At 41.8% G+C, this 144179-nt stretch overlaps 1 protein-coding gene across 1 annotated transcript; it reads left to right on the top strand.

Annotated features, from left to right (window-relative positions):
- The first annotated feature begins 68229 nt into the window (after positions 1-68229).
- On the top strand, positions 68230-137486 carry LOC140714353 (tetraspanin-3-like). The gene is made up of 7 exons (XM_073025537.1): positions 68230-68472; positions 95661-95852; positions 102958-103032; positions 105675-105776; positions 106692-106844; positions 110854-110937; positions 136821-137486. The coding sequence occupies exons 1-7, from the start codon at positions 68410-68412 to the stop codon at positions 136911-136913; spliced, it is 762 nt and encodes a 253-aa protein (XP_072881638.1). The 5' UTR covers positions 68230-68409; the 3' UTR covers positions 136914-137486.
- Positions 137487-144179: the final 6693 nt, after the last annotated feature.

Raw genomic sequence — 144179 nt, 5'->3', positions numbered from 1 at the left:
TTCTGGAAACAGATTGGGTTAGTTTGTTGTTAATGTTCAAATTGGGAATTCCCACATCTGCCTGCATTCAGACTTATGGCAAGCTAAAGACATGGTGCTGACAGCATCCACTTCCAAGGCAGCTCTGGTTACGTCTGGTAAGACGATGAGTGAAGGGGTGTACAGGGACAAACTATCGTGAGTCCTAAGCACACGTCTGATTTTACAATGCAAAGTAAAACTGTAAGCATGCTGCTGGTTTTACATGTAACAAATGCAGAACATGTGAAAGAGAAAGGGCTTAACAAAGGAGGTTTGCAGATTAACGTGCTATCAGATGTTGGTGATGTGCTGTGAATTTTCAGCAAACAATGGCTGAGTCGTCTGACTTTGAGGAAGGTGTCTTGCTCTGTGTGGTGAACTAGATATACCTGTCTGACTCCTCCTGAGGCTCCTCCCACAGACCCCTGCTGACTGCTCCTGTGGCTCCTCCCACAGACCCCTGTATAAAGGCGACTGTGGGCTGCTGCTCTCCCTCATTTTCCCCAGGATGTAGTGCTGTTTATTTTTCCAGTCAATAAAAGCCGATATCTCGTTTCCTAAGTCTCAGCGTGAGTTATTGATGGTGCATCACTCTGTTCCTGGCATCTGAGAACAGTTCACCTGACAAAGAGTCTGTTTCTGTCCTGTCTGACACTAAGACCATTTGAGAGGGCAGGTGGGATCTTGGTTTAATGCCTGATGAGACCAGAGATCAGAAGAGCGCAATCGATCTGTGACCCTGTTCTTGGTGAAAGCCTGCGCTTTATACCTTTATATATTTCGAGATACAATGTGGAACAGGCCTTTCCGGCCTAACGAGCTGCACCGCCTGCAGCCCACCTATTTAACCCTGGCCTAGTCACAGGACTATTTACAAAGACCAATTAACCTACTATCCAGTACGTCTCCAGACTGTGGGAGAAAACCAGAGCACCCGGAGGAAACCCACGTAGTTACAGGGAGAACGCACAAACTCCTTACAGGCGGTGCCAGAATTGAACTCTGATGTTCTGAGCTGTATAAGTTTTGTGTTAACCTACGCTACTCTGGCGCCCCAGTCTGCTGGCCAAAGCAGAGAGATTGAAGTGGAGTCATAGGCTCCCTCCGACTCTGCAGCACTCTACTGACAGGATCAAAGGATTTGAGCCTCCTTCTGGAGGCGAGATACGTTCAGAAGAAGTGAGGGAAGGAACAAAGAGAAAGAAAAAGGAGGATTCACACAAAATGCTGTGGGAACTCAGTAGGCCAGGCAGCATCTATGCTCAGCACAGTTGACGTTTTGGCCCGAGACCCTTCAGCAGGTCCAGATGCTGCCTGGCCTGCTATGTTCGTCCAGCATTTTGTGTGTACTGCTTGGACTTCCAGCATCTGCAGATTTTCTCTTGTTTGTGAAGAAAAAGTAGGAATCTGAAAGTGATGCACCATCAATAACTCTCGGAGACGGGAGGCGAACTATAGGCTTTTATTAGCTGCAAGAGACCACCACACAACATCCTGGAGACTGAGGGAGGAGCAGTGCCTCCAATCGCCTTTATACAGGGGTCTGTGGGAGGAGCCACAGGAGCAGTCAGCAGAGGGGCGTGTCCAGACAGGTATATGTAGTTCACCACAGAAAGTGGGAAGAAAAGAGACAAAATATAGCCCAACAAGTGACTAGACTAGCAATTCCTTTGAACGTAGGAGAATGAGGAACTGTCTTATGGAAATGTTTAAAATGAAGAGAGATGTTGATAAGTGGGAGCTAACAGTTTTCTCCCCAGGCTAGGGGGAGTCCAATATAAGGAGGCATAGACTCTGGGTGAGAGGGGAAAGACTTAAAAGGGAACTGAGAGACATCTTTTTCACACAGAGGGTGGTGAGAATATTGGACACAGAGTGGTTGAGGCAGGTAAGATTCAAGTTTATTTGTCATGTGTACATCGAAACAAACAGTGAAATGTATTGTTCGCGAGGCTGCACTGGGGGTAGGCCCAATGTGTCCCCACGTATTCCAGTGCCAACATAGCATGCCAGTGATGCTTGGCAGATCACAAGCAACAACAAACAACAGCAAAAACAAGCCCCTTTCCTCCTTCCTACTCACCAACGCACATAGTCACAGAACAGGTCTCCAGCCACCAGCTACCGGTGGACACAGACTCGGGCCTGCAGGTACCAAGCATCCACCTCCCCTGCAGACTCAGCTCCCGCCAATGAACCTCCACTTCTGCACTTGCAATTTAACCCTCTTGTCTTTATCCTCAGCATCAATCCCAACACACGCCCATCACCAAACACTAGGCCTCAAACTCCAGACTTGCCAATAACAGGTCAATACTCCCCATACTCCTCACGCTTTAACCCAGATTAATTTGTTTGTCACGTACACCAAAACATACAGTGAAATGTGTCGTTTGCACTAACAACTAGCACAACCCAAGGAATTGCAGGGGCCAATCTGCAAACATCACCACGCATTGGGGCACCAACATAGCAACCCCATAATGCTCAGCAGAACAACACAGAACACAACCAGAGCAACGGAGGATGAGAGGTGATCTGACAGAGGTTACAAGATAATGAGAGGCATTGATCGCGTGGATAGTCAGAGGCCTTTTCCCAGGGCTGAAATGGCTAGCACTAGAGAACATAGCTTTAAGGTACTTGGAAGTAGGTACAAAGGAGATGCCAAGGGTAAGCTTTTTACGCAGAGAGTGGTGAGTGAATGGAATGGGCTGCCGGCAACAGTGGTGGAGGCGGATACGATAGGGTCTTTTAAGAGACTCCTGGATCGGTACATGGAGTTTAGAAAAATAGATGGCAATGAGTAAGCCTAGGTAATTCTAAGGTAAGAACATGTTTGGCACAGCATTGTGGGTCGAAGGGCCTGTATTGTGCTGTAGGTTTTCTATGTTCTATGTTCTAACCAGTAACTAACAATAACAGCGAAAATAAGCCCCGTTACTCCTTCCTGACCACTCAGCTGCTGCCAATGAGCCTCGATTTCCAGACACTAGGCCTATATGCATACTGTATTGCTCTATTACTCAAGCTTTTGCAAACAGCTATGAACTAAACTACAAATGATCTGTTTTAAGCTTTCGATGAGGGATTAATAATGAGAGTTTCCTACCCATTTTTAAAATAGTGCCATGGGATCATTTATAAATTAGTGGAGGCAGGAAATCTCACAACATTACACAATAGCTGAGTGAGGGGTTGAATTCTGAAGGCATTGTGTGCTATGACAAAGGGATTAGTCCAGAGAGGTACTTGGTGTCAGCCTAGACATGTTGGGCCGAAGGGCCTGTTTCGCTGCTGTATGATTATATTGTCGCTTGAGAGAGCAGGTGGGATCCTGGTTTTATGTCTCACGAGACAGACTGCTCCTCCAAGACCACAGCACTCCAAGGGTAACAGAGATCAAAGGAGCACAGCCCATCTTTGTTTCAAGTTCAACATCAGAATTCCACCACGCTTCCTTATCCCAACCCGTATATTCTGACATATTCTACGATATGAGGGGCCGGTATGGTAGCGTGGGTGTAATTCTTCACAGCACCAGCAATCGGGGTTCAATTCCCGTTCTTCCTGTAAAGAATTTGTGTGTTCTCCCTGGGTTTCCACTGGTTGCTCCTGTTTCCTCCCACATTGCAAATTCCAAACTGTACAGATGAGTAAGGATTAGTAAATTGTATGGATGCTATGTTGGTGCTGGAAACACGGCAACACTTGTGGGCTGCCCCAGCACAAACTCGGACTGTGTTGGTTGTTGATGCAAACGATGTGTTTCACTGCATGTTTCGATGTTTTGATGCACAGTTCACAGATAAAGCTAATCTTTATCTTAATTAATCAAGTCAATATGGAGATGGTGCAACTAACAATCTGCTGAAGGATCTCAATGTGTCAGGCAGCATCTGTGGAGGGAGAAGGTCAGTCGACGTTTCAGGTCGAGACGCTTTGTCTGGACTGAAAGGTAGAGGGAAGGTGGCCAGCAGAAATATGCGAGGGGGGACGGGTGGAGCAAGAGCTACTGAATTAGAATAAGATTGAGAACAGCTTCAGTCCAGATGAAGGATTTTGACCTGAACAGTCAACTGTCAATCTCACCATTGATATGACCATAAGGCATAGGAGCAGAATTTGGCCATTTGGCCCATTGAAGCCATTCCATCATGGTTGATTTATTATCCCATTCAACCCCTCTCTCCCGTCTTCTCCCTGATGCTGCCTTACCTGCTGAGTCAAGTCAAGTCAAGTTTATGGTCATTTCACTATATACACTATATACATGTATACTGTCAAATGAGACAATATTTCTCCAAACCAGACTGTAAAGCATAGTACTACACATAACACGTACATAACACACAATACTTAGGAAAGTAAGAATTCAATCTACAAGTGAATTATGCATAGATAAACAAAGTAAAGTGCATAAATTAAATATTGTAGGGTACAGTACAAGTTATCTGGTGACACTTTGAATATGAAGCGGCAGGGATTTCAGAAGCCTGATGGCCTGAGGGAAGAAGTTGTTTACTATCCTGATCATTCTTGTCTTTATGCATCGGAGTCTCCTGCCTGATGGTAGAAAGTCAAAGAGGATGCTGGATAGATGGGTGGGATCCTAGATAATACTGCGTACTCAGTGCTCCTGATAAATGCCCCCCATGGATGGTAGGGAGACTCCTGTGATCCTCTCGGTCATTTTCACTGCCCTTTGTAGACCCTTTTGGTCCGATGCTCTGTTGCTCTCACACCAGATGGAGATGCAACTTGTCAGGAAGCTCTCAATGGTGCTCCTGTAAAATTCAGTTAAGATTAGTTGGGGGTGGGGGTGGGGAGAGCCTTGTTTGCCTCAATCTCCTCAGGAAGTTGAGGCGCTGCTGTGCCTTTTCATTCAGGGAGGTGATATTCAAGAACCAGGTGAGGTCATCCCTGATGTGAACTCTCAGGAACTTGGTGCACTTAACCCTCTCTACGGAGGAGCCACGTACTCACGGGAGGAAGATATTGTCTGCACCTTCCTTAAGCCCACACATCATTTCCTTGGTCTTCTCCAGTAGCTCCGTTTGTCTCTCCAGTCCAGCATCTGCAAAGTCAAAATCAGGTTCATTGTCTATGCACAGGTGCATTAAAACACTTACACTGCAGGCACGGAGTATCATATAAGGAGCAATTCACAGGAAAAGCTGTCTCTAGTGTCTTCATTAGGGAGATGGTGTATATCAAAGGATTGCACATTTTCAAATTAATTCCAGAAATTCAGTGCCAGCAGAGGAAAGGCTTCTGGATAGGAATTTCACAGAGCAGTGCGTAGAGAGGTAGAACAAAGACAAAGAAAAATACACTGGCTGATGGATGTATTAAATGTATTAAATACTGTCCCAAATGTATTGGCCAGACGGTTGCCAGACAAACATGGGCTCTGATTTCAACTCAAATCTTACAGAAACCAAGTCAGATAACATGCTGTTGTAAGTATTTGACCACACGCGAGTTCAAAGAAAACCCAAGAGGATAAAACTGCCCTCCATTCATCGTTGATCTTTTCTCCAACCTCATTTCATTTTCACTTTGTGTCCTTTAACACTGGAACCTTGACAACATGGTCTGCCTGAGTACTGAAATTTATCTCTTTTGTTATTGGTCCTGTCAGTCACACCAGAAGCTAATATATTTTCTGCAGCTGCCTCTAAAACTTATTTTCTTTCTCCCCCCCTGCCTCGCCTCAGTACTTCCTGCTCTCCTGTTGAGCTGTTCTACAATGGGAAAGAATTGCAGGCTTTCCAGCAGCCCGCGCACACAGGAAGAGGAGGGGGCCATTCGGTCCCTCGGATCTGATCCACCATTCAATTCAATCAGTGACAATCTGTAAAGCCATAGAATTATGGAGAATTACAGCTTGGATATAGTCCTTCAACCATGTCCACGGAAGGTGCAGAGGAGATCTACCAGGATGCTGCCTGAATTAGAAGCATGTCTTAGGAGGATAGGTTGAGTGAGCTAGGGCTTTTCTTGTTGGCAAGAAGGAGGACGAGAGGTGGCTCACAAATTTCCATAGAGGTTCTGTAGAGAGCATTCTAACTGGCTCCATCACCGTCTGGTATGGGAGGGAGGTGGTGGGGTCTGCTGTACAGGATTGAAATAAGCTCAGAGAGCTGTAAACTTAGTCAGCTCCATCATGGACACTAGCCTCCATTGTATCCAGAACATCTTCAAGGAGTGATGCCTCAAAAAGGCGGCATCCATCATTAAAGACCCCCATCACTAAGACATGCCCTGTTCTCATTGCTACCATCAGGAAGGAGGTACAGGAGCCTGAAGGCACACACTCAACAATTTAGGAACAGTTTCTTCCCCTCTGTCATCCAATTTCTGAATAGATATTGAACCCATGAACACTACCTCACTATCAGCACACACAAAATGCTGGTGGAACACAGCAGGCCAGGCAGCATCTATAGGGAGAAGCACTCTCGACGTTTCCGGCTGAGACCCTTCGTCAGGACTAACTGAAAGGAAAGATAGTAAGAGATTTGAAAGTAGGAGGGGGAGGGGGAAATGCAAAATGATAGGAGAAGACCGGAGGGGGTGGGATGAAGCTAAGAGCTGGAAAGGTGATTGGCAAAAGTGATACAGAGCTGGAGAAGGGAAAGGATCATGGGATGGGAGGCCTCGGGAGAAAGAAAGGGGGAGGGGAGCACCAGAGGGAGATGGGGAACAGGCAGAGAGAGAGAAAAAAACAAACAACTAAATATGTCGGGGATGGGGTAAGAAGGGAGGAGGGGCATTAACGGAAGTTAGAGAAACCTCCAACCAGGTTCTCCAACCTGATGGTATGAACATTGACTTCTCTAACTTCCAGGATGCTCCCAGGATGAGGCTTTCCATTCCAGGACTTCTCAAATGTCCTCTTTCTTTCAGGATCGTAGTTTCCCTTCTGGCGTCATCAAAGATGCCCTCACCCGCATCTCCTCCACCACCCGCACTTCAGCCCTTAAGCCATCCTCCCGTCACCACAACAGGGACAGGGTTCCCCTTGTCCTCACCTACCACCCCACCAGCCTCCGGATCCAACACATTATCCTCCGCAACTTCCGCCACCTTCAACAGGACCCCACCACCCAGCACATCTTTCCCTCCCTGCCCCTCTCAGCTTTTCACAGGGATCGTTCCCTCCACGACCACCTGGTCCACACGTCCCTCCCCACAGAACTCCCACCTGGCACTTATCCCTGTAAGCGCAAATGCTACACCTGTCCCCACACCTCCCCCCTTACCACCATTCTGGGCCCCAGACAGTCCTTCCAGGTGAGGCAACACTTCACCTGCGAGTCTGCTGGAGTTGTCTATTGCATCCGGTGCTCCCGGTGCGGCCTCCTCTACATCGGCGAGACCCGACGCAGATTGGGGGACCGCTTCGTCGAGTACCTACGCTCCGTCCGTCACAATAGACAGGACCTCCCGGTTGCCACCCACTTCAACTCTGCCTCTCATTCCCATCTAGATATGTCCATACATGGCCTCCTCTACTGCCGTGATGAGGCCAAACTCAGGTTGGAGGAGCAACACCTCATCTACCATCTGGGTAGCCTCCAGCCTGGTGGTATGAACATTGAATTCTCCAATTTCCAGTAATTCCCTCCCCCTCCCACTTCCCCTATCCCGGGTACTTCTCTGCCTCTCTCCCCTTTCAACTTTCTGCTTCTTTATCTCTACAGTTCTTTCATGCTTATCCCCTCCCCCTCCCCCGTTCCTCTGATTGGTTTTCCACCTGGCGCCTCTAGGCCCTACCCCCTCCCCTATCTCTATTACTGGGCTTCGGCCCTCTCTTCCCCCCCATTCCTGATGAAGGGTCTCGACCCGAAACGTTGACTACTCTTTTCTCACGGATGCTGCCTGACCTGCTGAGTTCTTCCAGCATTGTGTATGTACTCCCTATAGATGCTGCCCGGCCTTGTGTGTTCCACCAGCATATTGTGTGTGCTGCTTGAATTTCCAGCATCTGCAGATTTCCTCGTGACTTCCTCATTATGTTTTTTATTTTTATTTTTACACTCCTTATTTAATTTAACTATTTAATCTATATACTTACTGTAATTTGTTTTTTTCTCTATTATTATGTATTACATTGTGCTGCTGCCAATTAGATGATAAGAGGCATTGATCGAGTGGATAGCCAAAGACTTTTTTCTGGGGTGGAAATGGCTAACCAGAGGGGACATAATTTTAATGTAATTGGAGCAAAGTATAGGGGAGATGTCAGGGGTAAGTTTTTTTACATAGAGAGTGGTGGGTGCTTGGAAGGTGTTGCCTGGGGTGGTGGTAGAGACAGACATAGAAAAATAGAAACATAGAAAATAGGTGCAGGAGTAGGCCATTCGGCCCTTTGAGCCTGCACCGCCATTCAGTATGATCATGGCTGATCATCCAACTCAGAACCCTGTACCTGCTTTCTCTCCATACCCCCTGATCCCTTTAGCCACAAGGGCCATATCTAACTTCCTCTTAAATATAGCCAATGAACCGGACTCAACTGTTTCCTGTGGCAGAGAATTCCACAGATTCACCACTCTGTGTGAAGAAGTTTTTCCTCATCTCGGTCCTAAAAGGTTTCCCCTTTATCCTTAAACTGTGACCCCTCGTTCTGGACTTACCCAACATCGGAAACAATCTTCCTGCATCTAGCCTGTCCAATCCCTTTAGAATTTTATACGTTTCAATAAGATCCCCCCTCAATCTTCTAAATTCCAGTGAGTATAAGCCTAGTCGATCCAGTCTTTCTTCATATGAAAGTCCTGCCATCCCAGGAATCAATCTGGTAAACCTTCTTTGTACTCTCTCTATGGCAAGAATGTCTTTCCTCAGATTAGGGGACCAAAACTGCACACAATACTTTAGGTGCGGTCTCACCAAGGCCTTGTACAACTGCAGTAGAACCTCCCTGCTCCTGTACTCAAAACCTTTTGCTATGAATGCCAACATACCATTTGCCTTTTTCACCGCCTGCTGTACCTGCATGCCCACCTTCAATGACTGGTGTACAATGACACCCAGGTCTCGTTGCACCTCCCCTTTTCCTAATCGGCCACCGTTCAGTTAATAATCTGTTCTGTTCTTGCAACCAAAGTGGATAACCTCACATTTATTCACATTAAATTGCATCTGCCATGAATTTGCCCACTCACCTAACCTATCCAAGTCACCCTGCATCCTTTTAGCATCCTTCTCACAGCTAACACCGCCGCCCAGCTTCGTGTCATCCGCAGACTTGGAGATGCTGCATTTAATTCCCTCGTCTAAATCGTTAATATATATAGTAAACAACTGGGGTCCCAGCACTGAGCCTTGCGGTACCCCACTAGTCACTGCCTGCCATTCTGAAAAGGTCCCGTTTACTCCCACTCTTTGCTTCCTGTCTGCCAACCAATTCTCTATCCACATCAATACCATACCCCCAATACCGTCTGCTTTAAGTTTGCACACCAATCTCCTGTGTGGGACCTTGTCAAAAGCCTTTTGAAAATCTAAATATACCACATCCACTGGCTCTCCCCTATCCACTCTACTAGCTACATCTTCAAAAAATTTTATAAGATTCGTCAGACATGATTTTCCTTTCACAAATCCATGCTGACTTTGTCCGATGATTTCACCTCTTTCCAAATGTGCTGTTATCACATCTTTGATAATCGACTCTAGCATTTTCCCCACCACCGATGTCAGACTCACCGGTCTATAATTCCCCAGTTTTTCTCTCCCTCCTTTTTTAAAAAGTGGGGTTACATTAGCCACCCTCCAATCCTCAGGAACTAATCCAGAATCTAAGGAGTTTTGAAAAATTATCACTAATGCATCCACTATTTCTTGGGCTACTTCCTTAAGCACTCTGGGATGCAGACTATCTGGCCCTGGGGATTTATCTGCCTTTAATCCCTTCAATTTACCTAACACCACTTCCCTACTAACATGTATTTCCCTCAGTTCCTCCACCTCACTAGACCCTCGGTCCCTTACTATTTCTGGAAGATTATTTATGTCCTCCTTAGTGAAGACAGAACCAAAGTAGTTATTCAATTGGTCTGCCATGTCCATGTTCCCTACGATCAATTCACCTGTTTCTGACTGTAAGGGACCTACATTTGTCTTGACCAATCTTTTTCTTTTCAGATATCTATAAAAGCTTTTACAGTCAGTTTTTATGTTCCCTACCAGCTTTCTCTCATAACTTTTTCCCCTTTCCTAATTAAGCCCTTTGTCCTCCTCTGCTGGACTCTGAATTTCTCCCAGTCCTCAGGTGTGCCTCTTTTTTTTGCTAATTTATATGTTTCTTCTTTGGACTTGATACTATCCCTAATTTCTCTTGTCAGCCACGGGTGCACTACCTTCCCTGGTTTATTCTTTTGCCAAACTGGGATGAACAATTGTTGTAGTTCATCCATGCGATCTTTAAATACTTGCCATTGCATATCCACCGTCAACCCTTTAAGTATCATTTGCCAGTCTATCTTAGCTAATTCACGTCTCATACCTTCAAAGTTACGCTTCTTTAAGTTCAGAACCTTTGTTTCTGAATTAACTATGTCACTCTCCATCTTAATGAAGAATTCCACCATATTATGGTCACTCTTACCCAAGGGGCCTCGCACGACAAGATTGCTAACTAACCCTTCCTCATTGCTCAATACCCAATCTAGAATGGCCTGCTCTCTAATTGGTTCCTCAACATGTTGGTTCAGAAAACCATCCCGCATACATTCTAAGAAATCCTCTTCCTCAGCACCCTTACCAATTTGGTTCACCCAATCTATATGTAGATTGAAGTCACCCATTATAACTAATGTTCCTTTATTGTACGCATTTCTAATTTCCTGTTTAATGTCATCCCCAACCTCACTACTACTAGACACATTAGGGATATTTAGGAAACTCTTAGATAGGCACATGGGTGATAGAAAAATGGAGGGCTGTGCAGAAGAGAAGTGTTGGATGGATGTTAGAGTAGGTTAAAAGGTCTGCAGACCATTGAGGGCCTAAGGGACTGTACTGTGCTGTAATATTCTATCAATGGAAAAGACAACAGAAAGTGGTGGATACAGCAGAGTCTATCGCAAGCAAAGCCCTCTCCACATTGAGTACACCTACAAGGAGAGCTGCCTCAAGAAAGCAGCATCTATCAACAAAGACCCCACCATCCAGGTATGCCCTCTTCTCACTACTACCATCGGGCAGGAGGTACCGGAGTCCTGGGTCCTATATCACCAGGTTCTGGAACAGTTATTACCCTACAAATATCAGGCTCCTGAACTGGCGTGGATAACTTCTCACCACTACGCTGCACTGCGTCTATGTCCTAACAGACAAAGGGGCTTGTTTTACTGTTGTCGCTGCTGCTTGTGTTGTTCCGCTGTTGAGTTGGCACCACACTGTATGGTGTCACTTGCGGGCTGCCCGCAGCACATCCTTAGGCGTGCTGGTTGTTGATGCAAATGATGCGTTTCGATGTACGTGTGATAAATACGTGAATCTTTATCCTACACTGGAGCCAGTGCTCTTCCCCTTCAGACCGCATACCTGATGCCTGCACAGTTTCTTCAGCACACAGGCACTCTTAAGTGCTGCTGCAGGGTCAGAGAAAGCGTGGCGTTTGCTGAGGTCGCTGTGGCGTGCCACTAGGCTCCACGAACAAGAGAATCACATGTGCGACAGGTGCGATCTCCCACTGTGTGTCCATAAGGACCAGTTACATTCAATAGCAATTTTCTCTCTCAAAGCTACAACATAGCAACCTTCTTGTTCAGTAGAGCAGCACTTCAGGTAGAGATGGAGAAGGCGGAAGAATGTGGTTGAGGGAAAATAAATCAGCCATGAGCAAATGGTGAAGTTGATTGACGGGCCAAATGGCCTAATTCTGCTCCTTTATCTTATAGTCTAAATGGTGCCGCACAGCTCAGTGACCCTGCATCGATCTGGACCTCCCGTCTGTGTGGAGTTTGCATGTCCTCCACGTGATCGCACGGGATGTTCTGGTTCCTCCCACATCCCGGAGACGTGCAGGTCGGTTGGTCATTTGGCCGCTGTACAGTTTTTTCAGTCTGTGGGGTGGGGGGGGGGGGGTGGTAGAATCTTTGGGGAGTGTGGGGAGACTAGAACAGAATTTGTATAAGTGATTGATGGGACTTGGTGAGCCGAAGGGCGAGATTGTGTTCTGTATGAACACATAGCAAGTACATTTCATGTGCTACGTCATCGCGTCAGAAAGGTACAGCATAGGTTCTCTGGCCCATCTAGCCCATGCCAAACCATTTAAACTGCCTACTCCCAATGACCTGCATTGGGACCATAACCCTCCACATTCCCTACCATCCTATGGCTATCCAAACTTCTGTTAAATGTTGAAATTGAGCTTTCATGTACCACTTGCACCAGCAGCTTATTCCACACCCTTAAGATCCACTGAGTGACGAAGACTCCCATCATGTTCCCCTTAAACTTTTCATCTTTCACCCTTAGCTCATAACCTCCGGTTGTCGTCCCACCCAACCTCAGTGGAAAGAGCCTGCTTGCATCTACCCTATCTATACTGCTCATAATTTTGTATGCTTCTATCAAATCTCCTCTTAGTCTTCCACGTTCCAAGGGATAAAGTCCTAACCTGTTAGATTTTTCATTATAACTCAGATCCTTCAGAGCCAGCACCATCTTTGTAAATTTTCTCCGCACTCTTTCAACCTTTGTTGCATCTTTCCTGTAGGTAGGTGACCAAAACTGCACACAATACTCCAAATTAGGCCTCACCAACGTCTTGTACAACTTCAACATAACATCCCAACAAGGGAAAATCATTTTCTTTCAAAAAGAAACTGTATCTGAGAGCTACATATTAAAATGAGGAATTTGTACTGATACATAGAAATTCCATAGTTAATTTTATCAGCCTTTCAAGGTTCTGTTCAGGCCCGTTTACAGGGTGTTGTAACATTAGCCAATCATTGAAAACATTACATAAATTACAAGTCGTGGCCTCTGTTTCAGCTACCAAGCTCTAGAATTGACCTAATAGAGGTGTATAAGATGATGAGGGGCATTGATCGTGTGGACAGCCAGAGGTGTTCTCGCAGGGCTGACATGAGGGGGTATAGTTACAAGGTGCTTGAAAATAGGTACCGAGGGGATGTCAGGGGTAAGTTTTTCACACAGAGAGTGGTGGGTGTGTGGAATGCACTGCCAGCAGCGGTGGTGGTGGAAGCAGATATGATAGGATTTTTTAAGAGCCTCTTAGATAGGTACATGGAGCTTAGAAAAATAGAGGGCTATGTGCTAGGGAAATTCTAGGCAGTTTCTAGAGTAGGCTACATGGTCGGCACAACATTGTGGGCTGAAGGGCCTGAGACGTTCTGTAGATTTCTATAAATATATTAACCTCTCTGGTTCTTTACCTCCCTTTTAGAATCTATCTTTTTGATTAAGTTTTCACAACTCACCTCATTCTGTGTTTGTGAACTACATTGAGTTTGATTAATGACAGTATAGAGCATATGTTGTTTTTACAAGATATCTCACTGGACTGGTGCTGTATTAGGTTTAGACATTATTCTCAGTACTCAGTGGAGCCTGTAGCAAAGAACATGGCTTCTGTGTGAAGTAAGTTAACCCACCTCCTAATGGTCAGGAGCTAACACATAAGTTTCTGTTTTGGCACTAACCCACTGAATTCGCTCAAGGAGATGACATGAGGACATCTAGAGGTAGTCAAGCAGATGAATATGGAGGGAATGGATCATGTGCAGGTAGAAAGGCTTAACTTAATTTGGCATGATGGTTGACAGTGGCCTCATGGTCCAGAGGGCATGTTCCTGTCCTGCACTGTTCTATGTACATATCAGTATGGTGCTCGTGGGAGAGAAACTTCCAGCTGGGTAGTGTTACTGTGCATCAGTGCCCTTAAACCTCTGGGTGGTTTTAGGAGGAACCTTGTCCACCTAGGTCAGGAGTTCCCAAACTTTTTTAAGCCATGGACCCCTACCATCAACCAAGGGGTTTGTAGACCCCAGGTTGGGAACTCCTGACCTGAGTAATACGGATTACAGTCTCAGTGAGGCCATGAATGGGTAAGGAGAGGCTGACAAAAAAGTCAGGTCCCATTTACAATTCTAGATCTTCCCCTGAGGTCTAGCACTACCTCCCCCTCACCTCCATTGACACTTACCTTGCCAATAATTGACCAATTGGGTTGTGATTGGTTTGGTGAACATCTGCTTTCAGTTTTTTGCTTTTGGCTACAAGAAGTTATTCAGATGAAACATCCTGCCTGGTTGGCTTTTCCCATTGGGGGGCACGGGTAGGTCAGGGTTCAATTCCTGCCACCAGCCGCAAGGAGTTTTACATTCTCCCTGTGACCGTGTAGGTTTCCTCTGCGTGCTCTGGTTTCCTCCCACCTTCAAAAAATGTCCGAGTTAGAGTTGCACGCATGCTATGTTTGTACCGGAAACATAGCAACACTTGCGATGTCCCCCAGCGCATCTTCAGAATGGGCTGGTTGTTGACACAAAAATACGCAGTTCACTGTATGTTTTGATGTTTAGGTGTAAATGTGTCAAATAAAGAGAATTTTTCTTTTAATTATTTTTTTTGTTTTGTGCCTCTCTTCCCCAAAATATCTTGTTGCCAGGCAACACTTTCTTGAAGCTTAAACGTTTTCTAACTCCTTGCTGCAGGTGCCGAGGATGTCGGGCTGTTTCCGCGTAGCTGTGTGAGGCAGATGAGGAAACAACATCCAAGCAATCTGTCAGAACTTCCTGCATCCGGACCTCACTCGGTCCTGGGTACGTCAGGCGTCTGACACAGAGCAGAGGCAGTGAGCAATGAATGCCATCTGCTCCAGACTGGTGAACAAACGTGAAGGTCTGTGAAGACCCTTCCTGTTGTTGCTCACTGCCACCTAAACTCAGTTTTAGGAAGAGCTTCTTCCCCTCTGCCGTTAGCTTTCTAAACAGTCTGTGAAACCATAAGCATTTCTCCTGATTTTGCTCTCTTTTTGCTCTAATTATTTTTTATACTTTGTGTAATTTACAGTAGTTTTCATGTATTGCATTATACAGCTGCCACAAAATAACAAATTTCATGATGTACATCAATGATATAAAACCTGATTTTGATTTATTTATTGAGAAACAACATGGAATAGGTTCTTTCAGCTCTTCACACTATGCTACCCAGCAATCCCTGATTTAACCTTTGCCTTATTACGGGACACTTTACAATGACTGATTAACCTACTAACCGGTAGATCTTTGGACTGTGGGAGGAAACCCACATTGAGAGCATACAAACTCCTTAGAGCTGCTGAAATGAAACCCTGATTGTTGGTACTGTAATCCATTGTACTAACCACCACGTGTAAATCATTGTGCTAACCCACCACGTGTAAATCATTGTGCTAACCACCACGTGCAAATCATTATGCGTACTCTACCGTGCTGGCACTAATTCTGATTCTTCTCATGGGGTTTTAGGAATGGTTTATCAGTGTCTGTTTTCCATGAATGAGTAAAAAAATACTCCATTGCATCAGCACATTGTGAGCCCTGCCACTCATCACCACAATGCTCACTGTACCAAATCAGCTTCCCGTCCAAAAGCACCTCAGACTTCCACTTCCCAATTTTGTATTCAAGTATCTCCTTCGTCTCACCCCACTCTATCCCTCTTCCAATGCCTGCAAACTTCCAAGACACTGCCAATTCCTACATCTGGTGCAGCGTTGATTTTCACCACTATATCCACCATGATTTCAGCTGTTTATTCCAGTTTGTAAACCTCTCCACTTTTCTCTGCTCCTTTAAGACTCTTCATAAACCTCCACCACCCTCATCCTCCATTTGCTGGTCACTTGTAATAATATCTGGGGTCAAATTCTCTCCGCTTCTGCTCCTGTGAAACTTTCTGAGAGACTTTGCTAATCAAGGCACTATATAAACGCAAATTATAAACACAGAGGTTCTGCAGGTGCTGGAAATCCAGAGCAGCACACAGAAAATGCTGGAGGAACTCAGCAGGTCAGGCAGCATCTATGGAGGGGAATAAACAGTCCACGTTTCAGGCTGAGACCCTTCATCAGGATGGTGAGATGTTGTTTATGCTCTTCCGAAGAGCACAACTCTTTCAAACGACAGCATCTCTTCAGTGCAGATGTCTGCCAGATAAGCTTGTCAGCTCTCGATGCCTAAAGACTGATGCTGTCTCACGCTGTGAAGAGCACAGACATGATGTTGGGAAAGATAATTCTGTTTATATGGCACCTTTATGTCGTATTCAGCAATTATTGTTTGATGTCGTCCCTATTTTTAAGATAAATAAATGCCCATCGTATTCCCATAAACATTCAGTGGGTTGACTGGGCAAGTGAAGGGTATTTGATAAGTCTGAGCAGAGAGCACTCTGCGACATTGCTTGTTTATACAAAGCACTCGGGTATGGGAATGGAGTTTGAACTCCCCTGATGAACAGATGTGAAGGTTTGAAGTGAAGTTTCACGAATGTGAATATAGGGTTTGGATTATCCTTTCAGTCTTAGTGTGAATCAGCTGTGAGTCATTCAGCTTGTTGAGCCTTATTATGTCTCACAGTGATGCATTAACAGTGACATTAGTGATCTTAATCAATAATTATGCCTTTAGATATCACAATTTAGTTTTCATCACATTGAACATCTGACTTAATTGAACAAATTATAATAAGGACTAAAATGGAAAATTTAAGAGACCATTCAGCCCATTACTATAATACAATTCTCTTAGCCCCTTTGTATACAACATCATTAAATGTAGAGGAACCTTACTTATGTAATAAAAGGAATTACGTCCACCACACTAACTCCGCCATTGTACCAGACACAGGGCAAATAACATACATAAAGAATCCAATTATATTGAAATACAGTTATCAAAATATTTTAAAAACACATTTGTGATATAGTAATATACAGTATGCACTTCTTTATTAATGCATTAAATAACAATATCCGTGATTTCTGTTAGTGACGAAGTCACAGGTACTGCTAATATTACTGTGATTTGTTACCTGCATACATAAAATTGAACAAAGTGCTAAACTTCAGCTAGGGGTTAGTGAAACTAATGGTGTAAATTTTTTCCCAACTAAGTACACGGATCCCCTGGAATCTATCCACGGATCCCCAAGGTTAAGAAACCCTGCTCTAATCATCTCCCGTCCAGATGTCTATTTAATTGTCGTTATTGTATCTGCCTCAAGTACTTTCTTTGGCAGCTCATTCTGTAAACCCACCAACCCTTTGCATGAAAATGTTGCGCCCTTCGTCTCCTTTTAAATCTTTCCCCTCTCACCTTAGACACATGGCCTCTAGTTTTGGATTCCTCTCCATGGGTAAAAAACTGTGTCAATTCACCCTGTCGATGCCCCTCTTATTATATACTCCCCTAAAATCCCATCCCACAGTCTCCTACATTCCAATAAATAAATTTCTAGCCTGCCCATCCTCTCCCTATAACTCAGCCCTTATGTCCTGACAACATTTTCAGTTCTTTGCACTTTTCCCAATGCAATGATGTCTTTTCTTTAGCGGGTATTCCAAATGCAGCCTCACCAACATCTTGTACAACTGCAACCCTATACTCACTGCAATTACTGATACTATTGTACAAAAACGTTATTTCACTTTTGTTTATGATACACAGTAGTACCATTAACTTTTGAGTGAACCCAGTAAGTTCAAAGGACACTGGAAGTATACAAGCACGCTGGACCCTGGCTCTGACCACAAACCCACTCATGTTCTTGATGCCTGGTGTTCCAGACCCCAACCCAAGCTCCAACCCCACAGCCAACCCACGGCCCAGATACTGACCCTCGCCGCACCCAAGACCCTCGGGCTCTCGTCATATACCTTACTTGCACTCTGGGCTCTTGGCTCACACTACAAGTCAGAAGACAGACTGTCAAGATTTCTGACTAATCGGATGCCAGGTTGTTTGAATTTAAGTATACTGTGGAAGACAGCCGGTGTAGGAGAAGTTGTTTCAACATTTTAGCCGTAGGGTTGAATGTACCATACAATAATTATGATCTACAGCCACATAGCTGTAACCCTGTATAAAATATAGTTCTTATACTCCAGGGCCTCTTACTTGTTGGTAATTACCACTTGCACATATGGTAGTCACTAATATTAAACTGCAGGTTCAGTAATAACTAATATTATACAGAGTATCCAGCACTTACTAGTGTTAGTTTACAATCCCTGATGTGCAACATGAAAGGACGCTGTTATTGGGTGGTATCTTTTCTGCCGTAAAGAATAATCAAGCAGCCTTCTGTTTTTTGTTTAGCAAAAGAATTCCAAACACTCAAAATGCTCAAAGCCTTGAGTTCAAAGATCAGCTGAGGTTCAGTTGTAGGTGCCTAGTTGTTGGAAACTTCCCATCAGTTTTCGCTCTGCCGGGCACCTTCCTCCTGTTGCCCCTAGCAACACATTCTTACCGTGGGGCCTGCTGATCACAGGCCTCTGATGGAATTCCACCAAGCTGGCTGAATTGTTTGCTGAGAGCCCTTTGGGGATTTGGCAGAGCAGTGGGCTGAAAATCTGTGATGGGGAAACTAAGGGACGATTTGTTTAATTTGCTTGAAATTATTATGGGAAAAGGTCAGAGGTTGAAGTTGGGAATGAAACTGTTGATTTCTTTAGTGCAGATGGCAATAATTCAATTAATTCTTTTATTTTCTTTTTTTTCTGGACACAGTTTTATTTTGTGTGTTTTATTGGCATACAGCCCAATAAATTATATTGTTAACCCTGCGAGTTTCAGCCAGAATAGAAAATATCCTTGCAGAGAATGAGCTTGAAAAGGACTTTATGCTTCTTTTCATGAACATAAAACTGCCAATGTTCTCAGAAATGGGCTCATGATTAGGCTAAAGGTGTAGACATTTGAATGTGAATGTGGTGTCAGTCAGGATTAGACTCGGTTGCAGATGGCTTGAAAGTGAATGTACAGCATTGGACGCAACGGTGTGAAAGGCTGTCTGTTTCCGACAGCTAAACTGAATGTCCGTACCCAAGAGTGGAGCACACTCTGCAGCCACTCCAGGCTTGGGAAATGCAAAGGCTGGGAAATGAACGGGAATGTTTCGCTCTGTTCATTGAGTAAGGAATCAGACCTGCTGGGAAATTGTTTACTGAACACAGCCGCGGTTGTTGTTTTTCTGGGAAACTTCGCACAGATGAGGTGTGAGACCGGCCCTGATGAAGAATCTCGACCTGAAATGTTGACTGTCCATTTGCCTCCATAGATGCTGCCAGTCCCGCTGAGTTCCTCCAGCATTTTGCGTGTGCTGAGATCAAGTTTCATGGGTGTGAGTTTGTATCTCTTTCAACCTCCTATTCCATTATACACTCACTTCACCTTGAGGTAAAATCAATTCTCAAATCACAGATTTAATGATTCCCAGTGTCTGCTAATAGAACACAGCTCCTTCTGAATTTGATTCCCTTGTCGCCTTGGGTAGAGAATGTGGAACAGACGTTGCTCTTTAAGTGATGTTAATTGAAAGACAGATATTGGAGAGGATATCCAAGGAGAACTACCTGCTGTTAAATCATAAAACAAAGGAGCAGAATTACGCCATTTGACCCTTTGGATGTGCTCCAACATTTGATCATGGCTGATTTATTATCCCTATCAACCCCATTCTCATGCCTTTTCCCCATAATCTTTGACACTCTTACTAATCAAGAACCTATCAGCTTCCACTTTAAATATACTCAATGACTTGGCTTCCATAGCCGTCTGTAGCAATGAATTCCACAGAATCGCCATCGTCTGGCTAGAGAAATTCCTCCTCAACTCTGTTCTAAAGGACATTCATCTATTCTGACGCTTCTCCATCTGATCGAAGACTCCCCACTGTAGGAAACATCCTCTCCATGTCCACTCACCCTAGGCCTTTCAATATTCACTAGGTTTCAAAGAGATTCCCCCATCATCCCTCTAAACTCCAGTGAATACAGTCCGAGAGCCATCAAACACTCCTCATTCATTAACCCTGACATTCCTGGGATCATCCATTCGAAATCAATGCTAACAAAATGTATGGAAGTAAGTTGAGAAGGGGAAAGTTTAATGGAGATGCACCGGACAAGTTTTTAACACACAGGTTGGTGGGCCCTGGAAAAGGCTGCCAGGGGTGGTGAAGGTAGCAGATACAATAATGGTGTTTAAGAGGCTTTCAAATAGACACATGAACATGCAGGGAATGGCGATGTGCTGGCTGAATTAGAATTTGAATCAGAATTAAGTCTCATATCACTGGTATATGTTGTGAAATATGCCAGTGATTTTAACCTGATTCTGATTCAGATTCTAATTCTATATACTCGTAAACTATACATATTATTGTAATTTATAGTTTTTGCATTATGTATTGCACTATACTTGCCACAAAACAACTTGTATATGATATAAACAAGAGAAAATCTGCAGATGCTGGAAATCCAAGCAATACACACAAAATACTGGAGAAAATCAGCAGGCCAGGTAGCTGCTGTGGAAAAGAGTAAACAGTTGACGTTTAGGGCTGAGACCCTTCAGCAGGACTGAAGAAAAATAATGTGGAGTCAGAGTAAGAAGGTGAGGGGAGGGGAGGAACAAACAAAAGGAGTTAGGTGAAACCGGGAGGGGGGAGCAGTGAAGTAAAGAGCCGGGAAGTTGGTGAAAGAGATACAAGGCTGGAGGGGGGGGGGGGGGGGATCTGGTAGGAGAGAACAGAAGGCCATGGAAGAAAGAAAAGGGGGAGGAGCACCAGAGGGAGGTTATGGGTAGGTAAGGAGATAAGGTGAGAGAGGGAAAAGGGAATGGGGAATGGTGAAGGAGGCAGGAGGGCATTACCGGAAGTTCAAGAAGTTGATGTTCATGCCATCAAGTTAGAGGCTACCCAGACGGAATATGAGGTGTTACTACTCCAACCTGAGTGTGGCCTCATCACGACAATAGGGGAGGCCATGGACTGACATGTAGGAATGGGAATGGGAAGTGGAATTAAAGTGGATGGTCTCTGGGAGATCCCACTTCTTCTGGTGGATAGAGTGTAGGTGCTCAGTGAAGTGGTCTCCCAATTTACATCAGGTCTCACCTATATACTGGAGGCCACACCGGGAGCATGGGACACAGTATATGACCCCAACAGACTCACAGGTGAAGTGTTGCCTCACCTGGAAGAACAGTTTTATGCGTCTATGCTCAGTTTGGTGTCGCTAACTCTGAGCCTCCAAGGAAAGCCACCACTACAACCTGCAACCTGGTCATCTCTGAGGCTGAGGTACGCAGATGTTTCCAACGAGTGGACAGTCGCAAGGCTGCAGGACTGGACAGTATCCCAGGGCGAGTACTCAGGATGTGCGCAGCACAACGGGCAGGTGTGTTTACTGATATTTTTAATCTCCCCCTCTCCCAGTGTAGAGTAACCCTCCTGTTTCAAATGATCCACCATTGTCCCTGTACCAAAAAAGACTAAGGTAACATGCCTGAACGACTGGCATCCTGTCACACTCACCTCAATAATAAACAAATGCTTTGAGAGGCTGGTCAAGGATTACATCTGCAGCTTGCTACCACCCAAAATGGACCCCATACGATTCACCTACCGACACAACCGATCAACAGATGACGTAATAGCCACTGCTCTACACACTGTCCTTACACATCTGGAGAAGAAGGATGCTTATGTGAGAATGCTGTTCTTCGACAACAGTTCAGCATTCAGCACCATAGTTCCATCCAGGCTCGACAAGAAGCTCAGAGACCTCAGCCTTGACCCTGCCTTGTGCAGCTGGATCCTGTCAGATCGCCAGCAGGTGGTAAGAGTGGGCCCCTCATCTCCACCCCTCTGACTGTCAATACAGGAGCCCCTCAGGGCTGCCTAATGAGTCCCCTCCTTTACTCCCATGACTGTATCACCACTCACAGTTCCAATCTGCTAATTAAATTTGCTGCCGACACTACATTGATTGGCCTTACCTCAAACAATAATGAAGTGGCCTTCAGGGAAGAAGACATCTCTCTGACACAGTGGTGTCAAGAAAACAACCTCTCCCTCAATGTTGCAAAAATAAAGGAGCTGGTTGTGGACTACAGGAGGAATGGAGACATCAATGGATCTGGGGTTGAGAGGGTGAACAGCTTCAAGTTCCTCGGCATCCATATCACCGAGAACCTCACGTGGTCTGTACATACCGGTTGTGTGGTGAAAAAGGCACAACAGCGCCTCTTTCACCTCAGATTGTTGAGGAAGATTGGTATGGGCCCCCAAATCCTATGAACCTTCTGCAGGGGCACAAATGAGAGCATCCTGACTGACTGTATCACTGCCTGGTATGGGAACTGTACCTCCCTTAATCGCAGGACTCTGCAGAGAGTGGTGTGGACAGCCCAGTGCATCTGTAGTTGTGAACTTTTCATGATTTGGGACATTTCCAAGGACAGGTGTGTAAAAAGGATCACTGGGAACCCGAGTCACCCCAATCACAATCTATTCCAGCTGCTGCCATCAGGGAAATGGTACCGCAGCATAAAAGCCAGGACCAACAGGCTCCGGGACAGCTTCTTCCAGCAGGCCATCAGACTGATGAACTCACACTGATTTGAGCATACTCTGTATTACATTGACTGTTCTATTTATTATAAATTATTATGATTGCACATGGCACATTTAGACGGAGATGTAACATCAAGATTTTTACTCCTCATGTATATGAAGGATGTAAGAAATAAAGTCAATTCAATTCAGTTCAGTTTGGGGCCTTGAGTGGTAGTGAGGGAGGAGGTGTAGGGGCAGGTGTAGCACTTGTTCTGCTTGCAAAGGTAAATGCCAGGAGGCAGATCAGTGGGGAGGGATGAATGGACAAGGAAGCCACATCAACATATTGGGCCCAGGATAGATCCTCAGATGTCGACACCCAGGAACTTGAAACGGCTCATCCTTTCCACTGCTGATCCCTCAGTGAGGACTGGAGTGTGTTGCCTTGATTTCCCGTTCCTGAAGTCCACAATCAATTCCTTGGTCTTGGTGACACTGAGTGCAAGGTTGTTGTTGTGGCATAACTCAACCAGCCGATCTGTCTCACTCCTGCTCATCAGCATCTGAAATTCAGCCAACAGTAGTTGTGTCATCAGCAAATTAATAGATGCCATTTCAGTTGCCTAGCCACAGTTGTGGGTGTAGAGTAGAGCAGTGGGCTAAGCACAAATGCTTGAGGTGCACCAGTGTTGATTGTCAGTGAGGAGGAGATGATATTTCCAATCTGCACTGACTGTGGTCTCCTGATGAGGAAGTCAAAGATCCAGTTGCAAAGGGACATACAGAGGCCCAGGTTTTGGAGTTTGTTGAAGGAATTTAGATTAATTTAACTTCATGTTCAGCACAGATATCACAGGTTGAAAGATCTGTGTTTTGTTTTGTGTTGTACTGTTCTATGTTAGAGGACTACAGCACAGAAACAGGTCCTTCTGCCCCACCTAGTCCATGCCAAACTATAATTCTGCCTACTCCCATTGACTCACACCTAGACCATAACCTGCACACCTTTCCCATTCACGTCATATCCAAATTTCCCTTAAATGTTGAAATCAAACCTGCATCCACCACTTCCTCCAGCAACTCGTTCCACATTCTTACCACCCTCCGAGTGAAAAAGTTTTTTCCTCAGTTTCCTCTTAAAACTTTACCTTTCACCCTTAACCCATGACTTCTAGTTTTAGTCTCACCCAACCTCAGTGGAAAAAGCTTGCTTGCATTTACCCTACTGTAAGTATATAGTAAATACATGCTGATATTTAACTATTTATGCACATTTTATTCCATATCCATCCTTTAACCTCTAACTTATTTTTGTGTGACTCTTTGCTTTTTGTAATTGTTTATTGCATGTCGCGCCAAGACTCCACAGCAAATTCCTAATATATGCAAATGTATATGGTGAATAAAGTTGGCCTTTGAATCTTGATCCTATACCCTTCTTAATTTTATATACTTCTTTCTCTAGGTTCTATGTTCTCTGATCCACAACGACCTGAACGTTGTTAGGATGGTATTCTTCCCAGTTAGTGTGGAGGTCCAGCTTACATCTGATGCCCTTATGGGCCTGTGGAGCAGACAATGGCTTGTACTACAGGGAAATCAGCTTTACTGGAAAATCTCACTGCCTTATTTGCCACCTGGTCTGTACTGAAATCACAGCTCACCAACTCATCTTTGCACAAAGTGTCGGGTGACTTTTCTTAAAGCAGTGGTTAGCAGCAAACTTTGCGACTTTGCAGAGGCCAGCTGTAGGCTGATTGAGAAGATTGTGTGGCGAGGGGCTTCAGCGTCACGTGGCCTTGACCTTCCTGGAGAGAATAGTCCTGGTACGAGAGTGTGGGGGAAGGTCTTGCTGCAGAATCTCACAAGCCTCAGCATTGGCAGCCTTGGAAAAGCTGAGACTGGAAAAACATTGTTATCAGAAAGCCCTAGGTAGGAACAGCATCTTGATTATTTTTATTTATTATTTAGAGATATAGCATGGTAACAGGCCCTTTTGGCCCAACGAGTCCACACCACCCAATGATACCCATGCGTCCAATTAACTTACACACTGTATATCTTTGGAGTTTGTGAGGAAGTCAGAGACTACGGATAAAACTATGGGGTCGCATACAAACTTCTTGTAGACGGTGGCAGAAATGAACTGGGGCTGCTGGCACCGTGATAGCATTACACTAACAACTACACCACTGTGCTGTCTCAACTCTTCAGCCCTGAAGATTCTGTGGGAACAGGTTCTTTGTAAATGGGCGTATCTTTGCCTCTTGCCCAAGGTGCTGAACACACGTTGTGTGGCCAGTCATTGCCCTTACGGTGGTATGACCAGGGCACTCACTTTCTGAATATCTTTGCAACTAAATTCGATTAGTTTAAGCACACGCTGTGAAATTGGGAGTGTGCTTGAATAGCCTCCAGTCAGGTCTCAAGCGATGTAATTAAGAATCTTGATGTCAGCAGAATGTCACGTTAAATAGACATAAAAGAACATTGATATAATCCTACTTATGTACACGGTGGCCACTTTATTAGGTATGCCTAAATCTAATCAGCCAATCACCTGGGAGCAATTCAATGCATAAAAGTATGCAGACACGGACAAGAAGTTCACTTGTTGTTCAGACCAAATATCAGAATGGGGAAGAAATGTGATCTAAGTGACTTTGACTGTGGAATGATTGCTGATGGCAGAGAGGGTGGTTTGAGTACCTCAGAAACTGCTGATCTCCTCGGGTTTTCATGCACAACAGTCTCTAGAGTTTACGGATAAATGTGCAAAACACAAAAAAAAATCCAGTGTCTGGCAGTTTTCTGGGTGAAAATGCCTTGTTAATGAGAGAGGTCAGACTGGTTCAAGTTGACAGGAAGGTGACAGTAATTCAAGTAACAGTGGTGTGCAGAAGAGCATCTCTGAATGCACAACACGTCAAACCTTGAAATGGTTGGGCTTCAGTGGCAGAAGACCATGAACGTACAGTACACTCAGTGGCCACTTGTACGGGAGGAATTGTTCACTGTCATTCTTCACTATACAGGTATAAAGTTCATCTAGTTATCTGAAGGTCGCTAGTTCAAGCCTTGGCTGAGGCTTGCGTGTGTGTCCTTGAGCAAGGCACTTAACCACACATTGCTCTGCGACGACACCGGTGCCAAGGTGTATGGGTCCTAATGCCCTTCCCTTGGACAACATTGGTGGCATGGAGAGGGGAGACTTGCAGCCTGGGCAACTGCTGGTCTTCCATAAAATAACCCTGCCCAGGCTTGTGCCCTGGGAAATTTCCAAGGTGCAAATCCATAGTCTATCGAGACTAACGGAGGCCTACACACTACACACTACAAAGGAGAAAAAATGATTGGTACTCTGGACCTGATGAAGCCAAAAGATAACAAAATCATAATGAACACAATAGATATAAATACATAAAATTAGTTGGTTGTCCATAATGTGACACTAGATACAGGCATATCTGTACACAAGGTGACTCTTGACAGAAGTGACAAAGTAGTGGTGATCGGCGGGGAGGGTATGGTTGGTGGATGGAGGTGTTGATCAGCCTGATGTCTTTAGGGAAGTCTGGTGATCCTGGTGTAGATGCTGCATAGCTTCTTCCCTGATGGGAGTGAGACAAACAGTCTATAAGCAGGGTGGGAGGGATCCTTCATGATTTTGTGGCCTTTCTCTGGCACCTTCCTATATATGTGTGTCCTTGGTGGCGGGCAGGCTGGTACCAGTGATGCTCTGGGCTGCTGAACTACCCATCTTCTGAATAAATGGACAGGAATGCTATTGAAGAATTAATCTTGCTCTATCAGCAATATAACTTCTCCACATAAACCATAAAACACCTCAAGTGTAGAAATTAGTCCAAAGCACCTTAAAGAAACGGACTGTATAAAATAAATGAAAATACAACATTATAGTAAGGCTGCAACGTGACATTAGGAAAACCCAATTGTTTGGCATCTGGCTGACAAGAGATGCTCACTACACTCCCTTGAAACCACTGTGGGCCTGGTCCCCATGCTCCCTGGAAACTCACTGGGTTCAGTGGAACATTTATTATAGTACCATGAATTTATCTCTTCTCATCAGGCAGAAGATACAAAAATTAAGATTATGCACCACCAGACTCAGATTCAGAATTTATTTATTACATGTACATTGAAATATGTGGTGAAATGTGTTAGAATGTTGTGAGCAGTTTTGGGCCCATTGTATCAGAAAAGAGGTGCTGGCATTGGAGAGGGTCCAGAGGACTTTCATGAGATTGATTCTGGGAATGGAAGGGTTAATGTATGAGGTGCATTTAATGGCTCTGGGTCTGTTCTCATTAGAATTTAGAAGAATGAGGGGTGGGAGATATCACTGAAACCAAGAGAATAGTGAAGGCCCAGATAAAGTGCACACGGAGAGGATATTTCCTTGAGTGGAGGAATCTAGGATCAGAGGGCATGGCCTCAGAGTAGAGGGATTTCCATGTAGAAAAGCGATGAGGAGGAACTTCTTTAGCCATGGGGGGGTGAATCTGTTGAATTCATTGCCACAGACAGCTGTGGGGGCCAGGTCACTGGGTATATTTAAAGCAGAGGTCCATATATCCCTGATTAGTAAGGGCATCAAAGGTTACGGGGAGAAGGCAAGAGAATGAAGAAGAGAGAGATAACAAATCAGCCACGATGAAGGGCAGAGCAGACTCGATAGGCCAAATGGCATAATTCTGCTCCTATGTTTTATAGTCTTAATGTTATTTGCATTAACAACCAGCACACTCAGGGATGTGCTGGGGGCAGTAACATAGCATGTCCACGTCATGCCTACAGGTCAGCTTCTACCCTGCTGTTATAAACTCCCTGAATGGACCTCTTTAAAGATCCCCCAGTCTACCATATCACAGCCTGTGTATATTACTGTCTGTTTGCTCTGTGCCTTCTCTGTAACTGTAACACCATATTCTGCATCCTGTTATTGCTTTTCCTTCCCTGCTAACTGTGATGTGCTACTATTTTGAAATGATCCATATGGATAGCATGCAAAACAAAATTTTTCACTCTACCTTTGTACATGTGGCAGTAATAAACCAATTATCCATTTACTTCTAAAAACGTGAAAAGTGTTAGGGTAATCAATAGGAATAAATTCCTATGGTCTGGAATTCTGCCAGTCTAATACCACCAAAGTCCCTAGTGTGCTAGATTATCATAGTTTTACAGTACATTTATTTCATCTAATTTATTACATGCTGCTTTGATTTTGTTGTTGTTCTGTCTGTACAGTTTTCATTACCGCCGTGAGTGCTTGGTCACACTAAGGTCTTATGAGGACTCCTTGTGGGAACTTGTGTAAATGCTGCATCAGCTCACCTCTGGCTGGCAGTTTTTAAAGATAGAGACTATACCGTTATTTGTCACATGTACGTTGAAACAGACAGTGAAATGAAACGACCGACACAGTCCAAGGATGTGCTGGGGGCAGCCCACAAATGTCACCACGCTTCCAGTGCTGACAATATATGCCCACAACTTACTAACCGTAATCTGTATATCTTTAGAAGGTGAGAGGTTTATCCAGAGGAAACCTACGTGGTCACGGGGAGAACATACAAACTCCTTACAGGCAGCGGTGGGAATTGAACCCCAATCGCTATTGCTGTAGAGATTAATGCTCACTGCTAAACTATCACATCACCCCCCCCCCCCCCCCAGCCTCAAGTTGCCCGTCCTGCAGAATTGTGCCAGGGTTTCCACAAATTAAACATTCATCTCCATTGAATAAGTGTAGACGATTGAAGTAAAACTATTCAATCTTTAAAATTTTCAGTACATAATATTGTTTTAAATGTTTGGATATTCATGGAAAAGATGAACATTTGGAAGATTTAAGGCAAAGATTGTTTTCAGATTCAGGTCAGCAACAAGAACAACAAATCAAGCCCCTTTCCCAGCCTCCCACTCACACACACAGACAGGCCTCTAACCCCAGGACAGGCCGCCTCCCGGCCTATAGCCTCCAGTGCTTGGCCCCAAACTTGCAGACTTACATACATTGGCCTCCAACCTCTGGACAGCTGACACAGAAGCTTCAAGCTTTGGGCCGCGACCTGCAGACTCGCCGACTTCAGTCTTTGATCTTCCAGGCTTTGACCGCAGGACCTCAACCGCCAGCTTCACTCTCCGGGCTGTCGATCTCTAGGTATGGACTGCAGGACTCAGGGACTGTGGGGCTTGGACCTCTGGGCTTTGACCTCTGAACTCACATGGACCTCCATCAGACAAATTTCCAAATACTGTTACTTTTCTCATTGGAAATAGACAACCAATATTTGGGAATCATTTGAAAACTCCAGAAAACTATTTGTAGTTGCCAGCTCTAATTGTACCAGGTGTCTCCTTTGTGTTGAAGTTGCTGTTTCATTATTTCTGCTCTTGTTTTCCTTTAGTCATACAGTAATTGCATCCCTGCCTGGGATTCTGGTGTGGAGCGAGATGGGTGTAGGGCTCTGTTGTGGCATCTGAGCTGCCTTTCCAGTATTCCAGAGTAATGTGGGAGGGCAGGATGTTGGGGCAGCATAGTGCTTAGTACAATGCTTTACAGTATTGGTGAAAGGGTTCAATTTCTGCCGCTGCCTGTAAGGAGTTTGTACATTCTCCCCATGACCGCGTGTGTTTCCAGTTTCCTCCCACGTTCCAAAGACCTACTGGTTGATGGGTAATTCATCATTTTAATTCGTCCTGTGATTAGGTAAGGATTAATTGGGGGTTTGCTGGGCAGTGTTGGAAGGGCCAATTCCGCGCTGTAGCTCAGTAAACAAATAAATTAATTAATAAGTATTTAACCGTAGTGCAGAACCCAATACTGTTTGCATTTACCTCAGTGGCCAAGAGCTTACACTCGAGATAGTTTTTAATTCATTATCATCCTGGCCAAAGGTTAACTCTCAATCAATATCACTACAACATATTATTTAGTCATTATCAGCTAATTGCTTAAAGAAGCTTGTTAATTGCTGCACTTCCCGCAATATCACAGTGATTACATGTCAAAGAAGTACGTATTTCATCCGCACTTTGGGCTGCCATGAGGTTATGAAAGCTGAATTATTAACGGAAAGTTTTCATTTTGACTTAAATACCAGTGTGTTACAAGTGCACCAAATGAGTAAATCAGAGCTCTGCAGTCCGTACAGGAGTGAGACTAATTGGACAGGTCTACCAAAGAACTGACAGTGGAATCACAGCTGCAGGAGGTCTTTTCTGTATCATTCTAAGATCCTATGTGAAATTCAGTAATCAGAGATATGCCATCTACTGCTGTAACTAGGGCAGTTTCAGTCTTTAGTAGGTGACTAATTTACTGCATAGGTTAATATTAGGCATCAAGATAAGATCAAGAATTAGTCCCTGTATCATTATGGGTTAAATGCTCTTAGTCAGTGTTCAAATAATTGCTATAAATGAAGTCCGCTGGCTCTGTTCACCATCCTCTGCTCTTGCTGAAAGCGTATGTTTTGGCATTAGATGAAGATATGATCGGCTTGCCGATGATGACTTTAATGGCTTAACATTCCAACACTGCTGTTAACGTTTCCATTTTCAAAACGTGAAAATGAATGGCTGAGGCACTAAGAGACAGACTCATTTATTTAATTTAATGGAGTTACCAGATGCAGTATTTCTGTTTTGATTTTACTTTAGAGATACAAGATGCTGCAGATACTGGAATCTGGAGCAACAAGCAATCCGCTGGAGGATCTCAGCAGCTTGCGGAGCAAGGGGAGAGGAACTGATCCTCCCCCCAACTTCTCTACCTGGCGCAATCTGCCTGCTACATTTCACCCCTCCTTAGCCACCCTGTCTCATTACTCCCTCCTCTCCTACTTATATTGGCTATCTATCCTCTCCGTTCTTAGTCTAAATGTCTCTTTAGTATTCACTTCTGGGCACATGAATGCCATCTCCATCTTCCAAACATATTTAAACATGGAAAAGCTGTCAGCCAGTCTCGCTGTTTTTGTTTCCAATGCCTACAGTTATATGTATTTCCCAAAACTATTCTTTTTTTTTTGCCTTAGGCATTTTCCACATAATTTTCTATTTGACCGCAGAAAGCACCACTAATAAGACCAATTTTTGCACTTCATAAACACAAGAGGTTCTGCAGATGTTGGAATTGCTGAGCAAGGCACGCAAAGTGCTGGAGGAGCTCAGCAAGTCGGGGAGATATAACAGCTGGCGTTTTAGGCTGAGTCCCTTCCTCAGGACTGGAGAGGAGGGGAACAGAGGCCAGAATAAGGAGGTGGGGTCAGGAAAAGGAGTACAAACTGGCAGGTTGTTACAGTGATTTTGTGTTTAACATTTAATAATTGACTTTGGCTACCAGTCTTCGTTTCTGAAAATGTATTGTGCACTTAATTTGGAGTGTGCTCTGAATAATTTGAATTGAATTGACTTTATTTATTACATCCTTCACATACATGAGGAGTAAAAATCTTTATGTTATGTCTCCATCTAAATGTGCAATGTGCAATCATAGTGATTTATAATAACCTATAATAAATAGAACAGTCAATGTAACATAGAAATACACTCAAATCAGCACGAGTTCATCAGTCTGATGGCCTGGTGGAAGAAGCTGTCCTGGAGCCTGTTGATCCTGGCTTTTATGCTGCCGTACCGTTTCCCAGATGGTAGCAGCTGGAGTAGATTGTGGTTGGGGTGACTCGGGTCGCCAATGATCCTACATGCCCTTTTATACACCTGTCTTTGTAAATGTCCTAAAAGCTGTGAATCCCAGTCCAGACAATGCTGATTAAAATTTGTTTGGGTGTCTGTGGTGTGGATGTGAATCAGGAGGTGTGGAGGTTGTATGTAGTTTCAAAGAAAGCATTGTCCACACATTGTAAATATGGAGTTGTCCTTTGATGTTTGGCACATAAAATATTGGGCCACATTGGGCCAGGAGACCTTTCCACCGAAAGCGTCTCCATATGAAGCCTGCTGTGCCTTATTTTGTCAAATAACAAAGCTGCTTTGTATCTACCAGTAACTTTCTCCAGTGACTTCTTTCACGCAATAACACAGGTGATATATGGGGCAAGGTGAGGGGGAAGGTAGATGCGTGGGGGCAAGAGGAGAAAGTACTCCTTCCCTCCCCCACCTTCTTAATTAGGCTTCTTTTCACTCTTCCTTTCCAGTCCTGACGAAGGGTCTCGACCTGAAACATCTACTATTTAACACCACCCCCCCCCCCCATAAATGCTGCCTGACTTGCTGAGTTCCTCCAGCATTTTGTGTGTTACTCAAGTTTTGCACATGGTCTGTACCTGCATGTGAGTACTGGAAACGGGTCTAATCAGATCAGATATCCCCTTCTTCAGACCTTTATCGTTTTCACCAATCAACTTCCCAGCTCTTTACTTCACCCCCACCTCACCCAATCTCACCAATCACCTACCACCTTGTACTTCTTCCTCTCCTCCCCCCACCTTCTTACTCTGACTCCTCATCTTTCTTTCCAGTCCTGATGAAGGGTCTCAGCCCTAAATGTACACTGTTTACTCTTTTTCATAGATGCTTCCTGGCCTGCTGTTCCTCCAGTGTTTTGTGTGTATCTGCAGATTTTCTAATGTTTGTAAGTAGAAAGTGATCTGATGCAACATTTCTGACTGATTTTCTCTCTGCATTTTCAAGGTGTTAAAGTCAGATCAACATTCCTGACACCATGCCTAGTGTGAAACCCAGCTCTCCCAATTAATTATTAAAATTTATCAAGCAAATTGCCCACCAATTACTGAAGCTTTCCCTCAAAAGTGTGTATCACTTTCCATCATGAGACAAAAGCTCTGAACCAGAGTGGCATTTATGAACAATTAAGTGTAAGAGATTTAAAATGAAATTTTGGAAAAGAAATAATCATGGGCCATTAAACAAACTAACAAACTCTTCTATTTATATATGATTTGCTACTTCAGTTCATGGCTACTTTAAGGCTTGTGAAGTGTGGTTGGTCAATGTAGCTAAGTTTGCAAGGTGCTACATCTTCAAATAGCAATGACAAGCAACTTGAAAATCTTAAGCATGAGAAAGTCTGCATATGCTGAAAATCCAGAGCAACACACACAAAGTGCTGGCGGAAGGGTTTGAAGAAGGGTCTTGGCCTGAAATGTTGGCTGTTTATTCATGATGCTGCCTGACCTGTTGAGTTCCTCCTGCATTTTGTGTGTGTTAACTTGAAAATCTGATGCTTGTAACATTGTTACAGCCCCAGAGACCCGGGTTCAATTCCTGCCACTGTCTGTACGATCCCCCCATGGCAGTGTGGGTTTCCTCCAGGTGCTCTGGTTTCCAAGGACATACAGGTTAGTAGATTATTTGGTCAGATGGGTATAATTGGGCAGTGCGAGCTTGTTAGGCCAAAGGGTCTGATATTGTGCTGTTTCTCTAAAGAAGATAAAAATAATTTTAGATTTTAATTTAATTTAATTTAGAGATACAGCACGATAACAGGCCCTAGCAGCCTAATGAGCCCATGCCGCTCGATTACACCCATGTGACCAATTACCTATTAACCTGTATGTCTTTGGACTGTGGGAGGACACTGGAGCACCTGGAGGAAACCCATGTTGTTCACAAGGTGCAGAAGTCGACTGACGATCGGTGAATATGACTTTTGGAAGAGATGAGCTCTAACTTGTGCACATATTTGTCTGTCCCCATGCTTGAGAACAGTGGCCACGTGGTAGTTAAATTATTGCCTAGGTAATCCAGAAACTCACAAGACAATCCAGAGACAGGGCTCAAATCTCATCATGATGCAGCGTTTGTTAACTTCAGTTAATAAACTGTGTAGGAGAATGAGGGACTTCTTATAGAGGTATACAAAATTATGAGGGGTATAGATAGGATGAATGCACACAGGCTTTTCCCCCTCAGGTTGGGTGAGACTCACACTGGGGATTGTTGGTTTAGGGTGAAAGATGAAATATTTAAAGGAAATCTGAGTGGGAACTTTTACACTCAGAGGGTGGTGCAAGTGTAGAACGAGCTGCCAGTAGAAATGGTAGATGCAGGTTCAATTGCAACATTTAAGCGATGTTTGTATAGGGTACATGAATGAGAAGGTCTTGAAGGGATATGATTTGAGTGCAGCTAGATGGGACTAGGCGGAAGATTGGATCGGCATAGGCTGGATGGGCCGAATGGCCTGTTTCTGTGCTGTGGTACTCCATATGACTGTTTAATTATAATGGGCATGGGCCCTTTTAGTTTTTTTCTTTCTTTTCTGTACTAACCCTACAGTTAAGTTAACATTCATAAATATAATTCCTCTAATTGTCTGCAGTGTACTGTTTGTTATTTCTTGGTGTAACTCACAGTTCGGCTAGCGGATTAATTTACAGGAAGACAGCCCTCGGCCCAGCCAAACTTAAGAAATCTTGTCTGGGTGGATGCTGTGCGATGTGTCCCCTGTTACAAATCAGTACGGTGAAATTACAAACAGTACACAATATGCGATTAAACGATTGAGCTTTATAAATCTTAATTTGACAACAATGTTAGTAAAGAAACTAAAGAAAAGAAAAGGGCCCATTCTCATGAAACGGTCTAATGCGCAATGTTGGAGCTCATGGTTCAGTCCACTGGTTCCCCGTTGACCTCCTCCAAAGGTAGCCGGCACTCGGACCCTCACTCCAAGTCCATTCCATCTGGCAGTTTACCAACTCTCTCCATTCATGTCTTCTCTCCTCATCTTTCCCTGGCAAACGACCGCGAAATTCCTGCTCCCAGACCCACAAGAAAGAACAACATCCCTCTCATTGGATTTACCTCTTGCCATAACCCAAACATTGCTGCTACAGAGAAACCATTACATTAGCAGTGAAACCTTACAGCATGTTACATTGGCATCAAGTAGTAATGGGGTTGTAAATTACACAACACTCACACAAACCAGGGCTTGGGGCGGGAGAGCCGGCCCTATCTCACGGATTTGGCGGGACTGGAGTGCGTGTTCCCTAGATTTATGCAGCTCAAGGAAACCAGGGTTTCATATGTTTCAATGTGCCTGTGACAAATAACATTAATCTTTAAGGCCTAGATAGAGTGGACGTGGAGAAGATATTTCCAATTAAAGGTGAGTCTCAGAACACAGGCCACAGCCTCAGGATACAATGATGTCCCTTTAGAACAGAGATGAGGAATTTCTTTAGCCAGAGGGAAGTGAATCTGTAAAATTTATTGCCACAGATGGCTGTAGAGGCCAAGTAATTGGGTATATTTAAAGTGGAAGTTGTTAAGGTTCCTTATTAATAAGGGTGTCAAAGGTTATGGGGGGAAGGCAGGACAATGGAGTTGAGAGGGATAATAAATCACTATGGAACGGTGGAACCTTAAGGTTGTCATAGTCAGGAGACATGGTGGGGATAAGCTTCCGCTATCTATTAAATGCTCCCAATGGCATGCATCTCAAATAGCCTCTGACAATCAAGTCCAGCCCCTGGTCTTTACATGTGGCTTAGCTACTAAGCCTGGTAGAATCATTTCTACTGATAGGAGAAGGGGCATGTTCATGTCACGTTCCTAGTTCCTTAAAAGTAGTCACTTCGGGAGGGATGGGGCTCGTCAGCCTTGGTTGGCAACTCATCTAGGAGAAGAAAAGCTCTGATCTCAAACCTCCACTGTTTTGCAGCTATACTCACTCATGGGGAGGGTTTTGGGAGTAAACACCATGGAAGAGTCCGGAGCTGGAGTCCCTAAGGCACTCCTACATGGCGTTCAATGCTGACATGCAACTCCTGCGACACAACTGATGTCGAAGTGTGCCCGTCTTTGCTGTTCCTTTGTGTTCATCAGCTGCACGGAGAGGCAGAGCCTGCTACATGGGCAACATATCGTGCTGCCCTGGCTTGCGTATCACGTAGACAGCTGGAACACAAATCCGCGGTAAACCTCGACCAATGTAGGGCCTCAAGGTGGAATGGTTCAGCAGGCTTAACAGGCCCAATGATCTAAATCTGTTCCTATGTCTCACCAGAAAGATGTCACCTCTGACAGTACAGCATTCTCACAGATCAGCACTAGAATATTAATCTGTATTGTGTGCTGAAGTTCCCCTACAGTAGTTACTCAGAAGAGAATGTGCCAAATAGAGATGAATAACCCAGTAATTACAGGCCAGTCATTTCAACCTCAGTGGAGATGAAAGTCTGAGAAACAATAATCAGGGGCTGAATTAGCTGTCACTTGGACATTGTGAATTGATTAGAAAGAGGTGGCATGAATTTGATTAAGGCAGATGAACTAGATCAAAGTTATTTTTAGCAAATAACAAAGAAATTGGATGACAGAAGTGTGACTGACTTGGGAACTGTTTTCTAGAAGTCATTTGGTAAAGTGCACCATTATAGGCTTGTCATCAAGACTGAAGCCCATGGAATAGAAAGGGTTGTAGCAACTTGGACAGGACATTAACTCATTAACAGGAGTAATAGTTAAGGGTTGTTTTTTAAACGGTAGAGCTGAGTTGGTATTATGGACACGGGTTTTCAAAATATACAGTATATGTTAATAATTTTTACCTGAGTGAAAAATGCACTATTTCCAAATTTATAAATGACACTAAATTTGGAGGCGTGGGGAACCCTGAGAAGAACAGTAAAAGAATTCACTGAGACATAGATTCAGTAAATTTAATGCTGCATAGGATAACGTCTATTCCGACAATGACTGGAAACCTGCGTGGGAGAGTTTTTAAAGTGGAAAAGTTAGTGCACTGGGGCAGCTCCACTCTCTCGACCACAGAAGTCCAGGTCCAATGGTATGAGCAAGCGTCATAAATTCGGGTCTTCTTTGGTTGCAGTGGGTGACCATGTCACATCTGTGTTCTTCGCTCTCCATGGAGCGTAGCAGTACATCCTTCCTAGCTGTTGGATCTCACTGTGGACCTCATTCACCAGTCTGCCAAAGCTGACTTCACATACTAGGACAGACATGTCCCTGCCTCACCGCATGCAAACAGCTTCTTGGAACCATAGGTGAGAGCTGAGTGCCTGGTGGAGACCAAAGGTGAGTGAGCTGCCCCAGAATAGGGTTTCCAGGGAGGGATGGCACCTCTAGTGAAGAGTATTGCAATGTACTGCTGCCGTAGCACAACAAATTTCACAATATATGTCACTGACATTCAACTTGATTTTTGATCGTGATTCTGATTTTCCTGCCTTTCCTTTGACATTCATTCTGATTAAGGAAGAGAATCTAAACAAGATAGCCAATACAAAAGGGGGTGCAAACAGAGATCGGGGCGGGGGGGGGGGGGGGTATACAGGCATAGTTTCTGAAATAGAAAGGCAGATGAGAAAGTGGTTAAAAAAGTGGATGTATTCTTCATTTTATAAACACTACCGTAGTGTACAAGAGCAAAGAAGTCACGATGATTCTTTATAAAACTGCATTCACTATAACCAAAGCATTTTGTACTTCTCTTCATGCGCCTATCACCTCCATCTGGTGTCCCTCCACCTTCCTTTCATTCCATGGTTCACTCTCCTCTCTATCAGATTCCTTCCTCCTTCCCTCTTTGTAGAACTGCTGTGCCCTAAAATATGTAGTACAGAGATCACTTCATTTCCCCTCTCGACCCACCTACCTTCCTGCTTACCTGTCACATTCAGACATGTACTCCTTCCCCTCCCCCACCTTCTTCTTCCAGCTTTGTCCTCTTTCCTTTCTGGTCCTGGCGAAGGGTCCCGACATGAAATGTTGACCGCTAATTCCCCTCCATAGATGCTCACTAGCATGCTGAGTCCCTCCAGTATTTGTGTGTGGCATTCTGTACAATTCCAGGTGCCACACTTTTAAGAAAGATGAAAATATTTTAGAGAAGATTCATAATCAATTTACTAAAATAATTCCAGCAATGAGGGCCCTTACTTATGTTGGTAGTTGTTTTCCTTGGAACAGAAGGAATTCTAGAACTGCTGCTTCACAGCTCGAATGCAATGGGTTCACTGCTGCTCTCCGGTGCTTTCTGTGTGGAGTTTTCATGTTTTATTTACATAGGTTTCCTCTGAGCATTCCCGTTTCTCTCAATTTCCTAAAGTGTGTATGAATTAGTAGTTAAAGTCTGTATATAGTATGTCACCATGACCTTGAGATACTACCTTAAGATTCATTCTTCTTGCAGGTAGTCACAGGAAAATGAAGAAATACAATAGAATTTGTGAAAAACTATACATAAACAAAGACTGACAAACAGCCAATTCAAAAGAAGACAATGTGCAAAAATAATAAAATCCAGTAAATAAATAATACTGCAAATAATAAAAATCGATAGACATGGGACATTGGAAAAAAGTTGTATTTCCCCATGGGGATGAATAAAGTATCTATCTATCTATCTATCTATCTATGTAGATAATACTGAGAACATTAAGTTGATTGGTTGTGGAGCAAGTTCGGCATTGAGGTGAGCAAAGTTATCCAAGCTGGTTCAGGAGGCTGATGGTTGTAGCGTAATGACTGTTCCCGAACCTGGTGTCAGGCTTGCACATGCAGGCTCCTCCAGTATCCGTCCATCCACGTTTCCAACTCATCGCCTGCAACCTATTTAGACCCACCTCTCACCCATAATCCTTGTTCACTCATATGAAGCAGCCAGCCTCAACCAGTTGCTCCTAGCCTTCAGGTACCTTGTTGCCTTGTCATGTTTTGCATCTTCTTTCTCTTGTTTTGTGGCTTGTTACTTTTGCCATCTATTATTAAAGTTATTGTTCAGTGCTGAGTCGTCTCCACTGATCTGCTTTTAGGTCAAGCCTCCTCTATGTTTCTTCACAGATTGAATGAACCAGCAATTGTTCAGAGTATGCTTGCCTAAAGGAAGTTGTCCGTCGACAGGAGCGCGTGATCCAGAAGCAGCAGGAAACCATTGACCATCTGCTTTCCACTCTCAACCAACTCTCCGTCTCGATACTGCAATCCTGCGCAGGTCAACCTCCTCCCTCTGAGCCCCAGATTCTGGTGCCCAAACACTTAGAGAGATCTCCGACCTAATGCAGCAACTTCCTGTCCCAGTGCATCTCACACTTGGAGCTCCAGCCATCTTTGTTTTTGACGGAGCGAACCAAGATTGCCTTCATCATCTCTCTCTATATACAGGTCGAGCTCTGACCTGGGCCACTGCTAACTGAGACAATAAAATGTCATTTGCAACAAATATAAGGAATTTAGCACTGAGATGTGCCATGGTTTTGACCATCCAGGAAGCAGAAGGGGGTCAGTGGATTGGATACTGTGCCTGCGTCAAAGCTCGCACACAATGCTGGAGTAGGTCATGGAATTTAGGACCCTCTTAGTGGAGGGTGGCTGGAATGCGTGAACACTGACTTACCATCATGGCCTCTCGGAGTGCTTGAAAGATGAGCTGTCTATCCGGGAGATGCCCACCGACCACGAAAGCCTCATCACTTTGGCCCTGTGAATTGACAAGCATCACATGGAACGACTTTCCAGATCGTCAGCCAGAAACCTGGTTCTGCTCCCAGCTCTACTTCAGGCTGCAGGACCCTCATCGAAAATGCCCTCAGAACCCAGCAGCTCGAGGGAGCTCCCTTAACCCCCACCCACCCACCAAGAATGTGAGTGTTGGCGGGAAAACAACTCGAGTGCTTACTGAAGAGCTGCTGATCAGTATGCATCAAATGCCCACTGCATCCAGGAAGACGACACCACCAGGTAGCCATGAGGGATCTTCCATCTGATAAGCTCGCCCTGGCATCTCATTTTGGTACTATGGCCTGGCACTCACTTTCTCTGTCCTCCTCCACAGCCCGACGGCTCTACACACACGGGAGGCTCTGGTGGATTCTGACACAGCAGGCAACCTTCTGGCCCAGACTCTGCGTGAGTAGCTTCGACTCCATTACTGAACCTTCAGTATCTCTCACCCCTTCAACATCATGGCCATTGATTGATGTCACGGAGTCAGAGCACTCACACGGCTTGTACACATGAGCATTGGAGAGCACTGCAAGTCCATCCAGTTCTTCCCGATTGACTCACCCAACACTCCTCCATCCTGGGTTAACACCGGAAACCCTGACTTTGCAAGGTTATTGGGTTCACAGATGAGCTGGGACCCACCTGCCGAACCACTTTCCTGCAACCTCAGTTGACTCCACCAGGTCAAGCCATGGAGAGGGAGGAAACCCTCAACCTCACCAATCTCCTACGGGAATATCAAGACACCTATTGCCTTCAGTACAAGAGAAGCCAGCTCCCTGCCACACAACCATGCAACCTCCTCCTCGGCACCACCTCTCCCTGAGGTCATCTGTTCTCCCTCTCCCTGTCTAAGACCCAAATCATAAATGGCTACGTTGCTGAGGTGCTACAGCATGGCTTCATTTATCCATCCCAGTACCAGCCAGTGTTGTAATCTTTGTCATGAAGAAAGGTGGGGGTCTTCATCCCTGGTTTGATTACCAGGGACTCACAAAATCACCGTTAAGAACCACTACCCTCTCCCCTTGATGGATAGCATATTTGAAACACCCTGCGGGACCCACATCTTTAGCAAACTTACCTATAGAACACGTACAACCTGACCTGCGACTGCCGGGGGTGAGTAGAAGACCAAGTTCATAAAACCCAAAGCCACTACAAATACCTGTTGATGTCTTTCGCACTTTCCAGCAGTCCAGTCATTTTCCAAGCCTTCATCAACCAGATCCTCTGATACATGCAACACAGGCATGTGTTCATCTACCTCAACAACGTCATCTTCTCCAAGGATCCCCAAGACCACGCCAGTCACATCTGATCAGTCCCTCAGCATCTTCTCGAAAACCAACTGTGCTGTAAGTTAGAAAAATGCCAGTTCCACACTTCAGTCATTTCTTTCCTGTGTTATGTCCTTTCACCCCAAGGCATAACCATGGACCCAGAAAAAGCACACACTATCGTTGAATGGCTCTGGCCACGCTCCCTCAAACAGCTACAGCACTTCTTGAGCTACTCCAACTTCTACCACTTTTTCATCAGAAGCTACAGCCAAATCACCGCTTCGCACAGCTCCCTCACCAAGTCACCCACCTCATTCTTTAGCCATGGACCATGCTTTCGAGGAGCTCGAGGTGCTTCCCTACCGCTCCCTTTCTCTGCCACCCATGTTGGATGGCAGGGGTGGACGCATCTGACATTGGTGCCAGGGCTATCCTTTCCCAGGGAGGACTGATCGAGAAGATGCACCCTTGTGCCTTCTTGTTGTGCATCTTCAACTCTGCACAGTGCCTTTACAGAGTGGGAGAGCTAGTTACTACAAATGAGCCTTGGAGGAATGGAATCTTTGACTAATGGCAGACACCATGTCCTTCCTGATCTAGGTTGACCAGAAACTCATATCCCTTCAGCAGGCTCACTAACTCAACCCACATCAGGCTCGCTGGGCCTTCTATTTGAGCAATTCAAATTCATCATCTCCTACCAACCCAGCTCCAAGAACGTTAAAGCAGGTGTCCTGTCATGACAGTTTGATCCAGCTGAAATGGAGATCGACCCTCAGTCCATCATTCCATCCTCCCAGATCCTCACCCCGATTGTCTGAAACCTTGAGAACCAGATCAGCCAGGCCTTACAGCATGTCCCTCTTCCGGCTGTCACACCTGACACCTGCACGTATGTGGCAGCGCCTCATTGGCATTCCAGTGGGCCCACTCCTCACCCCTCTCCAGCCATCTATGTGCCTGACGAACTCTAGGTTTTCTGCAATGCCATTTCTGGTGGCCCACCAGGATTACAGGTGTATGACAATTCATCTCTGCCTGCCCTTAATGTGCCCAGTCCAATTCCTCCAACCAACAGCCCTCAGGGCACCTGTGGCTCCTGCTGGTCCTTTGACGCCTGTGGTCCAATAGCAGAGGAACTGAATGTGGATTTTTGCATCAATCTTCACAGTGGAAGACACCTGCAGTATATCAGACATTCAAGAGTGTCAGGGAAGTGAAGCATGTGCAGTGAAAATTACAACTGAGAAGGTGGTCAGGAAGCTTAATGGTCTGAGGATGGATAAATCTCCTGCACCTGATGGAAAGCACCATTGGGTTCTGAAGGAAATAGCTGAAGAGATTGCAGAGGAATTAACGATGATCTTTCAAGAATTGATAGACTCTGGCATTGTACCGAATGACTGGAAAATTGCAAATGTTACTCTGCTATTTAAGAAGGGTGGGAGGCAGCAGAAAGGAAACTATAGACCTGTTAGCCTGACATCAGTGGTTGGGAAGTTGTTGGAATCGATTCTTAGGGATGAGATTATGGTGTACCTGGAGGCACATGACAAGATAGGCCAAGGCCAGCATGGTTTCCTGAAAGGAAAATCCTCCCTGACTAACCTACTGCAATTTTTTGGAGGAAATTACAAGCAGGATAGACAAAAGAGGTGCAGTAGATGTGGTGTACTGTACTTGGATTTTCAGAAGGCCTCTGACAAGGTGCCGCACATGAAGCTGTTTAGTAAGATAAGAGCACATGGAATTACAGGGAAGTTACTAGCATGGGTGGAGCATTGGCTGATTGGCAGAAAACAGAGAGTGGGAATAAAGGGATCCTATTCTGCCTGGCTGTCAGTTACCAGTGGAGTTCCACAGGGGTCGGTGTTGGGACTGCTGCTTTTTATGATGTATGTCAATGATTTGGACTATGGGATTAATGGTTTTGTGGCTAAATTTGCCAAAGAAACAAAGATAGGTGGAGGAGCAGGTCATGTTGAAGAAACAGAGAGCCTGCAGAGAGACTTATATAGTTTAGGGGAATGGGCAAAGAAGTGGCAAATGAAACACAATGTTGGAAAGTGTATGGTCATGCACTTTGGTGGAAGAAATAAATGGGCAGATTATTATTTAGCTGGGGAGATAATTCAAATGCAGAGATGCAAAGGGACTTGAGAGTCCTTGTGCAAGATACCCTGAAGGTTAACCTCCAGGTTGAGTCGGTGGTGAAGAAGGTGAATACAATATTGGCATTCATTTCTAGAGGTATAGAATATAAGAGCAGGGTTGTGATGTTGAGGCTCTGTAAGACCCTCGCGAGACCACACTTGGAGTACTGTGTGCAGTTTTGGGCTCCTTATTTTGGAAAATATACTGACATTGGAGAGGGTTCAGAGAAGATTCACAAGAATGGTTCCAGGAATGAAAGGGTTACCGATGAGGAATGTCTGGCAGCTCTTGGGCTGTATTCTCTGAAGTTCAAGAGAAAAAGGGGGGATTTCATAGAAACATTCTGAATGTTAAAAGGCCTGAATGGATTAGATATGACAAAGTTATTTCCCATGGTAGGGGATTCTAGGACAAGCGGGCACGACTTCAGGATTGAAGGACATCCTTTTAGAACTGAAATGCGGAGAAATTACTTCAGTCAGAGAGTGGTAAATCTGTAGAATTTGTTGCCATGGGCGGCTGTGGAGGCCAAGTCATTGGGTGTATTTAAGGCAGAGATAGATAGGTTCTTGATTAGCCAGGGCATCAAAGGGTATGAGGAGGCAGGGGAGTGGGGATGACTGGAAGAATTGGATCAGCCCATGACTGAATGGCAGAGTAGACTCAATGGGCCAAATGGTCTACTTCTGCTCCTATATTATATGGTCTTATAATTGCTCATCACTGCTGCTGCAAAGCATTATGCTACACTGCTGAGATGTAGAGAGCAACTATTCCTATTGATGAAAGGGTTAAGGATCTGGATTACAGAATGAAGGTGATTGCCTAAAAAGCCAAAGGAAAGATAAGAAAAGCTTTTTCATGCAGGGGTAAAAAACTTTCTATTGGGGTAATAGTGGAGGAAGAGTTGATTGTAGTTTTTGGTTAAGAGTTAAGTATAAGAACATGAAGAACTTGTGGGGCTGTGGGGAAAGAAAGCAGAAGTGAGACTATCTAAATCATTTTTAGATAGGACACAGACAACCATGATGGGCTGAATGGTCTCTTTCCAAGCTGAAATAACTTTAAACATTGCAGATGTGGTTGAATGACGGAGGTAATAGATCAGGTGCATAGGATTAGGATTTCTGATAGTTTAAGATAAACATCCTAAACATTGGATTGCGTTGGTGGTTAACATGAATGATGCATCCAAAGTCAGTTCAAAAATGGCAGCAGTCACAGTTCAGAAGCTGCCCACAAAACATCGTCATACAGCCTATCACCAGCATAATCTTGATGGCGTTTTACTGTACGTTTTGATGTGCATGTGACAAATAACGTATAGCTTTATAAATTCACTCTCTATATGCCTACATAGAACAGCTGTGCCTTACAATGTGTAGTACATAAATCTAAATACTTGAACAGATATTTATTTTTATAGGAGAACTATCTAACCTGGCATTCACAGTTTTACTTATTTATGCCTCTGTTAAACCTTTGTGGTAGAGCTGAACTGTATTTGCTTTCTTCCTTCAATTTAATTTCTCTACCCTTGTGGTAAACTACATATACCTGTCTAGACACGCCCCTCCGCTGACTGCTCCTGTGGCTCCTCCCACAGACCCCTGTATAAAGGCGATTGGAGGCACTGCTCCTCCCTCAGTCTCCAGGATGTTGTGTGGTGGTCTCTTGCTGCTAATAAAAGCCTATCGTTCGCCTCCCGTCTCCGAGAGTTATTGATGGTGCATCAACCCTGCAATATATTCCACACTTCATTTATTTAAAAAAATACAAACGTCTGCAGTTATTTGTCCCAAATTGAATTATCCCTAATGGTTACAATTTTGCCTTTACCACAAAATAAAGTAAAAGGCCTTGTCACCAAACCTCATCCACAGTCATTCACTAGGAGACTGTTTTATTGTGAGATGCTGCCAAAGATAAATGCAATTTCCTTGGCTCATCACCTTCAACCACTCTCTTTCCTGTGTTGGCAGAAGTTGCTTCACACATCTCTTACACTACTGCTACCTCTTGCAACTTGAGAGTTCAGAGAACCATCTCAGGAAGGCTTATTTAATTCCTTGCATTTTAAATTTCAAGTTTTGATGCAAAGATTTGAAATGGTTAGAATTCTACTTGAAGTAAAATGGGAATAATAAATAATTGATGTGTCTCAAGTGTACAGATCGAATAGAATGCCAAATGAAACCATGGAAATGGTTTATGATGAAATTGCAATACAGTGTTGGGCACATGTAATAACTTAGTACTTCTATAAGGCATTACATAAAAGTGTTATATTCATACCCAAACAAAAAATACACTGGCAGGGTTTTATTTTACTTATTAATGTTCAGTACAAAAATCTGACCACTAGAGTGCAGAAAAAAAACAAAGCTAAAGAAATGGTCTAATCTAACAAAATACTGAGACTTTAGTTATTGTTTACAATAAATCAGTGAATATATGGTCAATGGAATGAAGTTTGGATGCAGAGCACAATGTTTCTTTATAGTACGTCTTGTGCTAGTAACCTGGGATAACTTCTCGGCACAATATTTCTGTAATAATGTGGAGCTGTTGTAAACAATGTGGAATTGTTTGTCAGTAACAGTGTGGAGCTATATGTGACACATCACTTTAAGAAGCTAAGTTGTGAAGAAATATCCCTTGGAGAAGGATTAAAGTTTAATTCTTGTTAAAGAGGGATGTTTTCTGATGAGAATATACTTCGTAATAGTATTGAAAGCTTTTGGTCCAGAAGGATACCTGCTGTTCCCATGGGACTACCTCAGATCATAAAGAACTGCTCGGCATTACACCTCTCAGCTTGTGACTTCAAGTGCATATCAGAGTACCGTTTATTCATTTTGAAAGTTTCTGCATCTACCTTTGCCCAATGAATTTCCGGTCACTGGCAAAACAAAAGTTGTACGTTACATCCTTCTGGTAAGATGACGATACTCTCGGACACAGTGGCTTCTACGGGGTCAACCAAAGGTGTTGTTTTCCATTTCTTTAAACATTTTTTACCATTTCAAGACCCTGCTGGGCATTATGAATTCAATGTACTGCAGGTCTATCCCATCAGCAAGATGTTCATTGATGGAGAGGCTGAAAGAGCTGGACTTGGTGCTGCCTGTGACAGAGAGACGTTGGTGTGCGAAGGAGGTGTGCGGTCTAACAGCAAGTGATTACCTTAGTCGCTTTCTTGTGATCGCAAGACCCTGTCGGACCTTGATGGTATGGAATGCTGAAGTCCAATTTCTTAGTTTATTAGCAATTGGCGGGGGTGAATGGTGTGGGAGCTGTGTGGCTTTGGTCTAAGCAAGGACTAGACCTCAAGTGGTCGTGTTGCCTGTTTGCGGTTGCCCAGGGGGTAGTGTCAGAGTCAGGTGCTCCACTGCAGTGCCGGAAATGGCATGGCGTATGTATCCATGTGGGAATTGGAGCTGCCCCCCAGTGTTTGCTTGGCAGAAGACAAGCTGTATTGTGTTCAGCATCAGACTGCTGGAACATTCGTGGACTCAGGGACTTGGACTATTTTTTTTTTGTCTGACTATTTTACTGCTATCTTATGTGCTGTGTATGGCTCAAGCTGTTTTACACCTTGGTCCTGGAGTAATGCTGCTCTTTTTGGCTGGATTCAAGTAAGGTTGATTGACAATTAAACTTGAAGTTGAAAAGTTTTCAACTCTCCTCTAGCCATTTCAACGATCACATTAAGTCCATGATCCCTGTGCTATAGACCACTTTGCTGAAGGATATATCCACTTCTTAAAGGCCTTCAGAATTTTATATCCCTCAATAAAATATCCTTTCAACCTACTTATTCCATCTTTTCCTATCTTTCCTCATAACTATTTTTATTTCTATCTATAGTAATCTTTGTGCCCCAGCAGCATCCCTGTAAATCTCCTTTTTCCCCTCTCTAGTATAGTTGCATCTTGCACATAAAGTGCATAGTACTCAGTTAGTGTTATATTCACCTAGCATAACTTCCCTTCTCTTATATTCCAGAACTCAGCTAAGAATGTATCCCTTATTTCATCTGTCCTGTTATCATGAAGAATTAGTTGACACACTCTTCAAGATCCCCTACTCCTTCATACCTTCTGTATCCCGCTATTTATTGTTTTTCCGTGCTCTTCTGCACTCAGTTTTAGTCCCTCCTTAGTGCATTACTTCTCACTGCTCTGGATGGAATTGTATTTGCTCAAAGTACATTGATTATCAGAGTATGTATACACTGTGCAATCTTGAGATTCGTCTCCTTACAGGCAGCCTCAAAACAAAGAAAGCCAATAGAACCCATTAAAAAAGAAGACAAACACCAAATGTGCAGAAAAAAGTACAAACTTTGCAAACAATAAAAAGTAAGTAAAAAAATATTCAGAAGTAAAATTCAGGAAAGCGAGTTCATAGACATGAAGCCAATCACAGCCAATCTAGGAGCTCGTTAGCTGCACGCTACAGCCTCATTTCAGTGCAAAGACGAGTAAACCTCAGAGTGGTGAGCTGAACACTGGCCCATCCCTCACCTTTGGTCCTGGCATCCTGACCGTTTCAATCTGGCCCAGTGCTTAAATCGGTTAGACAGCGGCTCATTCCTTGCTCTTGAGCCCAGGTCCCACCGCTTCAACTCTACCTCACATCGGATCTACCACTTTGAACGGGCTCCAAGTCTGCTCCAGCAACGGCCGTGCGTTGGCATGTTCCTCACTCTCGGGCCTGGGCCCCACTGCCCCAGTTTGGCCTGTACACGCCACGCCGTAACTGTCTGGCACCTTTGAGACTTCAGTTCTCACCACAAAAATGGCAGGTTGTACAGGCAGATCTGAAAGGGAAGATACAGGCTGTTGATTGCAGTTTTCCAGAAAAAGTATGAATTAATAAAATAGTGGCTTAGCAAGTCATCGCTATGTTTCACCAGCGCTGACTTAAACTGGAAACTCTAATGCCCACACACTGCTCTCCGCAGTCTGAGGAGTTCTCTGTGTTAAGAAGCTCAATAGTTTAGCCAAAACATGAGGGAGAGAGACAAACACGAGGAAATCTCGAAATTCAAGCAACACACACAAAATGCTGATGGAATGCAGCAGGCCAGGCAGCATCTATAGGGAGAAGCACTGTCGATGTTTCGGGCCGAGACCCTTTGTCAGGACTAACTGAAAGGAAAGATAGTAAGAGATTTGTAAGTAGGAGGGGGAGGGAAAAATGCGAAATGATAGGAGAAGACCGGAGGGGGTGGGATGAAGCTAAGAGCTGGAAAGAAGATTGGCAAAAGGGATACAGAGCTAGAGAAGGGAAAGGAACATGGGACGGGAGGCCTAGGGAGAAAGAAAGGGGGAGGGGAGCACCAGAGGGAGATGGAGAACAGGCAGAGTGATGGGCAGAGAGAGAAAAAAAACTAAATATATCAGGGATAGGATAAGAAGGGGAGGGGCATTAAAGGAAGTTAGAGAAGTCAACGTTCATGCCATCAGGTTGGAGGCTACCCAGCCAGTATATAAGGTTTTGTTCCTCCAACCTGAGTGTGGCTTCATTTTGACAGTAGAGGAGGCCATGGATAGACATATCAGAATGGGAATGGGACATGGAATTAAAATGTGTGGCCACTGGGAGATCCTGCTTTCTCTGATGGTCAGAGCGTAGGTGTTCAGCGAAACGGTCTCCCAGTCTGCGTCGGGTCTCACCAATATATAAAAGGCCACACCGGGAGCACCAGACGCAGTATACCAAACCAGCCGACTCACAGGTGAAGTGTCGCCTCACCTGGAAGGACTGTCTGGGGCCCTGAATGGTGGTGAGGGAGGAAGTGTAAGGGCAGGTGTAGCACTTGTTTCGCTTATAAGGATAAGTGCCAGGAGGGAGATCGGTGGGAAGGGATGGGGGGGGGGGGGGGTGGAGAGAGACAGCAGCTTTCATCACTTCCAGTACCTGGTGATGAGGGAGTTCCTTGATCACTGCTAGTCAGCACCAATGGTTGCTCTCAACTATTGCTGGCCTGGGCCTTATCCTGAGCTGGCACGGTAGCGTGGCAGATAGTGTCGCACCTTGCAGTGCCAGTGCTTGGGGTTCCATTCTCGCTGCTGCCTGGAAGACAGTTGTACACTCTCCCCTGGACTGTGTGTATTTCCTCCAGGTGTTCCAGTTTTCTCGCACATTCCAAAGACATATCAGTTAGGTTTAATGAGTTGTGGGCATGCTATGTTGGCACCAGAAGTGTGGCGATACCTGCAGGCTGGCGCCAGCATATCCTCGGACTGCGTAGGTCATTGACGCAAGCGGCACATTTCACTGTATATTTCAATGTACTGTACATAGGACAAATAAAGCTCATCTTTAATCTTTCACATCTCCACATCTCAGCGCTGAGTGGCTTGACAGTCCAACACCAACCTTCACAGGCAGCCTCTTTGAAAGAACTGTGGGTTTGTTCACTGCTGATTTTGTTGCCAGGTTCTTGGCAGAGTAACAGAGGGAAGAGGTTTGAGCCAAATTCCCAGCACAGTAACACTGTCAGAGGTGGTGATGAATCAGCTTATGGGAGGGAGATTGAAAATCTGGCTGAGTGATGCCACAACAACAACCTGTTACTCAAAGTCAACAACATCAAGGAGCTGATTATTGACTTCAGGAGAAGGAAACAGGAGGACCATGAGCCAGTCCTCATCAGAGGATCAGAGATGGAGAGTGTAGGAAACTTTATATTCCTGGGTGTTATTATTTCGGAGGATCTGTCCTGGGCCCAGTGTGTAAGAGCAATTACGAGAAAAGCACGGCAGCAACTCTGCTTCCTTAGGAGTTTGCAGAGATTCAGTGTAACATCTAAAACTCTGACTAACTTCTGTAGGTGTGTAGTGGAGAGTATATTGACGTGGCTGCATCACAGCCTGGTATGGAAACACCAACGCCCTTGAATGGAAAATCCTAAAAAAAGGTAGTTGATATGGCCCAGTCTATCACGGGTAAAACCCTCCCTAGTATTGAACACATCTACACGAAATGCTGGTGCAGGAAAACAATGTCCATAATCAAGGACCCCCACTATGCAGGTTCTCTCTTCTCGCTGCTGCCATCAGGAAAGATGGTACAGGAGCCTCAGGACTTGCTCCACCAGGTTCAGGAACAATTATTACCCCTCAACCATAAGGCTCTTGAACCAAAGGGGATAACTTCACACAGCTTCACTTGCTCCTTCACTGAAATGTTCCCACAACCTATGGTCTTACTTTCAAGGACTCTTCATTTCATGTTCTTGATATTTATTGCTTATTTATTTATTATTATTCCTTTCTTTTTGTATTTTCAGTTTGTTGTCTTTTCTACACTTTTGGTTGAAAACCAAGTTGGTGCAGTCTTTTGTTGATTCTGTTATGGTTATTATTCTATGGATTTATTGAGTATGCCTGCAAGAAAATAAATCTCAGGGTTATATATGGTGACAAATATGTACATTGATGATAAATTTACTTTGAATTTTGAACATTATACTTTGAAATCATTGCTCTATATTTTAGTCCTGGTATAATTAGACTCTTGGTTCTGGGAATGCGTTTTGTAAGCTACACAGAAATTTGCAAAATATGGCAAAGTTCAAACTATGCTGCTGATGTGTGTATGGAAATATGAACTGACAGGCAATTATTCACGGAGAGACTGATCCCTTGTGAAGTTTGACGTTTCAGCTACAATGCCATTCTATAAATGTGTTATCAATGAAGTGCAATGGAAAAGTTATACAGGAAAAAGGTTTGACATTTATAGGAATTGTGTGCAATAGATTAAAATGGCAAGGACAGATAAAAGCATTATAATTATAAATGTTTTTATTTACTGTAGAAGAAGAATTTGAATTTTTGTTGTACCTCTCATGACATCAAGCTGCACAAAATGCAGAGCCATGAAAGAAAGACTTTAAAATATATCATACATATAATCAGTGAATTAACATCGCCACTGTTAACAGAATGCCACATAAGCTGGATGTGAAAGAAATATCACCTACTTATGGGAAAGATATCAATAAGATTGAAAAACATATAGAATAAAAATTACAAGGATGTTTCCGGGACTTAAGGACTTGAGTTATAGGGAAAGGTCGAATAGGTTAGGATTTTATTCCCAGGGGCGTAGGAGAATGAGGGAGATTTAACAGAGGGATGCAAAATTATGAGGATATAGATAGAGTAAATGCAAGCAGGATTTTTTTTTTCTTGAGATTGGTTGAAACTAGAACTAGAAGTCATAAGTTAGGTGCGAAAGGTGAAATATTTAAGGGGAACCTGAGGGAGAGTTTTGCTCAGAGGGTGGTGTGAGTGTGGAATAAACTGCCAGCAGAAACAGTAGATATGGGTTCAATTGCAATATTCAAGAGAAATTTGGATAGGTACATGCATGGAGGGATATGGAGGGCTATGGTCCATTGTGCAGGTTGTTGGGATTAGGGAGATGGGCATGAACTAGATGGGCTGAAGAGCTTGTTTCTGTGACTCTAAAAGGGCAGGTTTTGCTTTCTCCATTCTATTTTCTCCTTTGTATGTTATATTCTACCTGTGTCACTCATTCTGAGAAACATTGTTTATGTACTCATTTCTGTAGTACAAGTTGAAATGGCAAACGTCTACACACTATTCAACTATGAAGAGTCTAGCTACGTTCTGTCTACAACCAAAGGAAACTTCCCAGCAGATGAAACTAGACACAACTCTTATTGCACAAACAACAACTGAAGGTGAAATTATAACCCTGAGGTTATCAATTGGAGATAGGTGAAGTTGTTTTGTTAACCACAGATGCCGAGGAAAAGGCAGGGCATTAGATAACAGGTCAATCACAATCTCACTGAACAGTGCAATATCTCCTTGTTTCTCATAGAGCTGGAATCCTTGCTAAAGGTCCTGACTTTATTGAGAACACAAGTCCCATGTCTTTTAGATACTGTCACTACACCAAAGTGCAAACCAAATTTTGAACTTATTATGTTCTTATGGTTAGCACAGGTGACCATGCCTCAATGCAGAACCACATGGCCCTAACTACCATCAGTCACATAACATCCATGGGTTATGATAAGTCAAGTTCAAGAGCTGGTTCCACTGGAATAATGATAATGTTATTCTAGAGCTTACATTACTGCCTCTGCGACTAGTCCCATCAAACCCAGAAAACATCAAAGCAAAAATTAACAGACCCTACGTCAACTGGGGGACCACTTTGTTGAACATCTTTACTCTGCCTGCCACAAAAGGTGAGATCTCCCGATGGCCATCCATTTCAATACAAATTCCCATTCCCTTTCTGACCATGGTCTCCTCTACTGTCATGATGAGGCCACACTCAGGTTGGAAGAGCAATACTTCATTTTCTGTCTGGTAGACTCCAACCTGATGGCATGAACATCAATTTCTCTAACTGTCAGTAATTTATTCCACCCCACCTTCCCTGTTTTTCCATTCCCCATTCCGTCAGCCCTCTTACCCTTTCCTTTCTCCTCACCTGCCCATCACCTCCGACTGGTGCCCCTCCTCGTTCCCTTTCTCCCATTGTCCACTGTCCTCTCCTATCAGATTTCTTCTTTTTCAGCCTTTTTCTTTGGGTGGCAGGGTGGAGATGCATTTCTACCAAAGGAAGTGTAAGGTACTCCTTCCCTCCACTAGCCTGGGTCACATGAAACCATGGGAGCAGGTGGTGGAAGGTCGTATGAGTAACTGGTGCATATCACAAGTCCTGGTTATGCAACAACTGATGGCAGGCAGATAATCTCTGAAGAGGATTGATAATAGCTTGGGTCACCCATTTTGTAAGGTCACTGCCCAGAAGAATACAATGGCAAACCATTTCTGTAGAAAAAATTGCCAAGAACAATCATGGTCATGGAAAGACCATGATCAGATATGTCATACTACATGCACATAACAAACGGACCTTTTCCACCTATCACCTCTGAGCATCTTACTTCCCTCCTCCTCCCTCACCCACCCACCATCCTCCTCACCTAGATTCACCTATCACCTTTAAGCTTGTACTCATTCCCCTCATCCCACCACATTATTCCGGTTGTTTCGTCTTTCTTTTCCAGTCCTGATGAAGGGCCTTGGCCTGAAACTCTGATTGTTTACTCTATTCCATAGATGCTGCATGACCTGCTGATTTCCTCCAGCATTCTGTGTGTGTTGCTCTGAATTTCCAGTATCTGCAAAATCTCTTGCATTTAAAATTGATCCAAATATGTTTCAATAGCATGACATTGCAGCTTTGAGTTATTCCAAAGTGCGATGAATTATTTCTGAACTTTAATTTTAATTATTTATTTTTTGGGATTCAAGTATTGCTGGCTAGGCCACCGTATATTGTTCGTTCCTAAATATCCTTGAGATGGTGATGATGAGGCACTTACTTAAACTCCTGCAGTCCTCTGAGGGAGTTCCAGAATTTATACACCACAATAATGAAGAAACAGCAATATATACCCAGTGGCCACCTTATTAGCTCCCATATGTACAGAAAGGTGCCAAAAAAAGGCCAGCAACATCACAAAGATCCCACACACCCTGATCGTGGTCTGTTTGTCCCACTCCCATCAGGGAGCAGGCTATGTAGCATCACTCTAGGGCTACTAGACTCAAAAACAGTTACTTTCCTCAAGCAATAAGGCTGATCAACACGTCCACCACCAGTATTTTATCATTTCCAGTCAGAGTCACCTCATATAGACATTCAGTCAATCTATGTATTCTTTAACAAGATAACATGTATTTATATTAGTTGTGTATTTTTTATTATTGTGTTCTTTATTTTTGCACCCCCCTGGGTCGCCTCAGGCTCGCTCAGCTCATTCTCGTCTAGGGGGAGCAGCCTCCGGCCCCGCCAAACTGGGTAATCAGCTGGTGTGGATGCTGTGTGATGTCCCCACCTTGCCCAAAAACAGACAGGACACCATATGCGATTAAATGATTACAATTTATAAAGATTACTATAACTAAGTGATTAATAACGATACAGTATATATGAAGGAAAAGAAAATAAAGAAAAGGCGCCAAAACTTATCAAAGTCCAAACCACTTCATGCACAACCATTGGAGCTCAATCACTTAAGTCTTTTGGCCACCATTCGATCCCCTCCAAACTCCTCGACTCGCAGCTCAGGACCACCCGAAGTGGTCAACCAAGCACATCTATCTTCGTCTCCTCTCCTTGGGGTACCTCCTGGCCTTGGACCCCCGCTTGGGGTCTGTTCCTCGCCCAGTTTACAGCATCGTGTCCTCTCTCTCTCACCCCCTCGCACTGATCTCCCCAAAAGCCCGCCAACAATAGCTTACAGACTCAGAAGAAAGAACAACATTAATCCCAATTGGTTTACAAAGGAATACAATTCTCGTTAACAGTAAATTTTAACCCAAACAAGCTTCCAGCACTCTCTTGCAACAAAGAAGCATTCCCACTTTTAACAAAACAAAGAAGCTATTTTGATTAACATACGCAGTAACAAAAAAAAATAAACCCACTTTACATCTTAAAGTGATTTTTGTACAGCGTCAGATCTAGAGTAACAATTATTCTGTTCTCCTTTACATTTGTGTGCTGGAAATTACATTTAACAATATTGAATCTTGAAAACTGTATATCTGCTTGTTAATGCACCTCCTGTACACCTTGTTATTGCAAATATCTAATCAGCCAATCATATGGCAGCAACTCAATGCATAAAAGCATACAGACATGGTTAAGAGGTTCAGTTGTTGGTCAGAACAGACATCAGAATGGGGAAGAAATGTCATCTAAGTGACTTTGACTGTGAAATGATTGATAGTGCCAGATGGGGAGGTTTGAGTATCTCAGAAGCCGCTGAACTCTTGGGATTTTCGTGCATAATAGTCTCCAGAGTTTACAGAGAATGGTGAGACCAACAAAAATATCCAGCCAGAGGCAGTTCTGTGGGTGAATATAGATAGATAGATAGATACTTTATTCATCCCCATGGGGAAATTCAACTATTTTTTCCAATGTCCCATACACTTGTTGTAGCAAAACTAATTACATACAATACTTAACTCAGTAAAAAATATGATATGCATCTAAATCACTATCTCAAAAAGCATTAATAGCTTTTAAAAAAAAAAAGTTCTTAAGTCCTGGCAGTAGAATTATAAAGCCTAATGGCATTGGGGAGTATTGACCTCTTCATCCTGTCTGAGGAGCATTGCATCGATAGTAACCTGTCGCTGAAACTGCTTCTCTGTCTCTGGATGGTGCTATGTAGAGGATGTTCAGAGTTATCCATAATTGACCATAGCCTACTCAGCGCCCTTCGCTCAGCTACCGATGTTAAACTCTCGAGTACTTTGCCCACGACAGAGCCCGCCTTCCTTACCAGCTTATTAAGACGTGAGGCGTCCCTCTTCTTAATGCTTCCTCCCCAACACGCCACCACAAAGAAGAGGGCGCTCTCCACAACTGACCTATAGAACATGTTCAGCATCTCACTACAGACATTGAATGACGCCAACCTTCTTAGGAAGTACAGTCGACTCTGTGCCTTCCTGCACAAGGCATCTGTGTTGGCATATGCCTTGTTAATGAAAGAGGTCAGAGGAGAATGGTCAGACTAGTTCAAGCTGACAGGAAGATAGATACTTCATTGATCCCAAAGGAAATTACAGTGTCACAGTAGCATTACAAGTGCACAGATAAACAAATATTAGAAGAGAAGTAAGAAAGTATAAAAAATAAGTTGCCACAAACAGTCTAACAGGAGGAGGTCATTACTTCCCTGGCTATAGGTTGACTCATTATCGAGCCTAAAGGCTGAAGATAAGAATGACCTCATATCGCGCTCTTTGGCGCAGTGCAGTTGTCTTTGTCTATTATTAAAAGTGATCCTCTGTTTAGCCAAGGTGGCATGCAGAGGGTGAGAAACATTGTCCAGAATTGCCAGGATTTTCCATAGGGTCCCTTGTTCTACCACAGCTTCCAGTGTGTCCAGTTTGACTCCTATAACAGAGCCAGCCTTTCTAATCAAGTTATTGAGTCTGTTGGCATTACCTGTGTTGATGCCATTGCCCCAGCACACCATCACATAGAAGATTGTACTGGGGACAACAGACTGGTAGAACATGTGAAGGAGAGGCCTGCACACTCCAAAGGACCTCAGTCTCCTCAAGAAGTAGAGGCAACTCTGGCCCTTCTTGTACACAGCCTCTGTGTTGGTGGTCCACTCGTCTGTCATCCAGGAGCATCCTCAGGTACTTATAGGTCCTCACCATTAGTAATATCAGGGAGCAGTGCAGGCTTAGTCTTCCTAAAGTCTATCACCATCTCTTTTGTCTTACTGATGTTGAGCTGCAGATGACCCAGCTTGCACCATTTGATGAAGTCCTCCACCAGGGCTCTGTATTCATCCTCCCATCCTCCCTTTACACACCCAACTATTGCTGAGTGATCAGAGAATTTTTGCTGATGACATGACTCAGTGTTGTATCTAAATTCCAAGGTATGCAGGAATGGAGCCAATACAATCCCCTGTGGGGCACCAGTGCTGCTTGTAGCCATGTCTGACACACAGCTCTGAAGCTGCACAAACTGTGGTCTGCTATTCAGATAGTCCATTATCCAGGATACAATGGTTGGCAACAGTAACTCAAATAACCACGCGTTACAACAATTGTGTGCAGTGGAGCATCTCTGGACACTAAACATGTTTAAACTTAAATCGGTTAGGTTACAAATGCAAAAGACCACGTACATGCACTCAGTGGCCACTATATTAGATACAGGAGATATCTAATAAAGTGGCTACTGGCTGTATTTCCAAGGCGTAATAGCTCGGGAGTTGCAGAGGAAAGTGGTGGTGTTCCAATATGCTTGTTGTTGTTCTTCTTGGTAACTTAGAAATGGGAAACTGTATTGGAAAGTGAGAAGATTCTGGTGTATTTTGTAAGTGGTATATACCGTAGCATCAGTGCACCCGTGCTGTCGGGAATGGACATTCAGAATGCGTATTTTGTGTAATAATCTATCTACCAGCTTCTCCGTGTGTAGCGTTGAGTTTTTTGAATGATGTTGCAGTTGAACTCAGCAAGGCAAAGTGCAAAGTGTTCTATTGCGCACAGGACATGTCTTTTATAACATGTGACATCGTTGTGAAGTAAGGAGGTGGTTTATTCACTGCATGGTACCAAGCCCCTTTCTGTTCTTGTAAATATGGTTGGTTCAGTTGAGCTTCTGCTCTATGGTGACCCCTATGATGTTGATGGGTCCATCTCTCATTGTCCTTTATTGGAGAAAGACATTAGCTGGCACTGTACTTGTTGCATGCAGGCTATACAATAAGCAAACCTGCTGGCTAATTTATAGAACATATGTAACCCCTGGGTCGCCTCAGGCATCGCTCAAACTCGTTCTAGTCTAGGGGGAGCAGCCTTCGGCCCCGCCAAACTGGGTAATCAGCTGGTGTGGATGCTGTGTGATGTCCCCGCCTCGCCCAAAAAACAGACAGTACACCTTATGCGATTAAATGAGTACAATTTATAAAGATTACTATAACTAAGCGATTACTAACGATACAGTATATATGAATAAGAGAAAAAAAAGAAAAGGCGCCAAACTTATCAAAGTCCAAACCACTTCGTGCACAATCGTTGGAGCTCAATTACTGAAGTATTTTGGCATTCGATCCCCTCGACTCCTCGACCCGCCTCCTGGGACCCCCACGGTGGTCGACCAGACGCTCCACACTCCTCTGTCTCCGTCTCCTCTCATCACTGAAACCTTGGGCCGGGGACCGTCGCCCAGCTTCCAGCATCCCGTCCTCTCTCTCTCACTCCATCGCCCCGACTCCCCAAAATCCCGCCAACAATCAGTTTACAGTCCCAAACAAGCTTCCAGCACTTATCATAACAAAGACGCTAGCATTCCTACTATTAACACAGGCGCCAGCATTCCTACTTTTAACAAAACAAAGACACCATTTTGATTACATACACAGTCACAAAGAAAAAGAAAAAAACCCCGTTACACATAGAACAGTACAGCTCCTTAACCTACTCTAAGATAAATCTAACTCTTCCTCCTACATAGCCCTCTGTTTTATTTTCATTCATTTGCATATCTAAGAGTCCTTAAATGTCCCTCATGTCTCAGTCTCCACCAACAACCCTGGCAGTGAAGGCCAACACACTGCATATCCTTTTAACCACCCAATCAACCTGTGCAGCAGGTTATGGATGTGGACCACAAGATCCCTCTGTTGCTCCACACTACTATGAATTCTGCCATTAACCTTGTACTCTGCCTTCAAGTTCAACATTCCTAAGTGTATCACTTCGCACTATTCCGGATTAAACTGACACTTCGCAGTGCACTATCAATAACACCATCTAATCTTTGTGTTATCTCAAAACTTACTAACCCACCTTTCCACTTACTCATTCAGGTCATTTATAAACTCAGAGAGCTGGGGGTCTCCAGCTGTGATCACTGTGAAACAGCACTGATCACTGACCTCCAAGCAGAACATGCTCCGTCTACTATCACCTCTGCCTCTGGGAAAACAAATCCCAAATCCACAAGATCCCATTGGTTGAGAAGAAATGGCAACTCCCTTGTTTCCCTAGGCTGGAAAGATTTCCACCTGAAAACTAAAATTCATGTGTGTGTGTGGGGGGGGGGGGGGGGTGGGGGGGGGGGTTAAACTAAGGTTGTAGGTGGATGGAAATCAGAACAGATGGAGGGGTTGTGGAGAAAGATTTTGTTAAGCCAACGTACAAAGTCTGGAATCTAAAATTTGAGCATGCTGAGACTTGGTTGCAAGAGGGGCAGGATTGGCAGGTCAGTGTTCCGGGTTTCTGTTGTTTTAGACATGATAGAACGGGAGAAATTAAAGGGGAAGGGGAAAATGTCACGGCAGTACTCAGTCGAGACAGACTGGAGAGCTTGTCCAGTGAGGCTTTATGGGCTGAACTGAGGAATAAAGAAAGTATGAACATGGTAATAGGATTATCATATAGATCAATCAACATACCCTGGGATTTAGAGGCGCAAATTTGTAGAGACATCGCAGATTGTTGCAAGAAACAAAAGGTTGTGATAGAACGTGATTTTAACTTTTCACGTATTGACTGGGACTCCCATACTGTAAAAGGGCTGGATGGGAACGTTTGTCAATCATGTTCAAGAAAGTTTCCTTAATCAGTACATAGAAGTCCCAACTAGAGAGAGTGTGATACTAGATCTCCTATTAGGGAATGAGACAGGACTGGTGATATAAGGTTGTGTAGGGGAACACTTTCAATCTACTTATCGTAATGTCATTAGTTTCAAGGTAATTATGGAAAAGGATACGTCTAGTCCTCAGGATGAGATTCTAAATTGGAGAAAGGCCAATTTTGATAGTAGTCTGGGGCAGCAAACAAGAAGCTGGAGGAATACAATGAGCCAAGAAATGGACAGTGAATGTTTTGAGTTGAGACCCTTCATCTGGACTGAAAAATAGAAAGGAGACTGCCAGTATAAGGAGGTGAAGGGAAAGATCCAGGTGAAGAGGGGTCATAAGCAAAGAGAGGAGGAGAGAATAGAAATACTGACAGACACTGGGAGGAAATAGGTGTTGTGGCCCAGGAAAAAGTACACACTCAGGACAACAACTACTTTTTCGGGTTTTAATTCCTTTATCTGCTTTAGATGTTTAAGTGCCAGGAGAGGGTCTTAAAACAAAACAAATGACTTTACAATCAGGTCCTGTCGTTACAATCTCTGTTTAACCTTCGATCCCCACACTTGTGTCTCAACCAATTGCGTATGCAGTATAAAAAATACAAAGAAAATCACACGAAACTAGTACAGTACTAATACGGAACTAATATGGTAGTGGCAATTCTGAAGAAACACAATACAAACAACATTAGAATCCCCCCAACCCTGTACCTTATACATAGCAGTGAAAAAAGTAAGCGAATACATCTCGTCTAAGATGTCTACTACTTTTTAGAACACACATGTTGAACCCCCGAACGGAGACTGAACATTCACGTTACGCTGTTACATTCACAATCAGTCATGATGCAATAAAGTTAGACAAAAGGTACACTTTGGCACAACTTTTACAAGATATTGCCTGGTAGTTAAATTACAGGAAGACTGACCTACTTGGCCAGTGAGGAACTTTGCAAGCCACGCTATCCAGCGTCGAGTTCTTTACTCATGAAAATCTAAAGCATCCACATGTAAAACATGTCAAATTACCGATATTCTTGATTCACCAACAAGCATAAACGAATTCATATGGATATTGTAAATTACTGCTCACGTTTCCTCACCATGCCTAGCATCTCTGGGGAACTTGATTCCAAAGCCCCACCAGCTCCTGCAGCAGAAAACAAAGTGGTCTCCCCACTATCCCGCGCGTGCGTAATGACGTCACCATCTCCACTTAAAGGCACAGACAACTATTCTAGCATTACCCGGATGAATGCCTAAGTACACTTTTAACAATACTGAATAAGATTCGATGGTCACCCGGTTACATAGGTCTGGTCCTCGGGTTGAGATTCTAAGTTGGAGAAAGGCCAATATTGATGGTATCAGATAGGATCTGGAAAATGTGGATTGGGACATGTTTTCTGGCAAAGGTGTACTTGGTAAGTTGGAGGCCTTCATAAAGGCAAAGTTGACAGGTTTATGGATTCTTGGTTTTCGAGGCCCTGGTTTACAAAAAGGAGGTGCATAGCGGGTATAGACAAGCAGGAATAACTGAGGTATTTGAGGAGTGTATAAGAAATGCAAGAGAACACTTAAGAAGGAAATCGGAAGGGCTGAAAGAAGACATGAGGTTGCTCTAGCAGATAAGGTGAAGGGAAATCCCAGGGCTTCTATAGATATATTAAGAGCAAAACGATAGCAAGGGACAAAATTGGTCCTCTGGAAGATCAGAGTGGTAATTTACGGGTGGAGCCAAAAAAGATGGGGGTGGTCTTAAATGGATTTTTTTTGCATCTGTATTTACTCCATAGATGTGAGGCAATGCAGCAGCGAGGTCATTACAGAGGAGAAGGTGCTTGCTGCCTTGAGGCAAATTAGGGTGGATACATTCCCAGGGCCTGAAAATGTTTTCCCTTATCATCAAAGCTTGTCACACCAGCCAGCCAGCCACTCTAGTGTTGTTTGGTTGATGCTGAGCAGGTCAGTGTCAGATAAATCAGGTGAGAGTGGGCAGTTGCGCAGAACGTATTCAATGTTCTGCACCCTTTCGCCACACTCACAGGATTCGCTGGTCTTTAAAGCCCACTTCACCATATTGTCTCCCGTCCTCCAAACTCCCGCTCTCGCCCTGTTGAGAGTGCACCCCTTCCGTCTGTCAAACAGTGCCCTGGCTGGCAACATTTCTGCGGGGTCTTGCACTGTATCGTTCGGTGGGGTTCTGCCTTCTGTTTGTTGCCAGAGGTTAATCCTGTATGTTTGGGGGGATGTTCCGTGTGGTAATTCTTCCACTGTAGCAAAGCTTTTCCTCGATTTTAGGCGGTTGGAAACTGGCACATGATGATGTAGTGGGTGCCGTGGATCCCAGTTCTGTTTATCTTTTTCAATTTTTGTTGTAGCGTGTCTTTGGATCTCTGGGGGTGCGATGCCTGCAAGTCTGTAAATGATGATAGTGGGTGTGGGGCGTGGTGTGCCCGTGGTTATTCGGCAGGCTTTATTAGGCAACGGGTCTATTTTCTTCACATGGGCTGATCTGCCCCACACAGGTGCACAGTATTCTGCGGGTGCATAGCAGAATGCTAGGGCAGTTGATCCAAGTGTGTGAGCATTAGCTCCCCATTTCGCGCCTGCTAATTTTTTCAAGAGCGAATCGCAAGAGCCAACTTTCCCTCGGATTTTTTGGATGTGGGTGGCAAATGAGAGCGTCCTATCCAGTATCGCGCCCTGGTAAATTGGAGTCGGATGGTGTTCAAGCTCCTTCCCACACCAGAAGATCTTGAGCTTCCGAGCTGCTTCTCAATTCCTCAAGTGGAAGGCACACACTTGAGTTTTTGATGGATTTAGGTTCAGATACCATTTTTCATAATACTGCTTCATTGCTTCGAGGACTGCTGTAAGTCGTACTTGAACCCTGAACCCTGTGGGAAGTTAGTTCAAAAATTGCAGGGGCCCTAGCAGAGTTATTTAAAATATCCTAAATTTACGGGTGAAGTGCTGGAGGATTGGAGGACAGGTGGATAGGTGATGTTGTTCTGTTGTTTAAGAACAGCTATAAAAATAAACCAGGAAATTATAGGCCAATGAGTCTGACATCAGTGGTGGGAAAGCTACGGAAGGTATTCTAAGGACCAGATATATACGTATTTGGATAGACAGGAACTGATTAGGGATATTGTACATGGCTTTGTGTGTGGTAAGTCACGTCTAACCAATCTTAGAGGTTTTTGAGAGAGATACCAGGAAAGTTGATGAAGGCAAGGCAGTGGATGTGGTCCACATGCACATTAGCAAGGCCTTTGACAAGGTCCTGCGGGAGGTTGGTCGAGAAGGTTCAATTGCTTGACATTCCATTCAAGGTGAGGTACTAAATTGGATTAGACATTGGCCTCATGGAAGAAGCCAGAGTGTGGTTGTGAATGGTTACCTCTGACTGGAGGCCTGTGACTAATGGTGTGTCACAGGGATTGGTGCTGTGTGTGTGGTTGTCATCTACAATATATCAAAGATCTGGATGATAATGTGGTAAACTGGATTAGCAAATTTTCAGATAACACCATGATTGGGGATGTAGTGGACAGCAAGGAAGTCTTTCAAACCTTGCAGTGGGATCTGGACCAGCCGGCAAGACGGGCTGAAATATCGCAGATGGAACTTAATGCAGGCAAGTGTGAGGTGTTGCAGTTTGGTAGGACCAGCCTGGGGTAGGTCTTATACAGTGAGCAGTTGGGCACAGAGGAGTGCAGTAAAACAGAGGGATCTGGGATTATAGATCCATAATTCATTGTAAGTGGCATCACATGTAGATAGGGTCGTAAAGAAAGTTTTTGGCACATTGGCCTTCATAAATAAAAAGAGAAAATTTAAAGGATGTTACTGGGATTTGTGGACCTGAGCAATAGGGAAGGGCTGATTGAATAGGTTAAGGCTTTGTTCCTTGGAGCGTAAGAGAATGAGAGGATATTTGATAGAGGTATACAAAATTATTAAGGGTATAGATATGCCAGCAGGCTTTTTCCACTGAGGTTGGGTGAGACTGCAACTAGAGGTCATGGATTAAGGGTAAAAGGTGAAATGTTTAAGGGGGAACAAGAGGGTGAGCTTCTTCACTCAGAGGATGGTGAGAGTGTGAAACAAGCTGTCAGCGCAAGTGCTGGATGCAGGGTCGATTTCAATATTTAAGAGAAATTTGTATAGTTACATGGGTGGGAGAGCTATGAAAGGCTATGGTCTGGGTGCAGATCAATGAGACTAGGCAGACTAATGGTTTGTCATGAACTAGATGGGCCAAAGGGCTGTTTCTTGTTGTGGTGTTCCATGACTCTATAACTGTAAAGTTGTAAATCTGAAATAATAATTTCCTACAAAAAGTAGTGGTTGAATAGAAAATCCTACCAAAGTAGTGGATACGGCCCAGTCCACCATGGAGCCCTCCCCTCCATTGAGGAAATCTCCGTGAAGCATTGTTGCAGGAAATCAGCATCCATCACCACCACCCAGGTCATACTCGCTTCTTGCTGCTGCCATCAGGAAGAAGGTACAGGAGCCTCAGGATTCTCACCACCTGGTTCAGGAGCAGTTGTTGCCCCTCAACCATCAAGCTCTTGAACCAAAGGGGTTAACTTCACCCAACTTCACTTGCCTCATCATTGAAATGTTCCCGCAACCTATGGACTCACTTTCAAGTACTCTTCATCTCATGTTCTTGATATTTATTGCTCTTTAAATTTATTATTATTATTATTCCTTTCTTTTTGTATTTGCACAGTTTGTTATTTTTTGCACACTAGTTGAATGCCCAACTTGGTGCGGTTTTTCATTGAATCCATTATAGTTATTCTATTATGGATTTTTGTGCATGCCCACAAGAAAACAAGTCTTATGGTTGTATATGGTTACATATATGTACTTCGATAATACTCTTACTTTGAACTTTGAGAACAGAAAATACTGTACTAGAATCTCCTAGCAGGTTAGGCAGCATCTGTGGGAAATGAAAGAAGTAATGTTTGAGGCCCAGGGCCCTTTATCAGAATGGTTTTGATTAAAAACTCTGGACCTGTAATATTATCCATTTTCCTTCCACAGAGCAAACACGAGGAAATCTGCAGATGCTGGATATTCAAACAACACACACAAAATGCCAGTGGAACACAACAGGCCAGGCAGCATCTATAAGGGTCCTGACGAAGGGTCTCGGCCCAAAACGTTGACAGTGCTTCTCCTTATAGATGCTGCCTGGCCTGCTGTGTTCCACCGGTATTTTGTGTGTGTTGTTCCTTCCACAGATGCTGCTTGATCTGCCAAGCGTTTCGACAATTTTCTGTTTCTATTTCCCATCTGAAAGCTGGACATCCAAGCTCAATTTCTGTTTCAGCCTAGTTTATTTGTTTAAATCTCCTTACACCTACAGCAGGGTTTCCCAACGCGGGGTCCATGGACCCTCGGTTAATGGTAAGGGTGCATGGTGTAACAAAGGTTGGGAACCCCTGTCCTCGAAGCAAGAGTGTGACCACTAAAGCATGTTTGGATGAATATCTTTAATCACTCTCTGTAAAATGAATGTCTACATGTTTCAAGCATTATTCGCAGAATGGACACTCTGTTTAGTGAATAAACTACATCAGCCGAAAGTTGATACAGAAATACTGCATTCCATGAATATAATTCCATGCTTAAAATTATAACAGAGACATTTAGGTAAACATGAATCAGGAAATCCAAACCAGATAAAGGGTTGTATTGGGACAGTTCTGGAGACTAATTCTTTAAAATACAAAAATAAACTGATTCTAATATGACCCAATATTGAACTGGAATACACAATATTTTCAAGTTGAAGTTTATTGCCATTAACTATTCACATGTATAAAGCTAAGCAAAGCACATTTCCTCTGGGACAAAGGTGCAAAACACACTATATATATCAAATTCAGCACATAAAATAATATTAACTGATAATAAAAAAACTATAGATTTTTATTTATATCCTAAATGCTTAACCAGGGGTTGGCATGTAAAATTATTTATAGCTCTCGTTTTGAAACTTCACAAACAGGACACAAGAGGAGGTACTGCAGATGTTGGAAATCTGGATCAATACCCACAAAGCGCTGGAGGAGCTCAGCAGGTCAGGCAGGATCTATAGATGGGAATAAACAGTCGATGTTTTGGCCGAGACCCTTCATCAGTTTAGAATGGATTTGACATTCAGGGATTAACTGCGAGTCGACAAATTTTGTGCTAATGTGAAGCCAAAGCCACATTATCATCCAGATTGTTGATACAGATAACAAGTAACAATGGACCTAGCACCGATCGCTGCAGCACACCACTGCAGACTGGACTGCCAACACAGATGCCTTGTGCAGGAAGGCACAGAGTCGACTGTACTTCCTTAGAAGGTTGGCGTCATTCAATGTCTGTAGTGAGTTGCTGAAGATGTTCTATAGATCAGTTGTGGAGAGCGCCCTCTTCTTTGTGGTGGCGTGTTGGGGAGGAAGCATTAAGAAGAGGGACGCCTCACGTCTTAATAAGCTGGTAAGGAAGGCGGGCTCTGTCGTGGGCAAAGTACTGGAGAGTTTAACATCGGTAGCTGAGCGAAGGGCGCTGAGTAGGCTACGGTCAATTATGGAAAACTCTGAACATCCTCTACATAGCACCATCCAGAGACAGAGAAGCAGTTTCAGCGACAGGTTACTATCGATGCAATGCTCCTCAGACAGGATGAAGAGGTCAATACTCCCCAATGCCATTAGGCTTTACAATTCAACCGCCAGGACTTAAGAACTTTTTAAAAGCTATTATTAATGCTTTTTGAGATAGTGATTTAGATGCATATCATATTTTTTTACTGAGTTAAGTATTGTATGTAATTAGTTTTGCTACAACAAGTGTATGGGACATTGGAAAAAAAAGTTGAATTTCCCCATGGGGATGAATAAAGTATCTATCTATCTATCTATCTATCTAAAGGCCTCAAGTCAGAGAGGCAACAATGTAATACCTCTCTCTGGCTTCTCCCACGAAGCCAATCTCTAATGCAGTTTACTACCTCATCATGAATGCCAAGCGACTGAACCTTCTTGACCAACCTCCCATGCAGGATCTTATCAAAGGACTTATTCAAATCCACGTAGACAACATCCACTATCTTGCCTTCATCAACTTTCCTAGTAACTTCCTCACAAAACCCTATAGGATTAGTTAGACAAGACCTACCACACGCAAAGCTTGGAGCGACGGAGGATGAGAGGTGACTTGATAGAGGTGTATAAGATGATGAGAAGCATTGATCGTGCGGATAGTCAGAGGCTTTTTCCCAGGGCTTAAATGGCTGCCACAAGAGGGCACAGGTTTAAGGTGTTTGGAAGTAGGTACAGAGATGTCAGGGGTAAGTTTTTTCCGCAGAGAGTGGTGAGTATGTGGAATGGGCTGCCAGCAACGGTAGTGGAGGCAGATACGATAGGGTCTTTTAAGAGACTTTTGGATAGGTACATGGAGCTTAGAAAAATAGAGGGCTATGGGTAAGCCTAGTAATTTCTAAGGTAGGGGCATGTTTGGCACAACTTTGTGGGCCGAAGGGCCTATATTGTGCTGAAGGTTTTCTATGTTTCTAAAGCCATGTTGACTATCCATAATCAGCTCCTGTTCATCGAAATACGTATATATCTGGTCCCTTAGAATACCTTCCAATATCTTCCCACTACTAATTTTAGGCTCCCCAACCTCAGTCTTTCTTAAACAACAGGACGACGTTAGTTATCCTCCGATCTTCCCGCACCTCACCAGTGGCTAAGAATCTCTGCTCGGGACTCTGCAACTTCTGCACTAGCCTCTCACAGTGTCTGAGAGGACACATTGTCAGGCTCTGGGGATGTATCCATCCTAATTTACCTCATAACAAAATGGGCTCCTCCTCTGTAATCTGTATAGAGGGTGACCTCACTGCTGTGTTGCCTCACACCTATAGACTCTGTGTCCACCTCCCGAGCATCCATTTACAGAACATCCATTTAAGATCTCCCACATCTCTTTGTGTTCAACACATAGATTAATTACACTCTGATCTTCCAGAAAACCAATTTTGTCCCTTGTTATCCTTTTACTCTTAATATATTTGTAGAAGCCCTCTTGCACCTTGTCTGCTACAGCAACCTCATGTCTTCTTTTACCCCTCTTGATTTCCTTCTTAAGTATTCTCTCGCATTTCTTATACTCCTCAAGTACCTCATTTGTTTCTGCCTGCCTACACCTGCTATGCACCTCCTTATTTTTCTTAATCAGGGCCTCAATATCTCTCAAAAACCAAGGTTCCCTAAACCTGGTTATCCTTGCCTTTTATTCCCACAGGAACATACAAACTTTGTACTCTCATATTTTTACTTTTGAAGGCCTCCCACTTGCCAAATACACCTTTGCCAGAGAACAACCTCTTCCAATCCACACTTGCCAGATACTTTCTGATACAATCAAAATTGTCCTTTCTCCAATTTAGAATGTAAACACAAGGACCAGACCTATCACCTGCCAGTGTCTATCACAACTTTTACTCTCTCCTCCTCTCTTTCCTTATGACCCTTCACCTGGATCCATCAATCACTTGTTCTTTCCCTTCACCTCCTTATACTGGCCATTTCCTTTCTATTTTCCAGTCCAGCTTAAGGGTCTCAACTCAAAACGTTTAATGTCCATTCCCTGACCCACTGTATTCATCCAGCTTCTTGTTTGTTGCTGCAGACTCCATCATCTGCAGTCTCTTGTGCCTTCAGCACTCTCCTTGTTGTTCTCACCAAAAAAAACAGGAAATGCTGGCAGTTCTCAGCAGGGCAGGCAGCATCTAGGTAGAGAAAAGCATTGAATGGTTCAGTTGGTGACATGATGAAATACCATCAACCTGAAATGTTAATTGCTGACACAGGGGTCTGGAGATGCTGGTACGTGGAACAACAAAATTAATCGTTGACCATCATAACGCAAAGTGTTGGAGTATCTCAGCAAGTCCGGCAGCATCTACGGGGGGAACAAATAGTCGACACTTCAGGTTGAGACCCTTCCTCAGAATGTATGTCAACTGTTCGTTTCCTCCCACAGATGCTGCTCGACCTACTGAGTTTTTCTTAATGTCAGAGAGTTAGAACAGGCCCTTCGCGCAAATGCCTCATGCAAGCTAGTTCCGTTGGTTCATCACCTTCTTAACCTTTGCAATGTAGTTCCAACTGTCTTTTAAATGTTGTTACTGCACCTGTTCAAAGTGGAAAGTAAATTTATTATCAAAGTGCATGTATGTCACCATATACAACCTCGAGATTCATTTTCTTGCGGGCATACTCAGTGAATGCAATAACCATAATAGAATTAATTAAAAACCTGTTGAAATGTTAATTGTTTCCGTCTCCGCAGGCGCCGCCCGACCTGCAGCAGATGGGGATGGGGCGCAGTTTTGACGCACGAAGGTATCACAGACAACCAGCGGCCGGGACGTAAACGGTGACGTAATGCCTCAGTGACGCGTAGGTCACGTGGGAGGCTGGGTCGTTCCCGACTCCGGGTGCCGTCGTGTGCACTTGTCAGTGGTCGTCGGGAGTTGAGGGGGCTATAGGCCAGAGTGCCGAGCAACAACCGAACCTTCACAGGGCGGTTGTCGAGGACAAGATCACGACAAATTCGCATTGCAAATATGGGTCAGTGCGGGATAACATCATCCAAAACCGTACTGGTGTTCTTAAATCTGATATTCTGGGTAAGTAGGTCGGGAAAGGACTTGCCGTCCGCTAAGGAATTGCGCCGTCTCCATGGCTGTATGCTCATGCAACCTAACCTGATGAACGTAAATTGGAAGGCTTGATTGATGTTGTGCTCAGCATCCTGATTGGTTTTAGCTGTCGTTGCTAGGCAATAGGGGTGGGAGTTCGTACGGCGTGAAGTTTGTGTGTGCCGACGAGCCGTGGCGGTGCATCTGTGGCTGGTTGTCAGGCTTTGCCACACGGTGGAGACGAGATACAAATAAATCGGGTTTTATTCTCTTTTAATTTCATTTTAAAGACCTTTTGTAGATTTATATTTTAGTATTCTTCTGAAGACGACTTTAAATATAGTATTTCCTTTTGACTTGAAATAAAATCCAAGCACCCTTCATCTATCATTTTAGTTTTCTAGTATTTTTCCCTTTGCTTTATTACTAAATGCTTGTATGAATTAAAGTGATGAATGGGCAGAGAAAAGAAAAATGATAACTTGTTTTTTTTTTCTTGCGAAAATGCTACCCTGAAAAGTTTTAGATGGGAAGAGGATGTAAAATCAAGATGGAAAGAACTGGCCAGCTCCATTTTAAATGATTCATTTGCCAAGTTAGATGTAGTTACTGGGTAATTCAGTACAGTGTCCCATTGTATTCATTGCCTCAAGAGGCTTCAATAATGCAGAAAGAGTCTTTATTCAGATAAACTTAACATGGTTCATATTTCCATTATTAAGATGTGTATTTAATTTCACACCACCTAATCAAATTTTACAACTTATAATCAAAACAACACACAATGCAGTATGAAAAATAGTTGAGGGGATGAGAGTGCCACTACATAAAGTGTCATTCATTCTTGGTTTATTTTAAATCTTTGATTTAGTGTAAAATTAAAATACCACCACAGATGCTGTAAATCTGATAACTATAAACAAAATTCTGTATTCAGGACAGGAGAGGGAAACCAGTGAACATTTCAAATTGATTAACCTTTGTTTTTAATTTGTTTTAATACAGCTTTTTGGAAATGTGAAATCTTGACACAAAGAACTGATTTTGGTATACTTCAGTAATGTAGTAAAAGTTGGTGTTATATTACAACAGTATGGAAGGCTCAAGGGTACTTTGCTCAAAACTGATTAAGAGAAATACATTGATATAAGACTAAGGAATGTGGCCTATAATTTAGACCCAATACTTTCAGGTGTGAAGCTACAAAAAATAGTGGAAATTTGGAACTTCTAAAAATGGTTCTTGATGCTAATTTAACCAAATTTATTAAGGATTTTGGTGAACAGATGGCTACAAGGAGTTAAGTCACAGATCAGCCGTAGGCCTGCTGAATGGCAGTTGCAAAGGATAAGGAGGTGGAGTACAAGAGTAAGGCTTGTTGAATTTGCAGGAATTTAGTGTGGCTGCATTAAGAACACTACTGTTTTGAGACTCCATACATGCAAACATCTACAGTGACTAGTCTCTATACTACTGTGTGCCATATAGATGCACAAGATCTTCTGTGTGAAGAGTGATTAAGGAAGTTTGGCCTATGCTCAGTGAAGTTGAGAAAATATGATTTCATTGAGGTGTGCAAGAATCTGAGGGGTGTTCATGAGAGATGCCAAGAGGCTGATTCCTTTCAGTGGAGTCCAGAATACTGTCTTCAGGCTACGATGAAGAGCATTTCATAAATAGTATGCTGTAAATGTTTTAATTTCCTACCCTGACCGTTTTCAGTACTCTTAAAAGCTGAGTTTTATGGATTCTCTTTGATTCTTGAGGATACAGTATGCAAATTGCCAATGCATAGTGTAGTAAATAGTTGTTGAATAGCAGAGCAGGTTTAAAATCACCCCTGGCATGCTCGTGTTTACTTCCTTGTGTTCTTAAAAAGTTTTTGCTACAAAAGTAAATCCTACTTTGTAACTACTGCAATTAAGTATATTTAATAACTTTTGTACAATAGATTTGGGATTATAAGATTTGAAAGTGTGGCATTTAGAGCAACGGGAAGTTTTCAGAATATACAGAAACAGTGTGAATACATTTAGAATTACCAAATCTATCGATGGAGTGGAGTAATATAATCACCAGGAATTGAGCTTCAAAGTTTCTTGGTTTAAAAATATTTGGATAAAAGAAGGGGATAGATCTTCACTATTATCTCCATCTTCAAGCAAATAAATTCGGCTGAGTATTTTTTAAATGGTAAAGTAAATGAGAAATGCAATTGACCATTAGAATTAAGTCTCTAAAGTATATTCTGTTCAGTATACCCCTTTCTATTGCATTGGTAAAAAGAGTTTTGCAGTATTTAAAGCTAAACGTGCAACAGATAAGAAATTGCCATGTGCCAAAATAAATTCCTCATCTTTCAACTTTTTTTTTACTCAAGTTCAAGTACATGTATGAGTAATCGTTTTGCCCAGATTGGACGCTCTGCTCACCCCTACATTGCATCATTTAATAACATCAGCATCTTCTATATGTTGAGCATTCTAATTTGCACTAAGCAGGAGAGATACCAGGTCAATATTTGGTCAATGGTGTTGGTTTAAAAGGAACCTCTAAGTAGGAGAGAGCAGGAGTTTGAGTCAGAATTTCTGAAAGTCCTAATGAATGACTTGAGATTTAGTCTTCACTTCCTACCTGGGTGATCATACAAGTTTTCTTTTGTCCTCGAAGTAAATAATGATCAGGAGCAATCTATCCTAATGCCTTTGCAAAGAAAAGCCTTCTGAAGTGTTTTGCATAGAAAGTGGTACATCAGTGAATATAGTGGCATGATTTTGCAGCACCTCATATTTGTCTTTGTTCATATTGTGGCATATCTATCCCTATAGATATATGAAGTCCTATAATATTATTACAAGAAATCATTTACTTTGAGTATTGCATAGATTTTCAAGAGTAGTTTGTTTAGGGATATAGTGATTTTTAGCCTGAAAATCATCAGCAGGGTTTCATAAATAGTGGTCCAAGTCTGATCCAGAGCTTTTTGCTACTGACTGCAACTGAGAAATAAACCTGCACTGACCAGAAGTTGTATTGGGGCATTAAAAATGAAATAAGTATTAGAAATGCTTGGACAACATTTTTAGGGAGAGGGATTGACAAAGTTGATGATTCAGCCCGATGCACGTTGTTCTAATAAAAAAAAGTCAATCTGAGACACTCTGGGCAGTGTAGTTGACACTTACTCTGTAGAGCACTAACATTTCCTTCCATCATTGGCTTGAACCACAGATTAACCACAGTGTTTAACCATATGCAGTTTATCTGAGGATTTCTCCTGTTACAGGGAAGCCACAAAATGAATTTACAGATAGTCATTTTGCAACCTTCAACGCCAGACTTAATAGAAATGTATATTGTCTCCTTAAGTTAAAATGAATTACTTTTGCTTCCCTGTTTTAATTCCTCTTGTAGTTGCTGATAATTTTGCAGATATTTGTGAAAATATTAGTCTGACAAAAACATGCTTTTTAAACCATAGATGATATCAAAAAGTTATGCATAAAAGATTTGGGGCAGCACAGTAGCACAATACTTTATAGTACAAGCGATCCAGGTTCAATTTCTGCTGTTGTCTGTAAGGAGTTTGTATGTTCTCCCTGTAACCACTGAGTTTCCTCTGGGTGCTCCGGTTTCCTCCCACAGTCCAAAAATCTACCAGTTGGTAGGTTAATTGGTCATTGTAAATTGTCCTGTGATTAGGTTAGGGTTAAACCAGGTGGTGCAGGGGCAGTGTGGCTTGAAGTGCCAAAAGGGCCTACTCTGATCTGTATCTCAATAAAATAAAATTTAAAAAAAATAAAAGTCTCAAAGTAAATACAAATATGCTTGAATTGCTATAAAGCCTTAGAAGGTACTTGGGTAGATGATCAAAGAGTTTAAAGTTTAAGAGTCCAGAGAAAGGTCTTGGCACAAAATGTTGATTGTTTATTCCCCTCCATAGAAGCTGCCTGACTTGCTGGAGTTCATCTAGCATTTTGTTGCTCTGGGTTTATGGAGAAGAAAAGAGAATTGGTTTAGGTAGGGAAATCCAGAGTTTGGGCTCTTGGAAGCTGAAACACAGCCTCCAAAGGTGGAGCAATTAGAAAAGAATGATTATTAAAAGCCTGAATTGAAATAGCACTTCAAATCCTTTCTGATGTTTCTCCTCTCTGTCATTGAAATCTCCTGCAACTCTGCTGCTCTAATTCTGGCCTTTTGCCTATCCCTGAGTTTAATTGCTGCACCATTAGCTACAGTACTATCACTTGCCAAGCTTCTAAATCTCTAGAATTTCCTCCTTGAACCTCTTTGCTCCTCCATCTCCTAAGACATTTCACAACCTACTATGGCTACATTTTTGATACTCTTTAATGTTTGCTTATGCAATTCAGTTACTCTTTCAGACATGTGTCTCATTTAAACAAACAGAGCATAGGTTGTTGTATTTCTTATTGGCTGTTTTTTCCCTGAATTTAAACTTCCCTAGTTTGGCAAGAATAAATTCTGTATGTGCATCAGTGAGGCACAATATCAAAAATCAGCACCTCTCGGGCACAGTAACAAAAGTGCCTTGTTAGCAATGTCTGGAAGTTCAGGGGACCATTGCTACTAACCATAAGACATTCTTTGTTAAGACATCACAAAGATGCAAAGCTCACACAGTTGTGCTTATTGTGTTGAGATGCAAGGATGAAATTTACATTTAATGAAGATTTATTCTTGGAAAAGGAAGGCAAAGATGATGTATGATGTAAGGGATGTGTAGACAGCTCTTTAAAATGCTCGATTTCTTGAACTGCAGTGAATTATATTACTGTGAGTTAGTAATAGCTCACAGTATTACTACTGTAATACTAGTTTTTTCCCAGTTTCTTCTACAGTCAAATGTAAATTTATTTTCATGTTTGTTTTTAATCAGTTTTCATCTTAAGTAATGAATCTTATACCCTGGTTTCTTTGTTGTTTTCATTAATTTTTACCTTGCCATGTATATTAACCTGCTCAGTTTTCCTGTTTTGCTGACAATGGTGACAATTTAAAATAACACTTCAAATAGGTCTGTAACTATAATACATGTACTTAGATTGAAGATGTGCAATATTCATTGAAGGTTGTGTTTTTTATAAATTTGAAATGATTTCTTCCTCTTGTACTCTTATTCACACCGTATGCACATATGTTGTTCAAAGTCAAGCTTTACCAGCTGAACCATGTATCCAGATTTTGGATGATCTACAGCAAATCAAAATTAGCCTTTCAAAATGACTTTCTAAACCATCTGTGAATGTTTTAGTTCTGCACTTAATGCATTTCTAGATGAGTGGAGGTAATGCACTCTCTCAAGCTCTTAAAACTATACTTTTGTGTTTTTTTTCTCATGGCCATTCCCCCTATCATAACCTATTTCCTCCCTGAATGTGTTGATTCTTTCAGGGTTGATGTTGACTCTCAGGGTGCAATTCTGCAATTACTTTCTGGTGCTCTTTGGCTGGATCCATTAAATGTGAGTTCTAACTGCAAGTTTAAGCAGTTAGCTGAATGCTTAGCTAATGGTATGTGAAAATTTCTTTGTATTTATTTTCATTCATTATCCTGCATTTTAGGTTGGTCTAATTGAGAGATCAGTTGAATAGAGCAGAACATTTCTCTCTGAAGTCGTACATGTAGTACTAGCCAAAAGGAAGAATTAAATGTTTTTAGAATTGTCTATCTCAAAATGTCAAATTACAGTACGTTGTCTAAATTATTTTTTATGCCTTAACTCCATTTAGTGAGCCTCAGTCTGAGGCTCTTTGCTTGCCAATGGTATTAGTCCTACTTATCCAACTTGCACCCTTCTGTAAATAAATTTACTTTGAACTGTGGACTCCAGTGCTCGTAAGTGACCTGCCATTTGCTTTGTACTGTCTTCTTGCATTTGACCTCCCAAAATGCACCACTTAATACCTATCCGGGTTAAACTCTGTCATTTCTCCACCCAAATTTCTAATTGATCTAAATCCAGCTGCATTGTTTGACAACCTTCCTCATTAATATATTTGAAAATATATTACTTAATATATCTGTGTATTTAACATTTTAGTAATATTGTAAATGTATTTGATTAAACACTCCTCATTTAAATAGATCATTATGGGTTATATGTAACAATAAGTGAATTGCATATGTCATGATGCTTCCACCTGACACAAGCATGCCCTGCTTAAAGTAAACACGAAGTTAGACTTGCATTATTGGCTTTCTCATTTTCCTTTCAATTAGTTTTTGTTTTGGAGTTACAAAATATAACATGGTGACGAGGAAGTTTTAAACTAATCAGAGATTACTTATTTTTTGAAGTGTAGCGAGTCATTCAAGTTTTCATAAAGTGCAGTGAGAAACTGTCGAATAAAAAAACCTGTGCTTCTTCAAGAACAAAGACCATAGAGTTTTGGGGGGGGAAAGGCAGACATTTAATAAACAGTAAATACCAGATGATAATCATAAAAATAAAGAGCAGAAATAGCTGGCCACATCAGAAATATTGACATGTTTGATTACACAACAGGATAACTGGATATAATATACAGAGAGGATTGAGCAGTATTTTAAAGCAAATGAAATAACCAATGAGAAATGAGTACCAGTTTTGCTGAGTGCATTGGATTTAAAAGGCATACAGTTTGCTTTGAAGTTTAACTGCTCTAACCAAACCAGATAAACTGAGCTTTGCTGATACTGTAAATGTAATGTAGGAACTTCTAGAACTGAAACCATTGTTGAATATAGAACCTTTTAGGCTTCAGAAGCAAAATCAAAAGGAAGGGGAGTTCATTTCATCATATGTGGCTGAATTGAAGAAATTGTCTGAGTATTGCCAGTTTGATAATGGGCTTAATGCACTTTAGCAATTGTTTAGTTTGTGTAAAGTGTTCAAAAATGACTCCTATCTGAAGGAGTTGAAATATCTGTATCAATGGAAACAGCAGACAGAAGTGAAAATGAGAGTGAACAAAATTGCAGCATTTAAACAGAAACCTGCTTGGCCAAACCAATTGTGTTACCTTTGCAGCAGGGGTTCACGTATACCTGAGTAATCCAGATTTAAAGGTGAAATTTGCAGAAAATGCAACAAAGTACTTTGCCTTATGAAGACAGGCTGAGTGAACTCGGCCTTTTCTCCTTGGAGCGACGGAGGATGGGAGGTGACCTGCTAGAGGTGTATAAGATGATGAGAGGCATTGATTGTCTGGATAGTCAGAGGCTTTTTCCCTGGGCTGAAATGGCTGCCACAAGAGCTTGGGAGTAGGTACAGAGGAGATGTTGGGGTAAGTTTTTTACGCAGAGAGTGGTGAGTGCGTGGAATGGGCTGCCAGCAACGGTGGTGGAGGCGGATACAATAGGGTCTTTTAAGAGACTCCTGGATAGGTACATGGAGCTTAGAAAAATATAGAGGGCTATGGGTAACCCTAGTAATTTCTAAGGTAGGGACATGTTTGGCACAACTTTGTGGGTCGAAGGGCCTGTATTGTGATATAGGTTTTCTATGTTTCTATGTACTGTTATGACCCCAGCCCCCTCCTTTGTGAGAATCGCAAGAGAGAGAGAGCGACAGGCTGACATTGGACTCAGGAAAATAAGAGAGAAGCCTTAAGGTTTGGAATGTGGTCTGGCCTCTCAGCCAGACAAAAGCCACGGACATGGCCATTGTCTTTGGAGACACCTTTGTGGAATAAGGGTCTGGACTACGTGCAAACCCTCAGGGCAATGTGGGCTGGGTGATGGGGAAAGATTGCCACACCCCACCCTGATTGACAGCTACAACCCTGCAAGTCCCGATAAAAAGGTGGGCTGCCGAGGCGGCCCCTCAGACGCACCGAGGAGACACACGAAGAAGACACGATAGCGCTTCCCGTCAGAGCGGGAAGCCATTTTGAAGGAAGCCACGTGCGTTAGATTCCGGATCGGGAGTCTGTGGCTGAAACCAAAGGAAAACCGTTTTAACTAACAACCGGGATTTGCTTCGCAAAGACGACGGGCAAGTGTTCCTTTTTCTCACCAATCCTCTCTCTCCAACACGTGAAATGCCAGCGGTTCCCAAACGGAAAAGCCTGCAGATTTATGAGTGACTTTTATATTCCATTGGACTCAGTATTATCCCCTAGACAACGATAGAGCTTATTTCTGATTGATTATTACTATACCTGTGCTTTAGATTGAGTTTTGATGACGTATATGATCTGAATGTTTTGTATTAACCATACGTTTGTGCCCCTTTATAAATAAAAAACGTTTGAAAATAGTACCATCAGACTTCAGCGGACCTCTCTATCTTTGCTGGTAAGTCACCCGGTTACTGGGAACGTAACAGTACAAAGAGCATATCAGGCATCTAAAAAAAATCGACTGTGCAGGGAAGAGAAAAAGCTAAAAAGTCAAATTGCAGTTTCAAAAAAACCCAGTAATCTGCATGCTATTGATGATCTGATAAGAGTGACACAAGACTGGTTAGCCTTGAGATTTACCAAAGATACCATACTGAGGCCTGCAGATAAGCAGCTAACAGCTTGCACTGAAGAAAAGGTAACTCCTCTGGGAATGACATTTGTAACAGTAAAACACAACAACCAACAAACCACATTGGCCTTGTATGTGGTTTAAAAAACGGGGGTGGGTAGCATTGTGGGGATATGAGTGGCTGAGGTAACCGTTACTTGATGGAACTCCACCACCATTTGTATGTCATATCCCCTGTAATAGGGTCAATTTAAAAACAAATTAAGAAAGGTACTGCTGCATCTGTCTCCATGCTGTACGCCATGAACTGTTGCCCATCAGAGGGCAAACAAGTGTTGATGCCAACCTCTGGTTTGAAAGCAGATTAGACCAAGGAACGACCATGCTGCCCAGAGGAAGCATGAAAGTAAGCAGTGGTCGAGCTACAACAGTTTTTGTAAGTAGCGTGTCTGAGAAAGCATCTGATATGTTAGGCAGTTACTTGCAAAATGTGGCTTGATTTTAAGCTGGAAGAGAGTTCATGTAGTTTCATGAAAGTTGCAAGCATTTGGCTTTTGTGAGTGTAAAGAACCAGAATCTACTCTGCATGCATTAAGGTTATTGTGTGAACTTAAAGTGAAAGACCAAAAGCTGCTTGTAAAAGTATCTGTAAAGACAAAAGCCCAGCTGGATGAATGGAAGACCAAAAAGAAAGGAGTCAATGGAGATATGAAAACAGAAGATTCATCTGATTATGTTGTGGATGAAAAAGCCAAGAGGAGATATCAGATTGTCAAGGGAGCAATAGAAGGATTAATACGAGAATACTCCATTGATCTAAATGGACCTTCCCAAGATCAAGATGCACAAACTAGAAAACAGAAAAGGAAAGTGAAGAAAGGTATCCAGAGCTGTCAGAACCACTTCCTACTTCCCTAGAGTCGACTCCTACAAACACCATGGAGGAGGCCCCAGAACTTGAGATTGTTTTCATAGCCACAAGTCTCACCTGCCAAGCAGAATGACCTCCCTAATCAGAAAAGACATTATTTCACAAGAATAAAAAAAATCCTTCAGTGATTAAATCTTTACGCCTGAATGGGACAATTTGAAAATATACTATGCTGTGGATGTTTATATAGGTGTTGTATTATATAGTATACTGTGTATGGTGCATTCTGTATTAGAGTTGGAGTTTATAGCTAAGCAGGGAGGAGTGTTATTTAATATTTCAGTTGTACTCGAGTAATACTGTAAATATTCAATTAAGCATTCTTTGTTTAAATTCATTATGGTAAGTGAATTGCATATGTCTTGATGCTACCATGTGATACATGTGCACCCCACTTACAGTTAACACTAAGTTAGACTCACATTCCCATGTCTTGTTTTCCTGTCAATTAGTTTTTATGTTTTGGAATTGCTAAACAGTGTCTTCAACAGAAAGGTTGTGAATCATTGGTAAGTATACAGAATATTCTGAAAAAGTGCAGATAACTCAAAATAATGTAAAGATTGTTGTTCCTTATCGTGCATTGAGTGGCATTTTTGCCATTTCCATAGCATTTGACTATTTTATTTATAAGGCTGAGTTGCTAACTTGAGGTTCAACCTAGCACGGATGGAAAGTGTGCAAGCAGCTGTCCAGATTTGTACTTGGAACCATTCTCCTGGAAGTCCGGTGCTGATGCCACTACACCACCAGCTGGCTAAAGGTTATGATTAGATTAGCTTTTTTTTTGTCATATACAGTACATCAAAAAATGTGCCGTTTTGCCTCAACAGCCAACATAGTTCGAGGATGTGCTGGGGGCAGCTCTGAAGTGTCACTGTGATTCTGGCAATGAGGGAGCTATTGTAAGATCTCAGAGTAATATATAGATATTCATTTGACTTTTGCTAAACAGGTGGCTTGAGTTTTGCAATCCATTCACTAGCTTCAGAAGTCACATAGTGTGGTTAACTCCATTGTAAGATAAAGTTGGTACCATTCAGTTACCTGATCAAAGCTCTGCATTGGGCTTATTAATTTTAATGTGTTATCAACCACTATTTCAAATATGCAAGGCTTTCCTCTTTTATCCCTCCAATGTTGCATTTGAGGGTTTCATATTTTTCTCTGAAAGGCCACATTGATTTTATGAAGTGGACATTTCCTCCTCCCATCACAAAAAAAACTTACGAAAGTTGGTGTTCAGATTTTTTTTGTAGCTGTTTTGATGGAATAGATATGGCTAGACTGGTTGAACTTTGAGCATTAGGATAAGAACAGATTTGCACCCATTTCCCCAGGGAATATAATCTAATTAAGATAATGTATTTAAATTCCGATCTTTTGGTGTAGCTGATCTTTTTACACTGATAGTAGCCCTCTACAATCATGGGAGCAAAGAGATAGAGATAGAGATCATTTGATGCAACAATCAACTTTATTCGCCATATACATTTACATGTATTAGGAATTTGCTGTGGTGTGTTGGCACAACATGCAACAAAATAGAACAACATTCAGTAATTATAAAGAATTATATAAAAACATAAGGCTAAAGTACAGATATGAAATAAAATGTGCATAAATACCAGCTTTAATTTACAATGTAAGCAGCATTATAATAATTGGTTTGAAGTGTAGTGCAGTGAGTGAGGTAATAGATAGGGGGTGTGGTTAGGGGGTAACTAGAATGGTTGATCAGATTAACTGCTTGAGAGGGATAGAAACTTTTAAAATGGTGTGAAGTTTAAGCTGGTGATCAAATGTAAGACTTCCTTCTGCACACCACCTGCTGAATGAAATTTCTGATTCATCCAAGTATCTTCTGGGTTGAATTCTGTGAAATAATATTTCTAAGTAGTTTAAAGCTATTTCCAAAATTATTTTGTTTGTTAGTGACTTTCATTTTTGCTTATCACCAAGAACATTCTTCAGTGTTACGTGAAATGGAGTGAGGTTGGAGACCAAAGAGGATGCCATAAAGCTCAGGAAAGCTGCTGACCTGGTTAACAGTAAATACTGATTTTACTGTATTTTTGGCAAAGTGACATCTGTTGATTCTATAGAAGAGAAATATAGTACTTTCAAAAGTCTGGGGGAGTAGTTCTGCATGTAACTTGTGGGTAATGTAAAAACAGCAAACCTAATTTTGCTTGGGGTAATTGGTTACATTTTGTATCACCTTTTTGACCCGAAATTAATGAATAAGTAATAATTATGAAGTATAGAACAGTGTTGTACAAGTAATTCAAATGACATCTTTAGAAATCAAAATTGTTGTAGCACAGTACAGTAAATTTCTCAACTCCTTACCACCCACAAAAAGATTTACAATTAAAAAAATTTGCAAGTGGGAGCCTCGATTCTGCAATATTATCATGCTTGCCTGAACATGTTTCTAGTTGCAAAGTTCTTGCAGAATTGGAAGGAAAAACATCCTCTTGCTGGAAGCATTTTGGAGTTCTTTAATGCAGTTATGAGTGACAGTTTTGTTCCTGGTACACCCAATGATGAAACTTTATTATAATGCAGAGTCTTTAAATCCTGGACTTGAGTATTAGAAATACTAATGTCAATTTTGGACTAATGTGTTTTCTGTAGCTAAATTAATTAGCTTCAAAATTATTGCTATTTGTACTCTTGTGCTGATGATCGCTCTAGCTAAACACCCATGACAAATTAAGAATAGTGCAAAACTGGAAGAGCATTTTAACTGATGATATGTTTTAACTTGTGAGACAATTATACTTCAGAAAGATTCCATTGATATTGCCTATGCAGTCAGAAAAGTGATAGTGCTCCATTTGACTAACTGCTTTGTAGTAAACTTTTTTGACCTCTGAGCCTTTGGTGTTGGTTCTGTTCTGAGTTAGACTATTGCGCATTCAAGACTTTAGCTGGACTTGCATTCCTGTCCTGGAGCAGTTTATAAGGATCTTCTGTCACTACTTAAGACAGTTAGAAATGAGAAATGAAGCCTTGAAATAATTGCATCCAGTGCAGCAGTTGGCGACTAGGAACTACTTGTTTCTGTTAAGATAAACCCTTGGTCCTTTTGAGAAGGTATAACAGCACAGATAACACTTGGGATTTCTTTGCTTAGACTAACTCACTGTCATATCTGAATGTTGATTTAAAAGCAGCATTTGGACTGCCTTCCAGTTAGTGCTTTGGATATTTATTTTTGTTTTTGAACAACTGTTGCTTGTATATAATTTCAGTTGCTGGTTATTTTCTGATACCTTGTCAGTGAAATGGTCACATTCCAAGGTGTGTATTGATAGCCAATTCTGTTAAATATTGCAGCAGTGACACACTAGGCCTGGGAGCATTTGATGTTACTGTCTAATGTGCAAGAATACTCTGACTCATTAGTTTTAGCTGTATTTTTTCATTTATACTTCTAAGCTTTGAACATCTTTGTAGAATTGAATTTTTAGTTTTTACATATTCATAAATTACGCAAGTAGATTTGTGTTCTACACCAATACAAACCTTTCTGAACACGTTATCACAAAGCAGGAGTTTTAGATGTTAGTTTATTTGATCTAGGCAAATTTCTCTAACAATGCTCCTTCTATGCAGATAATAAACAATGAGACAAACAGATGGTTGTAGATTGTAATTCTAGTATGCATAAATTAAAGCTATGTTTAGCAGAGAAATCCAGCATCCCACTTCTGATTATTCTCCACAAAATCTGGTTAAAATATTGATATGCAAGTTTGGTTTTGAGTGAATTGGGCCAAGCTCTGTTACTTGCAACAACCGAGTGGCCAATAGACGCTCGCTCAACTGCTTACAAGAATGATCCTCATTTGAATCAGTTACCAGAAACACAGTTGCTATGATAGATCTGTTCACCTGAAAGAGTTGCTACTTTCAGGAAAAAGAAAGTAACCAATAATAAACCAAATCCTAATTGATCTAGCTGTCTTGATTTTAATTGTTTTACAAGACTTACTAAAATATTTTTGCTGTTATTGCTCAACATAGTATTCATAATTTATGTTAGAAATATGAATACTTTATCCATGTTATCAATTCTGTATTGATCTTGTTAGTTTATCCACAAATACTTTCTAGCAGGTGTCACTCAACTGGGAATCTTTAGTTTATTTCCTTTAGCAGCTGGGCTAGATTTTAAAAATCCTGGCGGGCATCTCGATATATATTTGTTCTTGGGCCAATGGATTGTCTAAAGGATTGTAGTAACTCAATACTTGATGTTAATGTTGCATTATGTTTATATTTAATTTAACCTTCAAAGCCTCATTTCTTGAGAATATATTAAAAGCTTGTGTTGGATGTTGCCTTAATATCAGCAGCTGTACTACCTTAGATTCCGTACTACAGAGCGCACCTGATTAAAAGCCGCAGGCTCTAATTTTAGAAAGAAAATCAATTTTGTACTTGTACAAGCCGCACCGGATTTTAAGCCACAGGTGTCCCACGTTGTAATATGAGATATTTACACAGAAAGATATTACACGTGAGGATTTTTTAACTTTTAATTAAATCCGTATGGTAACGTAAACAAATACATATTGCAAATGCTTTTTTTCGAAACGTGCCTGTAACACGGCTACTTTTAAATATACATACGTATTGGTAACACACAAATTACGTTGCGTATACTTTTTTACTGAACAGTGCACGAACAACATTCCAATATCTCCTAACGACTGGTAAAAAAATATATACTGCAGCCTACCAGGAAAAGTTATTGATCGCCTTTAACTTAAAAGCTGCATCATCGCGCGGGTCTAATGCGCTCGCCCCCACCTTTCCGTTTATCACAAACCGGTATTTTCCCACAAGACGCGGCGAAACCGGATGTGACGTCATAGCATCCCGGGATGTAGTACAGAAAACAAATATACTTAAAACACTTCTAACTTTAACTAGAAAATACTAACAAATGAATTACTAAGCGAAAATATTATAAACTAAATAACTGCCATAAAGGCAGCACAATGCTTTTCTTCGAGTGTTTTCCATGTTGATGAGGGTGAGTACAAATGACTGATTTACAATAATTTAATTGTGAAAGTGCACTTGATTTATCGTACAATTTCATTGGACCTCTGTGAACTACTCATCAATTTTATTGGTCTACTGTTACGAGGCAAAATGTTTTTGGTGGCTTGAAAAAAAACCATGCATTAGCCGCACCGTAGTAAAGGCCGCAGTGTTCAAAGCTGTTCAAAGCATGGGAAAAAAGTAGCGGCTTATAATCCGGTATCTACGGTAGTTTACTTTTCTAGTATCAGAGTATTGATACTGGATATCAAGGATAACATGCCTCTACATTCATTCTAAGCATGGTAGCTGATGCAGACAGCCATATGGTCTAGGCAGATCAAGGTCTTGATCAGATATGTGTTACGTTCCCCAGTAACCGGGTAATTTTCCAGCAAAGATAGATGGATCCACCGAAGCCTGATGCTACTAATTTCAAACGATTTTATTTATAAAGGGGCACAAACGTATGGTTAATACAAAACATTCAGATCATATATGTCGTCACAACTCAATCTAAAGCACAGATATAGTAATAATCAATCAGAAATAAGCTCTATCGTTGTCTAGGGGTTATGTAGATATATATTGTTTACTGGATATTTAAAAGTCTTTTTGCGGTCACTGCAGTTCCACCCGCTGCCGTTGTCGTGGTGTCGCGTTGGTGCACTTTTGTTAGAAAGAGAGAGAGAGAATGAAACATTTACCCGACAGGTTTTCCAACCTGTAGGAGGTAGTCGGAAGTCTCGTTGGGGAATGGACTCTCATCTGTGGCTTCCCCTGTAGCTAGGCCGTTCTTCCGTGGTGAGGTCGCCAATCCCAGGCAAGGAAAGGACGCACACGAACCCCACCACCGGCTGTCGCTCTCAAAACGCTGTCGCAGGAATTCTCGCGTATCTTCTGGTGCGTCTGGCGCCCCGCCTCGGCAGCCCACCTTTTATCTGGACTGGCAGGGTTGTAGATGTCCATCAGGGTGGGGGGGTGAGGCAATCCTTCCCCCATCACCCACCTCACATTGCCCTGAGATTTTGCACGTAGGCCAGTTCCTTATCCCACAAAGGTGTCTCCCAAGACAATGGCTATGTCCGAGGTTTTTGTCTTGTTGAGCGACCAGCCCACTTTGCCCGAGGGCTTTCCACGTGGTCTTCATGAGACAATAGTCAAAGAGTCGCTTTATTCTGCTTCCCGGGGGAACGTGGTCTTCAGCACGTCTCCCTCTCTCTCTTGGGTCATTTGACCCCCCCTTGACTAGGGCTGTTGCGAATCTCACAAAGGAGGGGGCTGGGGTCATAACATAAGGAAATCTAAGAATATTAGAGATTGGGCTCTGCTGCACCGATTTGCCACGGACATACATAGATACACATGAAAACACTCTAACCAAGCATGTATAGACATGGGAACAATCTTGCCTGCCCCAACCTCTCCTTTGTGCCTTCTAGACCTTGATTGTCTACGTTCTACAGGTTTCTTTAGCCTCTTCAAGTCCAATTTTATTGTCATTCAACTGTAGACATGTATGCTACCAAACAAAGCAATGTGCCTCCAGACCAAGGTGCACGATACAGTACATACAATTTACACATAGTACCACAAATAAACAGATAATGTGCATTAACGACACAGGTTAATAAGTAAACAGTATAACACCGCTGGTGCTTCAGACATGGTGAGACCTGGGTGCTTGCTGAGAGTTCAGTAGTCTCACAGCCTGGGGGAAGAAGCCGGTTTCTATCTTAACAATCCTTGTCCTAATGCTACAGTACCTCCTTGATCATAGAGAGTCAAAGAGATTGTTAGACCGATGGAAGGGATCTTTGCTAATGCTAAGGGCCCTGTGTGTGATGCGTTCCTGATAATTATCTTGGATGGGTGGAAGAAAAATCCTGATGATCCTCTCACCAGTCCTCATAATCCTTTGTATGGTCTTGCCATCAGATGCCTTGCAATTCCCATAGCAGACGGTGATGTAGCTGGTCAGGACACTCTCAATGGTGCTCCTGTAAAAGTTGATTAGAGTTGGGATGGGGGTGGGGGAGGAGTCTCACTCACTTCAGTCTCCTTGGGAGCAAAACCACTGCTGGGCTTTCTAGAGGTGGTGTTGAGGGAGCAGGTGAGAACTTGTCTCATCCCCATCCCATGTTCTCCATCATCTTAAGTTGATTGCCCACTAATTCCCCCCTTCAGAATTAACTTCCCAAGTTTTCTATCTTCTTTGTCCCTAATCATGCAGATAAATTGAGTGACGCATGAAGCCTGCAGCCTAGTTCAAATCTCTCTGACCTCAAATAGGTAGATTACAACCTTAAAGTACTCAAGCCTTCTGGATTAATACCAATGTGATTTTTCTGGCTGATGGTTGTGGTTTCATCCTTGCAGATGTAGGACCATCCTGCTCAAGATATATGGCCTCATGGGTGGCTTTCTCTTGTACATTCCCTTCAGCTTGGCAGGAGATGGGGAGAGTGGAGTCCTCAGTCAGTGTGTAGTAGAAGATAATCCTTGTTACTACAAATGGTCAATTGTGAATGTGAGGCACTTCCACACCATAGACCTTCATTATCCATTCACTACATGACAAATAGTTGTTTCAATACAGCTAAATTGAAGAATCCTGATATTATATCAGTCCATGTCCATGGGACATCAAGGGCATCTTCAGGCAAAGGGTGCTGAATATTTGGGATAAGCTTCTAAAAGTAGTGATTGAGGTGGGTACATCCATAACCTTTAAAAGACATCTAGCTAGGAATGTCAGTAGCAGAGATTTGAAGCATTGTGGGCCAAATGTGGGCAGATGGCCAACTCATTGGGTAACACATCTGAAATTGGTGAATTGGGCCATCGGACCTGTTTACATGCTGTATGACACTGACTCTCTTGCTACTCTGTTACTTGGTGTGCCCTGCTCACTGTATTAGTACCTGTTGAAAGTAGAGCTTGATCTGCGCTGTGCACATAAAGTGGCCACTTTTTTAGTTACAGGAGTGGAAGGAACACAGCGTGTTCTTCTGCTGTAACTCATTCAATGTGTTCCATGTATAGAGATGCTCTTCTGCACACCACTGTTGTAACATATGATTATTTGAGTTACTGTTGCTTTCCTGTCAGCTTGAACCAGTCTGGCCATTGTCCTGACCTTTCTCATTAACAAGGCGTCTTCACCCACAGAACTGCTGCTCACTGAATGTTTTTGTGTTTCACACAATTCTCTGTAAACTGCAGGGATTGTTGTGTGTGAAAATCCCAGGAGGATCAGCACTTTCTGAGATATGCAAACTACCCTGTCTGGTACCAATAATCATTCCACAGTCAAAGTCATTAGGATCACACTTCTCCCCTATTCTGATGTTTGGTCTGAGCAACAATTAAACCTCTTGACCATGTCTGCATGCTTTAGTGCATTCAGTTGCTGGCACATTTAGTGCATTCAGTTTGGCTGATAGATATTTACATTAACAAGCAGTTGTACAAGTGTATCTAATAAAGTGGCCACTGAGTGTATAGTATATTATAATACAATTATGCTGGTTTCTTGTCAATGGGATCACTTATGGCACAGTTTATTTATCCCATCAACACATGCCATTTTCTTCTAAATGAATTAATTCATCCTATTTCTGTTCTCTCTCCATTACCTGGCAAATCATTTTCCCTGGAAAGTGATTATAGGAAACACTATAAGTTCCTGTTTAAACTCCTGATTAATTCTTTCTATTACCTCCTCGAGTCAGTGAGCTGCAGACTGTAATTGTAAATGTTTTTTAGGAGAAAAAAATTCATTGTAATCCCTGTTTTGTTTGCCTATCTTTTTAAACCTGTGTCCTATTGTCCTCAAGCTATGAATTAATGAGATAGACTTCACTCCCTCCAAACTCATTATCATAACATTCACTTTTATCAAATCTATTAGTGTTCTTCTGGTCGCAAATGCACTGCCTTCTCTAGTCTAATCTTGTACATTAAGTTTCTCTTCTCACAGATCTATCCTGTGCCTTCTCTGGGATCTTTACATTTGTGTTGACCAAAAAAAATCTTACACAAGAGACACTGCAGATGCTGGAAATCCTGAGCAACACCTGCAAAATTATGGAGGAACACAGCAAGTCAGACAGCATATGTGGAGGGGAATAAACAGTCCGTGTTACAGGCTGAGACCCATCATCAGGCTACTATTCTGGACAAGCAACTATAGTTTGCCATGTGAAATCTAATGGCAGAGACCAATGTTGCTAGTATTTCCCAGCATTGCTCAGAGTAAATGACTGTCCAGTTTTGCATCTCCAAGGGTTCAATGGAGCCTCAATTGCTACCCAGACTTACTACTGGACTCTGAAGAACAGTATGAGTGGAATTTAAGAGATTGGAGGAGATGTGTGTAGTCTATGGAATTGACTATATATAAACCTGTTAAATTTGCATGTTGAGTAAGCAGAGTAGGGTCCCAAACCAGCAAGATTTGCATAGAACCTCCAGAAACACAAGCAGGAATTGGCAAAAGGGCCTTTTAAGCCTGCTCTGTCATAAATCAAAATCATGGCAGATTTTCTACCGCAGTTCCATTTTCCTGGGCTCTCTCCATATTCTTAAAGGCCTGTATGTTTTGAATGAACACAATGATTGTGCTTCTGCTTGCACAGAGATTTCCAAAGATTCGCCACCCTCTGAAGAAATTTCACCTCATCAAGGTTCTGAACAGCCTTATTCTCAAACAGTGCTGTGGATCCTAGATTCCTCACAGGGATGGGGAGAACATCCTCCCTGTATCTAGGCCATTGTCCTTGAAGAATTTTAAGTGTTGGGACCTTTCATTCTACAGCGTGGCATGGTGGTTAAGCAGTTAACATAATGTTATTACAGCAACAGTGACCCAGGCTCAATTCCCACCACCAGGAGTTTGTACATTCCCTTTGTGACTGCATGGGTTTCCTCTTGTATTCTAAAGATGGAGTATGGGTGTAATTGAGCAGCATGGGCTTATTGGGCTGGAAGGTCCTGTTACTGTGCTGTATCTCTAAATCTAAGTTCTAAATTCTAGTGTATGGAGTCCTAGTTTATTTTATCCCTCCTCATATTGAAAACTCACCATCCCTGTATCCAGCATAGAGAATATAACAACTCCAGTAAATCTGGTCTAACGTGTTGTGCTACTTTTAAAATAATTAATGCGCAGGTAGCCAGTTCCTCCATTCTTGTGCAAACACTTTAAGACTCTATCATTTGACTTATAATGTTCATGTAATCATAGAATCATACAGAACAGAAATGAGGCCTTTACAGCTCACGCTGTCCATGCTGACTGACTTGCCAATCTATACTAATCCCAGTGTCTGCATTAGGCCCATCTCCCTATACAAATGAGAAAATTTGCAGACGCTGGAAATTCAAGCAGCACACACAAAATGCTGAGGACCTCAGCAACCAAGGCAGCAACCCTTCAAAGGGTTTCGGCCCAAAATGTCAACTGTACTCTTTTCCATAGATGCTGCCTGGCCTGCTGACTTATTCCAGCATTTTGTGTGTGTTGCTCCCATCTCCCTGTACTCCTTTTATGTCCAAGTATCTCTCCAAATACTTTATCATATTGTAATAGTATTTGCCTCTATTGCCTCCTCTGGCAGCTTATTATAAATGCTTAACACTGCATCTGTGGAAAAATTGCCTATTGGATTGCTTTTCTCACTTTCAAGCAGTGCCCCTCTAGTTTTCGACATCACCATCTTGGGGAAAAAGATTTTATTCATTCTTTATATACTTTATATAGATAATAGAACAGTACAGGCCCTTTGGCCCATGACAGTGTGCTGATCTTTTAACCTACTCCAGGGTCAATCTAACCCTTCCAACCCACACAGTCCTTCATTTTTCTTTCATCCACATGGGATTGGAGTAGGGGGCAGGGATTCAGATTTCCGGATCATTGAGACCTCTTTTGGGGTAGGAGTGACCTGTATAAAAAGGACGGGTTGCACTTGAATCCGAGAGGGACCAATATCCTGGCAGGGAGGTTTGTTAAGGTTATTGGGGAGAGTTTAAACTAGAATCGCTGGGGAGTGGGAACTGAAGAGACGGAAGGGGCGGTTGGCTCACAAATAGAGAAAGCTTGTAGACAGTGTGAGAAGGAGGATAGGCAGGTGATAGAGAAAGGATACACTCAGACTGATGGTTTGAGATGTGTCTATTTTAATGCAAGGAGTATCATGAACAAAGCAGATGAGCTTAGAGCTTGGATCAGTACCTGGAGCAATGATGTTGTGGCCATTACAGAAATTTGGATGGCTCAGGGGCAGGAATGGCTGCTTAGAGTGCCAGGGTTCAGATGTTTCAGAAAGGACAAGGAGGGAGGCATAAGAGGTAGGGCTGTGGCGCTGCTGATGAGATAATGTCACGGTTGCAGAAAAAGAGGAAGTCATGGAGGGATTGTCTACTGAGTCTCTGGGTGGAAGTTCGGAACAGGAAGGGGTCAATAACAATACTAGGTGTTTTTTATAGACCACCCAGTAGTAACAGGGACATCGAGGAACAGATAGGGAGACAGATTCCGGAAAGATGCAATATTAACAGGGTTGTTGTGGTGGGAGATTTTAATTTCCCCAATATTGACTAGCATATGTCCCTAGGGCAAGGGGTTTAGATAGGGTGGAGTTTGTTAGGTGTTCAGGAAGGTTTCCTGACACAATATATAGATAAGCCTACAAGAGGGAAGAGGCTGTACTTGATCTGGTATTGGTAAATGAACCTTGTCAGGTGTCAGGTCTCTTAGTGGGAGAGCATTTTGGAGAGGTGATCACAATTATATCTCCTTGACCATAGCATTGGAGAGGGATAGGAACAGGCAAGTTAGGAAAGCGTTTAAGTGGAGTAAGGGGAGTATGAAGCTATCAGGCAAGAACTTGGAAACATAAATTGGGAACAGATGTTCTCAGGGAAATGTATGGCAGAAATGTGGCAAATATTCAGGGGGTAATTGCGTGGTGTTTTGCATAGGTACGTTCCAATGAGACAGGAAGAGGACGGGAGGGCACAGGAACCGTGGTGTACAAAGGCTGTTGAAAAAATAGTCAAGAAGAAAAGAAAAGCTTATGAAAGGTACAAAAAACTAGGTAATGATAGAGATCTAGAAGATTATAAGGCTAGCAGGAAGAAGCTTAAGAATGAAATTAGGAGAGCCAGAAGGGGCCATGGGAAGGCCTTGGCGAGCAGGAGTAAGGAAGACGCCAAGGCATTCTACAAGTATGTGAAGAGCAAGAAGATAAGACATGAGAGAACAGGACCAATCAAGTGTGACAGTGAAAAAGTGTGCATGGAACCGGAGGAGAACGTGGAGGTACATAATGAATACTTTGCTTCAGTGTTCACTATGGAAAAGACCTTGGCGATTGTAGGAATGACTTACAGCAGACTGAAAAGAATGAGCATACAGACATTAAGAAAGAGGACATGCTGGAGTTTTTGGAAAGCATCAAGTTTGATAAGTCACCAGGACCAGGCAAAATATACCCCAGGCTACTGTGAGAGGCAAAGGAGGAGATTGCTAAGCCTCTGGCAATGATCTTGGCATCATCAATGAGGATGGGAGCGGTTCCGGAGGATTGGAGGGTTGCAGATGTTGTTCCCTTATTCAAGAAAGGGAGTAGAGATAGCCCAGGAAATTATAGACCAGTGAATCTTACCTCAGTGGTTGGTAAGTTGATGGAGAAGATCCTGAGAGGCAGGATTTATGAACATTTGGAGAGGCTTAATATGCTTAAGAATAGTCAGCATGGCTTTGTCAAAGGTGGGTCGTGCCTTATGAGCCTGATTGATTGAATTTTTTGAGGATGTCACTAAACACATTGAAGGTAGAACAGTAGATGTATATGGATTTCAGCAAGGCATTTGATAAGCTACTGCTTATTGAGAAAGTAAGGAGGCATGGGATCCAAGGGGACCTTGTTTTGTGGATCCAGAATTGGCTTGCCCACAGAAGGCAAAGAGTTGTTATAGACGGGTCATATTCTGCATGGAGGTCAGTGACCAGTGGTGTGCCTCGGACCTGTTCTGGGGACCCCTTTTCTTCGTGATTTTCATAAGTGACCTGAATGAGGAAGTTGAAGGATGGGTTAGTAAGTTTGCTGATGACACAAAGGTTGAGGGTGTTGTGGATAGTGTGGAGGGACGTCAGAGGTTACAGCGGGACATCGATAAGATGCAAACTGGGTTGAGAAGTAGCAGATGAAATTCAACCCAGATAAATGTGAGGTGGTTCATTTTGGTGGGTCAAAAATGATGGCAGAATATAGTATTAATGGTAAGACTCATGGCAGTCTGGAGGATCAGAGGGATCTTAGGGTCTGTGTCCATAGGACACTCTAAGCTGCCACACAGGTTGATTGTGTGTTTAAAAAGGCATATAGTACATTATCTTCTGTCAACTGTAGGATTGAGTTCAAGAGGTGAGAGGTAATGTTACAGCTGTATAGGACCCTGGTCAGACCCCACTTGGAGTACTGCCCTCAGTTCTGGTCATCTCACTACAGGAAGGATGTGGAAACTATAGAAAGGGTGCAGAGGAGATTTACAAGGATGTTGCCTGGATTGGAGAGCGTGCCTTATGAGAATAGGTTGAATGAGCTCGGCCTTTTCTCCTTGGAATGATGGAGGATGAGAGGTGACCCGATAGAGGTGTACAAGATGATGAGAGGCATTGATCGTGTGGATAGTCAGAGGCTTTTACCCAGGGGTGAAATGGCTGACGTGAGAGGGTACAGTTTTAAGGTGCTTGGAAGTAGGTACAGAGGGGATGTCGGTTAAGTTTTTTACGCAGAGAGTGGTGAGTGGTTGGAATGGGCTGCTGGCAACTGTGGTAGAGGTGGATACAGTAGGGTTTTTTAAGAGGCTCCTAGATAGGTACATGGAGCTTAGAAAAATAGAAGGCTATGGGTGAAGCCTAGGTAGTTTCTTAAGTAAGTACATGTTCGGCACAGCATTGTGGGTTGAAGCACCTGTATTGTGCTGTAGGTTTTCTATGTTTCTATGTCTGTGTGCCAACACATAATGTTGTAAACCTCTTAAGTCACATCTCAGCTTCCTATATTTCTCTAAGAATAAGACCAGCCTTCTTGCAACTACAAACCTTAGCTGGGCAACACTCTGGTGAATCTCTTCTCCACTCTTGCTTGAACCACATCCTTCCTGTAATGTGATGAACAGAACCATTATGAATACTGTTACAAACCAATCAATGTTTTGTGCAATTGCAACTGGGCCTCCCAACTCAATGCCTCAACCCATGAAGGCTTCTGCTTTCTATCAGAATGTTGTATTTCCAACAGGTCAGCCTCTTTGTGCTGTTATGTGTTTATTGCTGTCCACATTATTTTATGCTGCACTTCCAAGTTTGGCTTTGTTACTTAACAAATTTCTTCTGGCTTTTCTGTATTATCAACACAGGAGATTGCCAGAAATTCAGAGTAACACACAAAATGCTGGAGGATTTTGGGAAGTCTGGCAGTGTCTATGGAGGGGAATAAACAGTCAACGTTTCAGACCGAGACCCTTCATCAAGACTATGGAGTCCTAATGAAGAATCACAGCACAAAATGTTAACTGTTTATTCCTTTCCATGGATGCTGCCTAACCTGAGTTTCTCAAGCAATTTTGTATGTTTCTTGTAATAATTGATTTTTTTTTGTCCTTGATTTTATCTCCCAAGCTTCCTCAAGTTCAAGTTTATTATCATTCAACCATACACATGGCTACCACTGAATGAGACAACTTCCCTCCGGATCAAGGTGCATAACACAATACACACAAGTTACATGCATAATACAAATTTTACCATAAATTAACAAATAATGCATGTATACTACTAGTGCTTCATACATGATGAGACATGGGCGGTGGCAGGGAGTTCAATAGTATTATGGCCTGTGGAAAGAAGCTGTTTCCCATCATAGCAGTTCTTGTGCTAATGCTATGGCACTTCCTGCCTGTTGGTTGGAGGTCAAAGAGATTGTTAGACAAATGGGAGGGATTGCTGTTGATGCTAAGGGCCCTTTGTACACAGTGCTCCTGTTAAATATCTCTAATGCATAAAAGACCACTCACCACCTAAAATTAAACTTGCCTGGCATATCCTGGATACATTTTATTTTGGGCACTGATAACATTTCTATTCACTCCTTTATAACAATATTGAATTGGAAGATGAACGGGAAGCCCTTTTGCTCTTCCCATACTGACCTTCCCTCAACATTCTATAATGTATGCATCTCAACCACATTTACTCTTTCATAACCAGTTTTTCTAATGCTCCTCCAATCTGAGAAACACAACCAAGTTGCCTAACTACAAAGGAGGGGGATATGACTCAATCATAGATTGTTTGAATGATCTTGATCTAAATTGTAGATATGAGAAATTGAATCTGTAGCAGAAGCTATTCACTCTGATTAAATAACATTATACATGTCATTTGGAATGGACAGGACAGGTACAGTACTTTATTAAAATATACAGTAGACCTAATGTGGATAGTTTAGATATGACAATATTAACAAATATGTTGGCAAGCAGAATGTTTTAAATTAAGGTATCCAGAAAGATGACAGCTGGTGAGTCGTTAACTATACACCTGCTACAAGGTTCTTGCTCTTTGAAGATATGAATCCTAGTCACAAGGAGAAATGTGCAGATGAGTAGAACTGGCTCCATGCCTTTAGCTTGCTGCAGTATTAGTCAATTGTTTCAATATCAGATTTGCGGTCTGCTATTGGTTCCTGGTATGTTATCAGTTTCTATTTACACGTCTCCAGTGATGGGTTCTTCCCATTTGATGAGCTGGAGCATTCATTCCTTAGTAGTTAAAGTAGTAGTGCATTTTATTATGTTTAAGAATCTTAAAGGAGTCCTTGAGCTTCTAACCAAATTGTATTTCTGTGTTGTTTCCCCTGGCACTGACATGCATTATACTATTCAGAATTGTATTACACAATTTTAAATAAATGCAATTTTCTTTGCATATTATTTAAAACCTTGAGAAGCTTCAGAACTGTCTTAAAATTGTTTACTTGTAAGTTAAACTTGGGCTTATTAATCAACCTGTCCATCAGTCTCACTATGTTGGTAATTCAAAAAGCAACTTGAGCAATTAACCAGATTTCAAGGCACAACCCATGTAAAGTTTCTGTAAGTTTTCCTAATTTCATGTTTGCAATATGTCATTGCCATTTAACTGAACTCTGACAACTTGTACTTGTTCCTTAATCACATTTTATTTACCTGGACACAAGGAGATCAGCATGGCCTCTGTCGCTGCTCTGCACTGAAGTTTAAGCAAGGAAATGCTTTTTTTTATATATAGAATCTGATATCAGTTATTTATAAGTATTGAACTAATAGAAACTTCTGAATCGCAACATTTGCATATTTAAGTATCTATCGTATATATTTCAGCTGTTAATAACCAATTAAATCCACATGTTAAAGGTCAACAAAGCTTGAGAATTAGTAAAATAACTGTCCAATAAGTGTTGCCCTATAATATCTCCTTTCACATTTTTATCTTGTCTTGGTATGCTCAATAACCTTGGTTCCCAAGCTTGAAGAGAACGGCCGTACAAGAGTTAGACTTTCAAGAACCATGTTCAGCCTGGGTGACTGCACACAGTTGTCAGCTAATGATCTTAACTTGTTGCCCTAGTGAACTTCCACACAGCGAAAGGCTGTGCGAAGTGTCTGCACTAATTTTAACCCTTTATTTCCACCCTTTTTGACCATAAAGGATGACATCTTATGAATTTCAATAGCACATCGTCTCTGAACCTTGATGACAGCTTCATCAGGGGCAGTTGGCTGATGGAGGGCAGTGGCCTGTGAATAGAGTAATGAAAAGTGCTTTTAGTATGCTTGCTTCATAGGCCAAAGCAAAGAGTTGGGACATGTTGAAGTTGGTTTTTTTTTAAGATACATTATTTAGACTGCACTTGGGTACAGGAAGTATGTGATAGTGATAACCAATGTGCACAAGAGATTTATTACAGTGTCAGCTGAACTGGAAGACTATAGTTAGATTGGATAGGTTGGTTTGCTCTCACTGGACATAGGAGGATAAGGGGTGACCTTGTGTAAAATTCTTGAGGGATGATGGATGGAATAGGTAGTAAAAATACAGTAATGTTCCCAAGCAGGGGAGTGTAGAACTGGACGGCAAAAGTTTAATGTAAGAATGGGGAAATGTAAAGGAGATTTGAGTGTTAAGTTTTTTCCAGAGGTTGGTGAATGTCTGTCAGAGGAGATAGAGGAAGCAAATACAATTACCGGTACGTTTAAAGGGTATTTGGACCAGTTCTTGGATATGAAAGGTGTAAGGGGACGGGCCTAATTTGAGAAAATGGATAGGTTATAGTTGGCATGGACAAGGTGGGGTGAAAGGGCCTGTTTCTGTACTGTGCATTTCTGTAGTTCCCTGCACTACTTTCTAGGTTTGCACAGAGGAAAATAACAGTTATACATACTACCTGATCCAGACATATGATGTGTTTGGGAGCAGCTGGAGATGGGTGATAAATGAAAGGCTGCCAGTGCCCATGTTGCAACAAATTAAGGTGAAGCCAGTGGTTCAAGGTGAAATATAGCTAGCTGGTAAAAACTGTCACTTGCATTTGACTATAGAGTAAAAGTAGTTGCAAAGTATCTGATGTTTTCCTTTTGTTTTACCACACAGGCGGCAGCAGGGATCCTTTGTTACGTTGGTGCCTATGTCTTCATCACATATGATGACTACGATCATTTCTTCGAAGATGTCTACACGCTGATACCTGCTGTTGTCATCATAGGGGTCGGGGCGCTCTTGTTTATAATTGGTTTAATTGGCTGCTGTGCCACTATCCGTGAAAGCCACTGTGGCCTGGCAACAGTGAGTTGGACAAATTTTATTACTAATAATTTGGAGTAATGTGTTCTGTCTGAAATATTTTTGGAACAATTGTATTTTAAAATCGGTTTTAAAATTAAGATTCATTTTTTTTAGATCAAATACTGCTTAAATATAATTCCTGGCCTTGGATATTAGTTTCAAAGCTCATTCGGAATGTATCATCAATCTGAAGGAAGCACAGTTATGGAACAAATCAAGGATTTGTTCATCTTACGCATTTATGTATTAGGAATTTGCTGTGGTGTGTTGGCATAATGTGCAGCAAAAAAAATCATCAATTCTACAGAGTAAAGAATTAGATAAAAATAGAGGTTAAACAGGGATATAGAATAAAATGTACATAAATATCAACTTATATTTACAGTGTAAACAGCATTATAAAAAGAGGTTTAAATTGCAGTACAGTAATGGATAGAGGGGGTAGGGATGCTAACCAGTGTGGTTAATTAGATTAACTGTCTAACAGAAGAAACTTTTAAGATGGTGTGAGGTTCTTGTTTGGTGACAAATAAGCAAAGGAGCAACTGTATTTTAAATGCTGTCTCCAGTAGGCATATTAATGTACAGTGATTACCGGATAATTGCGCCACATTGGAACCAGTACATTTTGGCCCAATTAGCTGAAGTTTAATGGAAATAGATAAAAGGGTGTAAAAAAGACAAACTACAGTTTAAATGAGTAACAAATTGTGTATTTAAATGAAATACAGAACAAATTAGAATTTTACAAATTCAGTACTATAAAACTGTGTATTAGCTCGTTAAAGTTACTTGCATAGGAATTCATCCAGTGTACACTGCCATGTTTTCAATTGACTGTAACTGAACAAAATCAGCACAAGCATCTAATGCAGAACTGGACTGCCTTCATACAGTGCTTTCACCGATTGCATCCTCCAAATCTTCATTTTCATTACAACATTCAAGATGGTTGTTGATAACTTCAAATTCTTTGTAGTTCCTAACTTGAAGCAGTGGAATTGTTTCATTTTCACTTGGCTTGAATGCTTGAAATTGCAGTGAGCAAAACAGTTCTGAATTGTCTTTCTGCTCATTTCTCGCCAACAATCTGTGACAAAAAGTGCTTATTTTTTTTAACACAAATGCACACAACTGATTCTATTTAAAAACTAAACGCAACACGAGTGAATCTGCAGATGCTGGAAACGTCGTCACTACCTCCTCCCATAGATGCTGTCTGGCCTGCTGAGTTCTGCCAGCATTTTGTGTTTTTATCTATTTAAAAACTGTTTGCTCTAAGCTTGGTCTAACAGCCACGCAAGTGCACACAGCCTACGCCAGTTAGAAGTGGTTTGGCAACCGTCTCCTGCCTCTAAACAGCATTGTACAGTCAGCCCTCCGTATCCACGGATTCAACCAATCGCGGATTGGGATTAAAAAAACGGAAGTTCTCTCTCTAGCACTCATTGTTTGAGCATGTACAGACCTTTTTTCTTGTCATTATTCCCTAAACAATACGGTATAACAACTATTTACATAGCATTTACATTGTATTAGGTATTAAAAGTAATCTAGAGATGATTTAAAGTATACGGGAAGATGTGCATAGGTTATATGCAAATACTACGCCATTTTATATACGGAACTTAAGCATCCATGGAATTTGGTATCCGCGGGAAGTCCCGGAACCAAACCCCCGCAGATACGGAGAGCCGACTCTATAAACAAAGAGAATTCTGGCTATTTTCCCAATTTTTCTTTAAGAGTTGTCCTAAATATGCAGCTGCCCTAATTAACCAATAGCCCAAACCATTGTATTTGAGGACTGAAATACAAGCCAAGAATGACACCATCTAATTATCATTTTCATAAAATTCTAATTTTTTTTCTCCCTCAAATTTGTACTTCCCTAACTTGTACTGAGATATATTTTCAACAATAAAGCTCTCAATCAGAATCAGGTTTATTATCACCAGCATGTGTTGTGATATTTGTTAACATAGCAGCAGCAGTTCAACACAATATATGATTTAGAAAAGAAAAAAAAATTGTCAATTACAGTGAGTGTATATATGCATATTGAAGAGATTAAAAATAGTGCAAAGACAAATGATATATATTTTTAAAAGTGAGTTAGTCCTCCGGAGGAAAGATTTAAGCTTCTTCAGGTAGGCATCCCTGGAAGAGACTTCACAGTGTAGTAATCCAATCACAAATGAGAAAATTTTTGAATGAAAATCACAAATGCTGGAAATCTAAGCAACACACACAAAATGCTGGAGGAACTCAGCAGACCAGGCAGCATCTATGGAGAAAAGTGCAGTCCTGCTGAAGGGTCTTGGCCCAAAACGTCGACTGTGTTGCTTGGATTTCCCGCATCTGCAAATTTTCTCCTGTTTGTGAGTTGGTCCTCCATTTCATTAAAACTTGCCAATGAGTGAAAGTAGAAATAAGCAGTTCCACATCTTTTTGAAACTTTTCCACACCAGCTGTTAGTGGTCTAGTTGGTGCTGACGTTACTTACCACCTCTCTCCTTGGTTGAGTTGGCTAAGTCATAACAGGTTGGGAATCAAGTCCTCAGTAAGTAAGAAGTAGTGGAGAAATGGGTTTTTTGGATTGACTACTTAAACAGTTAATGCTGGTAATGTCATTGGCAGAGACTGACAGATCTTGCTGATCACTTTAAATGAAACATTCCCATGTTAATGTCAAGTGCCCCTACAAGTAAATACTATTGCATTTTGTTATCTTCCAATGCAAAGAAGTGAAAAGATACTAATTGCAAAATATGATTTGAAAGATGCTGTTGGTGATCTATATGTAAAATGTGCTAGTTATGCTGAAAATGTGCAGCATGCTAAAGTTGCTGTGCAGAAATCTGATAAATAGGTTGGTAATATTTAAAACTGATTGATTTTGCATTATATTCATCAATAAACCCTTTGGATGAGCAATATTAGAAAGCATTGTTTATACTTTGTAACCCACCTGAGATTCACAAACAGCACAGAACTGGGCTTTTAAGCCCACAATGCCCATGCCAACGATCAATTTCTTATCTATACCAATAACTTTTTACACACTTTACCACTCAGGTTCCTGATTCAAACCAATCGCTGCATAGGAAAAAGTCCTTCCTCAGATCCGCTCCAGATTATTCCAGAGGAAGCAAGCAAAGTGTCTGCTGCAGCCCAACATGTGATAGCTTTTTCAACTTTACTGGCTAGGAGAGCTATTCTGCTGCACTGGAAAGAATCTAACCCGCCTACTGTTTTATTGGCTCTCCTCTATTATGTCATGTCTAAGCTTGGAGAAAATTAGAAGCCGGACATTTGATACATCCTTTAATTTTGAACAAGTCTGGCGACCCTTTATTCAATATTTTCACATGATTTAATTTATTTTTATTTATTCTCTTTGGGGAAAATCCTTATCCGACTGGAAGGATAACCATATAACAATCACAGCACGGAAATAGGCCATTCCGGCCCTCCTAGTCCGTGCCGAACTCTTAATCTCACCTAGTCCCACCTACCTGCACTCAGCCCATAACCCTCCACTCCTTTCCTGTCCATATACCTATCCAATTTTACCTTAAATGACACAACTGAACTGGCCTCTACTACTTCTACAGGAAGCTCATTCCACACAGCTATCACTCTCTGAGTAAAGAAATACCCCCTCGTGTTTCCCTTAAACTTTTGCCCCCTAACTCTCAAATCATGTCCTCTCGTTTGAATCTCCCCTACTCTCAATGGAAACAGCCTATTCACGTCAACTCTATCTATCCCTCTCAACATTTTAAATACCTCGATCAAATCCCCCCTCAACCTTCTACGCTCCAATGAATAGAGACCTAACTTGTTCAACCTTTCTCTGTAACTTAAGTGCTGAAACCCAGGTAACATTCTAGGAAATCGTCTCTGCACTCTCTCTAATTTATTGATATCTTTCCTATAATTCGGTGACCAGAACTGTACACAATGTTCCAAATTTGGCCTTACCAATGCCTTGTACAATTTTAACATTACATCCCAACTTCTGTACTCAATGCTCTGATTTATAAAGGCCAGCATTCCAAAAGCCTTCTTCACCACCCTATCTACATGAGACTCCACCTTCAGGGAACTATGCACTGTTATTCCTAGATCTCTCTGTTCCACTGCATTCCTCAATGCCCTACCATTTACCCTGTTTGTTCTATTTGGATTATTCCTGCCAAAATATAGAACCTCACACTTCTCAGCATTAAACTCCATCTGCCAACATTCAGCCTATTCTTCTAACCGGCATAAATCTCCCTGCAAGCTTTGAAAACCCACCTCATTATCCACAACACCTCCTACCTTAGTATCATCAGCATACTTACTAATCCAATTTACCACCCCATCATCCAGATCATTTATGTATATTACAAACAACATTGGGCCCAAAACAGATCCCTGAGGCACCCCGCTAGTCACCGGCCTCCATCCCGATAAACAATTATCCACCACTACTCTCTGGCATCTCCCATCTAGCCACTGTTGAATCCATTTTATTACTCCAGCATTAATACCTAATGACTGAACCTTCTTAACTAACCTTCCATGTGGAACTTTGTCAAAGGCTTTGCTGAAGTCCATATAGACTACATCCACTGCCTTACCCTCGTCAACATTCCTCGTAACTACTTCAAAAAATTCAATAAGGTTTGTCAAACATGACCTTCCACGCACAAATCCATGCTGGCTACTCCTAATCAGATCCTGTCTATCCAGATAATTATAAATACTATCTCTAAGAATACTTTCCATTAATTTACCCACCACTGATGTCAAACTGACAGGTCTATAATTGCCAGGCTTACTTCTAGAACCCTTTTTAAACAATGGAACCACATGAGCAATACGCCATCCAGTCCTTTTACAGAATGAGCTTCCCAATCTATGTGTGGAAAATTAAAATCTCCCACAATCACCACCTTGTGTTTACTACAAATATCTGCTATCTCCTTACACATTTGCTCTTCCAACTCACGCTCCCCATTAGGTGGCCTATAATACACTCCTATCAGTGTTACTACACCTTTCCCATTCCTCAATTCCACCCAAATAGCCTCCCTAGAGGAGCTCTCTAATCTATCCTTCGAAAGCACTGCCATAAGATTTTCTCGGACAAGCAATGCAACACCTCCTCCTCTGGCCCCTCCTACTCTATCACACCTGAAGCAACTAAATCCAGGAATATTTAGTTGCCAATCACACCCTTCTTGCAACCATGTTTCACTAATAGCTACAACATCATAATTCCAGGTATCAATCCACGCTTTAAGCTCATCCACCTTTCTTACAATACTCCTAGCATTAAAATAGGTACATTTAAGATACTCTCCACCTCCTCTCTTTTCATCCCTAGCAATGCATTCAAATTTATTATCCTTTTCTTTCTTCTCCCCTACATCTTCGGGCTGAGCGCATCCCTTCTCCATCACCTGCCTTTCCTCTCTCACACACTGTCTACTTACTTGCTCTACTGGTGAACTAACCTCCTCTCCCATAGTTTCCTCAAATTGATTTCCGCCCCCCCATCTTACTAGTTTAAAGTCTGCCCTGTAGCCCTAGCAAACCTCCCCGCTAGGATATTGGTCCCCCCAGGATTCAAGTGTAACCCGTCCTTCTTGAACAGGTCACGCCTGCCCCAGAAGAGGTCCCAATGATCCAGAAACTTGAATCCCTGCCCCCTGCTCCAATCCCTCAGCCACGCATTCATCCTCCACCTAATTCCATTCCTACTCTCACTGTCGCGTGGCACAGGCAGTAATCCCGAGATTACTACCTTTGCTGTCCTTCTTCTTAACTGCCTTCCTAACTCCCTATACTCTCGTTTCAGGACCTCTTCCCCTTTCCTACCTATGTCATTGGTACCTACATGTACCACGACCTCTGGTTCCTCACCCTCCCACTTCAGGATATCTTGGACGCAATCAGAAACATCCCGGACCCTGGCACCAGGGAGGCAAACTACCATCCGGGACTCCCGGTCACCTCCACAGAACCGCCTGTCTGAACCCCTGACTATCGAGTCCCCTATTACTATGGTCCTCTTTCTTCTATCCCTACCCTTCTGAGCTACAGGGCCGTCCTCTGTGCCGGAGGCCCGGCCACTGTCACTTCCTCCAGGTAGGCTGTCCCCCCCAACAGTACTCAAACATGAGTACTTATTGTCAAGGGGTACAGCCACTGGGGTACTCTGGATGTTTTTTTTCCCTCCTTTTTTTTTCTAATTTTATCCTCAATTGGACTGTCCAATCTTTCTTTTTCTTTCCTTCTTTTTCTTTCTTTTTTTTGTTCCAGTTTAGTTAGTGGGGTTTTTTTTCTTTATCAATAAAATTTCGAATCTTTTTTTTGTGATTGCTATGAGGAGTTGTAGTTTTTTTTGACCATTGTATATATAACAGCATAATATTTTACCTATTTGATTTTGACATTATATAGTTACTGTTTTTATTATTGCTGTTTATATGTCTTTTATATTATCTATTTGCTAAACTCCTCCTCCGATTTGTATATTCTTTATTTGAAAATCAATTTAAAAAAAAGATTGAAAAAGATCCACTCCAACACTCTAATTTTGTGTACTTTTTATCAGATTTCCTCCTTGGCTCCAAGAAAATCTGAGTTAATCCATTCTCTCCTTGTAACTGAAATGCTTCATCCCAGGCACCCTCTCCAGTGCAATCACATACATCTATTGTGTGATGATCAGAACTATTCACTCTTGTTGGCCAATTCTAATTGTGTACATGATTAACACTAGAACACCTGCACTTAAACAATGCTGACCATCCGAGACCATTGGAATACAGTGGCATTTAATGGAATATCAAGACAGAATATCTTTAAATGTTTTGAGCAATCATTGGTAGCCTTTAGCCTGTTGGTTGACAGATTAAGTGACTTTTGAATTGCCAAAAAATCTTTGTTTAACTTTTTTATATCTGTTTAGAAACATTTATTGTTGGGTATTAAAAGAAGTTGCACAGTAAGAAAAAAATCTGTTCTGAAATTAGTTCAAATTATTATTTGTAACACAAATTCATAAACTTTAGAAACTGAAAAGCTTTTCTCTTCTTCACACAAGTTTGTGCTGATTCTACTGATAGTTTTCATCACAGAAGGAGTTGTCATAGTACTTGGCTACATCTACAGAGCAAAGGTAAATGTTCTATTTCCTGTTTTGTTTAGGATAGGAGAGCCAATGTTAATTTTGTTTTTGGGAAAAAAAGTGTGAAAAGATTGCTAATCATAACTGAAAAGCTGTAGCTGAAAAGCTTTACTATATATTTAAATGTCAGTTTGTGCTGCAGTAACCTGTGACACACATCCTTTGCACACATTTGTGACAGATGTTTATATTTCAGACCCAAAATACTTTTAATGTTACGTGAGAATTAAAACGGCAATATTTTGACAGCATTAATAGTCTCTAAATGTCAGTGTTGTGATCAGTCAGCACCTTGGATTTCATTTCCATTTCCTCTCACCTATTTAACTGATAGTTGAGCTCCAAAGAATGGACAAAAAAGAAGTTAGACGATCAATTGCTCATGTCTTGGAGTTAGTTTCTAAGCATGTGTTTAGACAAACTTAGATGCTTGGCTTCAAAGTGTGATTGACAGAGCAGCTTTGTAGCAATCACAACACAAAATCAAGTTGGCATTCAAAGTTCAAAGTAAATTTATTATCAAAGTACGTGTATGTCACCCTGACCTGAGATTCATTTCCTTGTAGGCATTCACAGTAGAACAAAGAAATACATTAGAATCAATGAAAAACTACACACAAAAACTGACAAACAGCCAATGTGCAAAAGAGGGCAAACTGCAAATACAAAAACAACATGCATACATACCTCACAATGAAACACCCTGGTTTCCTTAGCTACATAAGTCTAGGTAAGGCAACCTCCAGCCCCACCAAACTAATGAGATTGAGGTACTGTCCCACCCCAAAGCCCAGTCTGTGTGGATGCTGTGTAATTTCCTACCCTGTTACAAATTGGTGCCATGAAATAACAGACAGTACACTGCATACGGTTAAAGGAATTATATTTATAAATCTTAACTAAAGAGTCAATAACAAAAAGGAAAGGGCACATTCTAATTAAATAGTCAACTATGCACAAATTGGAGCTCATCTTGAACTTCTCTGTTATGCATGAGCTGGGCCCTCTTCAGTGTGAATGCCCATGCCACCTTCCGAATGTTGCTGACAATCCATCTTGAGCAAACAGGTCTCCCACTGGGTCGTATGCTACGACCAGTTCTCCCCAGCATCTTCCCTCTTCACCTGCCACCGAACAACACAAAAAAACCCCAACCAACCTTATTGTCCCTCACCAAGAAAAGCCCCCACTAATTGGACGGTGCACATTCCATGTCATCCCTTATCTTCAACTGTAGCCCAAATAAACCAAAATGGAGCAAGCTGAAAATGAGCAGCTCTTACAGAACTGCCAAAATGAAATACATACAGTATAACAGTAAAAATATGAACCAGGGCATTACACAACAATACTTAGAACATGAGTTGTAGAGTACTTGAAAGTGAGTCCATAGGTTATGGAATCAGTTCAGAGTTGAGGTAAGTGAAGTTACCCAAGCTGGTTCAGGAGCATGATGGTTGAAGGGTAATATCTGTTCCTCAGCCTGGTGGTCTGAGACCTCCTTCCTGATATCAGCAGTGAGAAAACAAAATGGATGGTAGGGTCCTTGATGGGTACTGCTTTCATGTGGCAGTGCTCCTTGTAGATGTGCTCAATTGTAGGGAGCACTTTTCCTGTGTTGGGTTAGATATTGACTTAACTAGTGATGTAAAAACTTTGAAAGCCAGTCCTTTTCCTAAAAGACAAGATCATTATGAGGGGCAAGGTAGAATGGAGCCTTGCTCCCGAGTTTCCTCATGTAAGGACAAAGTCTTCGTGCGCAATCTTCCGATATGAAATATCAGAAGTATTATAACCCACATTACAAATTGTATGATTCTGCACCTTGAGATGTCATTGTAGGAAAACAATGAAGGTGGCTAGATGTGAAAATTCAAGTCATTAATTTGTTAGAATAATGGAGACCAGTTGTATATTTTCATCATGTCACTATATAGTTAAATCCTCCCCTCTCCCTCACAACCACTGAACCTGCATGGTCCTTTCGAATGTTGAATAACTAATTGTATGACTATTAAACTAAATAGATGTATGGCTTATGTTGCCTCTTCAAGATTTAGCTTTCTATGGTAAAACTTAAGACTATTTTGCTTATTCCATGCCAGCTGAATCTGTTGTTACAGATGATTGAAATCAATAAATAATTGCTAACATTTATGGTATTTTGCATGCAAATGAGTCGATCTCTAATTTATTCCAGAACAAGCCAGGATTAATTTGAGATAATAAAATTCCTTATTGAATAGAATTACTTATTTCCTGCCAAAAATTAGCATGGTTAATATTATAGTTGTAATCTCATGCTGAACTCTTGGTGATGTTATTATGTGACTGTATTGTACCATCCTTGTGTATGGACATGATACTGTCTACACACCATCGTATTTAAAGATTCAAATTCTTTTGCATAATTCATACCTGACAAGCTCTGGGTGTAACTAGTTAACTTTCTGTTTATTCCTGTTGCTTTAAAAGAAGCAGAGGAACCTGGTGTAAGGGAAATGCCTTCATTGGTTGTACCTCCAAATGTTTCCTAGCTGTAGTGTGCACAAAAAAAAATTAAAACTAGCATCTATTCTCAAAAAAGCATAAAATTATTTGGCCACTTCTGAATCTTGTTTCATTCTGCATAGGTGGAGGATGAGGTTGATAATAGTATTCAGAAAGTGTATAATGAATACAATGGAACATACCCGGATGCTGCCAGCCGTGCAATTGATTATGTACAGAGACAGGTGAGATTAGCTAAATAATTTACATTTATCTGTCTTGTCTTTGCCATTTGCACATGATCAAGACGTATGCTTCAGCAGCTACATTTCAATAATTCCATATGCCTGTTAATCATTCTGCTTAGATTAAATGACATAAATTTAAGGTAAGAGTATCTAAGGAAGACCTTGTTTTCCACACTGCAGTATTATCTGCAGTGGCAATACTTGAGATGCAACCAGTTTACTACTTCCTGAATTAAGGAGAGGAACATCTATGGTACAGTTTACTCACTATTTGGTGGTTGCTAAAGGCAAGTGGGGCAGAGTGGGGTGGTAAGGGTATTGGGGGGAGGTAATTCACTAATTTGTCACAGTTAAAAAATTCAAGCCAAAGAACTAATAAGGGGGTAGGTGTTTTTGACCTCAAGTGTTAATACTTTCTTCCCATTTTGAGTATTTGCAGCATTTTCTGTTTAAATTTTACATATCCAGCATCTGCAGTTTTCTGACTTTTATCTTTGATGATTCAGTGCCTGAAGGACCAGGCAAACTACTAAAAGAAATGCTATCACGAGGAAATCTGCAGATGCTGGAAATCCAAGCAACACACACAGAATGCTGGTAGAACTTTCAAATCTCTTACTACCTTTCCTTTCAGTTGGTCCTGACGAAGGGTCTCGGCCCGAAACGTTGACAGTGCTTCTTCCTATAGATGCTGCCTGGCCTGCTGCGTTCCACCAGCATTTTGTGTGTGTTGCAAAAGAAATGCTATTACATGTTGTGCTGGTGATTGTGCTAGCAAGCCAAAGTATTTATAAAAAAAAGGTGTCTGGTTATTTCCATTCCTTTAACGTTTAGTGATACAGGTATCTCAACCATAGTAAATGAGTTCCATCTCTGCAAACTTGAACTAACTTATGTATTTTCTTTTGAAAGCTGCGCTGTTGTGGTATCCATAATTACTCTGATTGGGAAGATACACAGTGGTTCAAACAAACCAAGAATAATAGTGTGCCGATTAGCTGCTGTAAATCAGGCATCAGCAACTGCACAGGAAGCATGAACCGTCCTTCAGACCTGTATTCTGAGGTAAGACTATGGAAAAAATGATAGGTATCACATAAGAAAATTCTGTTAGTCATGGAGTCATGTACAGCACTCTGGTTAGGCCACATCTAGAATATTGCTTACAGTTCTGATCGCTCCACTATAGGAAAGTTGGAGAGGGTGCAGAAGAGGTTTACTAGGATGCTGCTTGTTTTAGAGGGCATGTGCTATCATGAGAGGCTGGACAAATTTGAGTTGTTTTCTTTGCAGTGGCAGAGGCTAAGGGGAGATTTGATAGAGGGTTATAAGATTATGAGAGACATAGACAGAGTATCTTTTTCCCAGGGTAGGGATGTCTAATACCAGAGGGCATGGATTGAAAGCGAGAGGGGGTAGGTTCAAAGTGAATGTGGAGGGTAAGTTTTTTTTTACTCAGAGCAGTGAAAGCCAGGAATGTGCTGCCTGGTATGGTGGTAGAGGCAAATACAATAGAGGCTTTTAAGAGGTGTTTAGATGGGCACATGAATGTGAGGAAGATGGCGAGATATGGACATTTTGTAGGTAGGAGGGTTTATTTTTGGGGTTTTTGATTTACTTTTTAAGCTGGTTTGGCACAACATTTTGAGCCAAAGGTCCTGTTCCTGTGCCACACTCTTCTGTGTTTGATGTTCTAGACCAGGACATCCCATTTGGCCTGTAACCTATTAAACCTTTCCAGGCAACGTCCAACTGTCTTTAGAAGTTATTATTGTAATTGCCTCAACCAATTCATTGGCAACACATTCCACACACATACTACCCTTTGTGTTTAAAAGTAAATAATTACCCCATCATTTACTAGTAAATCTTTTGCTTCTCACCTTAAGCCTTTGCCTCTAGTTTTTGATTCGCCAACTATGGGCGGGGGGCTGAATGCATTCGCTGTATCTATGTTCCTCATGATTTTATACACCTCTATAAGATCACCCCTCAATCTGCTATGCTCAAAGGAATAAAGTCCTAGCCTGTCCAACCTCTCTCTGTAGCTCAGTCCCTAAAGTCCTGACGCCATCCTTGTGAATCTTTTCTACACTCAGCCAAAAGTTTTGTTTGTGATGGAAAGCTAATTCAAAAGTTTTGTCTCTTTTCAGTGGTAAACAGTTCCATAAATCACCTTTTAAATGGAAGTGGGTTGTTTTTGTTTTATAGTAATGGGTTATTTATTAACAACATTTTAATTTGTAAGTGTAAAGTCATTTTTGCTGTATATTACACCTTTGTATCTGCACCTTTGAACTTAATTAACAGCTCTTTGTAGCTGTATGTCCTGGTGAAGGATCTCTGCTCAAAATGTTGACTTTTACTCCCTTCCGTAGATGCTGCTTGAGGTGTTGAGTTCCTTTAGCATTTTGTGCATATTGCTCAAGATTTACAGTATTTGCAGAAGCTCCTGTGTTAATGAAATCCTTTACATTGATGCTTTCAGTCTTTTAAACCCAAGTCTGTCATGTGTCTTTCAGTACTTTTTTTTTGTTTTGTATGTTCTCCTCCTGTCCTGTCCAGTTTCCTAACCAGGAAAATCAGTTTAATGTCCATTTCTGAAATTGTGTATTCTTTTGAATCTGAAATGTATGATTAAAGGCATACTCCGATCCTCTTGGGGTAACTAGTGAAGAGTAATAGATCCTGTATGTTCCCCACCATCCACGAATGGTCTTATATTTAATAAAGCTTATATTTTGGACTATATGGTGTTAAAATACTATGTTTTAATGTTAGTAATATCTGAGCTAGAGAAATTTTTTCACAGATTGTTTAATGGTCTTTTAAAATCAAGAAAAAGGTTTAATTTTACTGATAATGCATTGTCAACATTTTCAGAGTAGCTTCTACCCCTCTGCCACCAGATTTCAGAATGGACGGTGAACCAACCCATGAACACAAGTCCTATCACCCCTATTGGGGCATAGGCAACCAACACCAGCTTACCACAGTCCGCTATCCTCGACCAAAGGTTGATCAGCCCTGTGGATTTCACTTTCACCATATGACTTTGTATGTCTTCCTGGCAAAGATCCTTCCTATTCTAAGGATAAGGTCTTTCGAGCTTCTGTTGGCATTTCCGTACTCTGTTTTTATAGGATGGGGTTGCTAGCCCTATTGCCCGACTCTTTCACAGCCAGGCTTAGGACTGTCCGTGGCTGATTTCATGAACACCACCCCACTATTTTTGCTCTCTTTTTGCACTACTTATTTAATTTATTATCTATGGTATTTTTAATAGTATAGCACATAATGATGCCACTAAGCAACACATTTCACAATGTATTCATTGATATTAAACTTGATTCTAATTAGTTATAGCTGATGAGTTGGTGTGAAATTCAACATGGTTTCATCCACAACTTTTTTCCTTAATGTTGGAAATTTGTTTGGAGGAACAATCCAAGGTCATCATTTAACTCCATGCGACTATTGCCAGGCCTGCTCAGCAACCTCTGTGTGGATGCTTTCAATTCTCCAGTTATAGCCTATAGCTGTCATTTCCCTCTACTTCCCCCATCTCTGCTCATCAGAATCCTATACTAAAATAACAATGGGGTCAAACAAGATGCGTGCAGTTTCATTGAATTGTAATATATTGCCTCTGGAGATTCTTAAAACACATGTATATTTTGATGTGCCATCAATTGCTAAGAAAAAATAGAATTTGCTTCCCTCTAATACAGTCCCATGCTGATTTTCCCTCGAGTTTTTCCTGCCTTTCACTGGCTTCAATTATAAATTGTAATCTGACTCCATGTGCCAGACTTTGCCCTAGGGAAGTGATTTAATATTAAGCAAAACTTGATTGTTGTTCTTCTTCAGCTCAGTGTAATGCTTCTACTAATCTTGAGAACAAAAGAATGGAGGGTGTGTGTAGGGTAAACACGAGGAAATCTGCAGATGCTGGAAATTCAAACAACACACCTGGTCTGCCAGAGAAAGCAGGATCTCCCAGTGGCGGTCCGCCAGAGAAACCCGGATCTCCCAGTGGCCACACATTTTAATTCTACGTCCCATTCTGATGTGTCTATCCATGGCCTCTTCTACTGTCAAAATGAATCCAAACTCAGGTTGGAGTAACAACACCTTATATACCGGCTGAGTAGCCTCCAACCTGATGGCATGAACATTGACTTCTCTAACTTCTGTTAATGCCCCTCCTCCCCTTCTTGCCCCATCCCTGACATTTTTAGTTGTTTGCCTGTTCTCCATCTCCCTCTGGTGCTCCCCCCCCTTCTTTCTTTCTCCCGAGGCCTGCTGTCCCATGATCCTTTCCTTTCTCCAGCTCGGTATCACTTTCGCCAATCACCTTTCCAGCTCTTAGCTTCATCCCACCCCCTCCGGTCTTCTCCTATCATTTTGCATTCTTCCTCCCCCCCCCCCCCCCCCGCACTACTTCCCCCTCCCCCCCACTACTTTCCCCCCCCCCCCCCCCTTACTATCTTTCCTTTCGGTTAGTCCTGACAAAGGGTCTCGGCCTGAAACGTTGACAGTACTTCTCCTTATAGATGCTGTCTGGCCCGCTGTGTTCCACCAGCATTTTGTGTGTGTTGCGTGGGTAGGGTGATGGGGCGGTGAATGGGGGTGACAATGCTTTATAGCACCAGTGATCACCAATTCCCATCACTATCTTTAAAGGGTTTTATTCACTCTCTCTGTAACCGCATGGGTTTCCTCTTGAGTGCTCCAGAAATGTGGTTATGGTTAGTTGTGGGCACGCTATATTGGCACAGGAGGCATGGTAATGCAGGCTGCCGCAAGCACAATCCTTGGATTGTGTTGATTGTTAATGCAAACATTGCATTTCACTGTATGTTTTGATGTATAGGTGACAAATAATCTTTGAAATAAATTGAGGTTTCTGATTCATTATTTAGTGATCCTTGCCATATATGTACTGGGGTTGGCTAAAAGGTGATAAGTACTGCTATTTTTAATAAGATAGGAGGACTTATGGTTTAAAAAAAGTGCAAAAATGCCAAGTAGTGAGATTTTTTTAAGACATAATGTTAATTTTATTTAACAGGGATGTAAAGTTCTGGTGGTGAAGAAGCTGCAAGAAATCATGATGTATGTTATTACAGCTGCTCTAGGATTTGCAGCGATTCAGGTAAGGTTGAGCTGAGTTCCTATAGAACCTAGTATCACTGAAGGGAACCACGTGCTCCATCATCCTTGACCTTATTCTGCTAAAGAACTACCAAGCACTCTTGTTCGCAATTTATTGTATTGATTTTGATAAACTACTGTGGAAATAAGATTGTTACACCAGATTAAAAGCAGCAGCTGGTAAATGATGCTTTTCTTTCACTCAAATGAGAATTGAAGCTTCAAAGGTATTGTGTAAGCTTGTTTTGAACTAACATCCTAATTTTAATTTGCAAGCTGTAAATAATTTGCAAGTTAATTGATCTGTAGTTTGTAGTTTGCAAGCCTATTTTACATGTTAACCTGAACTGGTGATACCATTAATGAAACTTGTAAATTCTGTTTTCTCTGGTGCTTCTCGTAGCTGCAAGTTGATTTGTTCATATATCACGACAACATGATATTTGAGGTTCCTGTTACAGGAAATTTGGGTTCTTGTTTGGTGGCATATATGTTTTTGTTTAAATCTGTTGTGGGAAGTTGTATTCCTTTATACATAATAAACAGATTTATTAATTAATACACACACATGCATGCACGCAAATGTTTGGGCACCCCTGATCAAAATTTCTGTTACTGTGAATAGTTAAACGAGTAGAAGATGAACTGATTTCCAAAAGTCTTAAAGATAAAGATGAAACATTCTTTTCAACATTTTAAGCAAGATTAGTATTTTATTTTTGTTTTGTACAATTTTAGAGTGGGAACAAAAGGAAAGGAGCACCATGCAAAAGTTTGGGCACCCAAAATATTTGAGCTCTCAGATAACTTTTACCAAGGCCTCAGACCTTAATTAGCTTGTTAGGGCTATGGCTTGTTCACAGTCATCGTTAGGAAAGGCCAGGTGATGCAAATATCAAAGCTTTATAAATACCCTGACTCCTCAAACCTTGCCCCAATAATCAGCAGCCGTGGGTTCCTCTAAGCAGCTGCCTCGGACTCTGAAAATTAAAATAAATGATGCCCACAAAGCAGGAGAAGGCTATAAGAAGACAGCAAAGCGTTTTCAGGTAGCCATTTCCTCAGTTCGTAATGTAATTAAGAAATGGCATTTAACAGGAACAGTTGAGGTCTGGAAGACCAAGAAAACTTTCCGAGAGAACTGCTCGTGGGATTGCTAGAAAGGTAAATCAAAACCCCCGTTTGACTGCAAAAGACCTTCAGGAAGATATAGCAGACTCTGGAGTGGTGGTGCATTGTTCTACTGCGCAGCGACACCTGCACAAATATGACCTTCATTGAAGAGTCATCAAAAGAAACCTTTCCTGAGTCCTCACCACAAAATTCCTGTGGACTGATGAAGTTAAAATAGAACTTTTTGGACACAGTGAGCTAAGGTACGTTTGGAGAAAAAGGGTGCAGAATTTCATGAAAAGAGCACCTCTCCAACTGTAAAGCACGGGGGTGGATTGATCATGCTTTGGGCTTGTGTTGCAGCCAGGGTCATTTCACTGATAGAGGGAAGAATGAATTCAATTAAATATCAGCAAATTCTGGAAGCAAACCTCACACCGTCTGTAAAAATAAAAAAGCTGAAGGTGAAAAGAGAATGGCTTCTACAACAGGATCCTAAACACACCTCAAAATCCACAATGGACTACCTCAAGAGGCGCAAGCTGAAGGTTTTGCCATGGCCCTCACAGCCCCCGGACCTAAGCATCATCTAAAGTCTGTGGATCAACCTCAAAAGAGCAGTGCATGCAAGACAGCCCAAGAATCTCACAGAACTAGAAGTCCTTTGCAAGGAAGAATGGGTGAAAATCCCCCAAGCAAGAATTGAAAGACTCTTAGCTGGTTACAGAAAGTGTTTACAAGCTGTGATCACAAAGTACACTGCAGATGCTGTGGTCAAAGCAACACGTACAACATGCTGGAGGAACTCAGCAGGTTGGGCAGCATCCGTAGAAATGAGCAGTCAACTTTTCAGGCCGAGACCCTTCGTCAGGACTGACAAAGGGTCTCGGCCTGAAACGTTGACTGCTCGTTTCCACGAATGCTGGCTGACCTGCTGAGTTCCTCCAGCGTGTTGTACGTACAAGCTGTGATACTTGCCAAAGGGGGTTTTTACTAAGTACTGACCATGCAGGGCGCCCAAACTTTTGCTTTGGGCCCTTTTACTTTTTTGTTATTTTGAAACTGTGAAAGATGGAAATTTAAAAAAAGTAATCTTGCTTAAAATATTCAAGAAATGTGTTATCTTTAACTTTATGCCTTTTGTAAATCAGATGATCTTTTACTCGCTTAGCTATTCACAGTAACAGAAATTTTGACCAGGGTGCCCAAGTTTTTGCATGGCACTGTACATGCACGCATGCGCACAAGTTACACAGACGCAGAAGAATTTTGGCTTTCCACACCTCAAATTGAACTTTTTTTTTACAGCCTGAATTGTGACAGGTTCTAGATTTTATTCTATCAGATACTTGTGTACAATTTCAATCCAGTAGGCCAAAACTTTCCCTATCATGGCTCGCCATGTCATTGTGTTTAAGGCTCAACATGTTTCTACTGTTCTTGGATGTTCTATGTGTACAAGATTCTCCCAAGATTACCATCCACTCTTTTGTTCATTCCTCTGTAGTTACGGACGTGCTTTATTTTTTAAATTGTTTCCAGGGTGCGAATATTTTACATATATTAAGATTACATAGAGATTTTATTTGTAACTGCCTTTCCATTCCCTCTGTCAAGGGAAGTTAACAAGGGAGATGGAGCACTGCACAAAGCAGCAGGTTTTAGTGGAGCCACAATTAATAAGAGTGAACATTTGACAGATATTTCAAGCCATAAATATTAAATATGCATTGACATGTCACACACCATTTGGCTACTGTTACATTATGTTATTGAGTTCCATTTAAAAGACTGGGATCTCATCATTGTACTCTTGTATGATAGATATTATTAGGAAATATAATAATCAAGCCTACATAGTATGGCTTTTGTGACATGGGAAACAATGATGTTGAATATTATTGGTAATTTTTGCACCAGTGGCTCAGTGGATATACACAGGTTGACACAGGCAACCTACCTATGGTAACATTTCATGGAGTTATATTACCTAAGTGAGGTAGGGCTGAGTCAACACGAATTCTGATCTTGCCATTAACCTCAGTTGAAAAATCGAGGAACACCAGGCATGTTGGGAGGCCCAGGCTGTTTTTGTAATGCAGCATCGTGGATCTATCGTATAATAGAAAGTTTCATTCACTTTTTTTTAACATGGTCAGCAAGAGTGGTGTTGTAATATTAATCAAAGTGGATGCAGGAGAGGGGAAAGAAAATGAACTCCCTTGATTGCTATCCAGCAATTCCTGTTTTAAGTGTGCCAATGTATAGAAATTCCATAAGGGCTACAGAGTATGGTTTCCTCCAGGTGCTCCAGTTACCTGCCACAACCCAAAGATGTTTGTAAAATGGTTGTTGTCACAAAGGTTTAAAGATTAGCTCTATTTGATACATGCATATTGAAATATATAGTGAAATGCATCGTTCTGCATCAGCGATCAACACAGTCCCAGGATTACAGCCAGCAAGTATCGCCATGCTTCTAGCGTCAATGTAGCATGCCCACAACTCTCAAATCCTAACCTATACATCTTTGGAATGTGGGAAAAAGCCAGAGCTCCCAGAAGAAACCCACAGGGTCTTGGGGGAGAACATGCAACTTTTTACAATCAGGGATGGAAATTAAACCCTGATCGGTGATCACTAGCACTGTAAAGCAATTGTGCTAATAACTACTGTGCCACGGTGTACTACATAGTTGGGTATGGTGAAAAAATTGTTTTTGCATGCCATCCAGATAATTTCATCATATCCGTAAGTTAATTGGTCATTGTCAATTGCTTCCAGAGTATAGGTGACTCGTAGAAATTGAAGAGAATGTGGGGAGAATTTTTTAAAAAAGTGGGATTAACCTGAGGATTATTGTAAGTGGGTTCCTGATGATTGGTGCAGATTCAGTGGGCCAAAAGGCCCATGTCCATGCTGTATCTCTCTATGAATGTAAAGAAAACAGTGCCCTTTGATGTTGCCCAATGGTACTTAATATCCAAGTTCACTTAGAATGGCAGGCTGCTCACACTGTTAGGGACGAGGGAGGGTGACCTTTTGGTTGTAATTGGTTAAGTATATTGGACAGAAGAGTGTTTGTTGACTTGTACATATTACAGCATTATATTATGGGCATAGAGTTTTAAAATCAATAAGAAGCCACCTGCTAACGTGTCACCTTCCCACTGAACTTCATGTCATATTCACTTGGCATTAAAACATTGTGATTATCTCACAGCAGTGCCACATTCAGTTGTCAATAGTGGTTATGTTGCCTGTGACTCTTTACAGTTGCTTTCGTACTCAAATTATTGATGTAATCATTGAATTGCTGTGAAATGAAAGTCTGCGTTTCCATTTATTAGTTCCAAGCAGTCTTTTTCCCCAATGTGGTGCTAGAATTGCCAACAACACTCCTAGATGTAACACAATTTGCAATGCTCCCAGAGAAAACTTGCTATTAAGCTACTGGTGGGAGTTGCAATTTTATGGCTGAGCAAATGTGATTCTTCAGCTTAATGTTTTCTATTATTGTGTATATACACCTATTCAAGTAATGAAGTCTTTCTTTAACATTTGGCTTTATCATTAGATAAGCTATTGGTTGCTGCAAATTTACTTAAGATTACATCATGCAAGAAACTGCCTTTATTTGTATTGGCACGTGGACATAGGGAGGTGTTAGTTGTCACCGTAGACCTATTGCGGACTTTGTCATATTACAACATTCTGCAAATAGACTTATGGATAAGCAGGTTTTATTCTATAACAGCAACACAATATTGATATGTTTTTGAGTTCAGTAATGCTAAAAATGAACACTTTAAATGTAGGTTAAGCAGCTTTCAATTAGTTGCATGCAAATTGGGAGCAGGAATAGTCCACTTTGTCTCTTGAATCTGTGTGATTGCTTCAATTGGATCTTGGCTGATCTGATGGTAACCATAACTCATAGAGAAACAGAAACAGAAAACCTACAGCACAATATGGCCCTTCGGCCCATGATGCCATGCCGAACATGTACTTATTTTAGAAATTACCTAGGGTTACCCAGAGCCCTCTATTTTTCTAAGCTCCATGTACCCATCCAGGAGTCTCTTAAAAGACCCTATCATATCCGCCTCCACCACTACCACCAGCAGGCCATTCCACGCACTCATCACTTTCTGCGTTTTTAAAAAAAACACAACTTACCCCTGACATCTCCTCTGTACCTACTTCCAAGCACCTTAAAACTGTGCCTTCTCATGTTTGCCATTTCAGCCCTGGGAAATAGCCTCTGACTATCCACATGATCAATGCCTCTCATCATCTTACACACCTCAATCAGGTCACTTCCATCGCTCCGAGGAGAAGAGGCCAAGTTCACTCAACCTATTCTTGTAAGGCATGCTCCCCAAACCAGGCACCATCCTTGTAAATCTCTTCTGCACCCTTTCTATAGTTTCCACATCCTTCCTGTAGTACTTGGAGTACTGAGCACAGTATCCTCTCTACAGTCAGTTTCTGGAATCCTTAGGGTCTTGTATATTTCAGTTTAAGCCCCCTCTCACTCTAAGTAGATATATGTAAAGCAAGCTGCCCCATCAATGGTGGAACTCAATAATTTTGGTGTTCCTATTTTAATTTATGATTTTTAAACTAGCCAAGCATCCACTGTATGAAGTTATTTTATTGCATTTAGATTAATTAAATGTTTTTTAGATTTTCAGAAGGTATTTGGTAATGTATTGTACAGAAGGTCAGTTAACAAGGTTCAGTCACATGGAATTGGACTTGTATGTCAGTGAGGATTGAGCATAGAGCTCAGTGTGTCCTTCTCAGGTTAGAAGGGCCCTGATCATTGAGGTACCACAGGGATGTGTGTTTGGCCCCTGTCTGGTCACTGTGCATAATCATTCATTTGGCTCTGAAGACTAAATAGGATATATCCAAGTTTCCTGATTGTACTTACTTAAAATGAGTATGCAAAGAAACTTCAAGGGATGTAGAAAAGCTAATTTAGTCTGCAACAGTGGGACGAATGGTGTGTAAATGTGGCAAAATGGGGGTGAAATGGTGAGATATTTGGGAATCGTAGTCAAAAAGACCTTGCTGATTAGTCCATGTCACTGAAATCTACATGTGCAAAAAGGAGAGCATATTGCATTTGTATAGGGCCTAGAAATATTGTGGACAATTTAGATGATCTCACCTATGCTTTGTTTTGAAGACAATTACCCTGGAATAAAAGGACTATGAAGTTAAACCAGTCTTGTTTCTGGGATCATAGGTCTGCTATATTAGTTTGTGAGTCAGGACCCCAAATTTGGGGCACTGGTACCATCTGGGGGGAATAATACTTAGTGATTTTTGACAGGGTATACACCCCCAGTGCTAGAAAATATGTGATGGCATTGCAGCGGTGGTAACTTTGTATGTTACCTTCATAGTCCATGAATGGAGGAAGGCGGAGTATAGAGCAAAGCTACAGGAGAAGATTCTGTATGCAACAGTGAATGGCAAATGTTACAGAATCACAGCTCAAGACAGTGAGGTGTCAGCTGTTCATTGTCAACAAGAAGAAGCAGATGGCCGCCTACTTCTCCCTGCTACCCATGCCACAAGAGAGGGATACCAATCTGTAGTGATCTGCTCAGAAGACACAGATGTCTTTATCATGTCTTTAGCATTTTGTGACAAGATTGAGACCCCATTGTTCCAGAAGTGTGGCACTAGAACCCATACAAGGCTTGTAGACATCAGGAAGGTTGCTGCCACTGTTGGCATCGAGGTTTGTAGGGCTCTCATCGGGTTGCATACATATACAGGATGTGACACTGTAAGCGCTTTTGCAGGCAAAGGGAAGACAAGTGCCCTAAAACTTCTGACCAGCAACAGGGTAACAGGACATGTTCTTAAAGTTGTGTCAGGAATGAGACCTCTTCCCAGAAATGGACAAACTGGAGGCATTTACATGTCTCCTGTATGCCCGAAAAGCATCGACCACCAAAGTCAATGAGTTCAGTTACACCTTTTCTATGCCAAAAAAGGTGACATCGAAAATCAGCTCCCAACATGCAAGGACTGCTTAACAAAACATGCACAGTGACCCAACTACCAGGCTGGTGTTTGGAGAAGAACCCACAAGTGCCAAGCCTTGTTGGCAGGGAATGGAAGATGGAGAGAGAAGAGAAAGCTGAACAGTTGATGGTGCACTGGATGGAAAGCCAGCCAATACCCGATGCTGTCCTAGATCTACTGGTCTTTAACTATCCAAAAATGTTCACTCCCAAGATGTATGTGTGTTGCAAATGGCCTCAGGTGTACTGACATGTAGACTGGCAGACTGTGAGAACCATACATCCACCATTTGAATTATTGTACTGTAATTCTATATGCTATGACAAAAGCTTAAGGTTGTTTTTTATTTGGTACAACAATATGGAAAATATCATGACATTGATAAAACTCCAGAAATCTCTCCGAATGAGGTTTTTTACCTTTCTTTGGGGTGGGGGTAACATTTTCTGCTGTACTGATGTTAATATGGAATATATACAAAAAGTCATTACTTGAAGTAATAAAGCTACCACTGGTGCAATGCTATCACATATTTTCTAACTCTAGAGATGTATACCTTGCCAAAAATCGCTATGAGCATAATTCCCCTCATATGGTACCGACCAACCCTACTGGCTCACGGACTATATAAAGAAATATTAAGGAGAACTGAGCTGTATTTTCTTAAAATGAGAATGAGAGCTGATCGCTTTAAAGGGTACAAAATTCTTAAAGGGCTCAACAAGGATGATAAGGCAGGGATACCTTCAACCTTGGTTGAGGGTAGGCCACTGAAACGCTTGGTATTCCCTACCCCATGGAGACTCATGTTGATTGCAATCAGAGAGCATTTTTAAAGAGTTAAGTGATATGGGGATAAGGCCATGAAATGTTTGAGATAGAAAAACACTGGTGGACCTATTGAATCCCAGAACAGGCTCAACAGGCTGAATGGTCTATTCCTGCTCCTACTACTTGTAGATGGCATTGCCAATTAATGATTCATTATGGGTATTTTTATCCTTTCGACACAGTTCCATTTGGGATAGGTTTGCAAGACCTAGTATTAAGTTTCTCATTGGGTTTTATACAGCCTACAGGCTCCCATCCCATCAGTGCCTGTGCTTAATATTCTATTAAATGTACTAAACATTTGGCATGCAAGTTCTCAGTTAATTTCTTCTTTAAGGAGGAACTGCCTCTTACGTTGGAAATAAATACTACCTCCATTACACAGCAAAAATATTGATATTAGACATTGCATCACAGATGTGCCAGCTTCCAAAAGAGAAAATACAGAGGACTGTTTATCAACTCCACCCAGAAATTTCTTGCAAAGTAACTGGAAGTCCTCAGCAATCTGCACTTTTCACAGTAAAAAGCAGCTTTATTGTGATGGTCTTGGCTCTGCCAATTTGCATGTTCCTGGCTGCTTCTATATACCATTTGTTAAAACACTAATCCTTATGCAAAATCTTAGGAGACAATAGCAGTTAATTCAGGTTTATCAATTGAAATACATTTACCCTTTTTAAGGAAAATTGTTTCTTGCAAGGTTTTATTGATCACTTTATTCTTTTGTGATAAATTTGGCTTGAAAGAATATTTTCTTTACAAAAAAACATTGTGCTAATTTCCAATCCTTTCCATATTTGCAGGCCAAAATTTTAGTGCATTTTCAAAACATCAGCTTTGAGTACAGTTCAAAGTACATACAGTGCTATGCAGAAGTCTTGGGCACATACTGTACATAGACTTTTGCACAGTACTGTATTTGTCATCGTAGAGCAGAGAGCGAGTTTGTAAATCAGGTGGGAGCAAAGGATGTTCAGAATGGCAAGGGTGGGGTGCCACAGGAATGGTGTAGGATATGTGGCAGAGAAGGAGTGCCAGGGGTGGGAGAAGGGTGGTGTGGTTGCAGAGACTTCCAGCCCTGAGACAACAGGCAAGGTTATTTGATTCTAAACAGTTGGTTAATTGGTCATTACAGAATGGCTCTCTGATGCTTCTCGTGCACTCCCTTCCCTTTCCCTTTTCCCAACCATGATTCCCCTCTCCCTGCCTGCTTCCCATTCTCAGTCCACAATAGATACCCATATCAGAATCAAGTTTAGCATCACTCACATATGTAATGAAATTTGTTCTTGTGGTAGCAGGACAGTGCAATACATAAATTTACGACAGTACTGTGTAGGTTGTAAGCACCCTAGCTAGATGTATGTGCCTAAGACTTTGGCCCAGTATTGTATACATCACCATAAACCACCCTAAGATTCATTTTTTGCGGGCATTCACAGTAAATACAAAGAAATACAATCGAATCAATGAAATACAGGCAAACAATCAAAGTACAAAAGACAACAAACTGCAAATACAAAGAACGGGGGAAGGATGTAGTAGTAATAATAATAAATATTGGGAACATGAATCCAAAAAGTGAGTTCATTGTAAGTGTAGTTATCCTCTCTGGTTCAAGAGCCTGATGGTTGAGGGTTAATAACTATTCTTGAACCTAATGGTGTGGGACTTGAGAATCCTGTACCACCTCCCTGATGTTAGCAGTGAGAAGTGCGCATGGTCAGGTTGGTGGGGGCCCTGAATGGATGTTGCTTTCCTGCAACAGAGCTTCTTGTAAATGTGCTCAATGCTGGGAAGGGCTTTACCTGTGATGGACTGGGTTGTATCTACTACTTTTTAGTAGGCTTTTCCATTCAAGGACATTGGTGTTCCCAGACCAAGCTGTGATGTAACCAGTCATTATACTCTCCCGTGCATATCTGTAGAAGTTTGTCAAAGTTTTAGATGACATGATGAATCTGCACAAACTTCTAGAAAGTAGAGGCACTGCCATGCCTTTACTGTAATAGCTCTTGCGTGCTGGACCCAGGAAACATCCTCTGAAATTATAACACTGAGGAATTTAAAGTTGCTGACCCTGTCTGCCTCTGATCCCCTGATGAGGACTGGCTCATGGACTTCTAGTTTCCTCTTCCTGTAGTCAATAATTAGCTCTTTGGTTTTGCTGACATTGAATGAGAGGTTGTTGTTGTTGTAGGAACGTTCAGCCAGATTTTCAGTCTCCATCTTACAGTATATGCTGATTGTCACTACCTTTGATTTGGCCAACTACAGTGGTATCATCAGCAAACTTAAATATGGCATTAGAGCTGTATTTAGTCTTGCACTCATAAGTACAAAGTGAGTTTTACAGGGAACTAAACACATAGCCTGTAGTGCACCTATGCTGATGGTGATTGTGGCAATGTTGCCAATCCGAACTGACAACAGTCTGCAAGTGAGGAAATACATGATTCATTTGCACAAGGCATTGAGGCCTGGGTTGTAGAATTTGTTGATTAGTTTTGAGAGGATGATAGTATCGAATGCAGAGCTGCAGTCAATGCAGTGCATCCTGATGTATGCTGCTTCACTGTCCAGATGTTCCAGGATTGAGTGAAAAGCCAATGAATGGGCATTTGCTGTAGACCTGTTGTGACGATGGGCAAATTGGAGCAGATCTAAGTCACTACTCAGACAAAAGTTGATGTGTTTCATGACCAGACTCTCAAAGTACTTCACAGTGAATTTAAGTGCTAAGATCCAAGATCCAAGATGGTGGTGCGACGCAGCTTACAGCGGCCACTCCGGAACTGATTATCTGTTATTTGTGAAGTGGGGTGCGGTGCGCAATCATAATCGATTGAAAACAGACATGGAAGCACGGAGAAACATCGGAAAATTCCAGGAATACCTCCTTCGTTGCTGCTGCTGTGAGGTCTGGGACTCTGCTGGGAAGAACAGGCCCCCAGTCCTCGGGGTCGCGTTGGCGGGGCTGTCTTAATACGCTGGGCAGAGGATGGTGCTTGGAGAAGCTGTGCCGGAGGGGATAGTCGTCGGCTCAGAGGTTCGACGGACTCAGGTCACTTTCGGTGTGTGCAGCGTCTGCGAGGCTGAGTTGGGCGGCGCCTTGGAAGTCCATAGCGGGGATATTCCCTTCTGCTGCCAGCGTGGGATGGCGAGTCTGTCGGGACCCTGGGGACTTGTGGAAACTGTGGTGATTTCTTTTGAACTTACAGTCCTTTAACATCTTTGGACAATTTTTACTCTGCCCATAGTCTTTTTTTTATCAATTATGCTATTGTTTGCACTGTTGGAACTGTAAGTTGTAATTATGTGGTTTTGTGCAGGTCTTGTAGCTTTAGTTTTTGGTCTTGTTTTTGTCTGGTGGATTTGGAGCTCCTTTCCGGGGAACGCGCTAGACGGTAGCGCGATATTAGTATGCAGCAGCCTCTCCGGACTCTGGATTGTGGATTGCCAAACATTACATGGATTTTCTGGTGTAGTCTGTTTTGTCATATGCTTTTGTGATATCATTCTGGGGGAACGTTGTCTCATTTTTTAACTGCAGTGCATTTGTGGTTTCTAAATGACAATAAACTGAATCTGAATCTGAATCTAATGGATGATATTCAGGCAGATTCGCACATTCTTCTTTGGCACCTGTACAACTGAAGCCTGCTTGAAACAGGTGGGTACCTCAGTCAGCCGAAGTGAGAGAGTAAAGACACAAGTGAATACTCCAGCCAGCTGAATAGCATACATATTCAATATCTAGCCAGGTACCCCATCTGGGTCAGATGCTTTCCTTTGGTTCACCTTTCTGAAGAATTCTCTCACGTTGGCCTCAGAGGCTGAAATCTCAGGGTCATCGGAGGCTGTGGGAGTTCATGAAGTTGCCTCCATATTTTGTTGGTCAAAGCAAGAATAAAAAGCATTGAACTCATCTGGGAGTGAAACCTTTCAGATGTGTTGAATGTGTGTGATTACAAACTGGGTGAACAACCTTTCACTTCCTTTTGGGAAACCTGGTAACCCCTTTGCCTTGGTGAAAGTTAACAGTTTTGTATGTTTTAAGGCATCTGACTGCTGGATGCTAAACTGTTCTTCGAGATGTACTTTATTTTCCCAACTTATAAAATATCAATTGTTGAGGTTCTCAAGTAGAACATATAACATAGAAAACCTAAAGTACAATACAGGCCCTTTGGACCACAAAGCTGCGCTGAACATGTCCTTACCTTAGAACTACCTAGGCTTATCCATAGCCCTCTATTTTCCTAAACTCCATGTATCTATCCAAGAGTCTCTTAAAAGACCCTATGGTTTCCACCGCCGCCGGCAGCCCATTCCACGCACTCACCATTCTCTGTGTGGGGGGAGAAACATATCCTCTGAACCTACTTCCAAGCACCTTAAAACTGTGCCTTCTTGTGCTAGCCATTTTACCCCTGGGGGAAAAACCTCTGAATATCCACACAATCAATGCCTCTCATTATCTTGTACACATAAGTAAATCATATAAAATCCTGAATTTTTCTAATTTAAGTGATTTCACCTTTAAGAACAAATTCCATTAAACATTGAATGTTCTATTTGATCTTTGTGCACCAGTGGAATGTACTATAACCAACCTGGACAGCTTTTTCTTGGTGTCTTCAACAATGTGGTCAGTGTTCTCTGTCTAATGTTTTCACAGTACTATCCTGTAGCGTTACAAACAGCTAAAATTGTATTGCTTGGAATGATTTTCTTTTAACCTGGAGAAATGCAGGATTTGGATCTAATAAAGAAGTCATTCTCAATGAAAGCAATTCACAGAAATTCAGTCCTATTGGGACAATTTGTGGAATGAGCAATATTAGCTATAGAATTAAATTGGAGAAGCTGGTTTGGCTTTCGGACCAAAGAAGATTGAGAGAAGTTTTAATAGGTGTACAAAATTATAATCATTTTAGAAGAAGGAAATGGAGATGCTCTTTCCTTTAGGAAATGTTCAGGGACTGGGAGTGGTGATTCAAATTGACATGTAGATGATGTAGGGAGGAAGTGAAAGAACTTTATGCAAAGAGTTGATGATCTGGAACTGTTCATTTGTAAGAGAGTCCAAAAGAGGTTCATGACAATGATCCTGGGAATGAAAAGGTTAATGCATGTGGAGCATTTGATGGCTCTGGAATCTTAGAGGAATGAGGGAGGATCACATTGAAACTGATCAGATGTTGAAAGGCCTAGATAGAGTGGATGTAGAGAGGATGTTTCCACTAGTGGGGGTGTCTAAGAGCATAAGGCACAGCCTCTGAGTAGAAGGATGTCCCTTTAGAACAGATGAGGAGTAATCTCTTTACCCAGAGGGCAGTGAATCTGTGGAATTAATTGCCAGAGATGTCTGTAGAGGCAGCGTTGTTGTGTATATTTAAAGAGGAGGTTGATAGGTTCTTGATTAGTAAGGGTGTCAGAAACTACAAGGAGAAGGGACGGTAATGGGGTTAAGAGGGATAATAAATCAGCCATGATGGAATGGTGGAGAAGATTCAGTGGACTAAATGGCCTAATTCTGCTCCTATGTCTTGTGATCTTATGGTTAGTAGATGGGCTCTTGGAAGAAAACTGAAGCTAATCCAACATATCTCGTCTATGTATTTAGCTGGACGCAGCCTGGTCTTGGATAATCAACTGGAAAGGGAGTGTAAATATTTCTTGTTCCTCCTCCTAAAAATCTAAAAACTGAAACTGACAAATCCTTAAGGCAATGTTGGACATAGTGTACAAAGGGGTAGAATTTTAAACCACATTGATAAACCACCTGCGTTCATTTCTCAGTGGAGATCACCTTCACAAAGGCTGTTCTATTTATCAATGAGCCCCCTTGAATATTTTGTGTTTTTTGGGCTGCCAAATGTGCACCTGTTCACTTTGAATTAGATGCAAATGTGATGTATGATGGTGTGGATGTTTGGAGATGATAGATGATTAATGATTAATGATGACTGGTGTGGTGCCACTGAACTGTACTTCAGAAAAGTGGGATTGCCAAGAGGGAAAATTATTTTCTTTAGTTATGAAAGTGCATTAGGGCTTTAGATTTGTTGCAGTTGTCTTGGATAGGCATACATTTATATGCATGTTTCCAAATAGTGCTGGTAAAAATATTCTGTATCAACCAAGTACCCCAGATTGGGTCTGTTATAAATTTGAGTTTAAAAGCAAAATCTTGTTCATAATCTTGTTATCAATTCCTGACATTTAGATGAAATTAATTTTGTCACATTATTGAAACATACAATGAAATACGTAATTTCTGTCAAATTATCGAGGATTGTGCTGGGGAGCCCGCAAGTGTCACCAACATACTGTGGCCACATCCCACTAACCTTCACCATATGTCTTTAGGACAAGGGAGGAAACTGGAGCACCCAGAGGAAACCCACACAGTCACAGGGAAAATGTACAATCATTATAGGCTGCAGCACAAATTGAACCCCTATCGGTGATTGATGGCATTGTAAAACAATGCACTAATTGCTACCGTGCCACCCATAATGTAGCATGTAGTGGATTGCCTTATTCCACTATATGCTGCATTTCCCGTTTTCTGAAATACTTAAAAACCTTACTGGCTGAAAATCACTTTGTATTCTTTGTGGTTTCTCTTATGGAGCTGTAAAAACTGATCTGTGGAGGTATGTAGCAAACCTACTGCTGAACACTTAGGTGCTGCTGGGTCAACATCAAAAGGCTGCTGTGGTAATCTTGTCTGCTTTCTATTAAGCTTCAAAGAGTAGATTTTTTTTGTTCCAGTGACTGCTTTGCTAATGGACAAGCTGGCCTCTAGTGGTTTTTGCTTTGGAATTGGTTTCATGGTGTGGGAAAGGATTGCAAGAAGATTGTAGAGGGTATCCCTTTACCTATTGTAATCTACTCCACATTGTTTACTGACTTGATTTGTGTGGTGCCATTAGCTACATGGCTAGTGAATTACTCTGCACAATAGTCAAGCATTCTGTTGGGCAGTTCTGTAGCTTTACTCTGTCCTTCCCCCACCAGTATCTAAACTTTATTTACCTCACTTGTTGAACATTCTTTTATGCCTTAGTGCACCAATTTAAGGCAAAAAAAATGCAGTTAACAATATTTTGTCCTTGGAACATTTTTTATTAAAAAGGTATATTTACATTTTGTATCCTCTTTATTAATTACAATATTGTTTAATGCCATTTCCAGTACACAAGTGTACAGGAGAATGAAATAATTACTACTCCGGATCTAATGCAGCACAAAAACATACAACAAAACCTGCATTGTTCTAGAACATAGAACATAAAAATCTACAGCGCATTACAGGCCCTTCTGCCCACAATGTTGTGCTGACCATGTAACCTACTCTAGAAACTGCCTAGAGCTACCCTACTACATAGCCCTCTAATTTTTCTAAGCTCCATGTACCTATCTAAGAGTCTCTTAAAATACCCTATTGTATCTACCTCCAATTCAGTATTAATTTTTAATTCTATTGTACTTAATTTAGTATTTATAAATGTACATTAAATTAAAACATCGACAACCATGTTCATGATGTACTCCAGCCATGTGGCATTTACTGACCCCAGAGAGGCAGTGGCCTCTGCTTGTTCTTCAAGGGCACCTGGACATGGAAGAGAGGAGTAGTCAGTTGGCTGAAGTGGAACCCACAACAGCCCACCGACTGGACATGTGAATTGGAGCAGAATAATGAAGAAGTCTTCCAACTGACTTGTGCCCTATCCTACCCTCTGCTCAGGGTGCCCAAGGATCAGGAGAACGGGAGGGGGGCTTATTAGTACTTGTGCAGTCCCTTCAAATACTCAAAACAGGGTTGCAGCTGTCCCACTACACTTTGGAAGCAAATTCAAAGTTCGAAGTAAATTTAATATCAAAGTATGTGTATGTCACCATATACAACCCTGAGATTCATTTTCCTGCAAGCATTCATAGTAGAACAAAAAAATTACAGTATCAGTGAAAAGCTAAACACAAACACTGACAAACAATCAATGTGTAAAATATACATATTCATATGTTTACAGGTTCTTCTAAGGAAATCAGGTTCATAAAACATCAGTTCTGGCCCGGTGTTGCATTTTGATGCTGTTTTGACCATGCAGGGTGGGGAGAAGTGGGGGTCAGTTGTTAGGAAGCAAGGGACAGCTTATTGTGCATTTATGGTTTGTGTTTTTGTATATACACACACAATTAGTTGCTGCACTGATTTGCAGGTTCAGTCTATGGCAATTATAACCATGAATTGAAACACTTGATAAAATCTTTCCAGTTAATGTTGACCTCCATTGACCCAGACCTGCATTGAAAAGTGCTCCTACACAAAAGGGAGTCTGCTTCATGCGGTCATTAGTGTGATGCAGAATGCAGGCAAAATCAATTTTAATTTAAAGTGAATAAAGGTTCAGTTCCACTAATTTGTACATGTCTGTTTTCTAGATTGTTTTGTTACTGCTTTATGAATAAACATCTCAATTGATTCTAGCTTAAGAAATAAAAAGCAGCAGTAAATCATTTAAACCTTCCCCTGCTATGCTATTCTATAAGGTCACTATTATACAGGGGTGTCAAACTCATTTTAGGTCACGGGCCGGATTGAGCAAAATGCAGCTTCATGCGGGCCGGATCAGTCGGACGCATGCAAATGCAGCTTTCGTTGCCTCCGTTTTTTCAGCCTGCTCTCATGTGTCTCAGTCTCTGCTATAACTACAAAGTGTGTCACTTTACAAATTCCGTTTCTTATGAAGAAGACTGCCGAATAAACACTAAAAACCCTGAAAACCTGGTACCAGAATAAACTCAGCATTAGCCTTATCATACGCCATAGGCGCTTCGATTACTGGGGCCAGCTTTAATAGTAATTAGATATTATCTCGCGGGCCAAAGATAATTCCACCGCGGGCCGGATTTGGCCCGTGAGCCTTGAGTTTGACATATATGCTATTATATAAAAGATCATCCACTTCAGTGAAACAACTTTCCAAATTACATTCAGTCTTCCACATCCTTGTCATTTCACTTAGCCTGTACATATCCACTCAGTCTTGTTGGATTCCTTTCAACCTCTCACTGCCGCCTAATTTAATATACGTACATTTATATAAACTTTGTAAGGCATTGTATAGACCACATTTGGAAAAGGGTGGTGGGGTGAAGGTGCATTCTATCAAAGGAATTGTAAGGTGCTCCTTCCCTCTGCTAGCCTGTAGGTCACCCTTGGGCAAGGTGTAGCATCTACTCAGCTTCCCACCCCCCCCCCCCCCCCCCCCGCCCTCCCAACTGATCAGGGTCACATGAAGCCATGGGAGCAGGTGGTGCATATCATATGTCCTGGTTACATGACTACTGACACCCTGAAGTGTATTGATAATGGTTGACGTCACTCATCTTGTAAAGACACTGCCCAGAAAAAAGCAATGGCAAACCACTTCTGTTGAAAAATTTGCCAAGAACAATCGTGGACCCAAGACTATGATCACCCATGTCATACGGCATGGCACATAATGATGATAATGATCTAAAGAAAGATGTGCTGCTCTGGAGTAGGTCCAGAGGAGATTCACAAGAATGATCCCAGGAATGAAAGGCTTTGGGTATTTATTTATTAAGGATGCAGTCCAGAATAGGCCCTTCTGGCCCTTCAAGGTATGCTGAGCAGCAATTAATGGGACATTTTACAATGACCTATTACACGTAACCAGGACTTTCAATGTGCACCAGCTACTCCCAGTCTTTGGTCTTCGAACTGTAGGAGGAAACCCTCACTGTCAGCAGGTACAAACTAATTATAGGCAGCAATAGGAATTGAACCCTTTTCACCTGAACTGTAAAACTTTGTGCTAAACATTATGCTACTGAGCCATTTAAGAACATTTGGTGCCTTTGGGCCTGAACTCATTGGAGTTCAGAAGGATGAGAGGAGGTAGGAGGGTTCTTGTTGAAACCAAATGTCTGGATGATCTGGATGTTTCCATTAACAGTAGAGTCCTGGATCTGAGAGCTGCCTCAGAATAAAGGGATGACCCTTCAGAACTGAGAAGAGGAATTCCTTCAGTGATAGGGTGGCAGATCTGTGGGATTCATTGCCATGGAGGGCTGGGAAGGCGGGTTGAAGAGAGTGGCCAAATGTGATTGAGGAAGAAAAATCTGCCATGATTGAATGGTGGGGCAGATTCAAAAGGCTGACTAACCTAATTTTGCTCCTATAATTTATGGTCTTGCATTACACTTTGGTCTACTCATCCAAATCATTGATGTAGTTTGTAAACTGCTGGGACGCCAGAATTTTCCCTGCAGTAACCTACTAGTCATAGCTTGCCAACATGAAAATGAACTGTTAATCCTATTTTCCATATATTAACTAATCTTCAGTCTCTGCCAAGATGTACCAAATATCATGTTTTAATTTTCTTTAACAATATTCTTTTGTAGTTCTTTTTTTATAAGAGGGCTTCTGAAATTCTAGCCACACCACATCTACTAATTTGCCTATTTTCATTCTGTTTATTACAACCTGAAAAAACTCTTTATAAGTGTTGTCAAGCATGATTTCCCACAACAAATTCACAGTCCCTCTTTGCGCATTCCTGTTGTTGCTTTTGTATGACCTGCTTTCAGCACAGAATTGTAAGGATCAATACTGAGACCTCTATTCTTTGTGATTGATATAATTGACCTGGACAAAAATGTAGATGGATTTGCAGATGGCACAAAAGTTGATAGAGTTGTGGGTAGTGAAGGTTATTAAAGGTACAGCAGGATATAAATTAGGTACAGTTATGGGCAGAGAAATGGTAGGTGAAGTTTAGGTGTGAGGTGCTCCACTTTAAGGGGTCAAATATAAACATTTGTCATTATTGGCTTTTGATCCCATTAATTTTTCCCTCATTAATGCTAAATTCATTCACTCTGGAACATTTATTCTCCATATCTTGATGGATTACTGTGAAGGCAAAACCCAATACATTTAATTTCTGTTATTTTCCTACTCCCCAATATAACTTTTACTGCCTCTTAATCCATGAGGGACTCACATTACTGTTACAGGGGACTTCAGGCAATTCCTGCAAATGTTGTCTGAACACTTGCTATTTCTTAACTCCGCCTAAATGGGCTCCACTTCTCATTTTATTTTTTTAGCTATGATCCTGTGTGTGTGCCTGTCCTCCTTCCTTATTATCAGGGATACCATTCCTTTTCCATTCAGCCTATTGCCTTTATATTCAATTCCCAACCAATTTGCAGCCATGTCTCTGCATTGTAGATACTTATTTCTATTCAATTCAGGTCATGAATCTTATTGTAAATCCTACCTGTATTTAGACATAAACTTCAGAATTTGTTTTATTGGCCTAACATGAATTCTAGCATCTCCTGACTCTTGGCTTAAGTGGTTTTTGTTTAGAAAGGAAGAGTTGCTTCTTATCTCTTAGTTCTTTCTTGAATTAACATCATTGAGCCAATCCTTTTAAACGTATTGCTATCCGTGTTTAATTCACATTTATTCAGTTTTTGTTTCTGAACTTTCACTGCAGCCAATATATCCTTCCTTTAAGGATTCAAAGTACATATGCAATATACAACTCTGAGATTCACCTTCTCCACACCATAATGATGTGATGGCCTTATGAAATTCATGTCTGAGTTATGTTTGTTTATTTTATGAATGCTGTTTATATAATGCTAGGTGCCTGTGATGCTTCTGCAATTAAGTTCTTCATTGCACCTGTGCATACATGTACTTGTGTGTATGATAATAAACTTGACTTGGCCCTCTGTGAACCTGCTCACTATTTGTTGCTGTCCTTTTGTTCTGGCAAATGGACTGCATGAAAATAAACTTGTACTGACACAGCCAGAATCACCATTAGAGTGGAAAGCATCTGCAAATATTTGATTTTTTTCACCCTTTAATTCCAGCCCTTGCTTCTCCTGCAAATAGTATAATGGGTCAGGGTTGCTAAAAGTAGTGACACATCTGTCAAGTAGACACCAGGATTGCTGTATTTTAAACTCAGTGATTTTTCATGCCCTATGGAGAATTGGATAGTGCATACAGCATAGGAATAGGTCAGTCAGCCCCTTCAGTGCATACTGTAGTCTGTGTTCTGCTAGAGCTTTCAACTGACTCTTCCATCTGGGTAACTATTCCTTTCCTTTGTGTTAGCTTCCACTCAAATGCATCTGTTGTTTGTATCAGCAGCTGCTTGTGCCAGTGAGCATTACATTCTTTCCCCTTTAGGAAAGAAGCTGCCTGTGAATTCTCTATTTAATTTCCAGTCTATTTTAGAGTCATAGAATCGTACCACAAAGAAAGCAAGTCCTTTGGACTGCCACTTCCACTCTTACTATCAAATACCCATCTGTACTAATCCCATTTAATCAGAACGCTTCCCCGCAACCCTTTCATCTATTACCCCTGTTACTGCACTATAAACACTTTAAACCTCTTTTCATAAAGTTGTTTGCATCGTACACAACAGCATAAATATATTCTGGTATTTGTGTATTTATGCATATTTTATTCCATATCTTTACTTTAACCTCAAACTTTATTTAATTCTTTATTCTTCATAATTGTTGATTTTTTTTGTTGACCAACACACTACAGCAAATTCTAAATACATGTAAATATATGTGATGAATAAATTTGATCCTTGATCCTGATCCCATATACCAGCACTTGGCCCTTGGCTTTCTATGACTTAAAGGTCATAGCTTTTTATGTGGCTGAGTGAGGAGAGAGGAAAGTTTTGGGAACAATTGCTCACGAATTTGAGAACTGCATTAGTTTCAACAGCTTGTGTAAGTAAAGTCTCGTATCAAAGCTCAGTAAAATCTGAACTATTCTGGTTTACTCAGTCATCTGTGATGTGGTCTGAAGAGATTCTTTGGATTTCATTGTGTGAGCCATCACTGGGAGCGATTGCATTTACTCTGCTCATTGGTTCTGATCATGTTTACCAGTGCAAACTATTAACTCCAGCTGATGCATCTTTGCATTGGTATTTTAAGAGCAGAATATTGGACCAAATTTGATCCAAAGCTGCAGCTGATACTCCTGGAATTTAGAAGGTTGACTTCATTATTTTTTGTAACAGAGGGTCAAAGAAGTAACTGCCATGCCAGACTGAACTGGACTTGAGACCAGTGGCTCACGATATGGCTTCCTTGAAATATGTATAACAAAAGAGAAAAACAGAAATTTATTTTGATGGATCTTCATGTTCTTGAGGAAATTAAGGTTATGCATACAGGACAATTCAAATGAAAGTGTATCATATTAACTTAAAGACTAAACTGATAAACTATGAGTGAAAATGGACAAGATAGGAAACCTGTCATGTAGATTTACACTGCTTTGTGTGAATTTGATGGCAGAAACCAATCGTGCAGGGGGCTGGTTGCTTTATATTTTACAGCAAAGAGTAAGAAAAGCAAATGCCATGCCCAGCTGGAGACAGAAGCGCTTCTGCATGCCCAGCTGCTGTTGTCTAGATGAGGGGCTGGCGGAAATGTTGGGCATGATGCTGCCTTCAATCATTCCATTCTTCACATCTGCATTCAGCTACTCTCACCAGCTCCTAAACTAACCCTTTCACCCAAGCTTTTTGTTTAATCATCTTCCCTGGTATCTTATTTGGGTTGTGCCAGATTTTAATGTGTCTTTTGATATTTTGCTGCATTAAAGTTACTATAACTAGTTACCAAAATTCAGTATTAATAGCTGTAATAGGAGCAGTGGAAGTGGGGTTCAGTAGGAACATTTAATGTTAGAGAAATGTATACAATATACATCCTGAAGTTCTTTTTGTTTGCAAGCATCCATGAAAACAGAAGAGTGCCCCAAAGAATGAATGACAGTTAAATGTTAGAACCCCCAAAGCACCCCCCAGCTTTCCCCTCTCATGCACAAACAGCAACAAGGCTATGATCCCTCACTTCCCCCCCAGCAAAAAAAAAACATCATCACCCTTCACCGAGCACTCAAACGTGCAGCAAACATCAATAAAGACACAGACTTGTTGTGCCCCAAGACTACTCATTCACCCAGTAATTTGACATACCACAGGTGCTCCCTCTCCCCCTCTCCCCCATGTATTCATATTGTGTTTTTATTATTGTTGTGTTCTTAATCTTTTTTTATGCTGCATCAGATCCAGAGTAACAATTACTTTGTTCTCCTTTACAATTGTGTACTGGACATGATACGAATGGCCTCATGGCTGCCCGCTTATTGATATGCCGGATTTTCATGGTTCTGGGGACATTGCCTTAACAGACTGAGCCACCATTTCATTGCCTAAGCTTGGTCTCTCTTTAAATGATCTGTGATCAGTTATTGCATGTTGACGCAGAAGGAAGCTATCAGGTCCATGCTAGCTCTAAGGAGTGCAATCCCATCAGCCTCACTCCCCTGTTCCATATTTTCCTGTACTGCTGTAATTTATTCTCTCACATACTTCCCTTTGCTTTTCTTTTGTCCATTTAACCTGCGCTGAGGGATCATTTGTAGTAGCCAACTCCACACAGACAGCACACAAGGTCAGCATTAAATCAGTAGCGTGGAGTTGAGGCAATAGCTCTAACTGCTGATCCATCTCCATCTTGCTGAATGTGCTAAGCCAGCTCAAGGAAAATATTTTGCCAAATGCTAATGTAACAATGTGTGATGCAAGGATTTACTTTTGTTTGTCAAGCTTTGTTTATTTAAGTACCATTTTGTGCCCTGTGTAATTTTATTTACTAACGCACTATAGAGGGACACGGTTCTTCTGAGGCACCATTTTAATTTTAAATTTGACCTCTTTCAATTCCCAAACATTTCAAGCACTAACCAAAAATTAATTTAAATCCTTTATTTAAAACATGTCTAATCCTTATTAGAAGTCCTTGTAATCAGTGTGTTATTTTTGAGTAAAATTGTATTCTTAAATTTTGCACTACAATCTTTGATTGCATAATTTCCATTGCTTTTCCAATAGTGGTTATGGCGATCAAATCTAGTCCTTGCAATCTGCTTAGCTAGCCACGACTGTGATCTGGAATACTGTACGACCAGAAATTATTCAAGTTAAATTATCATTCAAAAGTACATGAATACAGCCAAATGAAAGTGTTCCTCTGGAGCAAGGGTGCAAAGCACAGACTAACAGTCATACATAACACTGGGCATATAAAAGATAGCAATGAGCATCCAGTTACACAAAAAAATATAATCTAGCCCAAGTGCCTAAGTGACATGTCCCATAAATTGATGGAGCATGAATGTTGTCAGCAAGAACAAGCCCTCAGCAGTCTGCAAACGAACGTGCGCATGCATTCAGTCCGGCTTGTCTTTCACCCTGTGAACACTGAAGGGTAGCACTGAAGAGGGAGCCTAGCCTCAATCCTACATGGATGCCGCACCACACCACCTCTGGTGACCCCTCTCCTGGAGGCTGCAGCAGGCAACACCGTGGCATGAGGCCTAGTCCTCGCTACAACCTAGGCCAAGCAGCTTCCCCGTGTTGGTCTCACCAATTAACCAGTGTATTGGTTATTGAGTATTGGACTTGAGTATTTTATGTTACCAACGTCCTATACAATAACTTGCTGTTAAACTTTGCAATGCTTTTGTGCACCAACTCTGATGCCTTTCTGTATCAGGCAGCAACCCAGTCTATTTTCTCCATGAATGAGCAGCTCGCTGATGGGGTAGAACTGCAGTACTTGAAGTTCCTAATGTCCAGCAGTATCTTGCGATCATAAAGACAAAAATATGTTTGTTGACCTCGGAGAGGCCGCTGTGTCTAAGTACACTGCCATCTTACTGGAATCTTATAATCAGAAATTAATATAAGGCAGTATTCTAAGGGTGTTGTATTACATTGCCAGCTGTCGGAGTGCAGCCAACTTGAGTTGACTGCTGATTGAACTTGCCTATTAGATTGTAGTCTTGATCCACTTCTGGCAGTTAACACATCTTCAATTTTGTGTGGGTTTTGTGTTCATTCTATCAGCAGCTGCTGCCAGTAAAGATACCAACTGTCAATATGGCTGTGTGCTTGATGTTTGTTCCCATAAAGGGATTAACTGAGCATTGCCAGCAAATCAAGATTTCTTAAAATCTAAGGCTTTCATTTGGCTAGCTCTCAGATGTTGCTGATAGAAAGTGGACATAAAAGTGATCCTTTGGAGTCCATTACAGCTTGAACTGTTTAAAATGCCGATACATTAACAACTCTTGCAATTGAATAAGGTGATATGTTTAGGTTGTCATCTTTTCAAAGATTTCAAGTGATTCAGAATTTCGGGTTTGCACTAATGTAGATATTTGAGGAGTTTTGATTTGCTGAAAGATGTATCTTGTATCTTGAGGATGACACTGGCTCATATCAGCACTAATGCCTAAGACCATAGACAGAGCAGAATTAGGCCATTTGGCCCATTGAGTCTGCTCCATCTTTCTATCTTTCTGCTACCACTATCTGGTACCCATATCCAGACTGATATTGTGGAGACTAAGGCAATTACTATAGACAGACAGTGATCAGAGGGTATTATTGTCCCATGCAGGTCCTTCACTTCCTTCTCCAAGTGTGTTGGTTTTACCTTTGGTTTTACTTGTAACTCAATGCTAAATCCATATGATAGGACTTGAGTCTGACTAAAGTGAAATCTCAATTATGATATTAAATTCTGTTACAATTTTGACCTGTTCACTCCATTCCACAGATGGTGTCTCTTAAGTTTATCTGTGGTTCCATGTTCTTGCTTATGTTCCCTTCAAAAAATAGTTGTTATAACCTGAGCTGTGCTCACCTGACTGCATTTCTTTAGTGAGCTTAGTGTTACTTTTTAAAAATTTCCAGATAAGAAACTTGACGCTGTATTTTATTACCTAAATATCACTTCATAAATTAAACATTGTTGCTGTGATACAGGGTTTTGAAATGTGCATTCTAAAGCCAGGCACTGAGGTTGCATAACATTTTGGCATTACTACTCCCAAGGGTTGTGCAGTTGAGTTTGATAGTTAAATCTGTTCTCATTTTGTAACAAGTGATTGAATCGAGTAGACTTTCCTCAGTTACATAATGTGTACTTTATTCCAATCTGGAGGAATAGGAAAGGAATATATGTGCCCTCCTTTAGAAGCTTAAACAGAGAAAGGTAGTGTTGTGTATGACAGCTGTTACTTGGTATGCAGCCAGTGCCCTATTACATTCTGCTGGTGGACACTCCCATCCATGTATGCTTTTGTTAATGTACTTAACACTTGGAAGCCCTTTGCCAATTGGGTTAAGTTATTTAATAAATAAGACATAAACTTGTACTGTGCGATTACTGATCCAGTAGCTACAATTTTACCAATGGAAAGAGCAGCCTTAACAGGGTGCGAATGCTCTATTCATTGGAAAGATAGAGAAGCGTTTGCAGGGTTAGGCTGGTTGAATGAAGTAAGCCTAATGAAGATGGCATGCTATTACGGCACCCCTGACCCAGGTTCAGTTCCATTGCTGTCTGTAAGGAATTTGTACATTCTCTCCGTGACCATGTAGTTTTCCTCTGGGTGCTCCAGTTTACCCCTGCATTCCAAAGTACAATTTAGTAGATTAATTGGTCACATGGGTGTAATTGGGCCACAAGGGCCTGTTAAATACTGGTCATTCTTATCTGTAAATGTTTGTAATCCTCTTTGTCCAGGTATGAAAGAAACAAGTTTGTGCAGTTTGTTTTTGCTAGCTTGATCTTGTGTGCATATATTGAAGCAGCAGGTCAATAATGGGCTGAAAGGCCCACCAGTTATTGAGTTGATAAATTTGTATCTTAAATATGAATTTTATTTCAACTTACATTGGTTAATATTTACCCTTTTCATTCTAGTTGCTGGGCATGCTGTGTGCCTTTGTTGTGCTATGCAGGAGGAGTGGAGACCCTGCCTACGAGCCGCTTATTCCTGGAGGAACCTACGCATAATCTGCTTCCTGGGTATTCTTTTTCTTTTCCCGGCCTTCTACCCTATTCCCCACCCCCCCATCACCAATCCCCAATAACCCCTGGTACTTGGAATGGGTCAGCCATTCTTTCAACTGGAAGTTCAGAGACCATGTCTGTGGCACTGAAGTGGTTCTCCCTTTTTGTGTATATAAAGTAAATTTAAAGCACATCTTACAGTCTGAACTGCTGGGGGTTAATCACCCACAATAGGTATATCTGAGGCTCTGTAACTAGACAAGATTAAACAGTACAAAAATGACTAATACTGTAGAAATCAAGGAAACTGAAATCAGAAGTAACTAAATTGTTTCAAAAACCTGATCTTCCAAGATTTAAGCATCAACTCTAATCTATAAACTGAGTTTTGTTTTAGTTTTACTGTGTATGATCAAGGTATTTTACATTGTATAGTTTTCTTTCCAGTTTGCTGTCTTTGTAGTGAGTTCTGATGGGAAGTTTTAAGTTGTCTCTTAAAATAATGCAGCCTTGTAGCAAGGAATACAGTCTGTGAACTGAACTGAATTAATGAAAATAAAGATTGTTGAAACTGAACCTGTGCCATTTCTCTTCCCTCTGGTTTCAGTGCAGCTGGGTGCACAAAACATCCTTCTTCTGATTAAGTAATTTATACTGCTTAAACCATATGGACCATCTGGATCCAGAGTTGATTCTTTGGTTTCAGAGTTAGCTGATCCTGCTCTAGGAGTACGCCAATCAACTACAACATCTGTACACTCCATTTCTTTAGCAATAAGTTCAATTTCAGACCCTTGGTGTTCACAGTTGACAATCCAGCCTAATCAGCTTTAGTGATAAAAATTTAGCCCCTGTTGAGATCAAAATAAAAACTTGCCCTGTTTAATTAATTCATTAATATGTGTGTAATGTAATATGACCGGAGGGAGAATGCTTAATTAGGGACGTTGAAGAATCAAATACTAAATATATTATTGGTTTCAATAATACTGCTGCCTGCATGCATTAGAAGTTTAAGCCCATCTTCAGAGGTTTGACAATTATCAGAGACATTTCGGTGCAATATCAAGGGAGTGCTACCTTATCTGAGATTACCTGTGGAATAGCAATAACCCTAGAAACACTTTGAATTCTCAGTGGATGTAAAAAGGTGCCATGACATCTTTGAAGAGTAATAGTGCCTCCAGGCCAATAACTAATGCCAGTAAAATAGAACTTTTGGAAGTGTCAGCACTGAAAGCAGGAACTAGCTGATGGATACATTTTCCTTGCTTGCCTTTGCTATCTATTTTTAAAAATGCCCTAATGACTTTGAAGTGTAGGGTTGCCTGGAGATTGTGAAAGGGACTGACTGCTGTGTAAACCTAAACTAATCAAACACAGCAATACAGCACAGCATAGGCCCTTCAGCTCATGATGTTGTACCAACTTTTTAACCTATTCCACAATCAATCTAGCCCTTCCCTGCTACATAGTCCATAACCCTCCATGTTTCTTTCATCCATGTGCCTACATGTTCTTTCATCCATTTAAGTCTCTTAAATGTCCGTAAACGCCAGCATTGCATTCCAGGCACTTGCTACTCCACATGTTTTTTTTTTAAAAAAGTTACCTCTGACATCTCCTCTAAACTTTCCTCTGCTCACTCCTCTGGTATTATCCATTGTTCTCCTGGGGGAAAGGGGAACACTCTATCCATGTTTCTTACAATCTTATACACCTATCAATTTCTCATCTTCCTTTGCTCAAAATAGAAAAGCTTTCGTTTGCTCAACTTTTTCTCTTAAGACGTAGTCTTAGGCAAAGTTAATAACAAATTTGTGTGGAAGCGATCTTCAAGAGAAAATTTTAAATATTTTGATATCTGCCAAATGTTAGTCTGTAACTGAATTTAGTTTTTTAAAATGAAGTTTGGTCGCCTTGCAACCATTTTAACTTGAAGTTTGAGATACTAAAACAATTTGTGTATTTCTGAAATGCTGGGGATATTGAGCAGTTATTGATACTCTATCAGTGTTGCATCTGCCAGATTTGCAGTGGCGAAATATACATAACTCTAGTTTGATAAGGTGCACCATTATTACAGGTTGAAACACTGACATTATGTGATTTCGAGGATGGTGTGGATTTAATGGAATTAGTATTTATGAGATGAAAGGTTCTCCTGAATAGCAGCAGTCATACTAAGTGAGTAGAGTCCTGTTGAAGGGTTTTGACCCAAAATGTTGACTGTACTCTTTTCCATAGATGCTGCTTGGCCTGCTGAGTCCCTCCAACATTTTGTGCGTGTTGCTCAGATTTCCAGCATATGCAGGTTTGTGGATGTCAATTCAGGAAAGATGGATACTAACAATGTGATTAAAACAAGACTCGGAGGCTAAGCATTATCTGAGGAACAGTTGATGCTTTGGATCCTGTTACCTGTAGTACTTTGAGATTACAATTGTAGTGTCTGTGAAAAATACTTTATCTGCAAAATGTTAAACTGGACAATGCAGGCAACCTAAAACTCTTAAGCAGAGGTTGTAATTGCGGTTTAATTAACCTCTGAGTTCTGTCTGAGCTGAGCAGTGGAGTAGTGATTAAACCTAGAAATCGTCTAAATTAAAAGCAAACATTCTGCAGCCACGGGAGATCCAGAGCAACACACACAAAATATTGGAGGAACTCAACAAATCACACAGCAACTATGGAGAGGAATGAACAGTCAAGGTTTCATGCCGAGACCCTTCACTGGGACTGAAAAGTAAGAGGAAAGAAGCAGAAGTAAGGTGCTGGGGGGAGGGGAAGGAGAACGAGCTGGAAAATGGTAGGTGAGGACGAAGAGGGATGGGGAAGGAGAATAAAGTGAGAGGCTGGGAGGCAATGGTTTATCACCTGAGTAAGAACAAGATAAAGTATTTGACTTGTGCTCATTGCTTTATCATTATCACTAATGGTTTTGATTTGATAGATTATGGAAAGTATAATGTGTGCTAAATTTACCTATTTGTAATCTTCCTGTACATATGACCATATTAATCAAATTTCAAATCCTCTCCTTTACTATTGAAAATAAAACTTATTTTCATCTTTTGTTCAAAGTTCTGTCTCTACTTCTCCCTTCTAGCTTCCTATACTCCCAAGCGCACAATTTCTAGAGTTATACGACACAAAAACAGGTTGTTCAATTCATGCTAATATTTAAAGCGCTTATGAGCCTCCCTGCACCTTAACTCACATTTAGCTTTTTTTATTGCTTTCTCTCACCTGTTCATACCACTTTTCCCTTAAATACATGAAAGACCTTTTGTTTTCCTTTTGGTAATTCTATCCATGCACCATCGGCAGAAGAGCTTTCAAACACCCTGACCACATGTTCTGAAGTTGAATTTAAAAAATGATAAAACTGCATCCTTCTCCAAGCTCTGAATGTTTCCTTTCTTTCCATGACATTTATTTTTCCCTTGTGTCAGATGCCTTGGGGATGTTGTTCTATGTTCAGGATATAACGTTATAGCAAGCTGTGTGAATGAATTTTATTCTTTTAGCTGGAAAGTATTCCGGGTGCATCTCAACTATGCCTTGAGGTCTACCTTAACTGACAATTCAGTCTTTGACGGTTGACCTCCTCATTTGTTTTATTTGAAAGCTGAGTCTTATTTGCCTTAAGTGCCCAAGGCAGAGTTGGTGGAAGGCAGATGAGTCTTCAACAGATGTAACTGCCCCTTCTTCCATTTTTAATTGAAACTCATTATGACCCAACCTTGGATTGCTCAATGCAATCCAGTGAACAAACCTAAGACTTCTTTTTGCATGATGTAATGTAGCTGAAAAATAAGAGTTCGTCTCTCCCTGTTTTTGAATTTCATCATCTGAGTTACAATGAAGCTTTGAAAATTGAGCTGCAGAATTTATAAGACTCCACACAGACTATAAGACATGGGAGCAGAATTAGGTCATTTAGTCCATGAAGTCTGCTCCGCCATTCAATCATTGTTGATTTATTATCTCTCTTAACTTCATTCTCCTGCCTTCACATAACTTTTGGTCTATCAACCTCCTCTTTAAATATACTCAATAACTTGGCCTCCTCAGCCATCTGTGGCAATGAATTCCACCGATTCACTCATGACCATAAAGAGCAGTGGACACAGTGTCTCTTGTGTTTAGGGCAACAACTTAATAAGTTTTCTGAAAAGGTAATTGAATGAACACTTGAGGACCGTTTTGTGGGATATTGAGATGAGATTAGAGAAAGGCTAGCTTTATTTGACACATGCACATTGAAAATACAGTGAAATATGTCATTTATGTCAATGACCAACACAGTCCAAGAATTGTGCTGGGCACAGCCAACATAAAATGCTCACAACTCATCAACCCTAGGAATTTTGGAGGAAATGTGCATGGTCACTGAGAGAACATACAAGCTCCTTTCAGAGAGTGGTGGCAGTTGAATTGCAATTGGTGATCAGTGGTACTGTAAGCCATTGCGCTAGCCGTTATGCTACATTTCCATCCTCAGATGGTTTACAATTCTTTTAAAGAGCCAGTGCAGGTGCAGAGCTCTCCTCTGTACAATCTTACTGCATTAAAAGTACAGCCCTTGTCACCAAAATTGTTTTTGTTATAATCCCCTTGCTTTTCATGGGGGAGAGGGGTGTTTGCTGTGCTGAAATTACTACAATGCAGGAAATGTATTAGTCAATACATCACTTCTAAAGCAGTTTACACTCAATGCAAAGTGCTTTAAACTCTAGAGATTGTGAAAAGTGCTGTATAAATACACATCCTTTTAGTTAAATCCATCTGGTGCCTAACTCTCTGGGGAGCTTGGTGTTTGTCTCTGGTATTTACAGGCATCATTGCTGCCAAAGTCCTAAATAAGAACAATAAATGTATTACAGTACAATCCCTTATTATGAGTCATAGTCACCTGCTAGAATGATTACAGTATTTAGTATTTCCCTAAAGCTGTTAAATCCTCAGATGAGTTAATGATTTTCAGCGACTACATTAATCTTTTGTATTCAAAGGAAAGTTTGCTTGATCTTTACTTCAGGCATCATCTCAAAGGTTCTAGCTCTTCTAGTCTTTCTCTGCCATTATTTTCCCTGTTTCTGTCACTGCTCCCCCACCATCCCACCAATTTCTAAACCCTTGTCCACCAATGGGGTTTCGATCTGCCACTATTTATCATAAAATAATGAAGTGAACTTTGTGAGATTCCATTCAATTCAAGTTTATTTGTCGTTCAACCATGCGTGAATACTCACGAATACAGCCATACGAGACACTGTTACTCTGGGGCCAGGCTGCAAAGCACAGTATCAACAGTCACACATAGTACATAGAAGATAGATTAAGATACAGCCTCTCAATGAAGGAGTCCAAACTTGAGCCATCCCTCACCGCAGAAATCTGTAGACGACCACAATAGAATTGTCTTTCGAGCGAACACTGGGTGGCAGCACCAACTCCAGCCTAAATGCTGTGCCACACCGTCACCGGTGGGGCGCACCGGCTCTGATGCCTCTCCTGGTGGCTGTACATGGGTGACACTGTGGCCTGAGACCTCGTCTTCGCTACAACAGAGGCCACAGGGCATCCCCTTCATTCAGCCCAGCTCTCAGCCAATAAAACAGTGAATCAGCCCCATTTTCACCCCTACCCCCAATTCCTCGATCCCTCCCATGCACATACATAGTCTTCGGCAGGACCGGTCACTTGCAGCCTCCAGTTGTCTCGTGGATTCCCAGTGTACTCGCAGAGATTCACCATCATTGTTTAATATCAGGTTCATTTATTTTGCCATGGGACATTATAAAGAAGGATGGCAGGGTGTGGAGAAGTTGGGTTGAGGGAAATAGGCAGAGGAACTCTGGACAGTTCACCCCCTGTTGATGAGGTGGCCCTCTAGTGCACTTTCTAGTAAAGTGGCCTGAGTCACTTCAGACCAGAGTGAGGTGATTGAGTTTGCAAGCGGCAGGAGAGCTGTGCCCAGTACCTTCATAGGGTAGGAAAATCAGGAGGGAGCAATGGAACCCAACTGAGATCTTTATACTCAGTATGCAGCCCTCCATTTAATGGGCAGTAGGACCTTTTCAAACACATCCCTTAAGGCTTTTTAATGTCACTGCAACAGTTCAGTGCAAGTTACTGTATTAAGTAACAGATACACTGTACAATTGAGGAAGGCTGAGTTAATTCCATTCATTGTTTCATTATACACGCTGTTCCTGCCAATATTTAATGCTCCAAGAAACAACAGAATCTGGAGATTCAGCTGCTTCTTAGTGTAATCAGTCAATAATCTTATTGCCTATTAAAGTATTCTCTATGGAGATACAGATAGCATATGTTGGAGTATGGAGCAACAAAGTTTCAATAGGTGCATTTAATTTTGGCAAAATGTTTACAATATACATCCTGAAAATCTTTTTCTTCACATTCAGGAAAATAGAGGAGTGCCCCAAAGAATAAATGACAGTTAAAACGTTAAACCCCAAACTCCCCCCCCCCCACGCACAAGCAGCTGCAAGACCATGACCCTCCCACCCCCACCAGCAAAAAAGCATCAGCAATGTCCACTGAGCACTCAAGTGTGCAGCAAAGCATCACGAGACACAGACTTGCAGTACTTTTCACCTGACAATTCAACATACCACAGGCTGTCTCCCCCACCCCCCCCCCCCAATAAGGGAAATAGAGGTGTTCCTGTTTCACAGCGAGAGGGGAGACATAGCCATTAACTCACTGATTTACAATGTTAAAAGTCTGTTACGTCACTTTTTCCAACCTCTGCCTGGAGAGTCGGCACCAAAAAGGCGCAGCTGTCCTGGCACACAACCCCTGGCAGCTAACCCGCTGCTCCCGAGGAATTCCAGCAGCTCAGGCAGCATCTGTGAGGGGAAAGGGACAGTCAATGTTTTGAGTCGAGACCATTCACCTGGACTGAGAGCTCCAGGCAGATGAGAGGGTCGGGGCAGGTGATTGGTGGATCTAGAAGAGCAGATGATTGGCACATTTTCTAAGTTTGTAATTAAGCCAGTATGTGAATGATGGGATGAATGACTGCATTGGTCTTGCAATCAACCCTAAGCCACAGGGCACTATGAAATAATTCTGTGAAGAATCTACTGCAGGTGCTGGAAATCTGAAAATAAAAAAAACACAATCCTGTAATTATTAGTATTGGTTTATTATTGTCATGCACCAAGATACAGTGAAAAGACTATCTTGCATGCTGTTTGTACAGATGAAATTATTAGTGCTAGAATCAAAGGT

Source organism: Hemitrygon akajei, chromosome 21 (genome assembly GCF_048418815.1).
Source record: "Hemitrygon akajei chromosome 21, sHemAka1.3, whole genome shotgun sequence".
NCBI classification, from domain to species: domain Eukaryota; kingdom Metazoa; phylum Chordata; class Chondrichthyes; order Myliobatiformes; family Dasyatidae; genus Hemitrygon; species Hemitrygon akajei.
The sequence above is the reverse complement of the archived record's forward strand: the minus strand, read 5'-3'. Positions and strand labels throughout refer to the sequence as shown.

What these genes read in the sequence shown, in the direction of transcription:
- LOC140714353 (XM_073025537.1), top strand. Translation starts at nt 68,410, where the DNA reads ATGGGTCAGTGCGGGATAACATCATCCAAAACCGTACTGGTGTTCTTA. An exon ending in TCTTAAATCTGATATTCTGG is followed by an intron (nt 68,473 to 95,660) that starts GTAAGTAGGTCG and finishes TTTACCACACAG; the next exon opens with GCGGCAGCAGGGATCCTTTG. An exon ending in TAGGATTTGCAGCGATTCAG is followed by an intron (nt 110,938 to 136,820) that starts GTAAGGTTGAGC and finishes TTTTCATTCTAG; the next exon opens with TTGCTGGGCATGCTGTGTGC.